This window comes from Rhea pennata, chromosome 3 (genome assembly GCF_028389875.1).
Source record: "Rhea pennata isolate bPtePen1 chromosome 3, bPtePen1.pri, whole genome shotgun sequence".
Lineage (NCBI taxonomy): Eukaryota > Metazoa > Chordata > Aves > Rheiformes > Rheidae > Rhea > Rhea pennata.
In genome coordinates, this window is record NC_084665.1 from 88049 (window position 1) to 216517 (window position 128469).

The 128469-nt window shown below is 43.0% G+C and overlaps 1 protein-coding gene across 1 annotated transcript; it reads right to left on the reverse strand.

Moving 5' to 3' along the window:
- Positions 1-4632: 4632 nt before the first annotated feature.
- On the reverse strand, positions 4633-110413 carry TTBK1 (tau tubulin kinase 1). Its single transcript, XM_062571312.1, has 14 exons — positions 110261-110413; positions 102295-102442; positions 83966-84039; positions 80465-80605; positions 78095-78199; positions 61441-61506; positions 59810-59902; positions 59016-59141; positions 47347-47501; positions 46329-46548; positions 43253-43428; positions 41005-41563; positions 13706-15288; positions 4633-12725 (listed from the first exon to the last, which is right to left on the reverse strand). Exons 1-14 carry the CDS (start codon positions 110366-110368, stop codon positions 12299-12301), a joined length of 3981 nt encoding a protein of 1326 aa, XP_062427296.1. The 5' UTR covers positions 110369-110413; the 3' UTR covers positions 4633-12298.
- Between the last annotated feature and the right edge of the window lie 18056 nt (positions 110414-128469).

The window sequence follows — 128469 nt, forward strand, 5'->3', positions numbered from 1 at the left end:
GAGGCCACAAAACACATCCTAGGAGCCCTTCCAGGAGACAACCAACCTACCACCCACAGAGGTCCAAGGTCCATGCAGGAGGCAGGGCCAGAGGCAAGGCTGCACACCTGCAACACCTCTCAGGGAAAGGCTGAGGCTCCAGGCCTGAGCTTTGATGGAGCTGCTTGGCCCACAGGTGGAGAGTGGGCAGAGGCCCAGGTGAGACTGGTCATGGCACTTAAGGCCTATTAGTGCCTTCAGGGCATTGACAGGCATGTTGATTTTTTTCATAGAATCATAGAATCAGTAAGGTTGGAAGGGACCCCTGGAGACCATCCAGTCCAACCATCCCACTCAGCAGGGTCACCTAGAGCACGATAGACAGGGTTGCATCCAGGTGGGCCTTGAATATGTCCAGAGAAGGAGACTCCACAACCTCTCTGGGCAACCTGTTCCATTGCTCTGTCACTCTCACAGGGAAGAAATTCCCCCTCATGTTCAGGCAGAACTTCCTGTGCTTCAATTTCTGCCCGTTGCCTCTTGTCCTGTCACATGGGACAACTGAAAAGAGTTTGTCCCCGTCCCCTTGACATCCTCCCTTCAGATCCTTATTCACATTGATAAGATCCCCCCTCAGCCTTCTTTTCCCCAGGCTGAAGAGCCCCAGCTCTCGCAGCCATTCCTCAGAGGGCAGGTGCTCCAGCCCTCTGATCATCTCTGTAGGCCTACGCTGCCCTCTCTCCAGGAGCTCCATGTCTCTCTTGTACTGGGGAGCCCAGAACTGGACACAGTACTCGAGAGGAGGCCTCCGCAGGGCTCAGTAGAGGGGCAGGATCACCTCCCTTCACCTGCTGGCAACACTCTTCCTAATGCACCCCAGGACACCACTGGCCTTCTTGGCCACAAGGGCACATTGCCACCTCATGGTCAATTTGTCAACCACCAGCACTCCCAGGTCTTTCTCTGCAGAGCTGCTCTCCATAAGGTCAGCCCCCAGCTTGTACTGCTGTCTAGGGTTATTTTTCACTAGATGCAGGACCCGGCACCTGCCCTTGTTGGACCTCAGGAGGTTCCTCTCTGCCCAACTCTCCAGCCTCTCCAGGTCTCTCTGAATGGCAGCACAGCCCTCAGCTCTATCAGCCACTCCTCCCAGCTTGGCAGCATCCGCGAATTTGCTGAGGAGGCACTCTGTCCCCTCATCCAGGTCATTGATGAAGAAGTTGAACAGGACGGGACCCAGTCCTGAGCCCTGGGGGACAGCACTAGCCACAGGCCTCCAACTAGACTCCACACCACTGATGACGACCCTCTGAGCTCTGCCTTTCAGCCAGTTCTCACCTCGTCTAACCCACACTGCCTGAGCTTATATATGGGGATGTTAGGGCAGACAGTGTCAAAAGCCTTGCTGAAGTCAAGGGACACAACGTCCACTGCTCTCTCCTCATCTACCCAGCCAGTCATTCCATCAGAGAAGGCTATCAGATTGCTTAAGCAGGATTTCCCATTGGGGAATCCATGCTGACTATTCCTGATCACCTTCTTTTCCTCCATATGCCTGGAGATGACATCTAGAATGAGCTCTTCCATCAGCTTTCCAGGAATGGAGGTGAGGCTGATGGGCCTGTAGTTGCCTGGGTCCTCCGTCTTGCCCTTCTTGAAGACTGCAGTGACATTGGCTTTCTTCCAGTCCACAGGCACCTCTCCAGTTCTCCAGGACCTTTCAAAGATGATGGAGAGCAGCTTGGCAACAACATCCACCAGCTCCTTCCATACCCATGGGTGCATCCCATCTGGGCCCATGCATTTGTGGATGTCTAGCCTGCCCAGAAGGTCTCTAATCCTAGTCTCCTCAATCAAAGGAAAGTCTTCCCTTCTCCAGACTTTCTCCCTCATGTCCAGCCTGCAGGATTCATGATGGCTGCCCTTAGCAGTGAAGACTGCAGCAAAGAAGGCATGCAGTAATTCTGCCTTCTCTGGATCCCTTCTCACCAGGGACCCCGCCCCATTCACTAGCGTGCCCACATTTTCCCGAGTCCTCCTCTTGCTGCTGATGTATTTGAAGAAGCCCTTCCTGTTGTCCTTGACATCCCTTGCCAGACTCAATTCCAAATGGGCCTTAGCCTTCCTTGCTGCGTCTCTGCAGACTCTGACTGCATTCCTATAATTCTCCCAAGTAGCCTGTCCCCTCTTCCACAGTCTGTGTATTTTCTTCTTCTGTCTGAATTTGGCCAAGAGCTCCTTGCTCACCCACGCAGGTCTCCTGCCCCTTTTGCGGCCCTTCTTACTCAGAGGGATGCACCACTCTTAAGCTTGGAGCAAGTGATGTTTGAATACTAGCCAGTTCTCCTGCACCTCCCTTCCCTCTAGGGCCTTAACCCATGAGACTCCACCAAGTAGGTCTCTGAAGAGCCCAAAGTCTGCTCTCCTCAAGTCCAGGGTTGCCATCCGGCTTGTTGCCTTACTTCTTTCTTGCAGGATCCTGAACTCCACAGAGATTAGAAGGGATCTCTGCAGGTGACCTGGTTCAATCCCCTTTCCTCCCTCCCCAAAGTAGATCTCATTTTGGTCAGGTTACTCTGGGCCTTATCAGATATCTCACCATACCTGCATACCTGGTAGCCAGTTACTATTTCCACGATAGCGTCAAATGGAAGAGCTGCCACTGGCTGGCTCTGAGACCCTGCAGCTTTGCCCACTGCTGCTAGCTGGGAGCATGTGGCACCTATCCATGCCACCCTCAGATCTCCTCACTATGCTGTGTCTTGTGGGCAACAAAGAGAACCAAAAGCCCATACCACAGTGCTCCTTAACTCCACTAGCTCTCCCAGCTACCTCAGTTCTTAGGATGCAACTTCCCTAGTTCCTGTAAGACTTCTAGCTGCTATCTCAAAGCATTTGCTGAAACGGATCAAAATCATTGCTGTTGGTATCATCTCCATTTGAGAGGGAGGGGCAGGCAAGGCTTGCTTCTGCTCACTTATGGGCCAGTACTAAAGCTGCATATCCTAGACCTCTAGCCTGACTATTAGGATAAGCTGCCTCACTAACATGTACAGTTGATTAATCCCATGTTGCAGAGCTCTCACCTTAGTTTCCATCATGATTTGCGGTCCTTCCAGCTGTTTCTCAATACCCCTAACAACCTCAGTTTTACAGAAGATGCCAACTACCTTTGACCGTTATCTTCACCCCAGCTGTGGCTCCCCCTTCCTGATCCCAACCCAGAGCCCAGACAATTCCTGGCCACTGCTATCTAGCCCTGCTCCAGGGAAGGGCCTGGTTTCTGATGCTTTTGAGCCTTCTAAGGCCAGGTTGTGCATGACACAGGTGAGGAGGAGGATGTAGCAGCCCCAGTCGGTCATCCTGGTTCGTTGTTCCTGTGACGCACACTCCACGTTCAGCAGGGCTGGCCTTAAACATAGCAAGTCTTTGAGGCAAGTTGAAGGGTTGGAACTCTAAAATATTTTTCAAAACCTCTATCAATTACTGCTCCCTCCTCGGACACCTTCCGTGGGTCAGCATGACCTCCTGCCCATCTCCCCGTGCTCTGGTCTCACCTTGCTACACTCTTGCTTCAGGGCTGGGCAGGGACAGTGTCACACTGTGGTAGACAGGACAAAGAGAACCTCAACTCAGGTACTGCTCAGTTTGAGAGAATGAGAAGAAATTTGAAGGGACCCTTCCTTGCGGTTTCCTGAAGGAAAGAATTGGTACACTTCCACCTTTCCTCTGCTACTTTGCTTCTTTCTTTTCTAGTATTTTTGCTACTCTACTTGCTGCCATAGGCAGTCGCCGAAGGAGTGTATCATAGAATCATAGAATTGGTAAGGTTGGAAGGGACCTTTGGAGATCATCTTGTCCAGCCCTCAAATGAGTGCCCCACACATGGAATGTAGCTAGATTAGCATCCCTTGGAAGGAACATGGATGAGCTATCTCCTTCTTGATCCGAATTCTGGAATAAGTGAAAGCTACGCTTTTTCTATGACTGACGCTGTAATTCCACGTGACTTCTCTCCTGTCTTTGCCAGAGTTGACTGCAGCTTCTGAATGTATTATTTGAGATGGAAAGTCAAAGGCCTCTGACAGTCACACATCTGTTTCTTCCCACTGTCCTTACCTGCTGGTTCATCGTTGTCCTTTATGCCTCCTTGTTCCCATGCCACTACCATGCCTTGCTCCATTTAACAGTGTCAAAGATGGAGCAAGACACACTGGGCTCTTACGGATTGGTAGAGGCTGGGTACCTCCCATATTGGAAGAGATCAGTCTGGAAGGGAGCAGGCAGGGGCTGAGGAATCAATAAAACATGGGCGAATGGGTAGCTGAAGAGTGAAAATAGAGGCAAGGAAAAAAGGGCTCTGACTGGGAAGACAGAGTAATGCTGAATGTCCAGAAGATAAATCTGAGGAGACACTGCTTATTGGAAGGAAAAGAACTACACATTTTTATGGCAGCTTGTGATGCCATAAGTGCAGCTCCACTGGAAGCATCAGAGGATGAAGGAAAGGGGAACCACAATTGCCACACACCTGGAATGAAGATCAGGCACAACTGTACCAAAGCCCCCTCACCAGCAATTCATGTGGTATTTCTGCTTCACATGGTGACACCAATAAACAGGAGAAGACTCCAATGAAAAGGTAGACAGGCTTTTAATGGCATGATCAAGAATCCCCTTTTAACAACAAATCTAATGACAGCTGTGTCTGATATGAACAAAAAATGGCATCATCATATATTTTTTTAAGACATGATCTGAAATTATGACAAATGCCAGGTGGATCTGTACACAGACAGGGCCTCTGTGATGCATGCCAGACTTTATGGCCAAGAAATTTTCCATGCAGTTGAACCCGATTTTGGTTCCTTGGTCAGAGTTGTACATTCGGTTTGCAGTGTGTAAACATTCTAGAGCTGCTTTCCTAAAGAATGCAAAGAAAATATGGAGAGAGATTTAGCCTTGAGACCCTGTTGCACTTCCAGGCAGATAGTACCAAAGGAGCAAGAGTCCTGTCTCCAGGCCTAAAATCTGTGTCAGACCGAGTCAGAGACAAAGGAAACAAAGACTGGTGTGCCAGCTACAATGTCTGAAGGTAGAGCCACGTGCTATTGTGTTAAAAGGAGATATACAAAACTATCTGCATTTCCAGCTCTGACTCCTGCCTGGAAAAGCAGCAGCCCAGGTCCCATAACACAGCAATGTCACTGATGCTGGGTTTCATAGTGCTACACTTGGACTCCTCTCCTAACCCCCGTGTCCTGCAGAGCTCTTCACACCCCAGCACGTGAGCTGCCGCATCAGCACCCACAGCAACCATCAGCCGAAGCACCAAGGAAACATCAACCCTGCCTTCTCCAGTGACAAGGTTTCAGGTCCCTTTGCACTCACGGCGGTGGCAACACAAGGCAACCTAGAGGTAGAGGAGGTGCTGGCTGATACCAACAAAACCGTACGCTCACCCGAGCGGAGATCTTGTCTTTGGAGCCACCTCTGGTTTCAAAGTGAAGGACAGGAAGTGTTCTCACCTTGATTCCTACAGAGAAATCCCACTGTGGATTTGCTGTGGTAGCTCTCTTCCTCCTTCTAGCAGAGGGCACCAATGCATACCTTAAACCTGTTTTCCACATACTTGTAGCTTCAGAAAAAAGTGCGATAGTGCTCCTCCTTGTAACTCTGAGCGCCAGCATACATGATGCAGGGCATGCTGCATGCATTGGGGCCAAGTCTGCCTCACACTTGGCAGAAACTCAGGAGGAACCAACCTTCAGGGAATAAACATTGGCTTTCTAGAGAGAATTTGCTAAAGGAGGGAAATTAAGAACAAGAGGACAGGAGAGTTATGGTATTTAAATTGCTTTTGGCGGCTAGAACTGTCTGGGCCCATCCAGAATGTTTCATGGGATCCTGGCTGTGCCCAGGATCACGGCATCACCATAGCCTGCGACCAAACTAATCCCTGGCTTGACAAAGATGCAACCACCAAAGCTCATGGAGATGCTGCCAACCTATCGTTACATCATCTGGCTCTGCCACTACTAACAGCAAAATCTCAGTCCCACAAAGGTCAGCAACAGGCTGAAAAAGAGAAAAACCACTCAGGCTGCTGCAGAGAATCTTGGGGACCAGCAAATGGTTAGTTCACATGCTCCCTTCCCACACACTGTTAGTACAACGTGCACCACAAGGGGACAGGATTCAAACAGAAATCCAGGCTTACTCTCTCTTGTGTGTAGCTGGCAAACAGATGCAATCAAAGCTGGTTGCAAACTCTTGGATAGTCCCCGTGTGCTTTGTAACGCCAGCCTGTCGCAGTTTGGACACAGACAACTTTCAATGAAGCCAGAAGAAACTCACTTGAAACCAAATTCACCACTCCCACAAAGGGACTTTTTACTGTGTTCACTGAAACAAGATTAACTTAACCACAGATGACTGATATGTGGGGCAAGACCTCTGGTGGGCATTGATGCCTGTGCACACAAAATAGAGATGGGATCATGCCAGGGGTCAGGAAACTATACATGAAGGAAGGAAATGTGCTAAGGGACCAATGAGCTGCTACTGGAGCTGGTGAGGCTATAAATAGATTCTTAGCCACCTTCTTACAGAGGCTCTACACTGAGAAAACACCTCTGTGTTGGAAAGCAGAAACATCATTGAAGATTTTCTTGCTCCTATCTCAACTTGCTTTGGATCAAAGCATTTCACTAGCACACAACTACACTTGTGTCAGTCAAGGGCAACCACCTGAGCAAAGAGTCTCCAGACCCAGACACATGCCATGCAGAGATGTGTGTCAGTCCACTAGTTCTTACAACTGATGGCAAGCACAATTGCCGCCAGTGATCCAAGCCAGCGTGTTTTGCCCCTGGGTTCATGCTCTGGTGAGTGTGGCCTCACAGTTCCCATGCTCTTTGGTGGAGTGGTGTACTGTTCCTCCATTGACATGCACCACACAAGGCAGTCGTTCCTGCACAGATCAGATGTTGCATAGGATCAGGGCACTTCTTTGAAGGTAGCAGGCTCCTTTTCAACCTTTAGCCACTACGTATAATGGGAACTACTTATATTATATTATGTTATAATAATATATATATTATAATATTCTTTACTTACAAAGGGCAAGGAAAGCCTCCTGCCTCTCACAAATTCCAAGCACAACTGACTCAGAAACATCTCCTACTGAGACACCTTTTGCAGCAAGACAAGCAGCAGTGTATGCCCTGCCAACCAGAGGAATCAGTTTAGCATCGCCTGCCGTATGTTCAAGTCCCTGCATGGCATTAGTCTGTCCAGTACCATTAATCTTTTTGCTCCTTCTACTCATACAAATGGTCCTTCACATTGGCTTAACATTGAGAACTGTCTTCCCGATTTACCACTTGGCACATCCTCCCATATCCCAGTTTCTTTGTGAAAGTCTCCTGACCAGGCAACAGCCATTGACTCATTTTACCAACTAGCATCCCATCTTCTTGGCCAGCAGAGGAGAAAGCAGGCAGGATTTCACAGATCCCAGCAAAGCAAAACGCATAGCAGAGCATTTAGTAAATATCATGATGTCAGTCTCAAAGACACTCTTGCTCCCGACACAAGCATAGGGCCCCACAGTGCTGCACTCTGGGCATATCTCAGAAGAAATCCCATCTGTTCCTGCTACCAATGCAAATATACACACTCAAACACATGCATAGTGGAAGGCTGTTCCATGAGTCCCCTCAAAACATGCTTAAGTACAACTGTGTGCAGCTGATCAGGACAGATCTTGCAACAAACTCACCAAGTAGGAATCATATGATGTCAGACTATTCCCAGAAATCCTTGCTAACAGTGAATAGGGCCTGCTAGGGAGTCCACATCTCCTCCCCTTTTCCCCCTGCCAAACACTTTTCTTTCTTTTTTCTTCCTAATCATCTTTTCTGCTCTGGTCAGGTAGATCTTCCCTACCTTCACTGCAAGAACAATGCCCCACTCCAAAAGCAGTGTCCGATCACCCCCTATGTGTCCTTGAGGCTTGACGGAGCCCATATACCGCGTTTCATGGCCAGGAACATCAGGGCCTTGCTTCTCCTGCCTTTCTGGGATGTGTCAATCCCTTGTGTCCTGCCTTGCCGAAGAAAGACTGGATCTTCTGCCCCATCCCTCAAAGATCTAATTTCTCCCTAATAAGACAGACCTTCCCCCAAATACAATCTCCCATGTTTGCCCCAAATAGGACAGGTGTCCTCCCAGGCTCCTTGTGGGATAGGGACAGAAGACAAGACTCAGATGAGCTGCTGACCCTCTTGTGGGGCAGTTTTCATAGTGATACTAGCAGGAAATGTCACTGCTGGCTCTAGCTGCATGCCTGAAATCCCTCCAGATAGCCTCACAGGAGGACAAAGAGCTTCTGCAACTAGTATGCACTGAGCATCCCAGCAACCAGTGTCTCCTGGGTCTACACTCACTACTGAGCAACCAAATGGCAGAAACTTGAAAATCAGAGCAAGACAAGAGATACAGAGCAGCTCCTGCATTGCAGAGCCTTAATCAAGTCTCCCTCCTGACACTTATGCCATGAAGCAGGCCACCACTAGCTCTCCTGCACTACTCCAGCTGCTAATAGAGGGCTGGTAAGCATACGTAGGCCAAGCAGCACAGTGTGACTGGCTTTGATAGTAACACATGACTATGTGGACCTTCTCTTGTTAGACAGCATGCTCCTGTGGGCAGCAAATTCTTTTTATCCACTTGTCTGGAAAAGCCCAGCACTGAGAATCCCGTAAAAAATAATTTCAGTGAAGGAATGAAAGAGGCAATGTGAAATACTTCATCTGTGATCTGTGAGCCAGGATCACAACATCACCTGCCACTGGGAAAGGGAACAGGTCCAGAGCTCAAAGTCTGTGGGACATGCAGAGACAGTCATGCCTTGCAGGAATTTGAGAGTTCTGAAACCTTTCAATGACAGCATCCAGCAGCTCCTGCTCAGGGAGAAGGCATTGCTGCAGTCAGACAACTTTTACTGCTCTCTTTCCTGATGGTGCAGCCCTCTCATCCAAAACGACCTGTGGAAGTACCATGTCACTGATACACTGTTCTGCTCCCCTCCATGCCAGAGCAATCTCAAGCAGCTGGCAAACAGGGCTGTGCTGGTGCAGGGCAGCTGACAGCATGACCACATGGAAGGATGGCTGATGGCAGCTCTCCAAGATCTCTGCGGAACCAGCTGCTGCCTCAACCCAGCCCTATCAAATAACAGGGCACCTGGGGAAACGTTGGTATTTTCTGTCTTGGAAATCTTTCACTGGCTTTCTGAAATCTGTGAGTCTTGTCTGGTGGCTCTCCATCATGTGACAACTTTGGCATGTGTCTTGCGGGAGCATGAATCTTAGACACATGGATCTACTGCATCACACCAGAGAGGTGTTACCAGCACCCTGCCTACTATCTGTGGTTGGGTTATGACAGGAAGGTATCTTAGAAGACATTCAGGTTTCTTAGAAAATCTTTTAATAAGAAAGCGTCGTCACATTTCTTATGAGAGGTTTCACTGGGTAATTGCTTCACAACTAAAAATCTACCCAACTCCTTAACCTACTTCCATGTGCTAGATAGAAGAGCCCTGTTCTGGGCTTCTTCCCCATACTAGTACTTTTGGAACACAGACAACTCTCTTCTAAACCTTCCCTTGAATAAATACATTGATTGTGCTTCATTGGCCTCCCATCATGAGGCAGGTTTGCTAATTGTGTGGTCTTGTAGCTCTCTTTTCAACCTATTTCAGTATCTTTTTTTAGCATGTGCATACAAAACCTAGGTGGAATGCCTGGTAAAGGCTTCATTGACCATGTCCTACCATCTGAGCACTCTAAAGTGAACAATCTTCCAACAAATTAATAGGACTGTCATTACGGTTTATATTTGTGGAAAGAATGTGTTTGGGTTTATACTGATTTCTAGTTTCTAAACATGCAGGGCATATTTAGGGTGTAGTTTGACCAACACTTCAAACCCACATGGAGTCACAGTACCCCCAGAAGAACAGGACACACCTTCTGTCCTCTCCTTCCTCTACTTCTGGCACAAGCATTTGTGCAATCCAGATTGCACAAAAAACCTGGTGACTGGACTGTGCTGAACCAGACTGACAAACCAACCCTGCAAACCAGAGTGTCTGTTCTCATGCTCGATCAGTGTTTCGAGCCTCTTCACCAAATAGCTGGCACAACGTAAAGGAAGTGGGACAGTGCAGCAAAGCAGATGGAGCTCAGAGGGACTGCCTCTTTTGATGGCAATGTCAGCTCAATCCATCAAGCCACAACCTGGTCTCAGAGTTCCCAATGCTTCTATGCAATGATGAGGGCTGGGATTTGTCTTTAGAAGCCATGCTTCTTACTCTACCAAGGGTAATAACTGTTATGCAAAACAACAAACACTTTGACCTACATGAAACAAACTATTAGCATTGGCAACACTGGTACTATCACATACAGCGAGGTAACTCCCATCATGTTTCTAGGTATTTCCCTATTCAGATGTCCAAAGAGTACACTGTTCTCCTAGCCATACCATCACAGCTCTCATACTCCTCTCTGGAATAGCTACTATAGATGTGAACTGCTTCTGGATTCCTCAGACTCCATGACCATGAATATGACTGTCTATAAATACATGTTCAAATGAATCAAGTTCACTACTGCCTAGATTCCTCCATCATCATCTTCCTCCATCATCTACAATTATTTTCTGAAGCTGCTAGTTGCAGCTGCAGGAATGGATGGACAGAGAAGCCTTATTTTTATTCTGCCTCATGCAAAGCCTTTTTTAGGCATGACGGTGGTGTGAAGCCCAGAGTATTTGAGTCTGGAGTGTTTTCCCTTACAAGACACAGGGGAAATCTTGTGACTATTTCAAGATCTCATCAGACTCAGACAAGTATTTCTGTCTCAGTCCTCCTGCTTCACATTTTCAAACCTTCCTAATTAGCCTGGCAGCTAAAGAGTTTGTGTTTACATCTAAGAGAGACCTGAGCACCTGCTCTGATAATGCTATTTGAAGAGACAGCCCTTTCTATCACGTTCACGTTATTAATTCTCACGCAGTATGTAGAAGAGCTGAGCACTCAAAAAGAGAAAGACATAAACCCGACCTCTCCAACTCAGCCAGCTGTATTCTAGGTCAGAGATGCACAGGATACCTAAGGCGTGCCAGCAAACTTATCTTGGCAAAAGAGCAGCTTTTGATCATACTATGGAATAATTCCTTCCCTGCTGTGTAGGAGAACTTTCAGCCAACAGTGCCAAAATTCACAAACACCAAGAGTGTGACAATAAAACACAAGGAATTTAGGTGCAAAGGGCCCCCGAGCTAAAGGCATCCAGTGACTATTCACATCTTCAGGCTAGAGCCATGTCTGGTGGACTACAGAACCATGGCACCAATCACATGCAGGTCTAGAGGCCCCACCACATGTTGGAAGATGAAGGCTCCACAGGTCACAGTTTGGTATTTGAGACAGAAGTGGCTGCAGTGTGCTCCTATCCACATCAATTAGCAGGGTTCTTGATTTCCCGGCAAGCTGCCAATGCAGCCCCTACTTCCATCTAAACACCCCCTACCCATGCTGAAACTGCAGCAGTGCCACTGAGCAGCAATGCCGGACTCCCTTCTCTGCGGGACATGTTAGAGCAGGTAGGAGCTGAGACCATCCAGCAATGCCTGTCTGTCTTCCTGGACCTGCTGGTAGAGACACCTCAGAAAGGGTGAGCACAGCCACCCTCCATCCTTCCCCTGCTCCTCTCCTCTCAGCTCATGTGTATTCGTCTTGGCTAAGCTAGTGATGATCCTTTGCTCACGCAGATGGCAGGAGGTGAACCAAGGCTCAGGTAAAACATGACAGCCAAGGCTGGCGTTCTACCAGCAAAGAGAGAAGAGGCCTGAAAGACAGCAGGCCTCACTCTCATCTCTGTTCCTGATTCCAAAGCCGGGTCAGTGTGCGGTATTGGCAACTGATATTGCTAACAGAGAGAAGGGAATGCCAAAGGAGGGAGGAGAGTCAGGCATTAGGCAGGCTGCCTGAGTCACTGCTTGGTGCTGTGCATTAGCAAGCGTCAGCCAGGGACAGGATATTTCCCTTGAAGAAGGCTCCGTGGCTCAGAGGCTCTCAGGCCCGTGGGAGCTGATCGTGACAGTGTGGGGTGAGAGTGAGTGAAGCATTGAAGTACAGCTACTGCTATACACTTGTGGTTCCCGCATGGAAGGCTGTGCTGCAGCATCTCAAGTGTATACTATATGCAGAAGTTACCCAGTCTATTGGGCTGGCAAAAGAAGATCATTATCTGGCAGCTGCCTTACTTTCCAGGGACACCTGCTTTCCTTTGGTTGCTGGACTCTGAGTCTGGATTTTCCCTCTTTGTCCTTTTTTGGCCACACCAGGCAAGGGCAGGGAGTCTCCTGTCAGCCCTAGGGCCTGAGCTTGGGGCTGAAGTCGGGGGGAAGGTGGAACTCGCTGAATAGCAGTCCCTGGTTTACGTTGTCGACAAGGAGAAGGGCTTTCCCTCCTAGACAGTAACTGGCTTCTAGGGGAAGCACTGGGGTTTCTTGGAGGAAGGACAGGACTCCGAGGGGGTGCACAACTAGACCTCCGTGAGCTGCTTCGTGGAGGAAGAGCAGTGGAACTTGGTGAAGGAGGAAGCCGGCTTTGTATCTGTGTTGTTCGGGAGTCACTGGGGATATTTCCAGCTGGTCTCTGTGCCTGAAGCCTGCAGAGAAAGAGAAGAGGGAGGATGAAGAGGAATTGCTGCACTGGGCTATGGGCTACTGGTAGCATTGGCATGAATGCTGCTGGGCAATCACAAGGTGCCTCCAGCAAGATCTATGTTTTGAACAAAATGTGGCACTAGCTTGAGCACCATCCTGTAATCATTACTGCTGTTAAAAAATAAGTGTTTAACAACCAGCACCCTCTGGGAAAATGCGAGGCCTGGTTAGGCAGGTGGCGTGTATCTGGCACTCTTCTCAACATGCAGTATGGATGTATCCACCTCTTTCAAGGCAGGAGATAGTCTGGATATGTGGGCACAAGCCAGATTGCACCACTTGATGTCTGATTATATCACTGCTGGCAAATAAACCAACCCAAATAGGCCACGTCTTTTTACCTCATGTCTCTCAGAGAGCAGAATTTACTGAACCTGTGGCAGGGTCACAGCAGCAATTCTGCTCCTGGACTGGATGTTCAGCAACAAGGGAGGATAGAAAGTCAGACATTGGTGCACACAGGGAAAAGCTGAATTCAGAAGGCCCAGCTCCATCTATAGCCTGATGCTTATTCAACAGTGAGATAGATACCTCTGAAAAGAGCCAGGCACAGGGACAGGTATGGAATTTAAACCATCTGAAGGTGGCCCACATTGCCCCAGGTCACCACCACCGCTCGTATGTGCGTGCATCTCCCTCTCTTGAGCTTTTCGCATGCTGGTTATCTTCTGAGGCAATCAGCTCTTTACTACTTTTAGCTGCACCAAACCAAAAGATCATGGAAGGGAAGAGGGCCCCAAATCCAGGGCAAGTGAAGAGAGACTTTACTCTTTGGCCAGACTGAGCTAAAGAAGCCAGGGAGGTGTGTATTTCACACACAGGTAAGCTGAAATGATTGCAAGAAACAGGACAGGTGAGAAAAGCCCTCACTTCGATTCTTGAACAAGTCTCATGTTTGCATTGCTCAGAATTTTGGTCTTACCTGTAGGCAGCAGCTGCATCTTGCAGGGAGCTACATAGCAGTGGCATGGCAACAGTGACAGAGCTCTCAGACCTCATTGTCTCTAGCGGTGTTTTCACCGGTGTGATGGGCCGAGGAATTCTGCTCTTTGTGCTTATGTGTTTCTCTTCTTTTCTCGGGAGGGCAGCCTTCTCCTTCCCTGCCTTTTTTGGGATGGAGTCATCAGAATCATGGGTATCCTCCTCAGAACCAGTGGCTGAAAGGGTTTCTGAGGCCCGCCGCCTCTCATCGCTGGAGGATGCTGAGGAGGAAGCCCCTGAGGCCAGCCTAAGGAGACGATTTTGCCTCTTCTCCATCACTAGGCGAGCCAAATCAGGTTGTTTTGCCCTCTTATAAAGCCTCTCTTTGGCTGAGAGTGAAGTTGAAAGGTCTGAGCCAGTGTCCTCCTCAGAGAACAAAATGGGTATCCGACTCCTATACCTGGACCCCAGAGGTCTCCTAGGGACCTGCTGTGGTGTGTCAAGGAGGATTTCTGCTTGCTTAAGGTGTTCTGTTATGGGTATTGTCTTCTCAAGGTCATGCTCTCTTGTAACTGTCTTGCCAGGCTCTTCCAAATCTAACGGGAATGCTACTTTATCAGAGAGCTCCAACTTGTCCTCAGGAGGCTTTGCTATGCCAGTGGGAAGGGCTAGCTGTTCCCCTACTGTCTCTGGGGTGATTTCAACGGGATTAGCTGAAAGAGCACAGCTTTCTGTCTCTGCCCCTTCTAGCCCTGAATGTACGCTTCCATTCTCTACCAGTGCCAGGTTTTCCTCAATCTCTTCTTCAATAATGATCTCTTCAAATGGATCAGGAGGGCAGTATTCCTCATGCCTCATCAGTTGGCCACTGGAAGACATGACATTTAAGTGGGTCTTTTCAGCAATATGCACAAACGTGCGCTCAACTTTGGTGAAAGGGGAGGAAGTTGTAGCCACTGCCATAGGAGGCTTTGCTTCAGATTTAAGGACGGAGGACAGGGTCCCTGGTTCGGATACATCTAACTGGCTACCCATAGGCTGTGGCCTCTCGCTCTGAGGTGTTAGGGCAGCAAGGGTCCCCAGATCGACTTCTGGAACTAAGTCTGTGGTTACCGGAGACTTTTTCAGATCACCTGGTGAAAACAGCACTAGTGTTTTTGAGCCTTCCTCCAGTTCCAGATCCCCATCAGCAGTGGAAGCTCTACCCTTGGATCCCTTCTGGTCATCGGCCAGGAGTGTGGACGGTGCACACTCCTGGCTGTGCTCTGTGCTTTTTTGACTCATGTCACTGCTGGAGCCACTGTGCATATCAATCTCATCCTCTGCCTCCTCCTCCTCTTCTTCTTCCTCTTCTTCTTCCTCCTCGTCTTCTTCCTCCTCTTTCCCATTAATTTCAAGTTGAGTTTCAAGGGGTTTGCAAGGAGCAGTCAAGACAACATTTGAGAAGTCAACTTTCTTTTTCCGCTGGGGTGCCTTAGGCTTTTCCCAGTAGTCTGACACATCTTTTTTGAAGTCTTGATAAGGCAAACTTAAAGGCACTGCCTTGAGCAGACCATTCATTTCAAATGACTTCAGTGTATACGCCTGCAAAAAGAAAGATATGACAAAAGGAAACAGTTAGTATTCAGGCATAGCACTGGCAAAGATATGAACATCAGCGGGAAGCACCAGTGGAGAACATCATTTAGCTTTCACTCCCCCAGAACACCCATCTGAGCAGTGATCGCTTGATCATTCGATCAGTACCAATCTTAGGAAGAGATTCACAAAGATACTTATCAACAAAGGCAAAGAACCTGCCAGAGGAGTTTCTTTGCTTAGTAGTTCTTAACCTAAACCTAAAAGAGCTGTTTGCAAGCAATTCGTTGGGGTTTTTCAGGGTTTCCCAATCTTCTCCAGTATCACATATTCTCTCTTTCCTTACTGGAGCCACTCTGCAACTCTTTGTTTCGCCAAGGCTGTAGTGCACTGTCCTGAAAGTCAAAGGGGCCTCTTTACAATAAATGTGTTTTCTAATCACTTCCCAATACGCTTTTGTTCTAAGGGCAATATCCTTTGTATCTCTTTTGTGCTCCGTTGCTGTATTATTTATCCCTCCTTTCTGCCTCCCCTTCCCTTTAGGAACTCCTAATTCTGTCTTCTATGGGTTTTACTCCTTGTTGTTTCCTTGGTCCTTCACTAAAACGATCATTAGAGTAACTCATGAATGCTGACGCTGAAAGTATCTTTATAGCCTCTAGCATGTCCAAACATCAGAGCAATGGAAGCCCAGAGGAATTCCTTGTCTTTCAGAACTACTGCTGGGAACAGTGTTTCTCCAGCTGTGGTCTGTGGAGCAGAGACAGCCCACAGGACTTTAGAAGTAGGCTGTGAAATGATTGCAAATAACAGCAACAGAAAAACAGTCATGTGTTCATACATATGCACACACTTGACCAGAGAGACAAAAGAGGGGCAAAATAAATAGCAAATGACCATCAAAGTTAACCTAATTCACAATGGCTTGTACGTGTCAACTATAGTAGAAGCACTTCACAGAATTAATTTTTAAAAAACCCATTTAGGTCACCCTTCAGTTAAGAAGGCTGGGAAATGAGAGCCTCTCCCTAACCTCAAGCAGATGACAACGCATCACATGTCACCTTTGGAAGGTCCTATAAACAAACAGAAGGGCTCCAAACATCTGCTTTTGAAGTGACATTTTATGGCCTCAGAGGATGTTTAGATTATACAACCAAACAAGTACCCATTTAACTGTACCCATTTAACTGTACCCATTTAACAGCTGCAGAGCTGTCAATTCACTACGGTCAAAGAGCTCTTCTTTTTGTCTCTAGGGGAGAATAAGCCTCATAGCTTTTTATTCCAGTGAAGCAGTTTCTAACTCTGCTGAAATTCTGCCCTAAATATGCCTGAAAAATACAAGATCTTCATGCTCACATACAACAGAGAAATTTCAAATAAACTTCCAAGTTGTTAAGCACACAGTGATCAAGTTTTCTCCAGTGCTGCATACAACACTCATTTCTCAGGACTGCTGGGTTCATTTGTATTTTTGTTGTTTATTCTTGACAAACATATTCCTCATTTCTCCTTTCCCATTGGTAAAGCCTGCCTGTGACTCTCTTCATTTTTCTACAGTACGAATTAAAATACTTCTGCAGTCCAAAGATAATCCTCTTCTTTCATTAAAGCAGGAGTTAGGCTCTGAGGATGGCTGTATATCAGCCTGAGCTGAGCTTCTGCTGATCCACTCTACCTTGTGCATCAGGATGACAGACCTGCAGTTTGGACTGGTAACATGGACTTACTGCTCTTTGCAAAAGAAATTACCCGCTTGGCTTCCTCCCTCAGGCATTTCTTGGAAATTAGTCTATTTGGCAGCCCAAGATTGGATTCAGCTTTTTGGCTGGATTTGGCTTTCTCAATAAAATGCCATTGGCCCTGGAGTGCTGATCAAACAGGTGCATTTCCCTAGCCGTGGGACTGGATCTTAACAGAGAAGCCCTGACCAACACTTTGCATTGCACTGAGCTCCCTACTGAAAAGATACCCCACTGCCAATGACGTCTCACCTGCTGCTCTACTTCACTCCATTTCCTGGATGCTATAGTTGGCGGTACAGTCGGAGAACCACTGTTTTCTCTTTTCCAGGCTGCACAAATTGATACATAAACCTTCAGAGCTCCTCCCTTTCTCTTAGGAGCTTGTGTCATCCCACCTGCTTTCTGGTCAAGGAGAACTGAATCCAACCCTGCAATATATATCCTATATAGGCCAGAGATATCACTGCAGCATGCTGAAGTCCCTCCTGCCAGCAGGGCTCCACCATCGGCTGGAACCACCAGGTATAAGACCTAGATGCTAATGATTCAGCCTTGGCATCTTCTCTGGCTTCATGACCTCACCTCTGCTGCTCATCACATATCTCCTTCCCCTTCCAGCTGTCATTTCTTCTCAGTAAACCACAGTGTGCTCTGTTTACATCTTTTCAATCTAAAGGCTTTTGATGTTCACCTCATCCTCTGTTAGTAGCATATATCTCAACAGCTCTGCAGGAACATCACGACCTCAGCACATGCAGTGTGTGCACAGTTGGCAGACTGTTTTAGCATCCTCAGTCCTGTCTCCAGAGACCCCTCTTTCCCAAACAGCTCTTTCTCTTGCAATATATCATAAGTTTTTCTGAGAGGAAATAAAAGTTTTGGTCTATATATAGCACTAAACAATGAGGTACTGATGCTGAGCTGGATAGCATGACACTGCTGTAATATAAATTGCAGTCTTCTCCTTCTGCTCTGGTTCCCCTTTGCTGTTGTTGACTCCTGCTGCAGGCGTCTTACTAACCTCCATGTAATCCTATGTCCAGCTATACAAATTCCTTTTGGTATTTAGCACATGGACTGTATTTCTGTCTATCATTCCATTTCCCCTGTGGATCTGTTATTTCCCTGTCTGGATACTGCACCATAAGCATGACAGTGATTGCTTGGTTTATACCTACCTGTGGGAGACCTGTACTGTTTAACCTCTTGCCTGCACTACCCCAACGTCTGCATTCCTCAGAGCAGCCTGAGACTGAATGTTTTGCCGCTGTAAATGCACCAAGGAGAGAATACAAAGAGCATAAATAGCCCCCCCCCCCCCAAAAAAAAAAGAAAATAAAAAGGAAAACAGAAGTTATCCACAAATCCAATTGAAATAAACTTTACTGAAAAGACACCTAGGTCAAATATTATTTTAACATGCATTTTTTTTTTTTTTACTTTCACTGCTATCATCATCTGAAAGTGTTAACAAGAAAGACAGTCCCAGGGCATCAGTCTGAGACTCCTCACTGCTGAGTTAACATGCCAGCAGCTAGCTGCAAGCAGCTACACTGCTGAACAAGCAATTGCAGTTTAGCTTCCCCCTGCTAGAGAAGTACGTGTCCATGCCACTCTCTTGGGGCACATCCTTTGCCTTTTAGAGCCCAGCGCCCTCAGTTGCTCCAGGATTCTTCCCCAATGACTGTAGAAAAACTTTTCTGCTCTGGTGTACCAATGGGGATGAACTGTAGGAAGATACCGGAAGATCAGGAGCAGAGTGATATAGCCTTATCTCAGAACCATAAAACTGTAGAATAACACAGGTGTAAGGAACTTCCAGAGGTCTCTGATCCACCCACCACTCAAAGCAGGACCAGCTTAGAGCTGACTGCTCAGGACCTTGTCCAGCTCAGTTTGAGTAGGTCCAAGGAAGGAGATCCCACAAGCTCTTTGGGTCCCTGCCCTCTTGTTTGATCATCTCTGTGGTGAAAACGTTTTTCTTTATATCTAATTCTTATGTCTAAATTTCCCATCCGCAACTTGCATCCACTGCATTTCATCCTTTCACTGTTCACCTCCAAGAAGAGTCTGGCATCATCCTCTTATCTGGTAGTTCAAGGAAGAAATAAGATGCTGTCTCAATGCTCCTCTTTTTAGGGCTGAACAAATCTAGCTTTCAGCCTCTCCTCCTACGTCTTACGCTTCTGGGCTCTAACCATCTTGATGGCCCTCTGCTAGGCTCTTTCCAGTATGTCAAGATCTTGTACTGAGGAGCCCACAACTAGACAGTACTCTAGATGACATCTCATAAGTGCCTAGTAGAGGGAAATAATCACTTCCCCCACCCTACTGGTTGCGCTCCTGCTAATACAGCCCAGGGTGAGGTTGGTGTTCTTTGCTGCCAGGGCAAACTGCTGACTCCTGTTCTGCTTACTGTTCCTCAGGACCTCCCAGGCCTTCTTTGCACTGGTCTTTATTCTTCACAGGTGCCTGGCTTGAAAGAATTGTCTGGGTCACCAGCTTGAGAAAAAGCAGGAACTCTGCTACAAACAGAGCCAGCTACACTACTACATAAAGCTGTCCAGCCTGTAAATGAGCAGAGCTGGGCTGGAGCCGACTGATTCTCTTCTGACTTGTCAGTCAGTTGTCCAGGAATCTGTATGGCAGTATGAATATACGTGTGTGTCTGAACGTGTGCGTTTCGTGAAGAACCTGCGTGTTTCTCACCAGGGTTTCAAATACAGAGCAGAAGGAGAACCAGGAGATAAAAAGATCTACCGGCACATATTTGCAGAGTCAGAAACCAGACCTTTCAAGTCCACGTCTGCCCCTGTGCCCAAGAACAGCTGAACAGAGAGTGGGCTTTTGTCTTTATTGTAAAACAGTGTGGTTTCAAATTAGCAGAATCACTGGCACTAGGATGTCCTCACGAGAGACATACATCACCAAATACAAGCAGTGCTAACTTCTTGCAGCTCAGAAACTGCAAATACTGCAAAACTCAGCAAAGATGCAGGCTCCACTTGGCTACAGCAAGTATACTAACATTCATTAGAAGTTCCTAGATCCTTTTCTAAGTGGAAATATATTCTTCTCAGGCCAGCAGTACAGAGGAGACTCACCATGATGGGTTTAGAGGCCAGTCTGTTAATGTGCTCGTATATGACCTGCCCCACGCAAAAACAGAAACACCCTGTCCAGGTCCCTGCAACAACGAAGAGTGATGGCAGCATCTGTCTGGCCTCTGTTGCTTTCTGGAGATCTCAGGAATCACACAGGCACAAAGAAAAGGCTTCTCTGTGCTTGCGCCCCCCCCCCCCCCACACACACAACAAAGCAATCCGTGGCATGGCCACCCCAGCATCCATAAGAAAAGCCTGCTTCCCAAACCACTCCGGACTGCACAGACATGGGGGGAAAAGGAGCAGTTTTCTGTGTGAGCCTCATCAATTTTCCCTTGGAGCGTAGGATTTCAGGTCTTTTTTGTCCTCTCATCTCTTGTTTTTATATGGTTTAAGTGCAATCATTTGTGAAAAAACAAGTAGCAGAACCCCCTTCCCTACAAGTTTTTGTCTTAAATCTGTCCTAACCCCTAAGGACAGCAAGTGCAGCATCTCTTGCATGTACAATAGCCGTTCTGTTCCAGACTATGTTCTAGATCATGGTTTCCACTATAGCAGTGTGTCCTTCTGAGGTGTTTGACAGAGGTACACACTACCACATGCAAATCCAAATACCAACAGGCTCATAGAGGCAAACCACCACCAACAAAAAAAAAACCACTTTGAGCCATCTATCACAGAGTAGAAAGGCTGTAGACCCTGCTTGAGGCAGTGTCAGAGGGACTTAATAACCATATGACTCCCAGGAGAAGGAAAATGGACTTACACATTGCACTACCCTGTAAGCCACAGGCTACAGTCTACTCCTACCTATTTCTCCCTGTCACATTTCTGCACAAACAGCACTTTGCGGTCGAGGAGTTAAGTGCTCCTCCTGCAAGGGGGACATCTTCCATCGCTCCTTCCACAGACCAGGACCTGCCTCTCCAGGAACTTTCAGAAGAACACTGCATTAGTAAGTGCACACTTCACCCCAAAGCAGACAGAGTCTATCCCCACGTTTTATCTGACAACCTGATCCCAGACCGATTGACAGGGGCAGGGACTGAACCACGCGCAGTTCCACAGCATGGACAACTTTCAAACAGGAATCACCAGTGAGAGCAACAGTGTGGTTGCTGCATCGTGCAGCTCGGGCTTATAGGAGAAGAACATTATTCCAGCTCTACCATGCCCTTGTGCACATCTCCCTGGGGTTTCAGGAGGTGAGGGGGTTGGAAGTCTACCTGCTCTTCTTAGACACCTTGTAAAATATCTGATGGGAGAAAGCCATCCATCCCACCTGCACATACTGCACTGCCAGCCGGGGGCGGAGGGCGGAGATGCCAGCGTTGAACCTGAGAGCCATACGATAAACTGTTTCTGCTGCGTTTGTAGATGCTTAATCATACTAGCCTACGTCTAACCAGTTTGGATGCTGGTAACCATCAAGCCAGGGCTCCAAAAATGTGCATAAATTAGGATTAGCTGTAACCCGTTGCTGTGATATGACAGGATTAAAGACAGCGAAACCAGTGCTAGCCTAAATTTATATAAACTGAATTCAGAGTGTGCCCCCCCCAAACGCGCGTGAAGCGTCTCTGCCGCTCACAGTACCTCATTTTCGTTCCCAGCTCAGCCTTAACTGACCACCTGTGAGTTCTCATCCATCTCATTAGCAAATGCTAATTAGTTCTACCAGAGCTCCTCCACCTTCCTGCACTGGGTTCCCATGTACCCAAGGATGAGCAGGGTCCACAGCAGACATACCTTCCCAGAGCCAAAAAAAGCAAAGGGAGCAGAAAAACAGAGCAAGAAAACAAACAAAAAAACCCAGCCATCACCAAGGTGCTGCCTTTGATTCTTTAATAAGGTTTTGGTAGTATACAAGCTTTTTTTTTCTTTTTTCTTTTTCCCCCCGATTGTCTGGATTAACATACATGGATTTAAAAAAGGCACAAAATCCATTGCACAGCTTCTGTTTTGTTTGTTTTTGATGACAATGCCTGTTCATTGTGATTTCAAGTGTAGGATTTTACAGTACTCTGCAGCATTTACAGCATGGTCTACATACAGGTAATCAGTGCATGCTTTCATACAGGAGACAGAATTCAAATTCCCTCTCAGTATTTTTATATACACAATAATACAGTGTTTTCCTTCTGAAAAAAGCTTTAAACTGGTCTTGCATGCTTGGTGTGCCTGAAGAATTAGTGCAAGCATATAATACAGTGTTATTGCAGTACAAAAAGGGGTTCACCTTAGGCTCTAAAGGGATTACATACAGGAAGAATAAAAAGACTCAGGGAAAACAAGCTTTGGACCCAGTTAGTCAACTATGTCCTTCCAAACCACTCCCTACTCAGTATGGCCTTTAAAGCTACAACAGGCTGCTTCCCCTCCATCTCCCTGCTGCCCTCCTCCTGAGATGAGCTTCTACACCTTCTTTAGCAACTTCTGTCCTAACAATCGATGAGGACTTCCAGGCGACTCAAGGAAGTCCTTCTGCTGTGCCTCCTAATGCTGGAGTTCCGCATGAAGGAGACCTTCCTGAGATCCACCGGTTCAAGCAAACTCAAGTCCCAGCAGATGACATTTCTCTGACAAACTGCAAAGTACAACAGGTTGCCTACACTTTGGGCTCCTCTCGATAGAAATGGCTACAGAAACCCACATTCACTTTCTAATTGAATAGCGATGGTTAAATATGGTTTGGACTCTCTCCTGCTTAGCAGCAACGGAAGTGTAACAAGTGACACAAGGTAATGCAAAGGAAGGATATGCTGGTCCCTGAGATTCTTCGTGGGAGTTGGAAAGTCCAAAAAGCAGAAATCAAGTTCCCAACATGACTTTAATCACTCCATTAGGAATGGGAAGAGGCCTCAGTCCTGAGAGATGCATATGGCAAACAGACTGCAAGAGCTGTAGTCCAGTCTTCTAGATAATGATTTGGATAGTATCAGGACCTTAGCATATCCTGGAAGTGACATTATCCTCTGCCAACACAGACTAAGCTTGCTTGGGACTGGGAGATCTGGCAGGATTTGCAGTACTGACTGGAAAAACTGGAATCTGAGTTTCTGAAGTAGCCTTTTCTTCAAACTAGCATCAGATGAGGTAAAAGTAGCAGTGATCTTAGAGCTGCCAGGCTGGCTTTCAGGATCTCCATGTTCCAGGAATCAGCACCATAATTGTCAGAGAGACGTTCTTCTTTCCAGCATCTTACCATCAAATGCTTCAGAAGCTTTCTTTTCTTTTTTTCCTAGGTGAACATGACAGTCCAGTCCTATACTGGATGAGTGCTCTGTTCCTCCCTATTTGTGCTCTTCATACGTTGTTAGGCTTGTGCCAGTTTTCCTAGCATCTTGGATGGAAGCGACAGTGCTGTAAAGGTGCTACACCTGCCATTTATCTTCCCAAATCTGCACCAACCAGTCTCTCCAGTAAGTGTTAACACAGAGCTACTTGTTTGAGGAGACAGGTGGACCACCTCTTTTTTGTCGCTCATAAGAAACTCAGGAAATGGCAAGCAAAGTGGAAGGAAACAATAATCCAAAGATTGTTCTAGTCCCTAATTGTAAAGGCAACTTAATAGCAGCAAGAAAGAAGGAAAATTCTGAAAGCTAAACATCTTCCTTAGTCAAAAAAATAACTGTACATTAGCAGTGCTGAATAGGAACCTGATCTGGCTTTTCTTAGGAAGGACCAAGCTGAAGGGGCGAAAGTCTCAGAGAAATTCTCTTTATTCGATTTGCAGTTCAGAAGAGATTTGCCATTGCTGTATTTCACATTGCCAGATCAGCTAACCACACTCATAATTAAACTGATTACGGGGTCATTGGAGGAAGCCCTGGGGATTTGTATGAGGCAAGTGCACTAGATGAGGTAACCAACCTGAAACACTTTGTGTATGAAAAAATAAAACCTCCAAACATAAAGCCATTTTCTTTTTAAACACTAAAAGACATGCAAGTGAATGTAAAATGGGGATTGCTTTCAATCCCCAGGTTACATAGTTAGCAGCTTGATCAAAATGTACATTCATTGTAATAGTATTTCCTCAATGGTACATGTAATACAAAGGAGTTGCAATACATCGAATAATATTTAGAAATAATTCCCATAAATTAATCTTTGTGCTGTTCTGTGGAACTGCAAATGCAGATCTTTGTTACAGTGACCCAGCCACAAAGCACATGTTATAAAAATGCAACAAATAGGAAGCTAGTATAGCAATGATCAGCCTTTACACATCTTATTTAATATCTTGACATTACTCAAAATATATGTTTGCATACTAATAAATTACGTCCCAAGTGGCAGCACCATTCCTATGACCAGAATACTCTGCCATCAGCTGATGGCAAATAGCAGGATGTGTATGCTACAAGATACTGTATTAAGAAAAGTGGGATGGGACAGGTTGCTGAAATCATTTGCTCAAACCTCTGACATGCAAAGGAGGCCAGCCGTGCCATCCACACCAGACACCATGAGGTTCTTTCTTTACAACAGCCCTTTGAACACCCGAACATCTGCAGAGTGGTCCATTACCACTGCTAGCACAGAAATGCATCTGTAAGGCATGACCACGCACAGCCGTTCATACTCCATGTGTGGCTCAGGAGCATATATAGAACATTCGTACAACCAGAAATGGAAGCTCCAACAAAAAGCATCCCAACACCACTGGGGCAAGAAGCACATTTGGTTCTCTTTGGGCAGCCTCTACAGTAACTGTTACCTCCTCCAGTCACTCTGGGGAGGGAAGGCAACTACAGAGTAATCAGACCAGGAAGAAAGACATCCCTTGTTCTCAAGTTGAGAAACACCTAGGGCAATTTATTCACTAGAAACACCCATAGGAGTTTAGAGATTTGCAAATTATTCACACTTTTCAGAAAATGCAATTTTATTTTCTTCAGCCAGCCTCTTGAAGCCCATCTGTTACTGCAAAGCAGAGCTAGACAAATATATGGCAACTACCTCCACACAGTCCTTACCCGTTTGCCATCAAAGGCAAAGAAGAAGAAAGAAAGAGAAAAAGTTCTCTTTTGAATACTCTGGGATAATAGGACCTTTTATTATGCTGTGTGGGAGAATCTCAAAATGATCTCAGTTCAAGGTGAAGTTCTGAGGGTAGCATGAAGAAATCTCCACTGACAACCATTAATAAAAGGTGTCATTCATCTAACCATAACAAAAATAAGTCAGGTTGTCAACACAGTATTATGTGCCTATAATGCTAGCGTGATTGGACACCATAGAGACCTCTACCTAGTCTCAAGGAAGAGGTGCTAGACACACTCAACGAATGTCCTGGATATCCCTCAGCAAACCCTCCACGTGAGCAGTAGCAGATCTCCCTCTGTTTTCAAGATTAACCTTGTACCACTTAAATTCCAAATACACATATCATTGAACATTAGCTGATGGAGACAAGAGAAGGAAGCACATCAGAAAACAGGAAAAGGACAGAACACTTTTTTCAGTGCTGGTTTCTGATCTTCAGTCTGACAGTGTCTCCTGCTGTTAAGCATTTTTAGAGGACAGACAAACTGGAGTTCCTGGTTCTTTGGAGTCAAAGAAATGCCTCAGTAATGTTTGTTATATTTGGAACACAGGTCTCATTATTCTGACATTTTCCAGTTCAAGAAACATTGTTCTGTCTCCTGAATTTCCCCCTGCGAAATCAAATTCTCATGTCTGGCTTCATCCTAACACGTTCTGAAGAGGATTTATGTGTTGCTCTCCTCCTTCAGAGATCCCTGCATGGCAAACAGCAGAAGTGTCTCATAGGAAAAATACAGCATTTGGGGATCTTTTGGGTTAAGAGGCTGCAGAAAGGTATGAGTACTATGACTGTAAGTATCTTTTCTGAATCAAACCTGGAAAGGCCAAAATGATGAGTCTTTTCTGGTTTCTTATCTGACTGTAGAAGGTTTCCACTACAAAACAAATGATCAAAACTCTCAGAAGAGGCTGTGCACATTCAGGCAGTGGAATTGATGATAGACATTACCAAAGCCTGATGTTGTGAAAGCAAACGACAAATGAGGTAGTTAAACACTCTGCAGTGAACTCTTTGGAAGAAATGTTTGAAGCACAGAGCAGAGCAATCTGCATTTTTGTTTCTCATCTCTAAGTGCTCATGAAGTAGAACACTTAGAAAAGGAGGTGTATGTTAACTGGCTTTAGAGTCATCTTTGGAAAAGAAATACCATCCAGCTATTGAAGAGTCACTCAATCTCTGTGCCTTGGGGAGAGGATAAGAAAGCTGCTGAGGAAAGCATTACTTGTTATCACCAATCAATTTGAAACAATATACCTCTTTCCAGAAGTCCTATGTGTAAAAATTACATCTAAATTTGAGATTTTTCACCTCGAGGAAAAAAAAAAAAAAAGGTTGACAGGTTCTTAAAAGCCCTCTCATGTAAGACTCAGTTTTTGACTGCTGTGGAAGCTACTGGAGAGCAACCTCTTGGAGCTAAAAAAAAGGGAATATTTGGGTAATGGAAGAAATATGGAACTTGTTTAAAACAAGACGTTTTGATGGCTTAATACCAGTGACACAATCTAGGTAAGGGAAAAACTGTCATTGTATGTGCTAAATTGAGGAATATCAATCTTTAGGTAAAATATCTATCACTTGGTGGTATTTTCATATAAGATAGGGCATGAGAGGAAACTCTAGGCAGTAAAAGTTTAGAATTAATGAACCAAGTGTCACTTCTGTTTAACTTAAGTTATCCTGCTCTTTTGGCCACTTGAAATACCCTATTTATTTCTATTTTAATTTGGATCCTCCTCCCCACTCCCAGGTTTCCAGGGAATGGGAACAGCCATTTTTTTCAGCTCAGAAACCATGCAGTTGAAGAACTTCAGGGAGTTTGCTAAGTCCCAAGGATTCCAGGTTTCAAAACTCATGAAACTCCTGTCCTGGAAGCAGAAGACATATTCCACCATCATCTTTGAAATCAAACTGCCTTCAACCAACATGACCACCATTTCTCACATAGTTTACATGTAGAACTCAAGCTGCTCCAAGTCAAGATGTATGCCATTTTTCACTGTTTTCTCCAAGGAAATCAAACAGCAGGAATGCAAGAGGCTGACCAAAGTGCTACAGGGAATGTGTGGTGCAACATGAGATATGCAATGAGGAGGAAATTGGTGCAGAGACAAATCTGGCATACACTTGGGAACAGAAAAGGCAAAGACCCCAGGGAAGCAAATAAAAAGTATGGGATACCATGAATGGCAAAGGTGAATGTGCAGAGTGGGATGAACACTGGAAACCAGGGAGGGGAAAGAAGAAAGGTTTGTCATTTGGGGAAGAGATGGGTTGGGCAAGGGGGAATAAAAAGGCAACTGGATCTACGATAGCTGGAGAGTCAGTTCTCAGGCATGAGGCAGAGATAAGGAGGTGCTGCCCATGAGTACATGTACACTGTATGTGAAGCTCAGCAACATCTTGGGGCTGCAGCTGACTGCTGTCCTTGCATTCAGATTCATATTTAAAAATAAGCTAATTTGGTGGAGCAAAGCAGCAACATCTCTGCCCCTCAGCTGATGCAGGAAGATGAGATTCCAGAGGAGAACATCAGTCAGCTCTGGGGTCAGATGCCTTATCTCATTCCAATCTGGAGCCAACTGTCCAAGTTCTGCCTCCTCACTCTGTGTTGTGGAGCTGGTAACTACCAAAAGCCCTTCAAAGCTCAAAGAGTGTCTGCTGCCTCCTAGCCCGGGAGGACAGGAAGTGCACTGAAGCTCTCATCCTCAACAGAGTACCTAGTAAATGAAAGGCACCTACAGTAGCTCCCTAAATTCTCCCCAGAAGTCATTCGGACACAGGATTTGGAGACCAGGGATGATTTGCCTCTAGCCTTGGGGACCCTTGAAGAATGACCACATGAACAGCAGCAGCAAAAGGAAAAATCTTCCCTTGGAGTCAACATCTTTCATGCTGAAAGAAAGCAGCAGCCCAAGTTGGAAGTGTGTAGAACATTTAGCCCAAGGAATACAACTTTTGAATCAATTTGTCCCTTTCAGAGCAACAATCTTGCAGCAGCCCGGGCCATCCTAATTTCCAGGTTCAGACCTACTACAAAGAGAAGATGTGAAAGAGCAAGAGATACTTTTCTTGATGAAGAGAGAGTGTAGATATGGGACTGTATCACCCCTGTGGCTGTTTTACAGGACATTTCTATTTTACATGCTACCATTACTTTAACTAAAGGGTCTTTAAACAGTGAAAGAGGTGATGCAGTATCTCTCTTCCACTTACCTGCCCCTCAACACTGGCAAAAAAAGCATAGCAATGGTGGACAAAGTAAGGTTCACACCAGAGACTTTGCCAGCATGGTCATACCAACAGAATACTCCTAATGCAGATGCACTGGTATCAGCAAAATTGAATGTTTATGGCAGTACAGTGTACTTTCAGTTAGCCCCCTCCCACCAAAACCTTTTACAATGAATGTGAATTTGAGCTGGCCTAACTACAGCTACCCTAAGGACTGTGGCTGGTTAGTCAAGAATCAAAGCTCTTCATGCTCATGACTAACACAGCTCGGCCAGCAAAAGGGGTCCTGCACTATTACAAGAGAATAGTTGTATTCTTTCTGTTTTAAACCCAACCACTGGCATTTCTTTAATTCCTTGTCATCTAAGTGCCATCAGGCACAAACTTCCCAAACACATTGCTCCACAGCCTCCTCTCAGCTCCGCCTGGTATGTCCAGGGTTTGAGCTGCAGGACACAAAACACTTTCCCTTTTGCTCTGCTAGGAGCAGTTTGGAAACATCTGCTTTGCAGAGAAAGAAAATGAAATGAGCCAGATAGGGACCAAGATACAAGAAGCTGGCTTTTGTATGTACATAAAATGGACATGCACTTGCTCACAGCAATAGAGCATGAGGTCCTAGCAATTGCTATCTGTCCTTCTGATGCTAATGCATTTTGTGTTGTAAAGGAATGGCAAATGCTTGTTTCAGTCCTCAGTCTGGATTCCGATGGAGAACAAGTGCTATGCACAACTAGAAGTAAAATGAAAAAGAACACCTCTTTCAGGAAGCAAAATCTATTCTTGGAGTCTTCTAGTGGACACGATTTGCCTAAGAGTTTGAGAGTTTGATGCTGAAAGGAAATGTCCTTTCACTCTTTCACTGATACCGCCTGACTTCACTGACTTACTCCACCTGAGGAATTTAGAAGATCTTAGCAAACGTAAAAGGAATTACAACGGGGGCAACTAACTTTTCAGCCTGTAGCGCCATGACCACTTTTGGTGAAGGCTGCCCTCCAACCATCGCTTTTCCTGCTGCCTCTGGCTTGCCTGTGCTATCGCTCGTGCAAATTGTCAGCCGACCAAAGCAAGGAATGAATCCAGCTGCAAACAACATCCGTGCTCCCCAAAGAGATCCGGGTGGACATGCGAACACCAGTGCTGATGTGCGGGAAGGGGCAGAAGAGGAGGGATGGGGTGGTGTGAGGATAGGAGGCTGCTTTGGGGACAGTCGGCACTTCTGTCCCCTTCGCTTGACCACAAACCTGGAGCCTTCAGTGGAAAATGGCTGTGTGACACTTGCTTTGAGCTTTCTACATATTTTTTTTTGACAACTGATTTTTGGATGTTTTTACATTTATAATTGAAATCATTATAAAAGTAGTACAATAAATAAATGTCATATAAATGCAATCTGAAGAGGGTTTTTAGACTTGTACCGTAACTGTTTTTAGTATTAATTTATTACAGTTCCATAAGTATAAAAAGAGAGCTATTTTCACATTTCTTTAATTTTCCAACTATTGCTCAGTAATATGTGGATTCCACAGTAATTGTTACAGCATTAGATGAAGATGGTAAAAAAAAATCCGCAAATCGACTATTTTTAAAACCCTTTTCACATCTATGTAACAACAGGATTCCATTCATTAGCACTAGATGCTTTGCTCAGAATTATTTTTAGAAGCCATATGGATCATTCTGATTATGAAATAAAACTTCCAAAAAAACACCAAGCCAGAGCAACTTCTCTGATGATTCTAGCAGAGAACCCAAATTTGATGTTTTAATAGGTTTGCTTTAGAAATACATATCCCATCTTAGAGAATCTAAACAGGGGAGTATTCAGTGCATCTTTTTCTAAGGTATTTCAGTGATTCACCACCTACTTATGTCTTTAAAGTGAGCATCATATTTCTAGTTTGAATTTTGCTAATTTATCTGCTGTTTTATCTTCTAGCAGCTAGAGCCATATGTTTGCCTGGCAGATTAAAGTGACATACATGATATATGTCACTTTGCAGTTTTGTCCTTAATGACAGGCTCGTTCCACAAGGCAGGTTTTATAGCAACTCGTATTTCTTTTCCCTTTTCAGGCTGTGAAATCTTTTTTTTTTTTTTTTTTTAATTCATTTATAATCTCAATTATTGGTCTGACTGGTACAAGACTTCCCCTGTGCTCACATACTCACTTTCCTACTGATACAGCAAAAAAAATCTTTATTTTTTTTTTCTTTCCTTCTTGATAACCGTGAAAGACAAGGACTAGCACTGAGCTAAGTTCAGGAAATAAGGAGTCCTAACAAGAAACATCTCTATTTGTAAGAAATATCAATACCCAAACATGTTTTATCTGATTTAACTGGTTTTCAATTATTAATAAACTGAAAATTTACTGAGACAAAAGCTTTACTGAAGACTGTTTAAGTCAACTTTCTTTATCAGTCAGACTTCTGATCTCGTCTGAAGAATAGGAATTTTATTTGGCAGGAGAAGCTTTATATACAACCATGATGAGTAGCATTAGATAAATTACTGACTTTTAGGTTTTTTGCACAGAGATACTTGTCAGTTATTCATTGTTTTTGCCTGAAACAGGCAGGTTAGAGTTTACAAAATACCCAGTTATCCTGTTTATTCCCTTTTCTCTCTGACAAAATTACAATTGCTTCTATTTCTTCAAAATTTCCTTCCTAAAATTGACCTTGCAAAGTGAGCATCAGTGTTTGGGAGACTGTAAGTGCTACTGATTTTAGATCTGCTTCTTCGCTAGCCTCCTTTTCCTCCAGAACCTGCTGTTGTAGTCAAGTCAACTCCACTGAACATCGAAAAAATGTTCTGTTCATTTCCACAATGCATCCACTAACACTCGTGGAGCAAATCGTAAGGAATTAACATCACAAGCGTGACCGTGGGAAGAGGCTGGTTGCGACTACCCTGACATTGGCAAGCGAGGTGTGTTGCCCTCAGCCATCTCCATCCATGCAGGCATGAGGGTGCCGCGCAGCACCTGACCTGCCTGAGTGCGCCCTGCGAGATGTGAAGAGACTGGGCCAGGTCCTATGAGCTCCAGAAAGGACCATCTCACCCTGCCTGGGACTGCACTTCCAGACCTGCTTATAGTAGCGTGAATCTGATGTTAAAAGAGGTTTTGGCAAGATAGCTACACTTCCAGAAAACAGTAGCCAGAGGGAAGCATTCATCATAACTCTGCTGGAAACATCCCACCTACTCAATACTACTGCCGTATTGCAACTCATCAGCTTTCTCTCAGCACCCAACCCTGTCTCACGTTGCTCTCACAGCTGTCTGAGCTTTCCATCTGTTTTGCTGTCTGTATTCTGGGCTCACCCGCTTTCTGCAGAGTGTTTTTCCCTTTGACTCACACTCTCCTAAAGCCCTAAGCACCAGGACTCTCTTTAAGCTTAGCACCCATACTGCCTCTTCTCCCAGAAGACAAGACCAATGGCTCAGTTCAACAGAAGACAGCTACTACATTCATTTAAATACAGAAGGTCTCCATACAGTCTAGTGCTTTACACAGCAACCATACTGAGAAGGGCAATATATCCCTTCAAATCTGGGAAATAAGGATACTTATGACAATTTAAATTAAACTTGACTTTCCTTTGCCTCTGAGATTCAAGAGAGTTTCAGAGAAGGGCTCAAGGGGCTCTGTACACAAAGCGCTGAGGACAAAGTTCCACAGCAGGTGTTATTAATTAGTACAAAAAAAGAAAGTTGGTGTTGCTCCAGTATAAACCAAGATCCTTCTCTGGGCCAAACTGGTTATCCTGGGACAACACAAGGCTTTGCCAGCCTTCAAACGTTTAAAGAAACGGCAGAATAATACTTAAAATTCCTGAAAGTTGCTTTCTTCTTTTGTCTGTCTGCTAAGAACAGTCATTCTGAGCTCAGTATAATTGCGAGTTTATTTCTCAAGTGAGATCAGTTATCACAGGCATCTCCAAGCAAGGCCAAGAAGCAGGACTGCTTTGCCACTGGAAAGCTGGAGGTGCCTAAAATTTCTCAAATTTAGAAATAGTATAACATACAGCTGGATAAGTAAGAAAATCCTTGCTATCCAAACTCTTGACAGTCTGAGCCTCTGGGAGAAGGCAGGTAGATTGGGAGCAGCTTAGGCATGGCAAACAGACAACCTGGTTCACTGTCGCATAGTAGAGGTAAAACCAGAGACGGAAAAATGTGGTCACTGCATGGAAACAAAACTGTAACAAAAGCATGGGTGTTTCCAGAGCCAAAGCAACAAAGAGAGGCATGAACATAACTCCACAAGAGGGACAAATCCTGAGGTCCTGCCTCAGGTGAGCTTCCAGTGTGAGTCTGCCTGTATCTAGATGGAGTAAAACGGCCTATGGATTTGGCCCAGGGTAAGATACCAACAAAGAAGCTTGAATTGATTTGCATGGGGAAGGACATGCTTGCTGAAACCTCCGTGGCCTCTCCGCGCCAGTCACAAACTGACAGCATTTGGAGCTTGCTTGCAAGCATTCAGTGAGGCAGCCCTGCACTCCCTATCCCAAGGCTGCAGGACACAAGTGAGACTCCGAGACGAGCCCTGCTCTCCACCTTTTTAATATGTTACAGGTTCACCACATGCATTCTTGTCTTCGATCATGCTGCAGCCCCTTGCCCAGGTTGCTGGGAGGTTTAGAAAGGCAGATGTTTTCAGTCTCGGTGGGGTCTGCTTGTAGGGGCTTTGGAAGTTACAGTACCTTAGGCCAGTGTTGTCTGGGATTCAATATTGCATTAAGTGGTAACACATTGTGGGCAGGTGGGATCTATTATTGCATTATGGAGACTGCTGCTTCCCTGAACAGACTATGTTTTGTGTGTGAAGCGGGCCCACACCTGCTGGAGCTGGGACCTGGAAATGCGCAGGACGGAAGGCATGAGTCTGTGGTTTCCTGCCGTGAGGGGCATGTGCCTGCGGTGGGGCATGCGCACGGGGCTGCTCTCCGCTGAACGGCTGCGCTGTATGAAAGTACCACCAACGTGAGGGTAGTGTTCTGTCTCCAGGGTTGAGGAGGAGAAAACGGAGGACGCCAGTCTTCTCAGGGGGCTGTACCTCGGGAGGGAGTGCTGAGAAGGCCTGTCCTCCTCCAACTGAAAAAGACCAAGAAGAGTGGAGGAAAAGGTGTCAGGCAAAGACTTGACTCGCCCCTGGTTTGCGATGTGCATGCTGCAGACATCTTCGCTGGTGGATGGAAAATGCTTTTGCTCTATGCTGGGCTTACTTACTGTTCTGGTTCTACATATTCCCAAAGATCCTATGGACACAACCGGAGTCTGCAATTACAGTGGACCTGCCTTCCTTTCCCCAGCCACATGCGAACGTCAACGACACCAGGAGCATCAGACTCCTTCACATCAGTTCCCTCCTCTGGCTACTGGGAAACGTCTCTTCAGGCCACATGCCTCACTTCTCTGCTCCTTTGGCATCATTTATTTTGACAGGTCATTAGGCTACTTATACCTCTTTCATATGGATAACAGTCAAACTCGGAACATACTTGGAAATCACGTGTATGAGAACACATGAAAAATCTGTTGCTAAAATAATCGTGTTTATTTAATATGGAGGGATTCTCAGGGGCTCTTTCATGAATCTTACTAAAAGCTGCCCCAGAGGTTTGCAAAAGCAACTTATGGGGCTGTTAGTGACTTTCCTGTTCTCATGCTTATACTCCTGACTACACTTTTACATTCAGGTACCTGCAGGGGGAGTGTTAAGGCTTCTAGTTCTGGGGAAGTGAAGGATACGCAACACCTGGAAAAGCAGGCAGTGTGTAATTATCCTTTCAGTGATAAATTCAAAGCACAGAGCCACAGGAGGGAATGAGGAGAAGATAAGTTGTTAGATCCCCTTTCTGCTTCTGTGATCCTGGCATGGCCAGGGAAGGGAAAGCGTACTCACAGAGGTCAACGTTTGAGTTTGTATCGTGATGAGACCTCAGTGCCTAACTTCCCCCTACACAGTGAATGAAAGAGAAAGGCAGGACAGGAATGATTTCAGATTCTTTACCCTGAAAATGCTAAGCCTTCTGGTGCCCTTCCACAGCTTTCCACCTGAGCTATGGAAAGAGTGCTATCACAAGGATGCACAAACCTCCAGCTCCAAAACAGATCATTTTCCCTGGAATTACTTTTTTTCCTCTCAAATCCATCCCCTTCTTTGTGATGCATTTCTTTTTAGGAAGTCTCTGTCAGATTTCAATATGTAACTGGGAAATGTGAAAGCGCACTATTGTATTTTCTTAAGCCAACACTGCTCTGCTTAGCTTACTAGAAAGGTCACCCGTGTAAACAAATCCTGTGAGAAGAGCTGACATTTATCCAGCCTCGTTACTTGTCTACCACCTTCAGTATCTTTGCAGCATTTTGAGGCAGGTACCTATCTTCCTATGTGTTCAAGAACTACTTAGCTTGCAATAGGCATTAAATGTGAAAAGCAATTATTCACATAGTCCTCAATGTACTGCATGGAACAGATTCACAGACAATAATCATGTAACACTGTGACTCAGAATATCTGAGGGAGACAGATTCTAGAGAGCAACTGTAATTTCTCATAAAAGCAAGCATCTCTTCTTTGCACGCGTGGTGTAGAAATTTGGTCCTGAGTATATTATTTTCAAGCTGCACAACTAAATATAACGGCTTTCATATTATTAGATTTTACTTTATGTTTGGGCTGCAGCATATTGTATTTACGATTTCCAATGTATGCAGCATCCTAACATGGTAAAAGCTTCTCAGACCAAAAAGGATCATTCCAACTGTTTAGATGGACCTCTTGTACAGCACAGGGCCAAAGACCTTAACCACGCCATAAACCCTAACCATGCCATAAAGGGGCAATGCCCTACCAGCAAGCACATTCATGTAAGGCTGACTCCAAGCTTAAGTTGAAGTTACAGACATGCTGCATTTATTAACTGATATTCTAATGCTTAAATTACACAGTTAAAGCTGGAGGTGTTGCCCCCTTTTAATCTCTCTGCCATTGGCAGCTACAAGCCTGGACAGGCCTCCTTCAGATCTATTCTGCTGTGTCTGGACAGGAACAGTATGACACCTCTCATATGAAATCTCAGAGAAATGTGATGTTGATAGAGCTCAATCTGTTTTAAATAACATATTAAATGTAATTAAGAATTACTATTCATCTTAAGGTTTTGACTTTTGTGTCCTATGCATTTAATATGCATACATGAGCTTTATTTCCCCTATAGCGCCATCCTTTCGCTGATCCTATATTCTTAATATATGAATGAATACACACCCAGAATTGAAAGAGCATAAGGACAAAAGACCAACTCTACATATACCCTTCACCATCAGCTGGCAAGCTTTTCTCATTGGGAGGGAAGCAGGAGAATGTGTCTGTCAAAGAATCTCCTGCGTAAGAAGCGCAATTCAATGGGAATTAAACTTGAGTGAGGGGCAATGTGAGTCTATCTCCTTTTCTGCAAATGCCCATTTCTCACCACTGAGAAATAGTTCCTCAGGTCCCTTTGGATTAGCTCACAGAAGATGCTGCAGAAGGGAAAGGAAACCAAGACACTTTGCATTTTACCTCCTGCCTTCTTACTCCGACTGACCTGTTCTGCCCAGTGTTGTAAATCTTCTGGCCTACCATCTTCTGTTTCTCTCCATTGCTTGATTGCTTCAGCCCATTTTTGTCTTTCGATCTCAGAGCCAGTAAAGCTGTAGGTTTTGCCTTCTCCTCCTGCTTTCTACTTTGGAATTACTCTGGGAATGCCAAGCATTTCACTCACCACTGCGGCAGGGTCTGGGTCCACAGGACCCAAAGTATCATCATGAGAAGTCCTTCTCAGCTTTCTGTTTTCTGTATAAATCAAACAAAATTCCTTCAGGTAACAGACCCAGGGGCAATCCCAGAGCTCTGCGCCACATAAATCAAAAAGGCAGTGTGGATCACCTAAAAAGTCAGAGCCCCGTCCTTATTGTGAGCTACACTTTTCCTGTGCCCCTTCGCCCTCGTCTGAGGACTGATCATCAACTCAGATCAATGGAGGAAGGCAGTGGCATACTGGGGCCACTGAAGTGGTCGTTCCCTAAAAAAGAGGCCAAATATAGCACTGGAGGGGGGTGTTTAAGAGTGATTCAAACTACACAGCTAAGTTGGTGAGGAGATACACTTGTGCCCCTCCACACTGAGTCCTTTCTGCTCTCGATTCTGGGAGACGGGACTGCAAGACACTATATAAACAAAACAGTCTCTATGCTCTGCAGAATATATTCATGGACAGGAAAGGGAGAGTTAATAAGATCTCCTACTGTTGCTTCACGTTCTTGTGTTTTTTAGATGGAAGTTGTTCAAGTAGTCAAGTTTTAGGCAGGCAAGCTTTTTTAAGTTTTGTACAATGCCAATTACACTAGCAGTAAGGGAGAATCAGGGTCAAGAAATACCCAAGCGCAGAGACTTACAGTAGGAAGTTGTGTCTGAAATCCATAAATGCATGAACATTTGTGTTTCTTTACAACATAGAAGCTAGAATTAAGTTGCCATTGCTGTCAAGTGTCGATATATTACTCAACATATTTGAGAACTTGATAAATGTTTGAATCCTACTGCTAGGTGTAGATACAAATGCTTTTCAATAGTAACAGGAATCCTGCACCATGATTAGTATGTTAACAGAAGTGCTGGTTCAAGTTTTTTAAACTCATTTTTAACTATTTACATAGCTTTATCTGCATGTTACTGCATAAACGTAAGCAGAGATTGGTTACTAGGTTAGCAAAACGTATACAAACATTAAAGAAAACTAAGAGCTCTGTTAAGCAGTCTTGCTTAACAAGCAAGCTGGTGAGCATCCCAACAGCTTGAGCCAGCTATAATCCTCTCTGCCTAGGGTGGGAGGAGGTCAGGCTCCAGCAGTACTGATCGATGATCAGAAACATACTGGGCAAAGTGCTCAGCATGCTGCCTTCGCTGAGCAGTGCACAGATGGAAGGGCTTGTACCAAACATAGTTTCACGACAGTCTTGTTCATCTTCAGTACCAGGGCTTCCCACGAGATCTACATTCCACTGCAGTTGCCTTATTGTCAACTGAAACTGGAAGACAGCTAACACTTGAGAATATTTTGGATAGAAATTTCCCCAGGCTATTCAAAACTCTACGTAAACCTCCTCTATGCTTCATTTTCCCTACAGCAGCAACCACACAGTTTCACCAGGACACCACCATTCATCACATCTGCATTACAGTAGCCCTCTGCATTCTGTCTGAATAAAATAGATTCAGACATTTGAATGAACAGTTGACCTCTACATGAGGATAATCTGGGGGCTACAGACCTGTCAACCCCCCCTCAATCCCTGGGAAGAACATGGAGCAAATTCTCCTGAAAGTCATTTCCAAATACTGGGAGCAATTAGCATGGATTTATGAAGGGGAAATTATGCCTGACCAATCTGACAGTCTTTGACGATGAGATGACTGGCTCAGTGGATGAGAGAAGAGCTATACAAACTATAACAACTCATGTTTATGTTGTTTACTGTGACTTTAGTAAGGCTTTTGACTCTGTCTTCCATAGCATCTTCACAGACAAACTGAAGAAGTAAGGATTAGATAAGCAGACAGTGAGGTGAAATGAAAACTGGCTGAACAGCTGAGTTCAGAGGGTTATGATCAGTGGCATGAAATCCAGCTGGAGACCATTCACTAATGGTGTCCGCCAGGAGTCAATACTGGAGCCAGTACTGTTTAATATCTTCATTACTGACTTAGATGATGGGACAGAGTGCACCCTCAGCAAGTCTGCAGACAATACAAAACTGGAAGGAGTCGTAGGTACACCAGAGGCTGTGCTGTCATTCAGAGGGATGGACAGGCTGGAGAAATGGGAGGACAGGACTCAGAAAGTCCAATGAAAGTGCTAAGTTCTTCCTGAGGAGGAACAACCCTGTGTATAAGCACAGGCTGCTGACTGACTAGCTGAAAAGCAGCTTGGAAGAGAAAGACCTGGGGGTCATGGTGGACAAGAAGTTGAACATGAGCCATCGATGTGCCTTGCAGTAACGAAGGCCAAGAGCATTCTGGGCTGTATTAGGATACAGTTTGAGGGAGGTGATCCCTCTCCTCTATTCAGCACTGGTGAGACCACACCTGGACTACTGTATCCAGTTCTAGGCTATCCAGTACAAGAAAAACATGGACATCCTGAAGCGAGTTCAGTGAAGAGCCACAAGGATGATTGTTGTGTCTGACATGAGATTACCATAAGGGTGATCAAACACTGGAACATGTTGTCCAAAGAAAAAGGAGTCTCTATCCCTGGGGACATTCAAAATCCGACTGGACATGGTACTGAGCAACCTGCTATAGCTGACCCAGCTTTGAGCAAGGGGGTTGGACTGGATGCTTTCCTGACATTCCAGCCAACCTCAACCATTCTGGGATTCTGTGATAATCCAGAGGTCGCTGTCTTTTTCCAAGTAACAAGTAATGGCTCATATACTGTGGGAACAGAAGAAAGCATCAAAGCAGGGATTACCCATTTGCTATGAGTTAGTATTCCATTGACACCAGAGCATATCCACCAATTTTAGGGAGACCAGAATGAGATCCCAATCCATATAAGAAGGCCTATGGCTTTAGCCACGGTTGTTCTGCATTTAGTGGCATTTTAACCTATTTTAAAAGCTCAGGTTAGATTCAAAGAAGAGAAAGACTCACTCATGCACACGCTCTGCCAGTTTCACACAGACCCAGAGGATGCCCAGCCTGGCTTGCAGGAAGTCTCTATCACTGTCAGAAGACACTGAGGTTTTCAATATCGGCCCTTGGAAAACTGCTCTTTACCCCCATGAAAATGCTGGTCCTAACCAACTGCCCATCCATCTCCGCTCTACTGAAGGAGAACAGGTTTTTGCTTTCCAATATGCACCAAGTGATTTTTCCTTTTACAGTCAGTGGTTGGTATTGTGACAAGAAAAGGAAAAATATGAATATCATTTCAAGGCTGTATATACAGAGACAACTGAAAGATCCAGACTCAGGGCAAGCACAAGCAAATCCTAGCTACTCAGACAAATCCACTGTTGACCCAACTAAGCACAAAACTAGGCACAGGAGTAACTAGAGGGTATTTCAGAACACAAGAGCAAAGAAATAGGCAGCCTGCTGGAGAACTGAGGCTGTCTAATACATTAGCAGCAATCACCCATTATCTTTGTTTAATGACAGGAAATGAATTTACTGTTTTGCCTGGTAGGATGAGAGTTTTTAAGTATCACTGTGAATAAGCATCCTTCATACTGCATCATATCAAACTTCCCCAGTCCCTCCACAGGACTGTATTACTTGTTAGGGTCAAGGAGGCCCCTCCAGCCTTCTATGGGTATGCTAAATATATCAGTGAATAGCCCCTGCTCCTTCTTACAGAGGGTGAATGCATCTTGCATTGACCAGTTTAATAAGTGGACAGATAGAGCAAATTCACTCTGTGTTGTCAGAACTTCTATCCTTCCTGCAGATTGTGCAGCCTCATAGACCTTAGCAGGGAACATCTGCTCACAGGAAAAGATTTGGTTTGTATCGTTCATACTTTGCTGCTGAAACAGTCCTTGTTTTCTTGTACCTCTCTGGGACCCAGATGAGAGAAGAGTCAAAGCAAGGATGGAGAGACGATGTTCTTTTGCTATAGTCCATACAGTTTTGTTACTGCCTGTGTCCTCTCCCCATCCCAGGAAATGCTCTGCTGCAGAATAAGCTCAGGAAGGGGAGATGGAGGGGAACAAGCAGACTGCAAAGGCTCCTGCAGGAGGTGGGTATCACTGTGCGCTGTCCCTAACATGCATGTGACCCAAGACCCAACTCTCTTTGCTGAGTTTACGGATCACATGTGCACGAGAAATCTTCACTAGCATACCAACTTCATCCCTTAGCAAAGCCAAAATCAAAAAAACCCTCTATGACTCCCTGGAAAATCAAAGTAGCTAATGAATATTTCTGTGAGTAAATACCTAATAACAACAACACCAGACCCTGAAGGTCGATGGTGTGTGTGTGCACACTGGTTACTCTGAGCTTTGTATTAGATATTCCAAAGAAATTTTGATTTCAGAGAGTAATTTTGTGCTCTGCATTGCACTGGGCCTGCCCAGTGCTGACAGGTGATTTGATTAGAGAGTACTCTCTTGACATATAACGCTGTTGCTTGCTGAGAAACTAAGTGGAGAATATTTAGTAGCAAGATCTCCATACAACTAAGCAGTTACTAACAAATCACTGTGGGACAGCAATAAGAGAAGTGACTAAAGATATCCAGTCAGATCTATGCTCCCCTCCTGTCCCTGTGCCAAAATGGTTAAAAAATCTTGAAAACAGTACGTCCTTAGTAAGGAATAACATTACTAGTTATAGGGAGCACCTCTGAGGTATTCACAACATTTGCAAAAATCAGCAGAAAGGATTTCAAAAGAGTATCCATGCTGGAAATCACTTCTTTCTTCAGCATAGCTGAGGTTTCCCAAAATAATGACCGTGCTACACTAGGCAATGAGATACAGATTAGAGCAAAGGAGACTCTGTTGAGGATCTTACCTGTCTCTGAGGACCAGTAGGTTCAGACTCTCGTCTCCTTTGTCGGATAGCTGGTGCTGAGTGCAGCGGGGAGTGGGCCTGACTTCCTGTCTGCTGTTCGTGTTTACTGTCAGATACTGTTTGAGAAGGTCCTTCATGTCTGTGGGAACTATCCTCCTCAGTCACAGGCTGCATACCCCGACTTCGCCCATCTTGTATCTTTGGCCTGACTGCAACATCTGCCCCCAAGCGCCTTCTCTCCTCACCCTCTTCAATAGGTCTCAGTTCCTCAGGTTCCTCATCTGTGGTTCCAGAGGTGCTTGGCTCAGCACCTGGGTGAAAGTCCTTCAGCTCTGTCTCTTTATCAATGATAACCCACTCCTTGCTATCAAAGTCCTCTTCCTCTGCCAGTGGTACTGAGCGGAAAGCGTTGCTGAGGGCTTCATGTTCAACTGAAGCAGACACGTCCATCCTACCACTTGCCTGCCGGTCAGCTTGTCCGGTATCAATGGATAGCATCTGGGCTGGCTGGGAGGAACATACAAGCCGTGACGGAGAGCCAGGTAAATCCATTCGAGATCTATAGTCAGAACAAGACACCATTAAAAATGCATCAGGTTTGTGGTTAAAATTAGGGATCATAAGAGAGAAAACCTCTGTAGTTCTTCTCACTGATTTCTTTTGTCTTCAAAAAGACAAGCTTACATTAAAGCATTTCTTTAGAACCTACATAAACACATTCCCACTAAAATGCTTCCATTTCAGCATCTTTTTTCCTTGTAAATGACAGGGTACAAACCAGTTCCACCCCACAACATCAACGTGTTCTCCCCCTTTGGAAAGGTCTGCTGTTTTGTGAAAAAAACCCTAAATCTACTCTCTGACTTATCAGTTTCTTTACTGGGTTCCTATAGCATCTTCAGCTCTACTGAGCTGCCTCCAAGGTGGCCACTGAGGCCTCTGCAGTGGCAATATGTGTTCTCTGAAGGCAGCAAGAATATTTGATCTCCATTGTGCAGCAGGAATTTCACTGAAATGCTCAAGAGGCAAAAGTGATCCCAGGAGAATTTGGGGAGCAGGAAGGAAATATGGCAAATAACCTTTGACAAAGGGTATCAAGGTGTGTAATGTTCAGGGACCCATATTGCACAGTCCAAACAGCAGCAACCTCTAGAACCATGCAGAAATACCTTTAAAACCCTCCCTAAGTCCTAATGGCCAAGATAGCCTCTCAGCTGGAAAAGCCAATGGCAAAGATGATCGCAGCCAGACCCAAGATGTGTTATTCACTCCCTAATTTATTAATAGAGTGGCTCAGCCACTCTCTAGTTCTTTTTGACTTTCCTTCGTTTCCAAATAGTATATCCTTGTGACTGTCCCTCTTTGTCAGATCTTCTCTCAGAAGAAGACTTGTATCTTCCCAAACTCATTTAGAGGGGCCATTTCACCAGTAAATCCTACAACTGCAGTCTATGTCCTTACTTTCAGTGGGAAGAGGAAGAGAAAGGAACAAAGGCTGTGAAGGGGGTGACCCATAGACCAGTTGCCTTGTGTCTTGTAACACCTGCATTTCCAGCTGCCCTGCGTCTTATAATACCTGTGTTTCCCAGCACACGCTACTTTAAACAGGTTATTTTCATTACTATTTTTGTTATTTTTGGTTTCTTGTTCTTTTCCTTGCTGAGAATTTGAGATAAGATATTCCTGTAAGCCTCAATATCAGACTTTGCCTTTTAGATGTAATGTATACTTTGTGCATGCAAAAAAGTGCAATGCTTTATGCTGAAAAATGCATATTATTTTTAATGAAAAATAATGGAATAACAAAATCCACCATATCAGGGTTTGCCAGCTAGCTCCCAGAATATGTGCGTCCCAATATATCCTAAGAAGATACATTCTTCTTTCTCATCTAAATGACTTTGGTCACTGACAGGCCAGCCAAAAGCTTGGTGACTACTTAAATTATCTCTGATCTGTCTCTTTGCCTTCACCTTGACAAATGTCTCCCCCTCCATCCATGGAGTCCTTCCCATTCAGAGATGGGATAAGAATCCTTTTCACTAAGTCTCCTTATTATCAAACATCTAGCTGCTCTGTGAGATGAGCATCTCATCACAAATGTCATAAACCAAGTCCATGAGTACTATACTATGAGCCCATAATAGACCTTTCAGCGCCCACTGATTTAATGATGAGCTTTGTCTCAACTGTCAATCCTCAAGACACTATTCAAAGTCCTATCTGAAAAGAGGAGGCTAGAGCAAACCTTCTTTCATGTAGATCTGCTTTGCCATCACCAGTGGAGAGGCGTTCTGACTCAGGGCTGTTCACACGGCGGTATCTTAGGGAGCGCACTTGTGCAGTAGGAGACTCTGGAGGCACTCGGACAGGGGAGCTGGGACAGACACCATTTCTCTGCTCCTCTTCTACCATGCACTGAGTCTGTAAGGGATAAACACAGAGAATCTCAAAATCCGATCACAGGCATTGATTTCCCATCCTTCACCATTGCTCTGTGCTTTCTTCCAGGATACAGTTGCAGCTGCATTTTCACAATCTACGCAAGCAGTGAGTGGAGAAATGAAAGGGCCCATATGCCCTGGTAATTATTTGGTATTAAAGCAAGGAATGGATTTAAACTCAATTCAAATCTTTAAGCACCTCTACCGGACGATCTTTGCATTGCAATTATGCTGAACAGTTGATCCAAAAGAACTAACCTCACACACACAACCCCTAACTGCTTATCCAAGATCTGCTAAGAGCCAGAGCCAAGCTGTATGAAAAAGCCCTTGTTTAAGCCAAGTCCATGCTTTATGCTGCAAGGTGCATACTTCATATATTATGCTTATCAGCATAATATAACTAAGCCAACTCCTAATTATCAGGGGCTTTTAAAAAAATCTTGGTCCTTTACACAAAAGCCTCCAGTACATGTACTCAACCACAAGCTGGAACATCTGTAAGACCTTTCTACAGACCCAAAGTCAGCAATTTAGAGAAGCGCAGACTTGAACACACTCCTGAACACTGCATGTTCATTGAGAGTTCATATTCTATGCATTTTCTATTTTCATATGACCTGGGTGAATTTAATTTTTTAAAAAAAATTGGCAGCAGCCAAAGAAACAAAAGTAGGTGACTGTAGCACAGCCTTCCTCTGCTTTCCACAGTGATGCTTTCCTCTGGGAGAGGAGACCTTGCCTAGGCACAACTGCCAAGTCAGAATGGTCCAATGCCTTGTAGTAGCCTAGGGCTTAATTCTGTTTAACTCTGTTGTGCTGCCAGCCATGAAACTTCAGCAGCTACGTGCTGTCTCTATGCAGAGGTGTGTAGTGAGATGCCAGTGCAAGTTTCAAGTTGCCAAGAATGGCAAATCTGTGAACAGCATGAGAGCAGAAGGGTGCCCATGTCTTCTGAAAGACACAAGGGATACATGCGATTACAAGCAGAGGTGAAGCTCTGTCCTTGCAGATCAAATCTGCAAGCACTCCTCTTTCTCTTTATGGTGATTGTGATTTAAATGAAAGCCAGTTCCTTCTCAAGGAACAGCCAAGACTAGAGATAACAACCCTAGCAGAGAGAAGGGACAGGCTTCTTTTGCTTTGAAGAGCATGATGCCCCGCTTGCTCTTGTCAGAACTGAAGTGCTCATTGCCATGCAGACTGCTGGTTGGAAATTCATTTGGCAGAAAACTGTCAAGAAAAAGCATATCCCTTGGCAGAAAAGTCACTTGTTGACATGGTGGTTCTTGCAGAAACCTCTCCTGCCTCTAGCTCCTGTTATGACAGGACTTGTGAGAGACAGCGCTGAGTACCTGGACATGATGTACAACTAGCATGCAGAAAGGATGTTAGGACTCCCTTGCACACATCTCAACCTGGCTGAAAAGCATCAAGGTACCTAGTGGTTCTCAGGAACAGTAAAATGGATAGGAGTTTGTGTAATACTCTTTTCCTTTGTATGCTGTGGAAATAAAACTGCCCTACTCTAGTAGCCTTTTCTTACTTCATTTGCCTTCAGAAGAGAACTTCTGGGACTGCATATAATTAGTGTATAAAGCGATGTGAAGAAGTTACTGAATTTGGTTTATATTTCTCAATATTCGGAGAATACTTCTGGTAATATATTAGTTCCATACAGATAACATGCTGATCCACAGTAGTTGCATGGGATAATTTAGAGTTAGTTGAGATGACCTCTTGTCCACTAGTAATCTTTTCTAATAAGACTAAAGATAATGGAGACATCCGTAGGGTTGAGAGAGAAGGGTTAATTTTGTGTCAGTATAGACTGATGTGAATTCTGGTCAGGTCCAGAGGGCTGGCAGATTTAGCATATGATTAATGCTAGACCACAAAATCTATTAGATGGGTATGTCAGGCAAATCTGATACGCCCTCATAATATTACAAGTCAGTTTTATACAGGTTTCTCTGCTAACAGACAGATTCTGTAAGATATCTGATGTCATGCCATGTGGCATGCTGATTTTGAAAACAGAATTGAGATCAATGCAACAAATACTAAGTTACTTAAAATACGTAATTGAGCTAATAAATAATCTAACTGGAGGATTCTTAAATTTAATATTTAATACAGAATCATCCTTCAGCTGGGATGCTTCCAAGAAATTACAACACATTTACAAGAATGGACTGAGGAAAAGCTTAGGGATTATGAGGAAACTTATGATAGGCTAAAAAGTCTAACATAATCTTTGAATACAGAAATACTAGAAGATTAAGTGATACTTCTCCTTCTTCACAAAGGCAAAACTAGATTGCTAGTGCTAGATGCACCAGCTGATCTAATTTCTAATTTCATAATGGTGAAATTAAATGCTGTTTATAGACTGTGCTACTCTTAGAAAGTTAAAAGATTTGAAGAGAAAAATCAGAGTGCTTATGATGCAAAGTCTAGAAAAACATGGCTTTGAAGATATTTCAGGCTGAATTTACTTGCCTGAGAGCTGAAGATGCAACAAGATTTTGGCTTATAACCTCCAATACTAGAACATTTTTGATATCATATCAGCTCCTCAAGCGCTAGCATTCCATTGCTTAGAGTATCAAGATCCTATACAATGACATAAAGATCGTATGAAAGATTCACTCTAGTATTATTGGGTCCAAAAGGTCATTTGTGTAATATGAAACCTGAATTATTCCCAATGTCTTTCACTCTAGCAAAAATTGTTGGACATTAGCCACTTCCACAAAGAGAGGCTCTTCGGTCTGCACTATGTAGTATGCCACAACAGTGCTTCCACGTGGCTTTTAGCAGTCTAAGAGCCCACTGCCCTAAGTCCAGTACCACAGTAAGTAAATAAATGTTCTTTACTTTGCTGATGCTGATCCTGAGTTTGTTGCGATTCACATCTGTCTCTTCCCAAACTTCAGCCTCATTGAAAGCAGTGTTCGGAGCCTGGCCAAGACCTTCTACTGGCCGGCCTGACAGGATGGGAGGAGCATTCTCTTGATCACTCAGATGTTCACCCTGTAGGACATCCTCAGTGTTCTCACGAAGCAAGTCCCCAGGTACTGGAGTGACATTAACCACCCTAAGGAAGAGACAAGAAGAAAGATAAAATTATTAGTATTTAAAGAACCAGCCCTATCATGAGGTTCCACAGAAATTCCTCAAAGGCTTTTAGCTTATTTCCACATTGAACAAAACAGGCAATCCAGTGTTATCCAGGGTGTACAACCTTAAACAGAAGCATGAGAAGATCGCAATAACATCCAGGTAAAAAGACAGTGAGATGGATCAGTCAAAGAGTCTTGGGACCCTCAATACTCAGGCTGCAAACTTCTTTAGAAGAGCTTCCCCAGGAGTGCCTATTATAAAAGAGCCTTTTCCTCTCTACATGAGCCAATGAGGCTTAACAGGCTTTCTAGCTTTTATCTTCTGCAACATTATTAAGGATTATTCTTATTTCTTAATGTCAGCCCCTGCAAAAGCAACAAAATTGAGCAAAGAGCTAAACCTCCTCAATTTTTCACTGGATTTGTTTAATTGGATGGCATTGAACTTAGTGTACCTTTGAACCAGAATATGAAACACTGTGAAGGGCTGAGACGTTCTAGGTGTGACCAACACACACACTCTCCTGAGCAAAATATCACTAACCTACTGCACAGCAAGGCTTTACAGCAGATACTCTCAGGGAAGCTCCAGCCATCTGTGCTGTGTAATATGCAAAATATAGAAAATACGGGCTTCATCAATCTTGGCCAAAGGCCAGGCAGATTTTACTTCTCAGGACCATAATAGCCTTTGAACCTTTCAAAAATTACCTTGTCACTGAGCTTGTTACTGAGCATGTCCATAGCCTGACCAGCACGACAGCAATACTCACCCAAACATGGCTGCTGTTTGCCTAGTGTTCTGCTGTGGTGGAGTAGAGGTGCTAGTGGACAGCAAGATATCTGTACCAGCCTTTTCCCAATCAAAGGCTTCATTTTCAGTAATGCCTCTTTCTTTCATGCTGTTCTCAAACACAGACATGATGAGCTAGAATAAATTTACAAGAACAAGTTACATTAAATAACTGACAGTAGCTTTTGCAAAAAAACTAAAGTACGAGTGCTACGTCCAATAGCAGTTTATAATCTGCATCTTGTCTATGAAAGGTACCAACAAATGAAAAGCAAATGTTACAAAATCATATTATTTGTTTCCCAGGCTGGTTTTGGCTTGGTAGCTGAAATTTCTTTAAATCTGCACAAGTGCACGCAACATTTTGACACTGATTTGATTAAATCATGAGGCTGGTTTCTCACTGCAACGCTGAAGTCTGAAGTTCAGCTCAGCTTTCCTGCAGATTAGACACATGCAGAATGGTATGTTTGATGTGCATAGTCTGAGAGCCTCCTGAGGAGAAAGACATAGCAGAAAAGAAGCAGTCCCATGAAGCAGACTCATTGCACTGTCTGGCTCAAATATAGCTTGGTCAGGAGTTCAACAATATGCCTATGCGTAATCTAGCCTGTCACATTTGTGTGCAGAAAAAGCTGTACAAGGCACGATATAATTTCATTTTAAAAGATGACAGGTACCTTTCATCCACTTGTCAAACTCCCAGTGGTTTACACTAGTTGCTTTCTAAGAACAGACAACCATTAGAGAGAATGAAAATCCTGTCAACATTGCTCCGTGCATCAATGCATTATCTAGGGAAATCTGGTATTCTACTGTCAGAGGGAAATATTCAAGATCAATATAGCAATATGTGAGGTCCTGCATTTGGAATAACATTATTCAGCTAAATAATACCAAATTGAGAGGATTTGGCTAAAGTCAATGTGACGACAGAATATGATGACAAATAGATTTGACTTATAGCATAGAATTAGCACTAGGTTATGAATAAAAGTTACCCTGAATAAAAATTCTATCTTCTTTGCATTTAAATTCCAGTTCTGTTTATCTGCGTGGTCAGAAAAAATTCTATATAAATAAGGCCCACCAGGAGAGCCCACCTCTTCCTACTACCTTCTACCAAAACCATAGTAAAACTCCCATTTCCAGCTCCACTCCTGCAATGCCACAACGTTTCACTAAGAAAAGAGAATTCCCAGAGCTGACTGTGGAAGACATCAAACCAAGGGAAAAGTAACACAAATCCAGAGAGCAGAGATGGAGCAGACATGACATGGCAGTGGTAACAGCTTCTCTGCTCTGAGAGGGCAGAGAAGAGCTGTTTGGCAAGGAATTTCTGGTTCACAACTGAATGTGAGTAACTAAACAGTCACAGTCTTTCAGTAAGGGCATTTCTCATTCTTCTATTTCTTCCTTTGAAAGTTCCTAGCAACTCTCCAGAACTGCAATGGTGCACTATCCTTCCTTAGACCATCACTTCCCAAACTGGAAAGATAAGAAAAAGAAGGCAATAGAGATCATATTTTACCTGTATTACAGCAGTAGAAATCTTAGTTTTACAGGCACTCCTTAAATTGAACTGCAACAAGGTGGTAAACCAATTCAGAAAACCCACCTATTAATCATGGCTACCATAGGAATTATGGATGCAACAACAATTAGCACAGTGGCTACTGGTCCTGTGCTAGCAGTAGCCAGCAGTGATACATACTCATTAATAGGACCAAAAACAAACTGCTCAATTATAGTGACCTATTCAGTCAAGTAGAGAACTTGTCTGAGGTCTTGCTACTACCAAGTCAAAAATATCACTGCTCAGGCAGTGAGGCAGACTCAGCAAAGCATGAAGCAGTGAGATGAAGTGGTGAGACAACAAAGAGTTGGGATTTGGGTTCAATAAAGGGAGTTTGTAGAATTTGCCATTCCTGCTCCCTGAAAGGCATCATAAAAGAGGAAGCCAAATGGATGAATCAGGTAAGAAAAAGAAGTAAACCACCAGATTCTCAGCTTCTCCACTTAAAACAAATGAAAACATGTTAAGAGTGATAAGTACTGAACCAGTTGAGGGTCCATCTAGCCCAGTGTTCTGTCTCTAATAGTGACAATATCGTGTGTCAAGGAGAGAGTATAAAAATATGGCAATCATCCAGCAACACCTCCCCGATATCTCCTCCTAGATTTTAAAGATCTGTGACTGGGAACCAGAGGATCTCCTTACATTTAGTAACTTTAGATGGGAGTTCTCTGATGAACTCATCTTACTGCTAAATCTAAATGCATAAGCTTTTAGACTACACGTACTTCAGGTCAAAGAATTCACAAATTGTGTTATCTTCTTTGTTCATCTAAACCTGCTGCTACCTGTTAAATTCATTCAGTGCTTCCTCCTTTTCGTATTAGAATAAGCATGGAACAATCATGCTCTGCTCACTTTTTCCATTATACTGTTCATTTTAAAGATGTCATGTCTATGTCAGTCCTCTCTTTTTTGAAGTATACTGTACTAGTCTAATCAGTCTTTCCGTATCTGGAAGTCCGTCTATCTATAGCCATCCTTGTCATCCTTCTGTATGCCTTCACTGGTTTCAGGATAGTCTTTCGAGATGCAGGAACTGAACTATATATATTTATGATTTATAGAGATTTACATGGTGATAGAAGGCTATTTTCTGATTGCCCTGTAATATTACTCTAATACTTCCTAGGATTATATTTGTTTTCTGACTGCTACTAAGCACTGAACTGAAGTTTTTTCCAGAAAAAGCTATTGTAAGTATGAGCCCACCACAGAGTTTAGGCTCAGATTCCTTTTCTCCATACACGTTATTTTACATCTATCTACATCCAATTTCATCTGCTATTTTATCAATCAATCATTTCCATGAAGTCACACAATTCTTTTTAGTCAATTGTGTTCTTTACTACCTAGCGTAAGTAGAATATGTGTGAACATGAACAACATTTGTTGCTTTGGTATCCACTACCTTTTCCACACGATTTTATGACCACGTTGAAGAACCTGGTTTAAACCCAGGGCTCTGTTGAATTCCACTGGCATTCTCTTTTAACTGTTTTTTTTACATCTCACTTGTTAACAAGTTATTCATCCATCTGAGGAGCTTCCTTGTTATCCTCAGTGAATTTAGTCTGTCTGTGGATCTTTGGTGGTAAGGAACACTGTCAAATGACTTCTAGAAATGAATATTAAAAATTGTTTTGAGCCTTTGCCCACATACTCAGTAACTCCTAAGAACTCTACAAATTTGCAGACAAACTATCCTTGTAAAAGCCATGCTGACTTCTGCTCATTACATTATTCGCACCCACCTGTCCCCTAATCCCAGTCTCTATCACAGTTCCTGAGTACTTGTGCTATATATCTCAGGTTCAGGGATTGGAATTTTTCAAAGCCATTTAAAAATTAGCACTGCTTTTGCCGCCTTCCATTCCTTTGGTGTGGAAGCAATCTGAAGTACGAAATTGCACACTAAAATTGGCAATTCAGCTGTCTTATTCTTAGCATCCCTTCATGCTCCCAAGACCTCACTCAGACAAAACAACTTTTGTTAGTTTCTTCTATAACTTCTGTTAACCCTTGCCTTTGAATTTGCAGGCCATACAGGATTTTACAGACCTCTATTGTATTTCCCATTGGTTGTTCTTCTTGCAGGCCGAAGAATCCGTCTCCTCAAGTCATTTCCTCAAGTCTATTCAGTCAAGTACAGAACTTATCTGAGGTCTCGCCACTACCAAGCCCAAAACATATTTATTTGTTATTCTAAAGCCATTGATCCTTCTGAGTCTTCTCTGAACCCTTTCTATTTTTGATGAAAGGTCAAAGCTTTATAAGGAGGAAAGTGGGGTGAGAAACTACACAGAGCAGTCCCAACATCATCCACTGCTCCCAGAAGTCACTCAAGGAGTTACTGGACCCTGTTCAGCGATCCTCTGCCTACAGACATTAGAGACCAGAACAGTCTCCACATCACTGGTCAGCCTCCAATACTGAGTTTCCTTTTGCTGGGCTCAAGAAGAACCAACTTGACCAGAGCCAGGAGAAGGCTGACAGGGGACTCCCCAGCCACATAGGGTTTCTCATTATGAGCACAATAAGAACCTCAGTGCGACGTGCTAGAGAGTCAGAGGGCTGGAACTCCAAGATGTTTAAGTTGCAAAGGATCCCTGGAGATCACCTAGTCTATCTCCTACTCAAAGCAGGGCTTACCTTTAAGTTAGATCACCTTGCTCAAGATTATGTTCTGACTATCTCCAGAGATGCAGATCCCACTACCTTTCTGGGCCCTCTTCCACTGTTCGACCAGCCTCACGGTGATTTATTTTCCCACATACCTAATCATAATTTCCTTTGTTGCAGCTTGCACCTTTTGCATTGCCTCCTTTCACTGTGCATCTCTGAGAACAGTCTAGCTCAGTCTTCTCCCTAGGCAGCTGAAGGCAAAAATAGGATTCCCTCTGATCCTTCTCTTCTCAAGGCCAGAAAAACTCAATTCCCTCAGTCTCTCCACTTATGCCAGGTGCACTACCCTCTGGCCATCTTCGTGGCCTTCCACTGAGCTCACTCCAGTTTATCAGTTTTTCTTGAACTGGACATAGCACTCCAGATGTGATCTAACAACTGCCTAATAGAGGACACTAATCACTTCCCTTCCACTGCTGGCTACGCTCTTCCTAATAGAGCCCAATATGTGGTTGGCTTTCTTTGTGACAAGGACACACTGCTGTCTCAGAGTCACCACCAGAATCTACAGGTCCTTTTCTGCACAGCTCCTCCCTAGCCAGTTGGTCCTCAGTCTGTCCCGTTGAACAGATTTATTCCATTCCAGGCACAGGGTTTTGCACTTGCCTTTGATGAACTTCATGAGGTTCCTTCCAGCTTGTCAAGGTCTCTGAGTATCAGCATTACCCTTTGGCATATCAGCTGTTTCCCACAAATTGGTATTGTTTGCAAAATTGCTGAGAGTGTGCTCTGTCCCATCGTCCAGGTCTTTTATGAAGACATTGAACACCCTTGACCCCATTATTGTTCTCTGAGGGACACTACTAGCAGCTAGCCACCAAAAAGACTTCGCATTGCTGATCACAACCCTCTGAAACCCAGCAGTCCTTCCAATTTTCCACTAGTCTTGTGGTCCACCTATTCAAACTCTCTCTCTCCAGTCTGGCTACAAGGACAAAATGGGAGACTATATAAAGTCAAGGTAAATCACATCCACATTTTTCTCAACATCCATAGAACCAGTCATCTCCTCACAGAAGGCAGTCACGTTGATCAGGCATGATTTGCCCCTGATAACTTCACGCTAACTCTTTTCAGTCATCTTCTTATCTTTCATATGCCTGGATATGTTTTCCAAAGTACTTATTCCATAACATGCACAATTGCGCAATCAATATAAATGTAGGCAGAGCATCTCTTTTCAGCAAAAATATAAAGTCCACCACAATTATGCCTGTATCCACCACTCCATTAAAGTTTTTATAGTTTGCATCCCCAGAAAACCATGGAATTCATGGCAGACAGTGGCTGACCTGACAGATTTTCTTGGTAGTAACAGGACTGGCTATTTGGTACCTGGACAGGACACAAAAGCAAGGAAAGTGAGTACGAAGCATGTGCATACATCGTTTCTTTCAGAAACTTTGTGAGTGACTGCTGATGTGGTTTGTTGCTGGTAGATGAGGAAATTTCAGGGAAAGTTTTGCTCAGGGGTTCAGGGAAGAGAGTGAAATGTGTTATGTGAGCAAGTAACATCTTCTCTTAAGACTTCCTTGTTACAGGAAGATACTCCAATTTCTCTCTACTACCTGCGAATAATACAGTATGTCTGCCAACTATGCACCAAGAGAAAAAAATGAGGCGCACTCCTTCCTGCCCAAGGCCGTATAGGCTCTTTTTCTTCTGTAGTGCCCTATGGAAGGGATGATGAAATCTAGGTTTAGTCATACTTTCCTCCTTACTGTCAGCAGACTGGGACAGTACATGCTGTATTCCCCCAACCATTCCCCCATTCGCTCTGGTAACAAAGCTCCAGAGAGAAAGCACCAACAGCAGTATTTCTTCTTAACTCCCTTCACCTTCACAGTCAGAGCTTCACCCCACCCTGGGTTTTCTCAGTGGGATAGTAGCAAGTAGCCTTCCCAGTGTTTCAGGGAAACTTCTGAGCAGATGGTCTTAGCTTGCAATATGTATTTGCTGTGTTTGTTCTAAGACAGAAGCTCAATCTTCACCCATGACAAAGGAAGAGGACCAGACTGCAGAGGACTGAGGCCACAGGGTCAAATGGATGGTAAAAATGAAACAGAAAAGGACAAAAGGGGAGGAGAAAGAGAAGATGTCTCCCTCTGAGGCTGCCTTTCTTCCTTGATCTGATTAGTTGTTTTCTCCTTGACTGCAGTGTTGCTGTCCTTAGCAGCAGAGTCCACCTGCTCAGCTGGCTGCTGTTGGGTTTTCTAAGGCTGTATCACAAAGATGGACAGCTGGGCAGGGCACATTGCTCTTCTTCATACTCTTCAGATGATAGACCCCTTCTTCCTGGGCTCTTCTCTCCACTCAGGCCCAGCCAAAGTAGGGCAGAGCCTCCCCAGGAAAAGCTCAAAGATGTCATGGTTTCTTCTCAGGGAGAGAAGGCAGCCCTGGCTCCATGCTAAGAGAGAAAGTGGTGGGAATTATAGTGTTGGCAATGACATAAGAGAAAGACAGAGTAGCTATATGAGGAACCACATTCATCTAAGCATAGGGTCTGGAGCTGAACAGAGTCTGAGATGGTAGGCAGCAGTGTGATTATTAAATCAAGAAAAAGGGAGATGAGCATGATGGCTAATAAGGAAAAAAAATACATATGGACAAGGGTGTGGGGAGGAGAATTGCAAGACTAGAGGAAAGAGAGGAGAGAATTCACACAAAGACAGAAAAAGCCATAGTGCTGGGACTGGGATACAGGGAGGAATACAGCTGTTAGTGGCAGTAGAGTTTCCTGTTTATTTATTTATTTTTTTAAAACAGCAATATAGGACAGGGAAGGGTAGAAAAAGGTAAAGAGTCACTGAAGTAAAGTATCTGCATGGCCCTCCACCCCTAAAAGTTCCTTCCCATGCCAGTGATAAAACAAGCCTGAAGACAGCAGATGCACTTGCTTTTTCCTTCATGCAATAGATGAGCTGTGCTGCAGGGTATTGCTGAGGTCTGTAGCTGTATCTCAGCCCTTTACCTTTCCCATCCTTCACACTGACATACATATCTGCTTAGATGGTAATGGTGGATGAAGTGAGACAATCCCAGGTGCTAGTGGTGGCAAAGCTGAAGATAAAGATGGTAAGCTTCAGAGCATGGATCACTGGGAAAAAGGTGGACAGGCAGCAGTGGCCAATCCCCAACTGTCCCCATTTACACGGAACAAGAAGCAGGGACTGACTCATTATGGCTCATGTTTGGCTCCCCTACAAACCCCAAAGCACCCTGCAAAGCCAGAAGACAATTATCTGGAGAGAGTAGAGGAAAAAAAAATATATCAGACTTCTGACAGTGAGGGAGGACAAAGCAGTCAGCATGATCTGTTATCAGAGGCTCCCACGCAGCATTTATGCACCACTGACTCCTTCAGAATGAAGTGGAAGAAAGAATTTACCAAAACCTCATGCTATTGCAAAAAAAACAAAAGCTTTATTTTGTACACAAAGATGTGAGCCAACAAAAATGCACTGCCACTGGATAAAAGAAATAGTGTTAGAAAGCCTTAGGAATGGAACAGAGTATCATAATTGCAGTATGTCACACCAGGGGCTGCGTGCATCTTGAACATGCAATGCTGACATTTCCCCATCTCAAAAAGATATCTTAGAACTGGAAACGGTTCAGAGGAGGACACAAATCAAAGGTCTGAAAAGGCTTCATTCTGGGCAAAAAGCATTTAAGTAGTTTGCGATCCTTCAGCCTGGGCAAAAACATAACCAAGAAGCAATATTATGGAAGTCCGTAAGATTCTGCATGGCTGGGAAGGGGAAACGGGTAGGGATTCAGTGTACACTGTTACAGTCAAGACAAGACCTGAGGGGTATTAAATGAAGTTGTCAGGTGACAAATTCAGAACAGAAGAAAGTGATTCTTCACACAGCAAGCACTTAAGCCATGGAGCCACTTGTCACAGAACACAGTGGATGAAAATGAGGAGACTGGACAAGAGAAGACTGGACAAGGTTGAGGAACACAAATTCATTGATGGCTATGAATTACAGAGAGATTTTAGGTTCAGGAGATCCTTGAGCTACAAGGATCCTTCAGAGTTTTCTGGGGAAACTTCATTAGATGTTCATTCTTTTATATTCTTCTCTATGCAGCATTGATGGAGACATGCTACTAGGCCAGCCAAACCTTTGCTCTCCCCCAGTGCAGCAGCCCTTTCATAATAATTTATTTCAAATAAAAAAGAGAACTCAGAGGCTGACAAGAGGTGAGTAGGTTCATGAAATACTAAGCCTGTCCAGCTACAGGCCAGCATTCAGAGTCATAATCCTAGCTGTGTGATTAGTGTACATCTTAAATTGAAATATATTAAAGATGGAAAAAGGGAACCAATAAACTAACTTACAATTATGTTTATGTATATTTTATTCTGTTGCCTTATTTCTAATCTTGTCATTCCAATTTTGTAACAAATGGTGACTTTATATCTGGGCAGACAGACTTCCTCAATTTTCTTAATTTCCTCAAGGATCTGCTGCTGGGGGCAAATTTAGATGCCATATGATACACTTTTAAACCTCTTTCACAATAATAAATCCAAGTAAGTCTGTATACAGGACATCCCTCGAGCTGAGATGAGTTTTGAGAATTTGCTGGCTAGAATATGCCACCAGTCAAGTTAGAAGAATCAGTGTTGAGAGTTGAGCTGCAGGTGTCAGATTTTTGTGGGGAGTCCCCTTTTGAATGCTTCCTCCCAGAGCTGCACCTATAATGAACTGGTGACAAAGAAGCAATTCATAATTTCAGATAAACCCTCAATTGTCAAAGAGCTATTCATGATTTGTTACTGCACAAAATTTTTCTGGAAATATCTCTTTCCATGTCCACCTCAAAAGCTTTTCAGTATAGTTAGGTCACAATTATGTGACCTAATAGGAAGAGAATACTGGAAGAGAATCATAGGAGGATATAAGTTCAGAAAGACCTTTGGAGTTTTCCAATCCAACTTTCTGCTCAAAGCAGGGCTAATTTCAAAGTCAGTTCAGACTGCTCCGGACCTTGTCCAGGTTCAGTACTGGAAATTTCCAAGGATGGAATCAGAATCACAGAATGGCTGAGGTTAGAAGATCCTTCTGGAGATCATCTAGCCCAACACCTCTGCTCAAGCAGAGTCACCTAGTGCAGGTTGCCCAAGATTGTGTCTAGGCAGCTTCTGAGATCTCCACAACCTCTTTGGGCAACCTGTTTCAGTGCTCCATAGCCCTCACAGTAAAAAAAAAAAAAAAAAAAAAAAAAAAAAAAAAAAAAAAAAAGTCTTTTCCTTAGTTTCAGATGCAACTTTCTGTGTTTCAGTTTGTGTCCATGGCCTCTTGTCCTGTCACTGGACACCAATAAGAAGAGTCTGTCTCTATCTACTTTACAACCTCCCATAAGATATTTATGTACATTGATAAGACAACTCCATCCCGCCTCAGTCTTGCCTTCTCTAAACAGTCCCAGCTCTCTCAGCCTTTCCTCATAAGAGAGATGCTCTAGTCCCTTAATGGTCCTTCACTGACTCGCTCCAGTAGCTCCGTATCTCCTTTGTACTGTGGAGCTCAGACATGGACACAGTACTCTTAGCACAGCCTCACCGGTGCTCACCAGACCTGCTGGCCGTGCTCTTCCCAATGCATCCCAGGATGCCATTGGCCTTCTCTGCCAAAAGAACACATTGCTAGCTCATGTCTAGCTTGCTGTTGACCAGAATCCCCAGGTCCTTTTCTGCAAAGCTGCTTTCCAGCTAGTTGGCCCCCAGCATGTACTTGTGCATGGGGTTACTCCCTGTAGGTGCAGGACTTTGCAGTCCTCTTTGTTGAACTTCATGAGACTTCTCGTCTGCCCATTCCTCTAGCCTATCAAGATCCCTATGAATGGCAACATAAGCACTTGGTGTATCAGACACTCTTCCCAGTTTTGTATCATCAGCAAACTTGTTGATGGTACACTCTGCTCCATCAGCCAGGTCATCAATGAAGATGTTAAACAGTATTGGACCCAGTATTGGCGCCTGGGATACATCGCATGTTATTGCCCCCCAAGCAGACTTTGTGCCACTGAACACAACCCTCTGAGATCAGCTGTTCAGCCAGTTTTCAATACACCTGTCTGCTCATCTGACCTGTACTTCACCAGCTTATCTATGAGGATGTTACGGGAGACAGAGTCAGAAAAGACGTACTGAAGTCAAGGTACACACTGCTCTCCCCTCATCTACCAAGCCAGTCATCTCATCATAGAAGGCTATCAGGCTGCTTAAGCCTCATTTCCCCTTTGTGAATGCATGCTTACCACTCCCACTCAACTTCTTGTCCTTCATATGCCTGGAAATTTTTTCCAAGATTCATTGCTCCATCTTGCTTGTAGTGATTGAGGTGAGGCTGGAGATCTCACACCTTCTCTAGATACCTGTTCCTTACTTAATAAATGCTCATTATGATTTTTTTCCTCTACATCCAGTCACAATTTTGCTTGTTGCACTTGTGCTCATTGCCTTTTGCTGTACAGCTCTGAGAAAGTATCTGACTTTATGCTCTCCACAAGTTCCCTTGATGTAGTGAACGACAGCAATTAGATCTCTTTTTTGTCTTCTCTAGGCTAAATAAATCCAGCTCCTGAAGCCTCTCCTCAGTTATTTTGTCCACCCCTCCATCTTAGTGGTGGATATTATAATACATGCTACTATCTGGAAAGTATTTGGCTAGTCTTTATTCATTTATTTAAGAGATATGGTTGCTAAGCAGCAACAGCAAAAGTGCTGCTGGAGAGCTCTGGACTAGGTTTGTTGGAACACCCTCCTACCATCTTCCTACTTATCTGATGCATTATCAACAGGATCAGGCACTCAAGACTGCACAGAGGTTGTTTTCAGCTCTTTGGCTTTAATGTACAGTGAAAACCACTGTGATAAAAAAGAGACACAGAATCAAATTACCACAGTTAAACTGTGTTAGTTGAGCTACTGTAACTGAACTTATATATGCTGATAGTTAATAGCAAATGGGAGAGAATAAAAAATATGTTAAGGTGAATATTAACAAAAGAGACAATATAGCTAAGGTCCCATGTTAGTCTGCAAGAAACGCAATGTGCTAGTGTGCACTGTTGAACTGTTGACACAGGCTCTTTGCAGACTGTGGCAAGCTGTACTAAAACTCTGTCGCATTTGGTGTAACTCACAACCTTGTTTTTTTAATGAAACCTAAAAAGTATTCTGCTTTCTAGTTTGAAGCACAGGATTAATTTGGGTGGAGTCAGGGAGAGGAAGAAGAAATGCTGAAGTAGTGTTGTACTGTACAGTCTAACCTTTTACTCCTGCTTCCTCAGCATGCATGGAAAAAATCAGAAAATCCAAATGCCGGTCCAGAGTGGCATGCATCACCTTGGTAACAAAGAAAAACTCCTACCTGATAGTCCGGCTTTGTGAAGTAGTCTAGGCTTGCAATATGATCCAGAAAAAGATGAAACTCAGAAGGCATGTGTTTTAGCAGCATCCGGTGTTCATACTTCTCTTTTATCATGCCTACTTGCTCCTGAAAACAAGAATACCCTCAGTCAAGAATCTTTTATCACTTCTTCCTCAGCCTTATCATTCCTGGATGGCCCCTCCTCAGATCACGCATTTTGGTTATACTTCCTCCTGTTTTCATGTCCCTAGCATACTGAGGTTGATTACTGCAGAGGAATCCTGAGTCAGAAACCCTCATCAGAAGCCGTCCCTTTAGCAGAGTCTTCTGCATATCTGCCCTACTGGCATCCAGAGACAGTTGTTTTGTAGCACAAGGCTCTTCCAAGATAACATTAATAGTTAACTTCATTCGCCACTTAACTTCCTAGTTGCAATTTCTGTTTGAGGTGTGGGAGTTCTGCCCTCGCTCCTTTTTAAAGATTCTGCTTCTTTGTGAAATGACAGCTCATATCTAAACTTCCCACTTTTGTTGTTTGCTTTGTATGAACAAAGTCAAAGTCACTTGATGTTCCTAAGAAAACACCTAGCTATTCCAAATAAAGCAGGCTCCACACTGTGCATCAGAGCATATAAAAGCAGGTTAGCATCTTGCAGCAAGTCCTGATGAAAAACAGGCTTTGGCTTCACTTCCAACAAAAAGCTGCACTAAGGTGTAGAAAGTGGAATAATAAGAGTCATAATAATAATATAGCACCCTACCTTAAGCATACATTAATATATTAGGTTTCCTACCTTATCTTTGATCTTTCGCCACGGAAGCTGACCAACTGCAAACTCCACCAACATGTAAAAGAGGGACCACAGATCATCATGTCTACCCATCTCCTGGAGAAAAAAGAGACAAAGACTGAGCAGCAAAGTTCCACACTGCTCAGTGGACCAGATGTGCTCTAGATGAGCTACCTCATTCTAAAAAGTAGGAAGAGAAGTCACACATCCCATCACATTATTACAGAACCCAGACTGAAGACCAAAGATGCAAAATCAAGCATCTATTAAATTAGGCGATATCATGCATTTACCTGAATAACTTCATTTGTTTTCCTTACTGCAAATATACTACGGAAGAGTTTTTAATCTATGCAACAAAAAATAACTTTTCCAAAAGACTCTTCCTCACTCAGTGTACAGGAGCTGAATATTTATTAATGGGACATGGAAGAACATGTATTAAAAGAACAAAACAGGACAAAACATCCCATCCCCAATCCCCAAAAGTCCCCCCAAACCCCCAAACATAAAAAAACCCTATGTGTAAAGACTCTTCTAGTTCCTACTATTTTTAAACTAAATATAATTCAAGCTCTTTTCTCAAGACAGCATTAATTTACATGGGCTTTTGTAAAACATTCATCATCAAGCACTGCAACAGCTTACAGATCTCTAATATCTCCACATACCATTCCTCTCCTGCTCTGAAAAAATGGAAAAGTGGAATCTGGAGATAAAGGCTAAAATTGTTGAAGAACACGAAGTAATTTTTGGTGCTCAGAGTGCAATATCTAGAATCTAATTTCTCAGAACAGTATGGACTACACAGCACTTTTTACGTCTCAGTATACATTCAGCTGATGTCAGTTGCAGCTGGCACTTTTCAGCTCTTCCCAAAAATCACACCTGCTCTTTCCTCAAACAGTGTCCCTCAGAAGTGGAAAGAATCCATGACAGCACTTGATTGCCTTCCCCACGCCACCCTTTGCACCTTCTGCAATAAATGGGGAGTTACAGACAATAACTTTTTCCATACAAAATCTCAAATACTCCTCATGTGTCACAGGTCATCCTACAGACTCATCTTAAATGAAGCCAAATTCAGACAAATTTGCAAAGGGGCAGCAGAAACATACTCCTATCACCAATTTGAAGCTTCTTACCAAATTCCACATCTCTGTTCCTAACAAGAAGGTAGAATGGATTTTCCATTAATGTACTTTACATTAAGGTACAGTAATGTACTTTGGTTTTGCTAGCCTTGTTCTCAGAAACAACTGAATTGTTTTTGCTAAAACCTTCCTAAAAAGTTAAATCTCTTGCAGGTTTTTCTGATGAAAAATATCAGTTTAAATTGTTCAAATCTGGGAAAGTTACAGGTAGCTAGAAAGAAGCTCTTAAAACAGGAAACAGTCAGCACCACTAGCCAGAGCAGTGCTTTGTAAGCAGCGAGAGGATTCTCTAAACAATCACTGTAATGAAGGAATCAGAAGTACCATGTTCTTGAGGAACCCAGTCTAAACTATTTGCAGAAACTTTCTCTTTTATTTTTTAAATCTCAAATTTCTGTTTTACATCTCTGCTCTTGAAAACAGCTTTCTAGGGAGAAATAACCTTGCTCTGTTAACCCCTTATAACTCAGAAATACTTACTCGGTTTTTGTGTGCATTCACTGAAGCGTAGCGGACTGTTCCCCGAAAACCAGCAACATTGCGAGGCTGAAGGAAGATAACAGATAATCTCAGAGACAGAGCAGGATACTACAAAATCTCATTGCTGCAGATAACCCTGAGGACTTCTTGTCTATGTCTATGTTATCTCATACATATCCAAGGGATAGAAAGCTCTTCTTGATACCTTTCACCTGTTCTAGCAGCCATGTAACAAACTGCATTTACTAATCCTGCATTTCCTTCAAAGGTCATTTTACACAACAGGCAAGATGATTACAGTGAGACTAGTAATAGTTCAGGCACAGAGAGGAGAATATCTTCCAGGAACACGCTTTCCTTTTTCAATTCTAGGTCAAGGAGAAAATGAATAAAGAAGCATTGGTGCAAAATTGATTTCATGAATAACATGAGCTAAGCAAAGCCTGAGAACAGCCTGCTCGGGACAAGAATGGGGGTTCCCTACTCTCACACAGGGCAGATGAACATATGCATTTGCTGACGCTGCTTGTGAACATCCTTAGTAAGACTTAAGCAACTTTTGACTTTTTGCATCCTTATTTTTTCCAGATTCTTCCTAGTACATCCTAGGCCATGTATCATCCTAGACTCTCTTCTTCTGATTCCCTTGATATTTGTGAAGTGTTATCTAGCAAGTGAAAGCTTGATATGGGTACCTTGGGAAGAAGGCAGTCCTCTGACTGTCTCTCAACAGCTGCAGGCTTCTTCTGCTGTAGGGGTTGAGCAATGCTTCCAACTCTGCTGCCTCCACAAGGGCATTGAGCCATATAAGTTTACTAACTGAAGATGTCATTTTTCTGGGCAAGGATTTAAATAATGAAATCCAACCAATTCTTTCAGCTTAGCTAAAAGGATCTGAGTTAATAGAAAGGCTTTCAAAATTCATGCGGCAAAACTAGGGTCAGGTCCATCCTAAGGTTAAGTCTGGGCGGAACTAGACATATTGATTATTAAGATCCTACACTTACAGAAATTTAAATGCATTTATAATAACTCTGTTTAAGTGACTTGTCCCATTTAGGTCAGTTGATTCATTTTTATTCTTTCAGCTGTGCCTATGCTTTCAGAGCTAAGCCTAAAACTATAAATTAGAACTATAGCTTCATTCCAAGGCATTCTTCTGTCAATTCAAATACACACATATCAGTCGCTTCCTTTTGGGTGCAGGGAAGTTGCTGTGAGTTTCAAAACACTTAAAGCATAAAGTTCTGAATGCTTTATAAACAAGATCATCAATACTTTGCCACTAACACACAACCTAAATGGTGTATAATGCATCTCTTCAATTATAGTGACTCCAAGCAAAAAAAGTCACAAGCCCTTGTTATAACTCTGTTACGTTACTCAAACTGTTCCCAGAGAACCCATATGAATATCCCAGCACTTAATGAAGCATTTAATCTTGCGGTCCACCAGCTTGAGCTATGAGCTACCGATTTAGCAGCATGTAATAGCCAAGATATTTTCATGATTATGTATCTGTTTCTTCCCAGAGCACGCATCAAGGATTCCTGCTGGCAAATGACTTCAGCATTCCAGTGGAAGATGAGAGTTTCTGTAAAGCAGAAATGCCTAGCCATTGGAAGGTAATTTGTTGGACTCAATCATCAGTGTAGACCTCCTCTACCTTTTCAAAAGCAAGAGAAAATCCTCTTTTCCATTGCAAGTGGAAGCAAGTGCATTTGGAAATTTTTCATGAGACATAGAATAACAGCATATGATGAATAATTCTAGTGTGTAATCCATAACACTTTCAGAACAAATACCTCTCAGTGTTTGCAATTCAGGGGAGAATGTCCTTCAGGTTCTTTACCCACCTCAGCAGTTTCAGCTGTCAAATGTGAATTTGTATGTACCGAATCCACTGCCACAAATGCTGGTTTCAGTATGGGTAGCAATGTCTGAAAATCTTCAGATCAATACCAATTATTTCTTGCAGACAGTATTTCTAGACTCTAAATTAGATCCATTCTGAAAAGAACTTCTAGGCAGTTTGCAAATTATTCTGCTCCTCTTTCAGAAGAGGGAAAAAAATGCCTTGCCATCTTTTAGCATGCCTCTGGCCACAGCCATCATGAAAGAGTTCTTCATCCCAGCTCTGCAGCTGAATCCAAACAGTGCTCTCCAGTTCTCTGTGATGTGCAACGTCACTGAAGGGAGAGCACTGCAGCTGAGCAAGGCTGAAACACTTCACCATCAAATCCTTTTGTAGCACAGGACTTGATATTCTAGCTTCCCAATTATTTTGACAGGATGTTTAGAGCTTTAAGCAAAATGGGCACATGCTAGCTGCCTTAAGAGCATCTTTTCCTCAGAAAGATTTCCCCTCCTTTAACCATACTTGGCTGCCCTGCCAGTCACAAGGCAATTACTCATGCCTTTGGCTGTGTCATTAATCACTGCAGTCAAATACTTGCATGACTGTGGAGAGCAGGAGGTACCATACTTTTCATCCAAACAAACAGCTCTGCCTCAGCACTTGCTGTAGCTCACACAGTATATCCAACTGTTACCAACTTTTCTTCTGAATTCACAAACACTCATTTTCCAGATAATTTCTTAACACATTTTAATTCTTAATAAATTTCAATCCACTGCTGCATAGCTCCAACACTAGAGGAGAGCTTGGCTGAAACATTTCAGCTTTCCAGATACATCCACATTCAATTCAGTGTGGGCTATACAACAAAAAGACATTATATCTTCATTCCTGATGGAAAAATTTTGTGTAAGAACTGAAATTCTAACAGTTAGGAACTTCAAACTATAGAATCATGTATAATCCAACCAATTTGAATCCCTAAAATGATGAGAAGGTGAAGAGCTAGAAAGCTGAAATACAATTTTAAAAATACACATGATTTATTTTTTAGTTTTCCCACATCAGCATTACTATCAAAAATGCTGACCGGAGTAAAAAATGTCTCTTCCTGCATTTGGATTGCACCTAGCACACAAGCTACGGAATATATTACACAGAGCTGTCAGGGAGACTTCAGAGATATGAAGTATCTTGCTTGGTGTTAAAAGCTAGGTTTAAAATGAGTTTTAGCTTTGGAGAATGTGTTAGAACAATACTGCAGAGCAAAAAATTATACTCTGTGTTCCTTTCACTATATTGGCCACATGCATTACCTCCAGTCAGGGCACAATTAGCTAACAAAAAACTGTACATGGTGGATGCACCATTCTAAACTGTGCGCTCTTTTGCACTCATCAGCTTCTCCCTACTCTCCAGTTCAAACACTCATGATGATCTCTGTTTTAAGTGACTCACTGCTAGGTATTTCCCACTTCCACCAGTTAGGCTTACAGGGAGTATGAGGGGACATGAGTTTCTACCGCTTCTGCAGCGTTGGTCATATTGCAGACAAATTCTGTGCTTCTCATATGTGTTTTGAGTTGTTAATTTAAACAGCAGTACTTTCCAGAATCACTAATGACAGCCGCGTATTTTATCCCAATAAGGAGTCAGAAGTTGATAAATACAGGAAGCTGGTGTCAAAAGCGTAATGTGGGAGAACTCCTCTCTCCTTGACCCCACAACCACAAAAGTGACAAAGAAATCATAGTCTCCAGCACCCTCCCAAATGTCTCCCAGCCCTTCAGACAGAATCCCAAGTGTTCTTGGCCTCTGCATCACATTTAGGTAGCTGTCACGATCCTGCTGAAAAACAAACATCATGAGGGGAAAAAAAGAAAAACAGGTGTAATTTGGAATCCCATATATAACAAAACCACAAAACAAAATGAAAACCCAGAAGCATGATGATGGCTCACTCACAACTCATAGCAGAGATGGTTACGAGCAGCAGATGGGAAGCCAACGCATCAAACACAGCCTCAAAAGAAGAGCCCAAAAGAACTGTAAAACAGAGAAAAACCCAAAGAAAAACATGATAAAAAAAAATAACAAAATGGAAAAAACAGAAATTAATTAAAAAACCCAATTCAATACTGCATCCCTCCTGAAACCTGAGCCTCTTTGTTTAGCTGCTCTCATCTCCCAGCATATTTCCCAGGCCTGGGATTACTGTTGCCTATGCTGTATTTGGTTTTATTTAGACACACAACCTGAGGAAGCCTCTGTGGTTTGTGAATGCTCTGCAAAGTGGCGAGAGGGGTCCCTCTAGAGTCCAACTTTCCTTTGCTCACCTATCACTTTATTTCTAAAAATAAACAGCAATGTACCCTTCCCAGTTCGGTTTTTTGAGGGCTTCCATCCGACATTTCTGGTTCTTTTTGCAAGCACCATCTCCTTATAATTACCAACTCGACAACTTTACAAGTTTTACAATTGCCAACTTTGGGCAATTTTCTCTTCCCTGCTGCTTGCTGCTGAACCCTATCTAGAAATAGTGATGTCTCTGCTGTCTGTGGTGGTATGAAAGCGAGCAGAATGAATGTGCTAAGGGTTGCTTTTAGGACACGTGAACAGTCACTGTACCTTAAGATGTGAACTACATATTCTGGAAGTGTGAGGGCCACCTCAATCAGAGGCAAGAACTAATGTTACAAAGGACTTTAATACATAATTCAGTAAACTGAAGAAAGACTTTGGCTCAGAGGTATCTAATCCAGCAAAAATCAACTAATCAAAAGCAATCAACCGAGTTATTCTTATTTGAATCTCAATATCTCTCTTACCTCAAAAGGTGCAAGCTTTACGACATCTGCAGATTTTACAACTATACTCAGTTTTGAGAAGATTACTTAACAGTCCTGTACTGATCTTTCCAAAGCAACAGACACCACGAAGATGAGTTAAAATGCTATCTTTCCTTCTTTACTTTACGAGAATTCATAATTTCCAATGGACTTTAACATCAGAAAAGACCGGAGTGGTCACTCTGTCTTTCTGAGTAACATGCACCAACAGGTTCATTGAGTGATTTCAGCACCAGAGCTTGGACTACAGATGAGGATGATGAGGATGACAACAATTTATCTGATATGTTTCATACATTACAAATAGGACAAAGAATAAGCAATTTTTTTTTTAAATCAAAAGCTTATTCCAGCAGTAATCCTTTGTTGTTATTGTATCATTCAATTCTTGGACAAACAAGGTAATTTCACCCTCAAAGCATTTAGTTGCTGCACTTGTCTCTTAGGTACACAGTCCCCTAGAGGAACAAGTAGCACAAAAGATATTCGCAGAAAGCACAGGGAGTGCTAAGTAAATAAGGATAGATTTTCCACAAGCTATTGCACAGAGTGGAGGAGACACTGAATACAGACAGTAGGAAATGTTTTAGAGAGAGTTGTAGAGAAAGTTAGTCACATCTCATTTGGGATTTACAGCTCATAATGTTTTTGGTTTTTGGGTTTCTTTTCTTTTCTTTTTTTTTTTTTTTTTTTTGAGTCAGGTGGAAAAGATGGTCCTTTCCTACCAAGAGGCAGAGGACAAAGGACAGCAGTCACAATCACACAGGAGTTCACATCCCTCGACTTTCTGGATAGACCTGGAAACCACATCTCCCTCCTTCCAGAGTACACTCTCACCCTTGAACTAAAGGATGAAACTTTAAGAATATCCATTTGGAAAGGATCCATTTTGCATAAAATAACTGAATATTTATTCTCAAGAGAGAGAAAATGTGTGATAATTACTCTGCAACCTGACAGCAAGGGCATTTGCCTGATGGAAGGAGACTTCCAATTCAAGTAAACGTTCACTTGCCCAGGAAGCCTCTGTTCCCTCACCACTGGACAGAGCAATAACTCTGTTCCTCTCTGCGTAGGCTGGCAGGAAAAATAATCAATCAGAGCTTCAAGTTGAACAGCTTTAACCAGAAGGAATGACACATGCAGATGTAACCTATCCCTGCTGCAGCTTGGCTAGAGAGGCACTCAGAAATCAAAAATGGGATCTCAGTTCTCAATACCTTTCAGGTATATATGGGATTTTAGCCTGGCTCTTCCCTCCCCTCCCCTCTAGTGTAAAAGCTCTAACCAGAGAGTGGCTACATAAAAGAAAACCACGAACCACCTGATACAGGTTATCTGAGGTCACCCTCACTGCACCAGGGCTTCTAGGTGAGGAAAGCACACCTACTTTGTGAATTCTTATGCCTTCAGGGGGATCATCTTATTGCAATGCTCTATCATAACCAGGTGGCTTAAGTCATGCTCAGGGAAGACATTTAGGGGACCTAAGGAATCTTACTATGAACAGTTGGCATCCAAGAACACAAGGTGTTTCTCCAGTAAGTGATAACTGAACAAAAGCTCTGAAGGTTTTACACAGCAACCCAGCCTACGGCAAGATGTGTGATGAAGCCATCCATCAAACAGTACTCAAAGCCACGCAAGTTAGAAGTGAAATCTGAGGCCAGTAGGTCGTTTTGTGCTCATGCTGGTGTCCAAGGACTGGCAGAGACTGAGGAACAGTGAGCAAAATCTTTGGATCACAGCACAAACAACATATATGCACTTTTAAGCCATCAATGATATACAGACTCCAAAACCACCATAAAATACAGATACAGTATTCAGTAGAAATCTTACTCGTGACTTCTCTGTACTATTCTACATGCTCCTGTTAATGCATGCAATGAAAATGCTGGCCTTTTGAGAGAATTACTGTCAGGTGACACAGGGGATGCAAGTTCAGCTTGTTTTCTGCCTTTATTCCTAAGGCACCTTCAGAGTGACCACCTTGCAGGATGGAACTGACCATGCTATGAACTGTTGTTTCCTGGATGTTCAAATTTGCAGAGTTGACTGTCTTAAACTTAAGCTCATTTGAACCTTATTTATTACTCTATCCAGACCATTAGCTCATCAGTATGATGGTATCTACATGCCTTCCCATATAAGAGTTTGCTTTTTCCTTGTTCATGCTATCAAACAGCACTTCATCAAGAACAGAACAACAATGTAATCCAACATATATCAGACACAAGGGTCCTTATTTGCTAAAAGATTCTCAAATCTATCAACTAGCCTGTTTTCCATATATTTAATTTTAACTGCACTGATTTTCTGTATTTGTAATTTTTAAAGCAAATGTCAACTCTCTTCTCAAGCCTAAATTTGCTACTCCACAAGGCATGAGTGGAGTAAAATACAGAATCTTTAAATCATCTTCACAGCGATGTAGTTTATAACTAATGTATCCTCATAGAAATGGCATTTCTGTAAGATAACAAATATATGCTTTTATTTAAAGACTTAGGTCCATTTTCCCCCTTTCCTCTATCTCTGTACGAATTGATGTGAGTATTTTGTTCTGCCAGTCTTTTCTGTGATCACCTTTTAAAACACAAGACAAGAATTTTATGCCTTCCCAAGTTAATACAGTACTCTGAGTACTACAGCTCTACAAATCTCTTTATTCTATCATAAAAATGTTAATCTTATCAGTAACATTACACACGCATTTCAAGTACAAAATAAGTATAAAAGCAACTGGGCTTCTAAGTTAGAATATTACAGGTCTTAGGATGTAGGACTTTATATACTTTTTTTTCATTTTATAGCTCATTTTCCAGTGGGGAAAAACTACTTAGTAGAAAAGAAGTACTATGCTCTCTCCTTCTAATACCCTGCCCATTGCAGTAAAGTTTATTTTTAAACACTGTTCGTTGACATGCAGAAAATAAAAGTACTTCTCAATCAGCTGCTGCATTTCTGCAGCCTTCATCAACGTTTGCTGGAACAGGTTATGTGCTTTCCTGCCTACAGCTTCCTTCTGCCCGCTGAACAGCACAGCCGTCCTTGCACATGTACAGGATCTCCAGCACAGCACTGCAAACTACTGCAGTGCAGTCTGAGGCACACGAGATCGAGATCTAATCGATGGGCGGCAGCTGACTAAGCTAAAAAAAAGCGCTAGCTGAGCGTAACTGCACTGTGTCAGATTGTGCAAGCAGGAGAGAGATTCCTGGAAAAGAATAACCTCTCCTCTAATTTCAAATAAATAATTAAGACCAAGTTGTTGAAATTCTGATCTCTTCCAAATATTTTTGAAACCACAGGGAATACATTTCTGTTGGCAAAGTGTCACATGCAGAGGAAGACTACAGTGCTGTCTGTAATGCATAGTAGTGACAAACCTAGCAGATTTTAACAAGACCAAAGAGTTAATTACCCCAAAGCTGACCCACATTAGCAGAGAAGACCTTCTTGACTCAGAAGAACAAAACGCTTCATTATGCAAGTATATGCTTTTCACCATATTATCTGTATAACAACATTCATATCTATATTCTCCTCCCTGTTCAAATTTTCTAGTCAGCCTTAGTTCTCCATATCGAACATATTCTGCTAGTCCAGCTCTCAGCTATGAAAATGATTGCAAGATGGAGGTCTTTTTCTTGCACTCTTTCTGTGCCAAACGCTACCAAGGATTCAAAAATATAACTTTTCAACTCATTCTCCAGTGGCTTAGCTCTGTTGTCCTATAATATGCAGCAACACTGAATGGCTACAGCACACTGATGTACGGCAAAGGTGGTTTGTATACCAGGACACCAACAGAAACAAAACTGTTCCTGTCCCTATCTGAATGATGGCAGAAGGCTGCATCTAGAGGCAAGAATGGTTAGAGTCTTAAAAAGCTCTCTGTATCCTGAAATATTGAATTTGTGATAAAAGTTCTTGGGATTCACCCCAAAATGCATGTCTTTATTGGAGGGGGAGGAGGAGGAGAAAGAAAAGGCACCCTCCTCCCCTGAGACCTACTTCACAGAAGAGATAAGGTTCTGTAGAATATCCTCTACATCTGAAAGCAGTTATTAATTATAGCTGATGTAACAGATACTTTCAGTAAACCATCTCTTTTGAAGCAGATTCTCAAGCCCTCTTACTATAGAGCACTCTATAGTAAGCTCTTTTAATTTCAATCAATCAAGGGCATGGTAGATATGGCCTATGCCTGCAAGTGCTGCTACCATCACACTATGACCAACACTAAGAGAAAAGCTCTTTGTAAAAATGTGGCCAATAGACATCCAAGTCCACCTCAGATCAGTCCCAAGGTCTAAGGTTTTCCCTCAGGTACTCTGCAAGTAGTCTGACAAACTATCCCCATCCTCATCTCCATCTCATCAGATGTCACCATACTGATCTCGGTTTTGTCATGTATTCCTTTCCTGATGACATCTAATATTTGATTGCTTTCTTGCATGCTGTTGAGTATCACATTAATGTTTTCATGAAGCTACTTCATAACATCAAGGTCTCACTTATCAGTGGTACCTGTCAGCTCAGAAGCCATCACCATATATGTGAAATTAGAATCAGCTTTCTGCCTCCACGGGCATCATCTTTCCTTTACCTACAATGAATTTCATCTGCCATTTTATACTCCTGCCATTCTATTTTATAACAACTTTCAGTGATTTTTTTCCACAGCCGATCCTTATCTTTACCACAGTACACTCTGTCATACCACTGCTCTTTAGGCTACAGCTTTTGCTCTGCAAGTGTACTCTGTACTACTCTTCCCAATGCATACTGACTACCTGTGGCAAGTACCATCTCATGAATAAATGTATCCTTTTTTTGGTTTAAATTTGCTATCTATTTCACCGAATATCTTGTTCCTATGTAACCGAAGAAAGAACAGAAGTTCTTCCTTTCCTTTCTTTAGACTTTATAGTATTTTACAGACTTCTATTCATATTCTCACTCAGGTCAATCACAGTCTTTCGGATCTTGCTTCATGTAAGTTTCTCATTACCCTCTTCTGAATACTGCTTAGATCTGCAATACCCTGTTGGAAACTGGTATGCATGGTACCTTATGCATTATCAACTATGCTATCTCATCTAGATACATATAAAGGCAGTAATAACAGTTTATTTTGTAGCATTCACCATTGTATTCCATATGGATTGTAACAATTGCTTCACTGTTTGGATGAATTTTGACTGGTATCTTGCCTCCACTTTATTTATTTTTTTTAAAAAAAGGGTTGCTTCTGGATTCCTACAGAAAGGGTACATGTAATTGGACAGATACAATCCCCCTTGCATTCTGTGGAATCTGGCATTTGCAATGCTGATTTTGAAATGGGATAATGTTCGTGCAGACCCCACACGCCAGAATGAATACTTGAAACTCTCCTAAAGAACAAAATTAGTAGATATGTGGCTAGTTAGGATGTAGTTAAGAAAAGTCTGTACAGCTTTTGTGAGGGAAAGCAACACCCCATCAATAGTGTTCTCTCAAGCATTGACAAGGCTGACTGTATACATACAATACATCTGGATTTTCAAAAAATTTTTCATCTGGATTTTTCAAAAAGTCTACACTTAAAAGAAATTACACTGCAAAAGAAAGTTACTCTCCAATTTGAGTGGTGACTATTACAATTGTCCTTTAAAGATGTGTTCCTCCTAGCCCTTACATTATTCAATATATCATGAGATAAGAAAGTTTTGCCATCAGCAAAACTCAAAGCCTGATTTCCTGTAGATCAAAGTTTCACTGTGAGATTCTTCACTGTTTAACAAAGCATGAAAACATTGATTTATTTTTTTACTTTATTTGTAAACAGTAAACAAATGGGGACATAGCAGTTGTGACAGCAGTTAGCACAACAAGGATGCCAAGGAGCCCAGAAACTCTGTTCAGGAGAGCATGGCCCTGATTGAAGCTGCAGTGATCATGCTGATGTGTCATGGGGCACGGTCATCGTGACTGGCTGAAGAAACTGCCCTTGGTTTATCAGAGACCTCAACTCAGATAGAGGAGAAACAGATGGAGACTCTCAAGAGCAGGGAAACCGACTTCTAGCAACAGAAGGAAAGCTCCTACTCCACAGGCAGGATCTGTAGGATCTGCAATTACAGAACAGATGTAGTACTCTGGGAGTAGGTAAAGGGAAACAAGACCTGTCACGGGAGGCCTCAGACAGAGCCCAGCTAAGCCTGAACCAAATGTCCATGCCAAGAGGCAAAGATGAGTGATGCTGAAGACTTGTCCCTAAGGGAAAGAGAGGCACTTACCTGGCCTGATTTGATGTCCCAGGAGATTTGTATCTTGTTGGATCTGGGATGTTAAGGAGGGGCTGCAAAAGCTTGTGTCACCCTCTGACTATTAACCTCTTGCTGCTCATTCATGAGGGCACTAACAGCAGTGTCAGGGGTAACCTTTAGTATATCAAGAGAGACTACATGATTCTGGAGGAATGGTCAAAGGGCTCGGTCCCAGGTGGTGTCCTCCTAAATCCTGCCAGTGAGTGAGAAAGGCGTAAGTAGGAGTGGATGCTGTTGCACGCAGGGCTTTCACTTCTATGACCATGGGTCCCTGTCTGAGAAAAAAGGACTGCTAGAGGAAGAAGGGGTCTATCTGACAAAGACTGGCAAGAGCATCTTTGCCAACAGGCCTGCTAATCTACTGTGGGGTTTTTTAAGTGCGGTACATTGAAAGAGGTTTACCATAACCTGAAGAGAAACAAAAGAACAGATACTGTGAGGAAGTGCCCAAGGGAGAGAATGATGGAGACTCATGCTTCCCCTGGGAAAGCAGCACAACTGGTAGCCTATCTCAAGTGCCGGTTCACAAACTCTTACACATGTGAAAATAACATGAGGACTTAGACTGGGCCATTCTGCAACTGGGCCATTGCAGAATTATGAACTTACTGGGATTACAGAGAGTTGGTAGGATAGCTCACATGGTCTGAATGCTGCAAAAATGGACAAAGCCTCTTCAGGAGGGGCAGGCTGGGAAGGTGAGAATGAGGGGTTGCAAAGGAGTGGCTTGAATGTACAGTTTTCCTTGGAACAGATAATGACATAGTCATCACTGATAGGTAGAGTGATCAGCACCAAGTAATGCAGTTAATGTAATGGTAAGCAACTACTACAGACCACCTGATCAAGAAAAGAAAGTAGATGAAGCCTTTGTCACGCAACGGAAGGAAGCCTTGCAATTGCAAGCCCTGGTACTCACAGTGGCATCACTCTGATATCTGTTGAAGAGGCAATACGGCAGGATGAAAATCACAGAACTTTTGTGGACAGCACTGAAAACAACCACAAAATAAGAAATGAAGGTCCAGAGTTGCAAAAGACGACAGTGATGAACAGAAGCACAGTTTCTTCTCTCCAGCAGTAGTGCATTCACCCAAAAGTTAGAAGTCTCAGGTTCAATACCTTCTTCTGCTATAGGAATTATTCTATCTCTCACTTGACAGAACAGTGGCATAAGCATTAGCTATGAGCAGAAAGAAAGCAGACACTGCAATCTCTCTCACTGAAGCTTTACAACTTGTACAAAATACTGATATATTCCCTAGAACAGGGATCTTGGGAGTCTCACAGCCCAGGAGATGTCCATATTCATTGGCACAAAGTAATTTTTCCACTCTGTTTCAGTAAATATGTACATATTCAGCATCATAAAATGTTACTAAGGATAATGGACCAAAATACTTCATGAATTATCAGCAAGAAATGGAAAATCCCAAGTCAAATATATCCTGTTAAATATAGACTACAGATCTTAATCAATATTTGCCACCTTCCAGGTAGGAGAGGATACTGGAAGCGGCAGGAGAGGGGAAGCAGGGAGGAGAAGTAAGGAAATCAGCAACTCTAGCAGTTTGGTCAAGCTGCCTCTCTTCATTTCCCTGTCCTCAATTACAAGTGTTTGAAAGCAAACTCCCCTGGAAAGATTAAAGTTTTTTCCACTGGGAGTCTGTCTTGTTTATCATAATAGCTTGAGCCCTCTTGCTAGCCAAGCTGTTGAATCTGATCCAAATGGTAGAGTTACTGATGGTAGCCAAAGCAACAGTGTTTAGCCCTGTCCTAAAAACCTCTCAGCACACAAGGGACATCAAGCAGCCACAAAAACTGATGCACATCTGCTCTACTGTCCAACTCAGTAATTATCAAACAGTGACTTCTACAGTCCTCGAAAAATTCTACATAATCGGACTGTTGAGAGCAGCTACATCCCTCTAGTCGCTAACAGAAGACAAGGTTGTTGCTGGTGCTTCTGTACACATCTCCCTGCTCCAACAATCTTGTGCTTTTAGGGTGCAAGTTTCTACAGACTGTTATCAAGGAGAATTTTGCTAGATCTGGCAAGGGCCAAGTGGTAGAGGGGTGATATCATTCCCATGAAAGCAAATTTGTGCAACAGCTTTCCTCTAAAGAGTAGTATTTGTGCTAATGTTGGCATCCTACATAAGGTATAGCAGTTTTGTTCTCCTAGAAGCACAGAATAAATTCATGTTAAACTGTCAGGTGACCTGTAACATTGCATATATTGAGGAAACAAGTCCAACTGTCAAGTAGCAGCCCTCCGTAAAAACGTATCAGCGAAATAGTTTGTTAATACTCATCAGAAGCTGTGCTAACAGCCACTGTGTTAGCCCTTCAAAGAGGGTCTGGAAAGCCAGACTGGTAACAACTGAAGACAGAAAAATTAATGCTCAACAAAGGTCATGGGAAGCAAAAATACACTTCGAAGCTTCAATCTCTCAGAAATGAGAATAAGACCTTCTTATAGATGGCCTATGCCAGTCTGTCTACTAAGGGGCTCCTTGCCTTTTGATGTCAAAAATTTTCATATTGTTTGGCATCTATGAATTGCATAAAAATCAGTGCCAATAATTTTCTATTGCATTTTACTTTATAAATTGCTGAGTTTTCCCATTTTCCAAAATCAAAATGTGTTTTCAAAATAGAAAACCAACAAAAAAGAGAAAGGCAAGAGATATATTTAAAAACAAATCCTAAAGGCCAAGTCTGTCATCTGTATCATTAACAAGTCATACAGGATCTCTGAAAAGCTGACAAGTAAGACTGAAATTATGAATTTCAGAGGATGTGAAAACAGCAAATACCTTTTATGGTATTATCCATAAATTATGGCAACGCTCTTGAAACTGTAGAAAATTGCAGGGAAGCTACTCGAACAGAAAAAAAACTGTTAATAAGTGAATATGACTGGGAGAAAAATTCACATATTACCAGAAAAATAGAAAGTGAGCGCCTTCCGCTCCCCATCTTTTGTATTATATCTCAGAACCAAATCACAGGAAAATAGGACAATCATAGTATGACCATGTTACAATCTAGGAACTTTATTCCTCACAGATAAAGGAACTGAAAGAGAACGAAGAATACATCTTAACAGCTAAAAATAATCTTTCTTCGGTATAATAAAAGATTAAGTTTGTAATTAAAAAAAAGAAAAATATAAGAAAATTCTACCTAAATATATTTGAAAAGTATTTTTTTTTCTAAATTAGCATTCAGTTGCTAAGGCCCAGCTCCAGAGTGATTGCAGAAAGCTGTTTGCCAGAGCAGACTTTTCCATGCCTCCTCGTTCTGCGAGGCAGCAGGGAGGGCAAGGTGCAAGTGCTTCACCTCCTCAATGCTATGACCATTAACACCACCTTGGGCATCCCTGACTTCACCCTCCCCAGAATGGGCTTGTTGCCCTGGAGAGCAATTTGAGCCTAAAATCAATTTAAGAAGCATTCAAAAGCACACCAGAAAAAGACCAAATCAAAAAACTCTCATAGTGGAATGACCAGGCATAGTAGGTTGTGTATACACCTTCTCCTTAAGACACAACAGAAACTCTGCAAGTTCACCACACTCCTCTATCATTAAATCTGTATGCACACAGGGAGCTGAATCCACAAAGCTTTTAATCTTCATATACTCGGATCTAAGCTATGACACACAGAGACTAAATAACTGTTTCATCTGATGAAATGTCATTTCACTTGTTTTCACATCCCAGTTCACCCCACCTCTTCCCTAATTCTTAGTGCACTTTCTGGGCAGTACTGTTTTGGGCAATAATTTTGGGCACCATGCTTCTCTAAATAAACCTCTCACTCCAGTAAGTTGAACTCAGTGGTACCAGCCAGCAGGCACAAAAAGGGAAAAAACAGCCCAATAACTATGGCATAATGTTGAAAGGAATCAAAGTATATATTTACGAATTTTTATTTTATTTTTGCAAAAAAAACCTCATCACCTGAAGTGTGCTGTAGGAGAACAGGTATATGGGACTTCAGCACATATGAACTTCTCACACCCTGAACAAATTAAGCCTTTTTACCATGTTTGACAGAGCACATCCCCTCCCCATAGAGATTCCCTTATCTTTTCCTAGAAAAGATTGTGTGTCATTATTTTCTTCTGTGAGCCCCAGCTGCAACAAGCTACTAACTAGCAGAGTGACCAGAATTAAGATTCACCTTCTCATAAATTCTTACACAACTCAAAGTCTTAGACAAATGCACATCCACACCAAACAAAGTAGGAACACATAAGTCTTAAAAATGGTCAGATTTGATGTAGTGCTGCTTGCAGAAACAGGGCCTGAGAATACTCTCTAAATATACAGCAAAATAAAAATGAAGTCATTTTAAATTAGTAGGAGAAATTAGAAAAAAAGAGGAATCCAAAAAAGAAAAAGAATCAACTGGAAAAAATGATCTTAGTTGTAAAGAAAGAATATAGTTCAAAAAAGGTCATGAAATACAGGCATAAAACATAGTTGTTTCATTTAAACAATGAACAATATATTTAGTAGAAAAACAAACATGAAGTTTCAGGAGTAATGTTTCAGTCCATAATGGGACTGAATTCTGACTACAGAAAATGGAAGGAACGGAGAGGTTGCATTTTGAAAAGAGCAATCTGGAAGAAGAAGACAGAAGTTCCCCAGCTATGTTCATCTGCCCAAGGCAAAATACATTCACTAACTTTTGTTTCCTTCCCACACTCCCCAACCATTTCCTGGATTACAGAGAGTCTCTGAATTTAGATTTAGCCCTTATATTGTCAACACTTTCTGGAGCAACTAATATCTTGCAGATGGGAAATATGTGCAGGTCATATAGTATAAGCCTATGATGATAAGCAGAGAAATTATTAGAGCCTTCTATGCTTGCGCTGTGTTCTAAAATAATCTAGAAGTGCTCTGACTGCAACTTGTTGAGATATGGTACAGCCTACAGCATCTGAAGCTTATTGAATCCTTATGGGTGACTCCAAATAACATGGTGGACTAAAGATAGCACAAAAGCCAGGGGTAAGTTATGCTCCCCTGCTCTTTCCACCTCTGCTAGCAGGAATATTTCAGTGTGGTTGCTAAGAAATCCACAAAGGGGGCAAAACAGACACAAGAATGCAGCCAGGCAAGGGTAGTCTGCAGGCTTCAGTTCATAGTAAACTCTACCTCAGAGATTAGATCAGTGTCTAGTTTCCTGCTATTTTATTTTTCTTCTGTAAAGAACTTTAAGAACGCACCAACCTGGCTCCCTAGATTGTGCCTTCAGAGAACTGAAGCAGGACACACCTCTAGGCTACAGAAGTTGCACAGGCAGCATTAGGCTTGCCTTCTTGCTTGGTAAGCATGCATTCTCCAAGTAATCTAAGCCTGTGGAAAACACGGTTAACCTAGGATGGTGAGGGGAAGAGATTTTATCTCTATCTTATGAGACAAAAGCAAACATCCCTCCTCAGATTCCCAGCTTAGTTGAAGTCACCTCCTGCTTCTCACCTTGTAGAAAATGCAAATCAGTGTAATGACCAAGCACAAAAATCACAAAATCAACAAAGTAACCAAATCTTTTTTTTGCCCCATGAGAAGCAGAACTGGGAAAAAAAATTACTTAAAATTTACTTACAGGCCGGACTTCACCAGTGGTGTTGGTGTACTGACGGGCCAAACCAAAGTCTAACATGTAGCATTTTCTGTACGTTGAAGGTAAGCGGCCCATGGCAAAATTGGACTGGACAAAAAGAAATTAAAAAAAAAGTCAACAATCAGTTGGATGACAGCAACTTATACAAGAGTGGCCACTTGTATTCAAACTTTTGCCATATAGCCTCACACATTCTGGTGGTTACATGAACCACAGAGAGGGATTTTAAGATACATCTCACAGAGAGGAGAATCGTTGCCATGTTAAGAGGTTCACTTGGCAAAGAAGAGACTGTGGAGTCTCAAAGTAACTAAAATTCACATTAACTTAGCTAAATTTCAGCTGCTAAGAAAGAGAGTTACATTTCACACCACTAGCTCTGCAGTGACATCTCCATCACTTGCCTAACAGGCTAGAGTTACTTGTAGACAAAATGCTTCCTGGCTTCTCTTCATGATTCAGCTGCCAGCATGAATTATCCTGCCCTAACTCCCCCCCAAAAACCTAAAAATATCCATTCACTGTTACACATTACCTGAACTTCTTGAACATTCAAACACCTGAAAATATTGGGTTTGGTTCTTAGTAAATAAACTGACAATAAGCAAATGGAGTAGCCATCACTTAATCCCCATAGGATGGAGATTAAGTTGGGTGCTTTACCATGATGCATGGCTGCTAAAGGATTTGAGCCCAGTCTCATTAGTGACCAGTTAGCTACTTTTTCAGCTGAATCCAATCAGGCAGGAACAGCTGATTTTAAAGCAGTAAGTAGAATAAGAAAGAAGATAGTCACAGGGATAGTGTAGCAAGAAGTGCTCAGGTCAAGCAGTGAAGGGCTTCAGGAAAAAGACTGGCTCCTACAGTGGGACTTGGAATTACTGTGCCTCACCTAGGCAGATGACCAACACCATAACTCACCCATACTGGGATCAAAAGGCCCACTTAGGTCACCCTACATTCAAGGGAAGGGACAAGCAATGAGGAATGTGAAACATCCTCATACTCTTAAAAAAAAAGGGGGGGGGGAGAAAGAAAAGAGAAAAGAGGCTCAGATCAAACTGTGTGTGTAGTGCTACATCTTGCAAAGGTTATAGGGACAGGACAGCAAGCCTGAATTCCTAGTGCTGTTACTACCGTCTGAGTTCAGTACAACAACTCCGCTGCAGTTTTCACGGGGAAAGTTTTGCTGAATCTCTACTATGTTTGTATGATGTTTCACCCAAAAAAACATGGAGATGCACTAAGACTGATATCCCAATACACACTTCATTAACGTACTGCCATCACAAGAGGCAGCTCCTCCCAGATACATGCATATGCAGAAGTAAAGGGTCAGCTGCTCAGGCAATGCTCACATACCACTTTGCACTGGTATACACTTTGGAAACTGCCCTCCAAATTTTTAGGCAATTGCTCAGAAAAAGTGAAAAGTATTATTGAGTTAAACCAAATAGCATTACTGAGTTAAATCAAATACATGAAGTGGCATTGAATCAAGTGATGGGTCACACAGCAAGACCTCCTGTCTGAAACCATTTTATAATAATAGTTGGTTGGACTCCGGATGAATATTAAAGTTAGATTGCTTCATCATATCATAGAATCATAGAATCAGTAAGATTGGAAGGGACCTCTGGAGAACATCCAGTCCAACCTCCCTGCTCAGCAGGGTCACCTAGAGCATGGTAGACAGGGTTGCATCCAGGAGGCCTTGAAGATCTCCAGAGAAGGAGACTCCACAACCTCTCTGGGCAACCTGTGCCAGTGCTCTGTCACTCTCACAGGGAAGAAATTCCCCCTCATGTTCAGGCAGAACTTCCTGTGCTTCAATTTCTGCCCATTGCCTCTTGTCCTGTCACATGGGACAACTGAAAAGAGTTTGTCCCCGTCCCCTTGACACCCTCCCTTCAGATCCTTATTCACATTGATAAGATCCCCCCTTAGTCTTCTCTTCCCCAGGCTGAAGAGGCCCAGCTCTCGCAGCCGTTCCTCAGAGGGCAGGTGCTCCAGCCCTCTGATCATCTTTGTAGCCCTACGCTGCAAGGGCTCTCCAGTAGCTCCATGTCTCTCTTAAATGATCTTAAATGATATGATCTGGAGTGGGTCAGCTATTAACCTACAATGGAGTGACCACTGCCAACAAAAACTAGTTTGCTGTGCACTTACAGGAATGACGATACTATATTACTATTGTGTACTCACAGAAAATAGCTAATGTGTCAGACAGTAGGAGTATAAAGCAGGCATAAATGTCTCCACTGCCCATTTCCAAGCCATCAGGTTGCCTTAATTGACTCATGCATGACAGGAAGACATACAACCAAAAGGAGAATTTCCAAAACAACATACAGGCTTGATATCACGATGCAGAAATCCCACAGAGTGAATGGCTTCTATTGATTCCAGAATCTGCTTGCCTAATCGCAGTGTTGTGCTCAGCGTGAAGGTCCCTCGAGGCTGACTTCTTCTGAGATCTGCAAGATTTCGGCCCTGGAACAGTCAATACAACATTTAAACCAGCACACCAAAGCATAGAATTTCACCGTTGCAAGATTTAAGACACATCCCAGTGAAAGTAAAAATGTTACTCAGACAGGTGCCTCACCTTATGTCTGATTTAGCTCTTGTATGTAAACTTCCAATACTTCACTTTAACTTTTAAATGATACATATGCTCATAAGAAGATACTAGGCTGATATTCTTGGAAGCCAGCTGACCCTATTACTTAGGAAACAGGCACAGCAAGGGCATCAATGCCTCACACTATGAGCAACGACACTATCACAGTGTTTTCTTTGATTTGTAAATGAAAGAGGGTTTTAAAATGAGCATCCTCTATGACAGAGTGACCCTCTATTCTACAGAATTAAAGCATGTATCAACTGATCAAAATGATCAGGCATAAAAGTCCACAGGTTCACAGAACATACATCAAAATAAGAGTTATGGGGATATGCTAATTAACATAGTACAGAACCTATCAATTGCTCCTGCAAAAACATACACATGTATAATACAAGTCCACATGTATTCAAATCAATTCAGGACAGAACATACGTAAAAGAGATTCCAAACATTTGACGAGAAAATCAAGATTGTTCTCCAAACCAGTGAAATGCTAATCAATTCATGCATCCACTCCCAATTCTCAGCTTACTGAAGGACATAAAGGGGCCAAGCGCAACTGGCTCTTTTAGCATCTGACCGGTTGCTCAAGTTGTTCTGCTCCTGTTTCACTTCAAGGCTCTGGGTCCCTTGACTAACCACAGTTAATACAGGCCAGTTAACTTTCAGGATCTAATCTGAAGTACCAATCAACACATTTGGTAACAAACATTTGGAGCATAGAAGAATAAACAGTTCACTCTAAGGCTCATATATAATACAGACACAGCTGGCCCAGATTTGCTCCTTAGCATGAACAAAAAAACCCTACAAAAGTAGCCTAGTCTTATCCCTTATTTATTTATTTGATAAATACTTCTGTATGTGACAGTTTGTCACAGACAGACAGATTTGTCACCTCTACCTCGAAAGATCTGAGCTTCTGAACTGATGGCAGATTTTTCTTTCACTGTTTCTTGGACACAAATTCTCTTATCTAATGGTAACAAGGCAAGGCAGATATTTTTCAGAGCTACATACTGAAATGACTATTTATTAAGTCACAATTTTCCCCTAGCAGGTTTAGGAGTCAGTCTAAGAGACCTGTTCTCCAGTCCCAAAAGCAAACAAAAGCATGGAAATGTCAAGATGGTCCACTGCTACCTCAGGGAAAGATAGAAAATGAGTAGAAAATAAGTGTTTTGCAAATAAACACCACCATTCTGATAGAGAAACAGCAAACGCAATGAGTTGCAAGGCTCAGAGGGGAGGCCACAGTTTCAGTGACTGAATGCAACTCCTGCACAGAAAGCGAGAACTGCAATGTGCTGTGGCCAGAGGGATAGATGAGTAGCATATTTTGAAGCAGAAAGGGAATTTTTAGCCTGAAGTGTGATGGTGCAAAACTAGTTATGCTTTAAGCAACAAAATCTTCATTTGCAAATAATGAAACAATTTCAGCTCTGCAAACTCTACCAGCTCAGTCATGTTGCCAAAACCAGACTAGAAAGTAAGGGATTCTGTGAAAAAAAAAAAAAAATCTTCTAAGGTAACAGGCTTGTTAAGGACAGGATTGGGGGATTAGAAATCTTATCTTGACATGAGCTCCAAATTAGCCCTGCTGAGAATCCTATTCACACTTACATTGCAGGCACAGCCAGGTTTAGCTAGAGAGCAAAAGCTTCTCCTGTCCCCAACATCAGAATTTGTGATGCCAAAAGTGCACAGAAGGCAAACCCATGGTTCAGATACATACTGGTTTCATATATTCACTTTTCAGAGAACTATATCTTAAAAGAATTAAAAGTTTATTTTGAAGTACAGTCAACTTGAAAGCTTTAGTCCCTGCTTGAGCACTTAACTTTTATAGTTAATAAGTAACTCTCAGAATCTTCACAAGGTACCAATGAAAAAACACTTGATTTTTCCCACCTGTCCACATGTTTCTGTGTTAAACAATGCCCTGCACAGAATTCATTTCCCTTCTCTCTCACCACTTCCATGACCTCCTTCTTCCCTGAGCAATTTTGCATCTTTTAAATTGTTCTTCCACATGCCTAGAAAACTCTCAGTTCACAGACTCACTGTGTGTCCTTCAGCTCCCCTTCATGTTCCTCCCTTGTGACATCCAGAGGGAAGAGTTTAACGTTAGAAACTGGACATGGGGCCTGCTGGTGTCTATTTTACTTCATTCACTAACTAAATACAACCCTCCAGTTTATACTAGCAGCTTACTTCTTTAACTTAGTGCATCATCCTTCTCACTTTCCTTCAGCATGTTCTATCACTCAGATTATACATAAAGAAATATGTCACATGATGTAAGCTCTTCAGAGGAAGGTTAGATTTATAATGTATAATCACACAGTGCTTTGCACAGTGAAGCTCTGATCATATAAGCTACAGGAGAGATAGAGACAAGTGCCCTGTCAGGTTTCCATGGCAGGTTCTGAAGCAGGCCTGCTTCCAAGACAACAGTGTCAGAAAGCAGCAGCTTTAGTTTGAAAGTATTCCCCTCTGAGCCAAGCACATTCCTCATCTCCTTAAAGGCCTTTTTTCTATGTGTTTTTGGTTCAGACATAAATTTCTTTTTTTCTCCTGTGACTGTATGTTGCAGAGGACAGCTGCTTTTGTGACAGTACCAGTGTATTTGGGCTATGAAGATCTACCCATGTAGGTTTACTTGGTAAAGCTTCATGCTGACCCCTGCAGCTCCTGCTGTTAGTGTGGCTTGTGTAAACAGAAACATGTGAGCCTTCAGCAGGCTAACTTTCAGTAGGAGGTGGCTGTTTAACAATACAGTTAATCATGTGCTTCCATAACATAAGCCAGGCATTGCTAAGCTTGGCAGAGATGGGGAGCTGGAGCCCACTCTCTCTCAGGGAAAGAGGACGGTGCTAGTCCTCTAGTGATAGCTAGTGAGCTATCACTGACTCCTATCAAGTTCTGAGCTCTGATATAAGACAAACATCACATCTCAGAGCTCAGCAGGAGCAATTTCAACCAGCAGCCACTGCTACAAGATACAGTGGCTCTGGCAAGCGCTCTGAATTGAATGCTTTCCCCAGAAAATAAACATCTTAAAAAACAAAGTGGAGCTACAGAATATCCTAGCATATTTTGAGAACTGACCTACCCAAAAGGATCACAGCAACACCATCTCCTCTGTTTCCCATTCCACTCATTTTCAACGTACAACACGGTCTCTGCTCCAATGCTTGGCCTTATTCTCTTGCTGTACTCACCTGAAGCTGCATGACCACATAATTAAATTTTTCATTCCTTCCGCAGCCAATAAATCTGCAAACATGATCCTTCCCTGCAAAAGAAGGAAAAAGAAAAGGAAAAACAGAAACAAGATGAAACATAAGAAAACCTAGTAACCAGTAATCATGATTTTTAGAGAAATGATTTCTAATAAAGGGCTTGCAATTGTAAATGACAACAAGCAGAGTTCTGCAGAGCAGAATGATTTTGTTTCCACTTCCCACAACCCCATGCCTCAGGACAGTACTATGACATTCAACATGAAAAAAGTCTGTGAAAACAGTCACAAGCAGAAACCAGTGTCAAGGATCACTGAACCCTCAAAGTGATGTTGTACAGTACGAGTGGAAGTGTGACTGCAGTTTATACAGCTGCTACATGCATACACCACCACCACCAAAATCACCACGAACCCTGAACTAAACCATGGCTAGTCACACTACTGCATTGTTTCACGGCTTCACCTGTATCACGCTTAAGCTCCCTACACCACCTTTACTCAGTAAAAGCTCACTTTTACACACTATCACCACATTTGCCCTGTTAGCATTGTTTACCCTGAAAAAACTAAACTTAATGCTATTTTGATGCATAGGCAAACCCTAAGCTCCACTGCCAGAAACATTTGGACAAGAAAGACAGTTATGACAAACTCTATTAAAACACTGAAGTTGCTAAAGGTAATTTCATAATTTAAGAAAATAAATCTGTGCAATTACATGTCAAGTTCCTGCACTGAGTCACAAACACAAACCATTTCTATCCAGGCAAAATCAAAACCAACCAGGCACCAGCCAACACTTTGTCAGCCCTCTTAAGTTTGTTCTCTGGTACAGAAGTGCTGCTGCAATGTCTTCATTTCATCACATGGCTCCAGGCAAGACCTATCTTCAAAAAATGCAGTATGTTCTGGAGAGAGTGGAGGTGTCAGATCCTGAGCCATGATGTATTTGTGACAATATGCTCTCCATATTAGCAAAAGGGGAAATAGATATATGTGTGCTCCCCTAACAGCAGACTGTTGCTGACCAAGTTAAGGTTGATGCTCATGACACTGGTGGACTTTTAGCTCCTGATGGGGTTTCTAAGCTGGGAAAAGGGTGGGTATCATTGCATAGCTTTGCCTTTTATCTTCTGGTAGAGCTTGAGCACTGGCAGTTTTAATTAGTTTTTACCAAAGCTTTTTGTTTGATAGTTCCCAGTTAAAAATGAAAAATGAGGCAACGAACACATGCAGTAATCAGTAATTGCAATGCCTATAAAGCCCTTGGGATCTTGCCACTGCAGTCTCTATGTGCGCCGTCAGACTGTGGCATCAAAATGGGGATGGGACAGTAAGACGCAGCAGAACTGGAAGCTGCAGGGCAGTTTTCACAGCAGAGAACTAGAGCTCTGACCACAACACTGCATATAGGCAAGGATTATGGGGCTCCAACTGCATGCCCTCGGTAAGAGCCTCAGCAGCCTGCCCTCCAGTGGCCTGCGGTGTCTCACAGTGGAGCATCCATGTTAGTTCTCCTACCCCAAGGAAATGACACAGCTGCTTGCAATCAGAATTGGAGTGACAGAGGCCCTGGCTACCCCTTATTCCATCTGAAAGAACAAGCTTAAGCAAAAACAAAACAAAAATACGCACCACCCCACACACAACTGTTTCCCCTCCCCTTCCTCCCACCAGCAGCCCATCCATATCTGGTTAGGTAAGTGCAAGAGGGTACTGTCACTGCAGATCACTGCTGTTATTTATGCCTCTCGCACAGACTTAAGATTGCTTAAATACATTCAGACCTAAAACTGGACAAGGTACAAAACCAGATATGGCATAAACCTTCAAGGAACAGCAAATTCATTATATTTCAGGAAAAGAGGTTCAGTGACTAGGAGAGTACTCTCTTTAGTACACATTACAGCATCACTAGTAGGGTACGCCTTCTTCCTCGCTTCTTTTTCCTCACACACCGTGCCTATGCCCTGTCTGTGTCTACGAGTACTGGGTGCCACCTCTTTCTTACTATCTAAAAATTCATTGTAAATTCACTGTTGATTTTGACCTACATATTTCTACCGGCTGAAGCTGACTTTCCTGAAGGAACTCCTTGAAACATTGCCTGAACACAACACACATCCTGGCCTTGGATCTACCAAGATGGAAAAGGCTACACTGCCAGCTAATGGGGCCTTGCAGCTGCCTTCAAGACCAGATTTGTGGCTTCTAGACAACAGACTAACCTGAGACAGAGACAATGTGTTTCTTTGGGACCTTCTAATACCCACGTGCTTCAGGATACCGGTAATCTGCAGAGCATCTGTGGACAGACTACTGTGTTTTCTCACTCATGCTGGAGCAGCCTGTTAAATCCATACAGATTCACACAGATCAATCAGCCTGGTTGACTTGCTGGCATGCTGCAAGTCTCACTTTGTTTTGTTTCGCCTTGCAGAGCACTGGGAGATGAACACCAAAGCAAAAGCCAAAACAGTGACTGTATCTACTGGTGATCACAGAATCACAGAATGATTGAGGTTGGAAGGGACCTCAAGAGATCATCTAGTCCAACTCCCTTACTCAAAGCAGGGTCACCTAAAGCACATTGCCTATGGTTGTGTCCAGACAACCTGGATCTTTTGGATTCAAAAGATCTTGGACATCTTTTGAAGATCTCCAAGAATGTAGACTCCACCTTTCTGAGCAACCTGGTCCAGTATGCTATCACCTTCACAGTAAAGAAGTTTTTCCGCACGTTCAGATGGAACTTCCTGTGTTTCAGTTTGTGCCCATTGCCTCTTGTTCCATTGCTGTGTACCACTGAAAAGTCTGACCCCATCCTCTTGACACCCTCCCTTTAGATACTCATACACATTAATACGATTCCCACACAGACTTCTCTTCTCCAGGCTGAACAGTTCGAGCTTCTTCAGGCTTTCTTCACATCAGAGATGCTCCAGTCCCTTCATCATCTTAGTAGCCCTCTGCCAGACTTGCTCCAGTCTGTCCACGTCTCTCTTGTACTGGGGAGCCCAGAACTGGACACAGCACTCCAGATGTGGCCTCACGAGGGCTGAGTAGAGGGCAAGGATCACACCCTCCACCTGCTGGCAATGTTCTTCCTAATGAACCCCAGAATACTATTGGCCTCCTTGGTCACAAGGGCACATTGCTGGTCATGGTCAACTTGTTGTCCACCAGGATTTCCAGGTTCTTCTCTGCAGAGCTCCAGCAGGTCAGCCCCCAGCCTGTACTGGTGCATGGAGTTATTCCTTCCTAAGCACAGGACCCTGCACTTGCCTTTCTTGAACTTCAGAGGGTTCCTCTCTGCCCATCTCTCCCATCTGTCAAGGTCCCTCTGAATGGCAGCACAGCCCTCTGGTGGATCAGCCATTCCTCCCAGTTTCACATCATCAGCAAACTTGCTGAGGAGGCACTCTGACCCCTCATCCAGGTCAATGATGAAGACTGGACTTAGTATTAACTTAGTATTAACTGGACCTAGTATTAACTCCTGGGGTACACTGCTAGTTACAGGTCTCCAGTTAGACTCTGCACCACTGATGACAACCTTTTGAGCTCTGCCAGTTCTCAATCCACCCCACTGTCCACTCATCTAACCTGCACTTCCAGAGCTTGCCTATGAGGATGTCATGGGAGACGGTGTCAAAATCCTTGCTGAAGTCAAGGTAGACAACATCCACTGCTCTCTCCTCATCTACCCAGCCAATCACTCCATCAGAGAAGGCTATCAGATTGCTTAAGCAGGATTTCCCCTTGGTGAATCCATGCTGACTACTCCTAATCACTTTCTTTTCCTCCATATGTTTAGAGATGGCAGCCAGCATAAGCTGTTCCATTACCTTTTGAGGGATGGAGATGAGGCTGACTGGCCTGTAGTTTCCCGGGTCCTCCTTCTTGCTCTTTTTGAAGACTGTGGTGCCACTGGCTTTCTTCCAGTCCTCAGGCACCTCTCCCATTCTCCATGTCCTTTCAAAGGTGATGGAGAGTGGCCTAGGAATGGTGCCCACCAGCTCCCTCAGCACTCGTCCATGTATCCCTTCAGGGCCCGTGGACTTATAGGTGTAAAGTTTGCCTAAATGATCTCTAACCTAATCCTCTTTGACCAAGGGAATGTCTTTCTTCTCTAGACTTTCTCCTTGGTCTCTAGGGTCTGAGATAACTGAGGGCTGGCCTTAGCAGTAAAGACTGAAGCAAAGAAGGCATTCAGCAACTCTGCCTTCTCTGTTTCCTTCGTCACCAGTGCCCCTGCTCCATTCAGCAGCAGGCCCACATTCTCCCTATTCTTCCTTTCATTATCAATGTATTTGAAGAAGCCCTTCTTGCTGTCCTTGACATCCCTTGCCAGATTTAATTCCAAATGGCCTTAGCCTTCCCAGCCCATTCCCAGTCTCTAACAATGCCCCTATATTCCTCCCAAGTGGCCTGTCCCTTTTTCCATATTCTGCATGCTTCTTTCTTCTCTTTGAATTTTGCCAGGTGCTCCTTTTTCATCCATGTAGGTCTCCTGCTGCCTTTGCTCAACTTCCTGCTCATCGGGATGCACTATTCTTGAGCTTGGAGGAAATGATCCTTGAATATCAACTATCTCTCTTGGATCTCTCTTCCTTCTACAGCCCTATCTCACGGGATTCTTCCAAGAAGGTCCCTAAAGTGGCCAAAATCCACTGTCCTGAAGTCCAAGGTTGAGCTCCTACTTTCTGCCCTGTTTCCTCTATGCAGGATCCTGAACTCCACCATCTCATGGTGACTGCAGCCAAGGCCGCCCCCAACCTTCACATCTCCAACCAGCCCTTCTCTGTTTGGCAGTATAAGGTTCAGCAGCACACCTCTCCACATGGGCTCCTCCACCACCTGTGTCAAAAAGTTATCAGTACTCTCCAGGAACCTCCTGGATTGCTTGTGTCTTGCTGTGTTTTTCCTCCAGCAGATATCAGGGTGGTTGAAATCCCCTATGAGAACCAGGGCCTGTGACTGTGAGGCTACTTCTAGCTGTCTGTAGAAGGCCTCATCTATTTCCTCTTCCTGATCAAGTGGCCTGTAGTAAACACCCACAACACTGTCACCCTTTAATTCCTACACATAAGCTCTCGACCCGCTAGCGCATCATCCACCCTAGGCAGAGCTCAATACATTCTAGCTGCTCTCTCACATAAAGGGTGACTACCCCACATCGCCTTCCTGGCCTGTCCTTCCTAAAGGAATGTAGCCATTCATGGCAGCATTCTAGTCATGCAAACTATCTTACTGTGTCTCTGTAACTGCAATGAGATCATTGCTCTGTACCTGCACACAGATCTCTAATTCTTCCTATTACTCATCATGCTGCGTGCATTTGGGTATAGGCACTTGAGGCACTTCAGAGTGGTATTTGAGCATACTGATTTTCCAAGAGGAGTACAAGGGGACTCCTCATAGTCCTGTCTTGTAGGTACTTCCTTAGCTGCGTGCAATTGCTGGAGGCATCCTCACTTGAGGTATCCTATCTCATTTTGCTGACTGTATGTTCTCTGTAACTCTCTTCTTCCTACATCTTTCCTAGTTTAAAATCCTCCTTAGCAGGTTGGCCAGCCTGTTGGCAAAGATGCCTGTGCCCCATTTAGTGAGGTGGATCTCATCTCTCCCAGACTGTTGTCGATCTTCAAATATGGTCCCATGGTCATGGAAATCAAAACCCTGTTCTTGACACCAGTGCTGTAGCCAGTTTACTTGGAGTATTTGTCTACTCCTTCTCCCATCCTTCCTCTTCACTGGCAAGATTGAGGAGAAAAAGACCTGGCCCCCCACTCCCCTGATCACTGTCCCCAGAGCTCTGTAATCCCATTTGATACTTGCAAGTTGCCCTTGGTCATGTCATTAGTGCCCGTATGGAAAAGCAGCAGGGAGTAATAGTCAGACAGGTGGACAAGCCTCAGCAGTCTTTCCATGACATCTCGGATTTGAATCATTGGCACACGACAAACCTTTCTAGACAAGCAGTCAGGTCAGTGGATGGGTGCCTCTGTCTCTGCAGCAGGGAGTCACCCACAACAATCCTGTGTCACTTCTTTTGGGTGTTCCTGCGTGGCACAATGTCCGTTGACTCAATTGCTTCACTTGAAGCCATGCCCAGCTCCTTCTCACCCTGGAGGGCATTGAACCTGTTCATCAACTGCAGGTCTTCAGGAGGAGCAACAGCCTTTCTCCTCACATGAAAAGTGACCAGTTCCCAGCCTTCATCTTCTATGGAGCTATGACTTAGTGTTGCCATGGCACAAAGCCTGCATGCACCTCCACTGCTGTGGAGGGTTGAGACTCTTGAAGCTGTGGGGTCTCTGAGAATATCCTATCTATCTCATGCTTATCTTCTCAGATGCTAAGCAGTCTGCTTACTTCTTCCTGTAACTCCTTTACCTGGCAACATAAATTGTCAATAACAGCACACCTTCTACAGAAAAGCTGACTGTCAGCCCCAGCCTCCCACATAGGCCCTGGGCACTCCTTGCAGCCTGAGATGTACAGAACTGCATTGCTGTCAGAAGGTCTGGGCAGAAACGTCCGACATAGCAGATACAGCAACTTCAAAGGCTGCTGGAAAATGTGCTCTGTGGCATGTCATAACCATATTGAGGAAATATGCACTATTATGACTGGAGACAAAAGCATCTTCTTTGTGCCCTTCTGCGTGAACTGCTGCACAAACTGCTGTGTCTGTTAACTGCGCTTAGCTACTGAGTGGCGGAGAGGGTAAATGATTCAAATTTATGCTATCATTGTTTCAAATAATTGCAAAGCACACCCAGCCTGCACATAATGTGCTTTTTATTGCTCTAAATCCAGGGAAAAGAACATTTAGAAATATCCTCTGATAAGGAGAATCTAGCTACTTCATTATCTCAGGAAAAAAGCATGAAGTGCCAGAATTTGATACATCTGACTGACTTAAGGCAAATCCTTAATTATTTGGTACTGCCTCTCCAGATTTGGACTACATTCCCAAGGGCTTTTATCAGTCTGTCCATAACATTACTGCTTTCTGGATCCCACAGTTTTATAGAAAGGAAAAGCATTTAAATTTTGAGCATTACATTTTTTACTCTTTCAGATTTTTATGTAGCTACGCTGACAAATTAACACATTTCTCCTTGCTATGACTTTTTTTCCAAAGGTTAACAACCATATCTGCACTGAGATTAACCAGATTGATGTAGCCTAAATCCAAGTCCAAAGAAGATCCATCAGGAGCCCATTCTGGGTTGGAAAGAAGAAAGAGATTCAGTAGGAAACCAAGTCTAGTGGGGGCATGGGTTATTGAGACTGACCTCTGGAACAGCTTGTCCTTGTGCAAGTCTACCACATAAGTGGTAGTGGAGGCAGGGGGGAAACCAGTGCACCCCAATCCACCCCGTTAAACACAGTCTGTGCCAATTCCTGCATCAAAAAAACAAACATTGCAGAGTGTAGAAAGCAAGGCACATTTAGAGCTGTGCTATGTAGAGCCAGCTGGTCACATAGATGGGATAGATGCTTACAGTATCCACCTCTCTGGGATTATGAGGCTTTACTCATTTTTCAACTAAAGGAGGCAGCAGCATGCAATTGTTTGCTCTCAGAGGAGTTCATGCCATGCTGAAATAGCAGATGGAGGAGGACAATCAGGCACAGCCTTGGGACTCCTGCAGTAAAGTGGTCTGCAGCTGATCAGAATTATGAAGCACATGAACACAGTCACACACACAGTCGCGACTTTTGGGTGGCCAAGATGTTGAGACTGTCATACCTTTCTTAAAAGCAGAAGGAAAAAGCTATCTTTGCTCACACATGCCCTCCCCAGGCATGAAGATAATAGCATAGAAAGCAGCGAAGCATATATTGATCCAGAAAAGTATGGGGAAGAAAAAAAAAAATCAGGGCATACTTAGTATGGATGCCATCACAATCATTATGCTGTGCTAACTGCCAGATGACACAGGGCATTAGCTGTTACTTTACCGGATTTGTCCCACTGAACAGTCTGATATTACAGAAGCTTACAAGTTCATACTTCAGAAACTAAGTCCAACATCAATATTCCTGTATTGCAAAAACAAAGCAGTTCTCTTCCAACAAGGTAAAGCAGATGGAGCAAGGGATCATCAAGTATTTCAGCCTGTTAACCAAGGTTACAACCTTATTCCCTCTTTCAATATAGCATGGAGGAAAAAGCCAGCCTGATGTTACATAAACACTGATCTGAGAAAAGATTCAAAGAACATATATTTTGTTTCTCATTTCAGTCACAGAAATGGTCTTCACCATCCTTATTCTGAAGGAACTTAAAAATTGCACTCAGAAACTATGACTTCAGTATAAAAATAACAGTAGGAGTTGGAAAGCCCTTCCACTATAAGAAGTACATTCGTCACATTGTGGAAATAGAATTTAAAAAAAATTAATCATGTTAATATTTGAAAACTCCCAGCACATGAAAACCTTGCATTACACAGCCCTTAAAAATTAAATGATAGCCTTTTGGGGTGTGTATCTTCCTGCACTAATCATTTTCAAGTTGCTGGAAACCAACATTTATTCTAATCTACTAACTTAGATCCCTAAATATTCCTACTATATTTTCAAAACAGTAATGAATCTAACCAAATGAACACTAAGAAACAAATACATGACATTATTATTGTGATTTGAAGAATCTTTTTCTTGTAATAGGTACTGCACTTCCTCCTTTTTAACCCGCAGAATACAAATAACCACTTCATACCCAAAAAAAGGAGTCTCAAGAATTTAATCCTTAAAATTTACTCTAGCATTAGTTTCTGATTCACCTCCAAATATGAGCTGCCTCACAGCTGATAGTCCACCAAAAAACAAATTTTCCTGCATAAATTATCATAAATCTCATGGTAATTCTGATTAGATATAAAGAAATTTCTGTTTCACCATGAGGGTGGTCAAACTCTGTAACAGGAGCCTGGAAAGGCTATGGAATCTCCATCCTTAGAGATAACATTTGACTTGAAAAGGCCCTGATCAACCTGATCTTTCTGGCAGTGATTTGAGCAGAAGGTTGGACTAGAGACCTCCAGAGGCCCCCTGCAAACCTAAATTATTCTCTAGGTCTATCCATGCCAAATACTTCCTTTTCTTTAGGGTCTGTCTCCTGCATCAGCAGTGGTCAAATTCACCTTACCTCCAGAATCATCAGTGAAGTTTCCTTCTTATTCAGGCAATACAACAAGTACCAAAACATTGCTATACTGTTGACCATAAATAGCTAGCAAGGCACCGCCACCCAGCAGTTCTGAAGACCAACTAAAGACCAGCTGCACAGGAAAAGCCAAAGTGCTTAGTTACATAACCCACTTGTGCATTTGGCACTATCACGATCTTTGTTATACTCACAGTTGCAGACATCTAGCTAGACAATTGCTCTCACTATCATGTGGAAAGCTGCAGTTATTTTTCATACTTTGTATTATAGCTCTGATATACACTTTGCAAACATCCTCTTTGTCAACATCAGTATCAAGTTTATCAGCTTGGTGCCGATTTTGTATTTTGAGGGTAGTCAAACTCCTGTAGAAATATCCTAGAGGTAAAAGATCCTTCAGTTAAATAGTTATATTAAATATTAAATACATTAAATAGATAAATACTTAAATAGCTAAATTATTTGACAGGAATCAGCTATGATTTCAACAGCTGGGTTAGTCTTGCTATTATGCCTGCAATAAATAAATGAACTAATGGATATACTTAAAAACAAAGGACTGTTTTTACATCAAACAGTAAAATGTAAAATTGCCTGATGTTGCATGGCATCATTTCTTCTGTTCTTTCTCTGGACCACTAAAAACTTTAATATGACCAACTGCTATTAGACCCTACACAGGGCAAGGCAGAAAACTGAAGGACCAAGCATTCAATATAGGACCAAGAAAGCACATTTTAAATCCTCCTACATCCATCTCATGTCTTCCCCTCATCTCATGGTACCACAGTCACATAGAAAACATGGGGCTTCAAATTTCAGTTCAGTTAAACACCCACAAGACTGTTTCATATGGCAAAATGCAGTCATGGCAGAGAGGCTGGAGTTACTTAAAAGTGTCAAAATCTGCCTCCTTGCATTAGCACAGCTCCTGCCAAGGGTAATACCCTGTTTCCCAGCCTTCACAGACAGCTTGGTTACATCGACTGAACAAAAGGCTGCGGAAACATAAAAGTGTCTACAGAGGTAACAAACTGAACTGCAGGGAGTTAAGACACCAATTTAACAAAAACAACTCACATATGCAAGATATTAGGATTGACAAATGGGGGGAAAAAAACAAGCAAGAGCTCTTTTCTTCCATTTTTTTATTAGGAGAATTATTTATTAAACTCTTACCTGTCCAACCCCTGGCAGTAAATGGAAAACAGGCAACACAAAATTGCCTCACTATCTACTATAATAAGATCAGATGCTCAAAAATTACAATGCCTGCGACCAGGCTACATCTTGCACAACCACTCAATATGCAGAACATCCCTGCACTGCAGAATAAAATTAATCAGAGTCCTATGCAATAAGATTGGCTACACTGAGAAGAGGGTGTTTACTAAGAAAATGTCCTATTAAGTAGAGCTTGGGAACACTTCGGTTGCTGAGTGAGGCCAAGTGGAAGTACACAGGGCCTTCCAGCCTCACATCAGGCCAAATCTGCCCACAGAAACAGTGCTCAGCACCAGAACAGCCTGGCCAATCTAATGATTTAACCGCTCAGTTAGGCTACCCCAAGGACGATCCTAGCAAAGACATTTGAAAACTGCGGCTGCATGCGTGCTGCAGGTCCTGTAGAGCAGACCTTAAACTACCACAGGGACAATCAAAGCACGTGCTTCACGAGAGATGCTTTTGCACCATCCTAATCTCACAAGCCCTCCAAGTGTTTCTAGAAAGAGCCATCAAAAAGAGGGAAAGGAGAGGGAGAATGTAAATTACCTGTGCTGCACACACAGTGCCACATATTCCACTGCCATACATATGGGGGTCCTTCTGCTACTCTCCTTGTGTGAATACCTGGCTCTTGCACTGCAGCTGTATGCTGCAAAAATCTTAAGTCAGATTTTATATTAGGACGAGAGGGGAGCAGGAAACTCCTTAAGTCCCAGCTGAAGGTAGAAGTAAAAACATCACTGCACCACATCACTACCAGGACCAGTTGACCTATGCACAGAACTGCAATACCATGGACAACTGCAGCAACAAGACACATCCAGCCAGTCTCCAACATGTTGAATGTGACCAACTTCCTTGACACTGAAAGCAAAAAAGAGACTCAGGCTGCCCAACGTAGGAATTGCCATGAGCTCACATGGACTTGAAGGCAGCAGCAAAATGTTCCCAGGCTCCTGCCCAGTCCAGAGGGGAAGGAATTGTCTTAACTAAATCAGACTTACATGAACCCATGCCAGATCAGCTTAGCAAAGTCTGCTGTATCCACTATCCTTAGAGAGGTCTTCATGGCCACAGACCATCCAACTGCTCCTTCTTGGTCAACGTTTGCAGCATCCCACAAATCACCACTGTACTGCTGGGTCACTGGCTTGCTCAGTTGTGCCAAAATCACAAATAGAACATGCATTTCCATAAGAATATTCAACAGAGACCTCTCTTTATTACAAGTAATTTCATTTCCTCACAATCTCTGACCTGCAAACATGCATATGAATCATACACAATTCTGTCCACAGTCATAGGAATAAAACTGTACAGCTTCAGAAAACTACTGGACCAGACTGGACCTGTGGCTGGGGAGCCACAGGACAGATGATAGCTACACACCTTGCTTCTGCAACAGTTTTTAAAGGGATTCTCTGTGCACAGAGGTGCTGGGACTGGAGACCAAGCAAGAAAGCAAGCCATGCCAGTCACATCGCATGTATTCATGGAACATCTGTGGGTCACTCTAGGCAGCAGTGCTGCACAATGCAGATCAGTCAGAATGCATAAGTGGGTATTTCATCCACAGCTGCAAAGCCTTGGCTCTCCTAAAAATCCTCCATTGCAATCCTGGCATTTTAGAGATGTATTCAAAGCCAGCAATACAGATGGCTCATGGATTTGAACCCATGGGGATTTCACTCCAGCACCTGCATTGCAATGAAAACATGGACTCCGGCTTCTCAGCCCACTATGCTGTAAGCTCACACCTACACGCTCACATGCATATATACTCACACGCTTTCCTTTGTGAAAAGGAAATCCCTCAATCTCAAATCCACAATTACTGCAAGCTGCAAACACTTCAACAAATTCTAATTGTAGAAGCATTTCTTTCCTCAACCCCAAAAGACATGACACAAAGGGAACTTCCTGTATTCAAAGCATCTACTGTCAAAATCTCACGCAGACCCAGTTCAGCGTCTACAGCAGATACAGTACAGCATCTAAGGATTGTTTTCACAACTCTTTCTCTGCAGCAGCCCAATTACTGGATTTACTGACTTTCCACTGGATTTACTCATGGATACTGATTTACTGTTTCTGCAGTTATAGTTACTGTTGCAAAGCCAGACTGAAAGTGAGACAGCCCAAGCCAAGCACCTCAAAGCTGCAAAAATATTTTAACATCACTTTTACATTCTGATTAACCTCCAAGACTTCAGAGATGAGAAACAGAAATGCAAAGCTCCAGGGTGGGAAGAAAAAGACAAAGAAAGAGAACACAGGTCTCTCCCTGCCTGCATTCCAGAAAGAGAAAAGCATTGAAGATACAAAAAACCTGCCTTTGCTTCTAGAAATGATAGGATTCTTCCAAATGGTAGATGACACAAAACCACCTCTCCCCCCCACACACCATGATTTTGAAGAACAGGATTCTCACATCTTAAAGTCCTGGTTTGCAACAGTAATGAGTTTTAGAGTAAATTCTCATGCTGCATTAAATCAGCCCCATTATCATACATTGACTTTGTTCGCAGAGTGGGTTTGGGTCATGTGAACTAGACCTTTTCTGAGCAAACTGATCCAGGTGGTCTGTTCCAGGTGCACACCAAATAGCTTCCACATCCTAAAGCAGAGGAGACAATGCTGCTGCTGAAGTGGTTGGAGCCAGTTTGGCGTTGCTCATTACCAAACAGAAGTGGAAGGAGCTGTGGTGCCATCACCAGGGCTTGCTAAAAAACTCCTCAAAAGAAATCCATGAGATCTAGGCCTGTAATATAAACTGGGGCAGACAACAGGAGGAACAGAACACTTGTTTTTTTCCTAGATGCCACACGAAAAGTCACCCAAATAGCACAAAGTGGTCTTGTAGCTTATAAAAAGCTAGAAGGCTGTATGCATTCTCAAGAAAAAAAGACAAACCAGTGTGTAAAGAAATTCCTCTCTGGACATTCTGACGTTTTGCTTCCATGAAAACTGGCACAGAAGGAAAGCTGAAATAAGTGGCCAGGATATGATACTGGTTGCAGCAAGTGTAGCACACAGTGCTCTATGTAAGGTTCTGGCAATTCAATCAGCAATACAGAAAAGTCAACCCAGGAGGCAAGAGACACTCTACAGAGGCCAAAACCTTCTCAAGGAGCTTAAGCTTGTACTTGGCAAGCAAAACTAGACAGTTTAGCTAGAGAAACAGGTGTGAAAGCTCTTTTTTTCCATGACATCTAAGCTCGCCACCTCCTGTTCTCAAGGCCACAGGCTACTGGAAAACCCAAAAGCAGTGTTGATCAGAGGAAGTAGCGGATGCACACACAGGTACTCTGTGTCCTTCACTGCCTCATAGAGCTGCTCTGCATATCTTTCTATAGGGCAACAAGAAGCTGGACATGGTCATATCACATACGGGTTCCTAGATGGCTTTATTAACAGACATAGAGACTATGCATGAATTCACAAGGGCACATATGGACACACAACTTAATCCTAACTGAGAGAGATCACAGACTCACAGAATAGTTGAGGTTGGAAGAAACCTCTGGAGTTCACCTAATCGAACCTCCCTGCTCAAGCAGGATTAACTAGAGCAGGCTGCTCAAGCCTGGACATTGTCCTGTTGAATTTTGACTGTCTCCAAGGATGAAGACTCTACAATCTCTCTGGGCAATCTGTTCCAGTGTATGACCATCCTCACAGTAAAAAAGCTTTTACTTTTGTTTAAGTAGTTTCTTGTAATTCAATTTGCCTATTGTCTTGTCACTGGATACCACTAATAGTCTAACTCTATCTTCTTTACTCTCTCCCATCAGGCATTTATAAACCTTGGTAAGTCCCCTGCAAAATTTTTTCTTCTCCAAGCTGAACAATCCTCCCTCTCTCAGCCTTATCTCACATAACAGATGCTCCAACCCCTTAACCATCTTTGTGGACTGACTCCAGTATATTCGTATCTCTTGTACTGGGGAGCCGAGAACTGAACAACAGCGCTCTGGATGAGGTCTCATTAGTGCTGAGTATAGGGGAAGGATCAACTCCTCAACCCACTGGCAATGCTCTTCTTAATGCAGTCCAATGCTGGCCTTTTTTGCTGCAAGGCACACTGCTGGCTGATGTTTAACTTGTCCACCACGTCCTCCAGGTCCTTCTCTGCAAAGCTGCCCTAAAAACAGATGACCCCCAGCATGTACTGATGGACACAGTTATTCCTTTCCAGGTACAGGATTTTGTACTTCTCTTTGTTGAACTTCATGAGATTCCTACTAATCCATTTCTCCAGCTGCATACCAGTCTGGCCCATTTCTCCAATCAGCACACCAGTCTGGTCTATCAACCAATCCTCCCAGTTTTCTATCATCTGCAAGATGAGTTGGGCTTTTCACAAACTGAATTCAGAAGACCTAGCCTGACTGCAAAGTAGACAAAAGCCTAACTGAGGTTAAAATTATATGCTAATAGTATAATCACACGCATTATCTCATATAAAAATATTTTTAAGGGGGAAAAGAGGAGAGACAGACAGAAGTGGAGGAAAGGCAGACAGATGGGCAGGCAGAGGGGAACAGAGAGGAAGAGACAGACAGACATGGGGACAAGAAGGGGAGAGAAAAATTTTGCTGAGAACCTTTTGTCTAAATCTATGATAACAGGACAACCGGGAGCTCCAGCAGCAGAAGCAGCCTTCACTTACTTCAGCAAGAAATTCTGTAACCTAACTTCTCAGTCACATTTCTCCAAAAGCCTAGAAGGGTATCACTGGTAGGATTTCCCAGCCCTCAGACAGGATAAAGATTTAGAAGGTGGATTAGAAGGTGACATACATTCCTCACAAGTAACAATTCAAGTCAGAAAGAACTTTGCCTTTGGCAAAGGCGCCAAGTTCTAAGCAGACAAAGTGAGGGCACCGTACAGCTAGAAAAATCAAGTAACAGCAGAATATGATGAATGCACAGGGCAGTTGAGAGATACTAAGTGGCAGTATGGGCACTCACATGCCAAGCACAAATACACAAGGTATTGGAAAGTATATGGAGACTCTCTAGGACAGTCTTACTTCGATTAGTACCCCAGCTGTGCTGTGTGGAGTGCATATGCAGAAGCAACATTGTCGGGGACCTGCAAAATTACGTTCCTTATGTAGCTTTTGCCATTGCTTTGGTGGCAGGTAGTATCTCAGAAAGTTTGACTGCTGGTAATGATCTGCAGTCCAAACAGACTGGGAGCTGAAAGAGTGGGTTGCACCTGAATTATGTCCTGAAGCAGGTTTGCAGCCTGGGCTCATGGCCAGCCTGCTCTATCCCAAACTCTGTGAAGCTCTAGTAACTTGCAAAATTACGATCACAAGCTCTGAAAGAAAGCAGCAGCTGTTTAGTCCTTAAATGTGTGTGTAATACTTAAATAAAATCCAACAAGGGTGTACTATTTAAGAAGCATTTCAATGCTCAATCCCACCAGAAAAGCAGAGAAATTATACACAACACTGCTCTTTTCTTTTCCACCTGCAAAAAGCATGAACTGTTCCCTGTTATCTATGGTAATACTACTGACTGATTCCTAAATACTGTTTGGATTAGGTCAGTGTGTTCCTGCCTAAAATGTTTCTCACACCTCTCTGTCAGCTTGCGGTGAAAAAATATACAGTATATGAATCCAAACTCACTCAACCTTATTTCTTATTTTTATCTTTATCACTTATTTCTGTAAAGCATTCAGGAATTAACCTTGCACAGAAAAAAAGCTGTATTCTTCACAAAGCAACTTGATCTTTACAAATATGGCTAAAACAATTCATGATTCCTGAATGTAGAATAGCTGATGCATAGTCCATTCTGCATTTTAGGTCTTTTCTGTCCTGTAGGATTTGCTAACTGCTTTGCAGACAGACTTTCTAGAAGCTAGTTATGAGGATCATTCTGTGTATAGCTTTGCCTTTTTTCAAATGATTGGTATTCTCAGCTTTTACAGAAATAGCCACTGATGACAAAACACAAATAGTAGTCAACTCCCTGCTAGTTCTGATTTGATGACTTCAGGTCATACTTTTCAGGCATTCCCTGCCGTAGATGTAACATACTTTCATGCTAGCTAGTGTTAATGTTTCCTCTTCGTATTCTAAAAATCTGCCATTCTACACAGTCATACTCCTCATTTTAACTTCATAGTAGCTCCAAGTGTACAAGCAAAAGCAAAAATCTAGATCTCAGCTTTGCAGGTCCTCATTATATTGCTTCAGACTTCAGTCACCAGCTCTACTCTTCTCTGGGAGCCTCTATGAACCCAGGTCTCTCTCAGATCAACAGCAACCTTTCTCCTGACTATATAGGTTGACTTCTCCTTTGCTTGGACTCTCTTTACCATTCTAACTACAATTATTACAGCACAGTGTATCCAAAAAAGGCATCATCACTCCTCCTCTTAGATGAAGAGCTTTGGAAAACTATCTGAACTTAGAAAATAATTTCCTGGCTTTTCCCTAGAATCATTCTATTGCAGACAGTAAGCAGACCCAACGTCCCAAGACCTGAAACTATATCACCCTTTAATTCAATCACCTCTGGAGATGTCAAGCAAGGGCAAGGTAGAGGTATGGACACAGGGTCGCAACACCATCTCTGAAGCATGAGCCCTGGTGATAAGGATACTACCCACTGCCTCAGGAGGTGTTTCCCCAGCTACAGTGGGATCCCACAAAAGGGAACATCCCTTTAAAAGCATATTATACTAGAACATGAAAACTGCACCTGTCCAGAGCTGCCTGTGCTTTCACAAGGGAATCAGTGCACAACGCACTTTAGTAAACCACAGTTCTCAGTTCCTCAATGGCAGATTTGGAAATTCCTTGTTTCCATCCTCTCTAGTCATCATTTTTTAGCAGAAGTTCCATCATCGCTGCTTCAGCCAGGAAGGCCAGCTACAAACACTGTCCCCTTGCATCCTTTGGTGTTAACTGCAAGAACCTCTGAGATACCAGCTGACTCCTTTCACTCTATTCTACTAATTCACTCCTGAGGACTGTGAATTTAAAAACTTTAAGATCATCACAAAAAGCTTCAACTTTAACATTATTTATAGTTTCATCTAAGCAAATAGAAAACAGCACCTTTGTATAAGGCAACTCCTCCTTCAATGTAGTTTCTTCAGTGAAAGTAAAGAAGGGATCAGCATTAAAGGAAGGCTTTACTGCTTCCCAGGCAGCTTACTTAAAAGCTTTGCCAGAGAAAAAACAGTCTATAGAAACTGATGGTACCTAAGCCAACTTTCACTTCTAGACTGATACGTAGCTATTTTAAGTAAAATTAAGGATAGCTATTCAATTCAAATTAACATCATTCAATACCACTACTCCCAAACCTGAAAGACCTAGAATCACTTCACACCTCAAGATAGGTACATGAGAAAAGAGCTAACTGCCATTTCCCCTGTCCTTCATGTTATCTACTTTTTCTGCTTGTCTTCATTCCCTATTCAACTATTTTATGTGGAGACTCTTTGATGCTTATAGTGCTTTAGTCACAACCCCTGTCCTAGTCCTTTGGGAGGCAATAAACTAACCTTATTTCTTAGTCAGACATCTCCTACTCAATCCCTTATTATCTCACAAATATCACCAGTCTGTTCAGTCTTTCAGCTTAAGTCTCCTTGTTTTTCTTATAGCCTGGCAGACAAAGCTATTCCCCATAGTAGGAGGGAGCAGGATGCTTTGCAGAACGTATTAACATTCTGAGCTGAGCCATTTAACATTAGTATCACATGTAGATGGAAGCTGAAGACAACCCTCCCATCACCACCAAAAAAGCGCTCCCCCAACATTCATACCTCTGGATTCTAATTGCTAACATGCACAGTGACCTTTACCATTTCAAGGTCCTCAAAGAAGAGCTCTGGTTATTAGCTTTTTTCTGTCTTACCTTGCAGCTTTTTCAGGACAGCCACTTCCATCTTGAGAACTTGCTTGGGCTGCTGGGCTGATTCCACCTTCAAGGCCACATTCTCACGGGTCAGCAGATCCATTGCCTCATAAATCTCTCCAAAGCCACCGCCACCAATCTTCTTCAACTAGAATGGTACAAGGAGGTTTGGTACAACGCACAAGAGAGATGCCATCAAGTTAGTCCTCACAGAGCCAGGCACTAGCTTCGTTGCTGCACAGGAAGGAACACACTCAGCTCTCAAATCTCTTCTGTGCTGTGTCTGAATCCCTTCACTGCACAAGTTAGACAAAAGTGTAGCTACCCGCTTGATGGTACTATGTATAAACTCTTTCCTGTACCACAAAGAACAAGCCCAACAAGTGACAACATGATAAATGTAAAAGTAAATGACAATGCCTATTACACCAGTGAAGCTGACGAAATTCAAGAAAAGACCTTTCAAGGAGATAGTAAAAAAGAAGACAGATACAAACTGTAATCCCCCACCCTCCAATCTCTGCAGCAGAACACAACCAAGGTAACTGGGAATAACGCCCACAAAAAGTAAGTTCACTGAAGTTTAAATTTCATTCACAGGATGTTAAATGCAGAACAAAATATCCACTGGAATATTTTACAAGATGCTTGACCTGCTTTACTAGTGAGGCTAGTTCAACGTCACATTTCAGAGAGCTGCCAACTACACTTGTGTAAAAGCCACAAGTACAGCTCTACTCTCTCATAGAAGAGAAAGAAAGAAAAAAACCCACCAAATGAAGCTTTTTGTGCCTCTGAACAAAATTATGGCTGTATCGGGATAGGAGGTTCTCACTACTTGGAAACAGAAGCAATTGCAATTGACATAAACTCAAAGCTAAAGATATCTGTGTTTCAACATTTTTAAGATGCACCTATTAGAAATATCATCTGCCTGTAACTAGAGTAGTCACCCACTCAGAGCAAGCTGAGATCCTCTGCCTTTCCTGGAAGGTGAATCCTTGATCTCCGTCAGCTGGGACTTGACAGCATATATACATATAAACATGTACATATAGACAGATACAATTTTCATTTCTCAGTGACATCCAGAGGTCCTCAGCAGCCACATCCTTTTCTTTAGTACAGAAGAGGTTAGTTAACTTGCAACTAAAGGCCTTGGCTGAGGTTGGGAGCGTACCATATAGGCATTTTCTCATTGCTTGGGTACTCTCTGTCTGTGTCTGTAAGGTGAACTCATCACAGCCTTTTATTTGACACAAAGGAGAGATGGGTATATATCATTCAAGAGAAAAAAAATTAATAAAGAAATTGTTAAATGCAGGGTCAAGAAAGAGAACAGAAAATTTTAATGAAAATCATCTAAGTGGTAACCATGAGTCACCACCCCATGTTATGCCTCACTGTTCAGAGAATTACTTTCTTCTCATCCTGTTCTCATCTCACCAGTAGCAAGAGGAAGACTGGGGAAAATGTGGGCACACTACTGAATGGAGCAGAGGCCCTGGTGACGAACGATACAGAGAAGGTAGTTACTGAATGCTTTCTTTGACTTCAGCAAGGCTTTTGACACTGTCCCCAATAGCATCCTCCTACATAAGCTCAGGAAGTGTGGCTTAGGTGAGTGGACTGTGAGGTGGTTTGAGAACTGTCTGAAAGGCAGAGCTCAGAGGGTTGTCATCAGTGGCGTGGAGTCTAGTTGGAGGCCTGTGGCTAGTGGAGTTCCCCAGGGCTCAAGACTGGGGACTGGGTCCCGTCCTGTTCAACTTCTTCATCAATGACCTGGATGAGGGGACAGAGTGCCTCCTCTGCAAGTTTGCTGACGATACCAAGCTGGGAGGAGTGGCTGAGACACGAGGGCTGTGCTGCCATTCAGAGAGACCTGGGGAGGCTGGAGAGTTGGGCAGAGAGGAACCTCCTGAGCTCCAACAAGGGCAAGTGCCGGGTCCTGCATCTAGGGAAAAATAACCCTAGGCACCAGTACAAGCTGGGGGCTGACCTTGTGAAGAGCAGCTCTGCAGAGAAAGACCTGGGAGTGCTGGTGGCTGACAAGTTGACCATAAGCCAGCAATGTGCCCTGTGGCCAGGAAGGCCAATGGTATCCTGGGGTGCATTAGGAAGAGTGTTGCCAGCAGGTGAAGGGAGGTGATCCTGCCCCTCTACTGACCCCTGCGGAGGCCTCCTCTCGAGTACTGTGTCCAGTTCTGGGCTCCCCAGTACAAGAGAGACATGGAGCTACTGGAGAGAGGGCAGCGTAGGGCTACAAAGATGATCAGACGGCTGGAGCACCTGCCCTCTGAGGAATGGCTGCGAGAGCTGGGCCTCTTTAGCCTGGGGAAGAGAAGACTGAGGGGGGATCTTATCAATGTGTATAAGTACCTGAAGGGAGGATGTCAAGGGGATGGGGACAAACTCTTTTCAGTTGTCCCATGTGACAGGACAAGAGGCAATGGGCAAAAACTGAAGCACAGAAAGTTCTGCCTGAACATGAGAGTGATGGAGCACTGGAAGAGGTTGCCCAGAGAGGTTGTGGAGTCTCCTTCTCTGGAGATATTCAAAGCCTGCCTGGATGCAATCGTGTCTGCCGTGCTCTGGGTGACCCCGCTTGAGCAGGGAGGTTGGACTAGATGATTTCCAGAGGTCCTGTCCAATCTTAACGATTCTGTGTGATTCTGCGTGTGCCTCATTTTCCATCTGTCCATAACCTGCTAAGATTGAGATACAGACCTACATCACCATCAGGAGTCATCCTACTAAATACAAGCTGGGGATCCAGATTTCTATTACAGTCCATAGAGTCAGGTGAATATCTCCATCTAATCAAGTACAGGTATCTATTTCCACTCACATGTAGGCAACTAAAATTAATCTGCCTCTCAGATGTGCTTTCAGTCCTTTCTGTCCTTTCAGTATCTCACCAGTAGCCACACCACCACACAACTCATTGCAGTTCTTCTCCCGCTTTCTCCTAGATGGCCACATCAGTCCCTTGGAGCACAGAATTACCAAAAAAGTCACTCGATTTCTTTGTGTGGGGCTCTGGGAACTCTGCAAACTGAACTGTCCTTCAGGACTTCCAGCTGGCAGTGTGAAAAAACAACCATGTCCTGATGAGGGAAGCCACTATCTGAAGCCCCTCCAGATATATCGTCAGTTATGCAAGATACGGCCAGCTTCCTTTGAAGCCTCTAGTTTGCACAAATATCCTGGAAATAATTTGGTTCTTGCAGCACAAGATTCCAGAGCTTAGATCCCCCAAGGAAAAAAATGCTACTCTAGAAGACAAAATGTAACTCCAACAGGAAAATGGAAATTGCACTGTTCCACTCAGAGATGGTTCAAAAAAACAAAGCCAATCCCCACCAAAATAACCCTCTGTTACAAATTAAATCTTTTACTCAGCAAGTGTAAAAGACACAGCTGCTCTAAACATACAGTCTGCCATCCAAGGCATTCCCATGCCTGGTAGCAAGGTCTGGAACCAGAACATGTGCCGTGAATCCAGAGTGAAGGACCAAACTGAGAGCCAATGACCTACAAGTGAATCAGCCAGAATCAAAGCTATTGTTGTCAGGCTTCAAATGCTGGCAATATCAAAGAGCAAATACTGGGACTGGCTATAGGAACGCTTATATAGTGAAGTCTGCAACTCCTGCAGCCCAACTCAATGGGCTAGTTCATCCACAAATGGCTACTAGACCTCATCTAACTTCACAGAAGCTAAGGAAGAGTGGACCTACTTACACTAGACTCTCATTGTCCACTCCACTCAAGGAACAACTAATATAAAACACGCATGAACTGAGAAGCCTAACAAGAAGTAGTAAACTAGTCAAACTCTAGTTAATTGAAGACCTGGCAAGCACACTCAGAGCAGTTCTGCACAGAGTAAAGAGAGACCACAACAGGCCCCAAGACTGACAAAGTACCTCCCTTGTCCCAGGTGTCCTCTTGGAACCATAAATGCCCTTTGCAATCAAGACAAGGCTAAGAAAGAGTCCACAAGACTTTGTGGGACTTCTAGTAAGGTGTCTAATATAAACAAGACAGGGACAAGTGTAATTAGAACTTTAGTTCAAGAACTTCAGTCATTTGGAAGGAACGAGAACCTGCTCCTGACACACTATTTACCTGAGGGCAAAAGCCACCACTTGTATTTAAGTGCAGTGCAGGAGCTGCCAACTTTGTCTCGCTAACAAATCCAAACCCCCAATACAGAGAGATCAGGAGAGATAGAGAGTGCTATCCATTCAGCATTAGTAGCTATATATAGTTCAATGCAAGTACAACTTATGTCTGACTTCATTCTCTCCCCTGAATAAAGAAGTCCACATCATTCAGAGTAGATATATATGAAGTCATCCCTGGGGACTCTCAAAAAGTGGCATGGTTCCAACACCATCCAAATTTCATCTGGTCAAACCATCAAAAACATTTGCAAGAATGAGGCTCAAAAGACTATTCCTTCAGGTCTGAGAACTTTGATAAAAAGCATTAACACTCCCAGTCCATGCCATTCTAAAAAAATAAAACAAAACAAAAAACCCCCCCTCACTGCTGTCAGTCAGCCAGACTTCACACACTCAGGGAGCAACAGAAAACTGAACTGTCACCAGGCTAAATGCAGATAACTAACATCTTCATTTGTTAAAACTCTGTCAGTCAGCATATGGAAGGACACGAAGAAAGGAGCCTAAGGAATACATTAAACTGATCTAAAATTAGAAATCGCCTCTACGCTGGAAGCATGCCAGGCCTAAGAACCACAAGGTTGTCAAGGATGCCCAGCCCAGCCAGAGACAGTTACAATGGGAGAACAAATTACACAAAAAGCCCTTTGGCAGCCTAGCCCCAGCTTCATCTAAATATGCCAAACACCTGCTTGAGCAGGACCTGTAAATGGCAGCAAAGCTCAGCCTGTCCCACTTGCATGCTGTGGGTTAGATTCAAAAAGGTCTATGACAAAGTAAAAAGTGACAGATGCTCTGCTAATACCGATACCACAATTCTGTGCTCGCTTGTAGGAGCGAGTGATAGTTGAAAGGAGCAGTGCTCCTTAACTATCCGCTTTCTTTGGCCAGCAGAAGTATTTTAATAACACTGCCAGATTCTTTCAACCCTGCTCAGTTCCCAGTTTTGACTGCTTCATGGCTGCACCAACATTGATACTAACACAGCAAGGGGGCAGCCCAGAAAGCCTGCCCAAAGGGTGGGCATTTTTCAGGGCACAGAAGTGACCTTGCAGTAATGGCTCTCAACACACAATTCAGCTAGCATAAAGCTAAATGTTATAAGCACAATTGGGAATCAGAATCCCTCCTCACTATTTACGCCCTTGTAATTTCTCAGGGCCTCTGGGGGTGGGGGTAGCAGTAATATTTGAGGACCTCACTGCAGTAGTGAAGACTGCTGTGAACCAACATTAGAAAATGTAAAAGGCTATTTTTCCAGTTAAGAGTCGGTTAGTGCTAGCAAAATAGCTACACATCTCTGTACTTCCGATGGGGGGAGGGTTAATGGGTAGAGCTTCTAGCAGCTTAACACTTTCTATGTTAAAAGTATTACTCCCATCATTTAATAGAGAAGCTTTAGCACTCCTGCCTGTGGAGGAGAAACTTCAAGCTTGATGAACAGTATGAACAGGTACAGGCCAAATCTAACTAGGATACAAAGGGATGGGGAAGAATGTGAGAAGCTGCACAGTGGCACAGTTACAAGCACGTGCACTATAGCAATTAACACTAATACAGATTAACACTCTCTCCCTCCTTTCCGGGTCTCTTTGCCAGGGTGGCTGGTAGTATCTGAATCCATGCATCTGAAGCCATGGCTTGACAGCAGGAATCTGTCCAACTTCAGCTTCGTAAGGAACATGTACCAATCTGACCAAATTGTAGGTGTGAGAAAAATCTTAGTTTGTGCCCAGGGAGAACCAGCTAAAAGTTGGAAGCAGGATTTTAGAAGTCCATTAGCACAAAGGATATTTCAAGTCCTGTATGTCAGTTAAACTGCACACATATTATCCTCCCAAGTATATGTGGTCTAGCCCTGCAGAGGAGCGCAGCAAGACTTCCCTGAAATTGCTCCAGACAGCTTCCAGGAGGTCTCAGTTTGGTGTCCAATTGCAGAGAAAATAGAGATTCTCCATCTGCTCTCAGGAAGCATGGAGAAAGAGGAGCAATTTGAATTCTTAAATATAAATAGGCTGGAAATAAAAAATATTTAAAGAAAGGATAAGCCAGGCAGAAAAGTGAAGGCTACGGAGAAAGCAGGAGCAAAATACTATGACAAAGAGAGGCAAGCAATGGGGGAGGAACAAGAACAGAGCAAAGTGGACTGCCCAGAAACATCAAAGAGATAAAGGCACATGGTAAGTCAAGGGAAAGGATGATACACCGTCTGAAGTGGGCTATTGAAAATAATCCTACCCACAACCTGGAATTGAAGTGTTTAAAGTTCTGAATCTCTTTAGTCCTCTGCTGTTCACAGCCCACTGCAAAACTCATAGGGCAGCGGTACCACAGCTAGCCAGCAGAGAGACATGACCTACCGCTACTACTACAAATCACTGGCAGTTCAATTAGAAGAGGTCTGTGCTGCAAGTTTAATGATTCAGGCACTGCTAGTAATCCAAATTAAAGAAAGACAAAATGGCACAGCGATATCCAAATCAAAGACAAAATGGCACAGACATTTTTTTTTAATTCTTTAAAAGCTAAGCCAAAAATCAGAAAACACTAATGCTTAGAAAAGCTTATACAAAACTTACACCATAAACTTAATGTGATCCTATTATACATTATATTCTGGTGGCTTTAACTGAAGTGGCAGTATAATGCCATTTTCCTCCCTTCCTAGAGAACCTCACTTAATGAATAAATAGGAAACCTTATACATAAGGGGAACCACATCTTTTGAACAAATCTGGTGGCAATGAAACACATGTCTAGAGGATCAGATTCTCCCCATGTCTCTACCACAGTGTTCCTACATGATTTTGGTCAAGCAGTTGAACCCTAGCTGCTCGCAAGCAGTCACTAATCTCATGCTCCTCATCTGCTACATGCCCGACCCAAAAGGGTCAGGTCCAAACTATGGAAGTGCTAAGCATGCTAGACACACAGGCAGTCTAGTGGAGTTCTGCTTTGGTCATAAATATTAAATCCAAAAAATAATATAAAATAAAATATCTAACTAATTTGAGACCCTACCTGTAAAAGAAATTTGATCATTCTCTCTTACATTACCTGGTAAAAGTATCAGTTAAAAAATCATTAGTATTTCTGACATAGATACTACAGCAATGAATAACACAAAAAATGATTTTAAATGGCAAACTCATGCTATGAATTTAAATGGATTGTGAGACCTTCAGCCACACAATGAATACATAAAGGACGAAATGGTTACTAATTGAAGGATCCTATCCAGCTTGCATACTGAATGAGGCAGTTGTCCCATAAAGAACTAAAACTCTTAACATATAGTGATATAATTTTAAAATTATAAATGTAAATGTAAATTTTATCATAATAAATTTACATAGAAGTTGTATCAACAACCTAAATTACAGAATTTCTAACTTTTGGAGTGACTAATGTTACAACCTTGAACATTTGCTTTAAACTTATTTTAATATAACTTATTTAAAGGCATACCTCTAATACTCTTTGCAGTAGCAGCTTTAAATTCAAGTTTCTTACTAAAAGATGACTCAGTCAGCTGCAACCGTTTAATCCTACCTAAAAAGCCCTGGCTGGTTGAGTCTTCTAAAAATACCACACCGTCTAAAAAACACTAAAGCAATATTGACTATCTTCTTGCACTATCTGACTAGTATGTTAAACCAGATCTCTCCACAGCTGTTTGCTGGAGCCCAGGGTTAAACAGACAAGTTTCTGTATTACTACAGGAGCAGGAAATCTGTTTAGAGCACCAAAGGAAGCACAAAGCTAGAGCTACTCACCACTTTCCATCGATCTTTGACCACATAATTGGCCGGCAGGATGTCGACCTGTTCCCCTCCTCCACTCATGTTTGGTTCGTCCTTGATGACTGCTGCTAGGCACTGCATTTGCCACCCAGAGAGTATTTTAGTAGCTCCCAATTTAAATGAGCCATTTATCTGTGGAAAAACGGGGAGAGAGGAAGGAATCACAAAATTAGTGCAGGTGATGAAAGAAGCGCACACTACATCTTCACAGGTCTTGCTCATGACTTAATCAGAAACAGTCTCTTAGGAAAGAAGGCAAACTCACCTCGCAAACCCCTGAGCTCACTCCATGCACAGACTTGGCAAACACAACCATGCTTCAAGTCAGCAGCAAAAACTGAAAGGGTGACAAATTACTGGCTATACCATGCAGGAGTCCAGTGCTCTTGGGACTCACAGCCAACATGTCAAAGAGAATCTAACGCCAAATTATGCTGCAAGAGCTGTAATTGCACCAGGCAAAAAGGTCTTGCTTTAACAGAGCAGCTGCTGCATTGGCAGTTTTTATGGTTTTCACTGGATGACATCCAACACAAATCAGACAGGTTTGCCCGGTACTGCATTCAATAAGCCTAAAAGCATCTGGATAGAGTAGAACGGCCTTCGGAGAGTCAGTTACTACCACTGTAAGGAACAGCCAAGCAAAAAAGAAGGGGATGGTTAGAAGAGGCTTCAGCCACACGCAGATTAGTCCTTCTTGTAACACATACTGCTAAAATTATCATGTTAAAATACAGAAAGATACCTTATTCCTATGATGTTTGTATTCCATCTCATCCCTTGTCTTTATAGGGAGTTCAAGATAGCCTATTCTGAACTTAATTTGGGTTTGAATGTTTTGATTTAATTCTTCTACAGAACTCCACTTCCCTGGAAGCAAATGAATTGAAACAGGACTGATAAAAGATCTTCCTCAGGCATTTTGTCTCTTCCTATAAGATACTTTTTGGTCTTGGAAATAGTCCAGACTTAATAAATCTTTTATTAAGTTTTCTTGCCAGTTCTGTCATCCTTTCCCAAGAATATTCCGTATTTTCCTTCCTAAAAATGATTGTCACTGCAGTGCTCTAACTGCAAAGTTAAAATCAGGTTAAAAACGTACAGACCACATTAGAAAAAAAGACTAGAGCCAGTCATTCAATCATTACACTTCTTCATGCCAAAAAAGAAAAATCACCAGAAAATTATGAGATAAAATAGAGAGAAAAGAAAAGAGGCCACTTCCTAACAATAAAACGACTGAAAAGGAAGGATAAAAAGCAGCCAGCATGTACGATGCACAAGGAAGCAGTAGATAGAAATATGTCATAAAGTGCAAGATATACAAAGGATGATCAAACAAAAAAACAAGACTAACATCTCAAAAGAAGACCTCATTCTAAAACCAGAGGATAACTACCCTGGACCAAGCCAGCAGCAGACTAACACTATAAGAGGGCTGCATAGAAATGTTCACATACCCCAACTTCTGCTAGAGTACAATGAAAATGGTAACAGAGAGAAGAAGAAACTGAATCTTAAAGACATTTCAGAAGAAAAGATGCTTCAAAATGCTCTGACTTCGCATAGAAAGAGTCCGGTATCTGCAGAAGGTGGCAATTCTTTCAGCGCCCAGACACTGAAGGCAGTAAGCAAACTGGAAAGCTCTCCAATGAGAAAGTACTTGTTGCGTTTGACAGCACAACATATGTGCTTCTTATTCATGAAGTTAGTCTGGTGCCATTCCCAGGCTCCTTTTTGCTCTGGTAGAAGAGCTGACCTGACCAGCCCTAAGCTACCAGAGAGCTTGCATATGCTGTACAGCCACCCTGCCCTCACAACACAGCACACTGCACAGGAGAGACACTCCCCACAGAACTACTACTAAGTCGCACATCATGGCATTCACATACTACGCAGAATTATTTGCTAGGTTTTTCTTCTGTTTTTTAAAGAAAAATCATTTAATCACAGACTGTCCTAAAACTTCAAGACTATGAGAATATGAAAGACCCTAGCACTTACAGGAGCAGAGGTAAGGACACCCTCCCTACTCTCACAAGTCTTCGCTAGACATTACTCCATGAGGGCAATCATAGCACAGTGCAGGCACTGGTTTGCAGGGGATACAAAGGCAGCTGAAGATCCAGAAGGTGGGTTATTAGGAACAACAAAGAAAGAGAAGTTTGGGAGTTTTTTCACAGGAAAAAAAAATCAGTTATGCTCCAATTTCCACTTTGAAGCAAAACATCTAAAGAATATTGGACTCGATGTACGTACTACTGATGCATCCACATAATGAGATTTCAGTGTAGTGATTAGTGGTGGAAAAGTAATCCCAAGGAATAATTTTAGAGAAAAGACAGAGCATGAAACTTGGTGTCCAAAGCTGGGCAACACAGAAGTGCTTTTTCTGGTGCTCTAATTCACTTTCCTTTATCTGTTCTGTACAAAGACAGGATGTTTGTCATTTAAAGAAGTCATCACAGGAAGTTTCCTTAGCTTTGAAACAGAACAAAATCTCCATTGCAGTGGGACAAACGAGTCATCTCTCACATTTAAAATTCTGATAAGGAAAATATTTTCCTTAGGCACTACTGAGAATAGCACCCATTTGGCAATACAGAAGAAAGAACAAAAGAAAAATAAACTTTGTTTATAGAACAAAGTTTACTGATATGCTCTGCTTGGTAGTCAAACCAAAAGCCAATTCAGTTATAATCTGAGACAAATTTCAAGCTGTTTTAGATCACAGTAGCAGCACAAAGCAGTGGTAACACACCAAAAATTGCTTCCTGAGGCAGTACTATTACTGCTCAGGCCAGTGATACTAGAGCAACACTGATGCTTGTCTACACCCACAGCAACATGTAACACATGCTAAGCAACATCTTCAGAAATGTCACTGAGACACACCAAAAGAAAGGGTGAATGTTACTTTTGGGCAAAAACCCAAACACATCTATATTATACTTTTCATTTATGCATTATTTTAATTCCATCTAAATCATTAAAATACAAGTTAAAGACTGTTTGACTAGCACCTGAGTCTGATGCTTGCCCCCTGCTTTGGGCTGAATTTGCTTGCTAGTGCAGGTACAGAAGTGAGGTGATGAAGGTGGTTCAGTGTGGGAGAGGAGAGGCACTATGGTCTCTTCCTCAACATGCAGCACAGAGTAGGCATCATTTCCGCATATTAAATGTTAAGCTGTGCTAATGAGGGACTGAAAGAGAGATGGAAGGATTATAGTGCTCTTGATCTCCAGTAAAGCTCTTCCTGATTCATGATGACCAGGTGTGATGAACTCTGAAATATCTGTACAACTTCTAGCTTTAAGAGACACATTTATGCACAATATAAATGTATGTAACTTGAAGACAGTGACTGAGAAGACAAAAACTTAGAGATACCACATTTCCTAGAAAAAAAGTCAGTCTGACAGGAAAAGATTGCACCCTTCTCCCAAGAAGGGCAAAGAGCTGAGCAAGCCCAAGATACTCGAAAACAAGCTTCCTAGAAAGATGTGAAGCATGATGATAGCGTCTGTGAGGAAGAAACAATGATGAAAACAACAGGACCAAACCCTGTCTCTTCACCAACCGTAGCATGAGAAGTGTGGAATCAGCTCTTGCATACCATTGTCTCTTCCAGCACATACTGGAGAATCATTGAAGTTTTATAAATCCAATCTTGGCTTTTTTAAAAAAAAAAAAAAGAAAAAAACACATGCTGAAGCAGGCTAAGATGTCATATACGGCAGAGTGATCTCTTTGTTTTTAAGACAGCCTGCAAGAAAACTGATGCAACGGAGCAGCAATTACTGAGCTAACACAAAAATCCAGCAGAGAAGCTGTGGAGATGACTGTGATAGGCACACAAAGAAGCTTAGGAGGAAAGTCTGTAAGAGAATTATTTCAGTGCAGGGCCCGCTCTTGCAAACTACGAATCTGGCACAGCTTTCTTGTATCAAATATCTCTGCCTTGTTCATTTATTTGTAGGGAGGCAAACTCAGAGCAAACAAAAGTAAGTGGTAATTCAACAACTTGTTAAGCTGCAAAACCCCTTGTTGCAGGAACTGTAGACGCTAACAGCTTAAGTGGATTCAAAAAAGGTCTTGACAAATTCATTTAAAAAAATCCATCATCAAGCACTTTCACACACAAAGATCTCGTCTTTAGCTTAGAAAGCCTCCAAGCAATAAATCAGTGAAGGTGGTAAGAACATTTTGAGGAGTCATTGCTATATGCTTTCCATTATGTCCTACCATGCCTATCCACTCTTGGCCAATTTTGAGACTGGGCCTGTGATATAACTCAATGTGGCCAGACTTGTGTTTTTAATTCTATATCCCCTCCTCTGAAAGTAATTGATTTATCTCCCTGATCCCTCCAAGAAGGTCAAAGATCAAGCAATAAATAATCAATTAAAAATCACATATCTGCAACCTAATTAACTAAAGTTCTCTCTCACGTAAGCAGCATTTTAAATATTCTTCCAATAAAATTGCTTACACAATTTTACGGGATCCTAGCATTCTTAAAGTAAAACTTATTTGGAATCTTTCCTCTCTAATTTAATCTAATTAGAGAAATCTCTAATGTATGTACATGATGTTCCCTATGTTAGATGTTTTTCAATCCCAATAGACTGTGGTAGGATTGCTCAAAATGCAGCCAAACCCAAGCAAACATCAATTTGAAAACTCAGATGCAAGGTGTTTTTTAAACAGTGGAACAAAGCTATGGTGGTCTGTCTCTCACCATCTTACTAAAGGTCCTGGATATTCTTAAGTGTCTTAATCTCACTGCTGAAGAACTGCAATATCCCGCTTTATTTCAGGGCACATCCTCACCTCTGGAAGCCTACAAATTAGAACAATTAGAACAAGTGAAGTTTACTTAGACTGCTGAAGCCCTCTTGACTTGATCGAAGTGTCACCCCCTTAACAGCAGATCCCAACAGTGTTTTTAGAAAGCTGATGCAAACTACAGCTTTTCATCAGGTGAGACAAAACTGGTTATCTGCAAGAACAATAGAGGAAGTAACTCCAGCAAGTTGCAGTCTAGAAACCAGTTAAATCTCCCTTTCTGATACTTGAATGGGAAGAGTATAAAAAAGTTGTAAATAGAATTTAAGCACGACCCGTCACCATGTATGTCAGTTCAAAATAGCCCACAAAGAAGCAAGTTTACTAGCATTAAGCTGAAATGAAACTAATGGAGCAGGCAATAAGAGGAGACCATAGCAAGGAGGACTGGGAGTGCTTAAAAGTAAGACAGGAAAAACAGTGGGATTTCCAAGGACAACTGAGCAGCAGAAGTGGGGCTCAGTCAACGTCAGCATTAACTGCAGGTATTCAGTGTCCCTCAGGGTTTTACAAATCTCACCTGCTTCCAAGGAACAATTCCAATAAAAGAATTAAACCCTTCATATTAAAAAAAAAAAGTCTTTGTATAAGTAAGTTGTACCATGCACCAGCATTCTACTAATATGGTAGATATGCATATGACAGTATAGGAAACAAGTTGATTAAGAAATACAGTGCACTATGCTAACCATGCTTCAGCTCTGGAATACATCATATCTTCTGCTGAACTCAAAATAGCAATTGAAAACAGTAAGTCATACACTATTAAGGTAGGTCTGAGGGCAGGAGCTTGAAAAGTATTCAATTATTCCTTGTAGACACATGTATTTCTTCATTGCCTGCTTCTGCTGTAGCAAATCCTGCTTAGACAGCAGGCTCAAATCCTAGCAAATGTAGCTTAAAGTCTCCTTCTCTATGACATATTCTTCTCATAGGCATGCAAGCATATCAACCTTAGAAATTCTGGATTTGTCTTTTACAGCATCTCATTTCTGGAAAAAACAAAAAACCTGAAGGTGAAGTTGCATGATACTAGGACTACTTTTCATCCTTAAAAGGTCTCTATTTCATTAATAACTGATGTGTATGTGATTGCAAAAGGAAAAAAAAAAAAAAAAGAGTGCTGCAATCAAGAGAGACAGGTCCAGATTTTCTGCTACCACCAGGCTGTATTAAACAGAACATACAAAAATACATCAAATATGATAGCAGAAGCTCCTTGGCAGCACTACTATGCAACCTGGTTGCACAGCCAACTGGACTTGGCCTCCACAATGACATAAAAGTACCAGTGGAAGACCTCAGCAAAACAAAACCAAAAAAATTCCAAACCATCATTTCATATTGCCAAGGACTGTATTAGCAAACATTACAAAGCAGTGAGCGATTTCCTGGCCAAAACCACCTATCTGCAGGGAGAATCAACAGTTACTTTATGAAAACAAATCATTAGGCATGCACAACAGATAAGAATGCCTCCACTATTGGCAGTTTATTGGAACCTAAGCCTCCACTATCAGTCTCAGCACTAAAGCCAGGGAAAAAAACAAAGAAGCAGAATTTGAGAGGAAAGTCTATTACCTTCCAGTCTCCCTGACAGAGTTGCTCCAATTTTTGATCCAAGCAGGAAATTAAAATCCAACACCAAGAAATCCCTCTCATAATACAACCAAAGTAACTTTTACCAGTATAACAGAGAAACATCGCGGTCTGCTTGCAATAAACATTAGCCTGCAATTTAAACATATCTACCTGCAAATTAAGTATAGATTCCTTTCTGCAAAGCTTGAGCAGTCAGCTAGCAGCTGAAACAAATATATCTGAATAAAAGCAAGAACTAAGTAGAGGTTATATTTATGATGTCAAACCCAGTACTGATCCCAAAGTGCTTCTGACACCATCAGGGACATCTCCCAGAGGCATGTTTTCACCAGCAAATCTGATCCTGGGCCAGTTTGTTTAATTCATCCTCAGTATAATCCAAACAGTTAAGGCAACTCCTCTCCCTTCTGCCTGGAGAGGGCTTTTATGGACAGTCTCTTACTCATCTTCCTCCAAAGGTGGCCACTCTTCTCTTTACAGCTGTGGGCAACAGCACCTTCCTTGAGACCTTATCCTTGGAGAATGGCATTTTACTTTGAATAAGGCTGGAAGCTAGTTGCTTCTCAAACAAAAAGAAGAAAGGCCCCTAATCCTCCTGCAGACCTGGAGTTACAGTTGAAGAGCAGACTTAGTGCACTCCAGGATGAGGAGAAGCCGGACCTGGCCTCGAGGGAAGCAACTGGGCTGCCTAAGCCTGTGCCTTGCGGGACCACTTGGAAGAGGCGACGAGTGGTTGCAGCGGGTGAGTCCATGCTGAGGGGGACAGAGGTGCCTATCTGCCGACTTGACCCCTCCTCTAGAGAGGTCTGGTGCCTGCTGCGGGTGCAGATACGAGATGTGTCTGAAAGGCTACCAAGGCTTGTCCCCTCATCAGACTACTCCCCTCTGCCGCTTTCACGTGGGTGCTAACAATACAGAGAGAAAACTAGAGACAATCAGGGAAGACTTCCAGGCCTTGGGCACAGCGCTCAAGGGTCTGGGAGCCAAGGTGGCCTTCTCATTGCTGCTGCCGATTCGGGGGAGGCATAGGAGGAGGAATAGGAAGATTTCCAAAATCAACAACTGGCTGCGCCATTGATGTTGGCAACAGGGTTTTGGTTTTTATGACCCTGGAACATGGTTTGAAGGGTAACAACTGGTGGGGAGAGATGGGCTTCACCTCACCAAGCGGGGCACATTTGCCTTTGCAAACAGGTTAGCCAGCCTAGTAAAGAGGGCTTTAAACTAGGTACGAGGGGGGAGGGGGTGTCATACAGACAGGGTAGACAGCAAAACACAAGTTGGGTTGGGGGACCTCCAACGGGTGCATGCGGCTGGGGATGTGCGTTTGGGACATGGCTATGGGTGACCCCCTTACACCCTTTCTGGGAAACCTGCAGGCATGACTGCCTCTTTGAAATGCATGTATGGCAACGCATGCAGCGTGGGGAACAAACAGGAGGAGCTGGAGATCTGTGTGCGGTCGCAGGGCCATGATCTCATTGCAGTCATGGAGACATGGTAGGATAGCTCACATGACTGGAATGCTGCCATGGATGGCTCTGTGCTTTTTAGGAGAGACAGGCCAGGAAGGCGAGGTGGTGGAGTTGCTCTTTATGTGAGAGAGCAACTGGAATGCATCGAGCTCTGCCTAGGCGGGGAGGAGGAGGAGGCAGTTGAGAGCTTATGGGTAAAGATCAAAGGGCAGGCCGGCACGGGGGACACTGTTGTGGCTGTCTACTACAGGCCAGCTGACCAGGAAGAGAAAGTCGATGAGGCCTTCTACAGACAGCTGGAGGAAGCCTCAAGATCACAGGTCCTGGTTCTCCTGGGGGACTTCAACCACCCTGACATCTGCTGGAGGTACTGCACAGCAAGACACAAACAGTCCAGGAGGCTCCTGCAATGTAGTGATGATAACTTCCTGTCACAAATGGTGGAGGAGCCTACGAGGAAGGGTGTCCTGCTGGCCCTTGTCCTTACCAACAGAGCGGGACTGGTTACTGATGTGAAGGTTAGGGGCAGCCTTGGCTGCAGTGACAACAAGATGGTAGAGTTCAGGATCCTGCAGGAAAGAAGTAAGGCAACAAGCCGGATGGCAACCCTGGACTTGAGGAGAGCAGACTTTGGGCTCTTCAGAGACCTACTTGGTGGAGTCTCATGGGTTAAGGCCCTAGAGGGAAGGGAGGTGCAGGAGAATTGGCTAGTATTCAAACATCACTTGCTCCAAGCTCAAGAGTGACGCATCCCTCTGAGTAAGAAGGGCCGCAAAAGGGGCAGGAGACCTGCGTGGGTGAGCAAGGAGCTCTTGGCCAAATTCAGACAGAAGAAGAAAATACACAGACTGTGGAAGAGGGGACAGGCTACTTGGGAGAATTATAGGAATGCAGTCAGAGTCTGCAGAGACGCAGCAAGGAAGGCTAAGGCCCATTTGGAATTGAGTCTGGCAAGGGATGTCAAGGACAACAGGAAGGGATTCTTCAACTACATCAGCAGCAAGAGGAGGACTCGGGAAAATGTGGGCACGCTAGTGAATGGGGTGGAGGCCCCGGTGAGAAGGGATCCAGGGAAGGCAGAATTACTGCATGCCTTCTTTGCTGCAGTCTTCACTGCTAAGGGCAGCCATCATGAATCCTGCAGGCTGGATGTGAGGGAGAAAGTCTGGAGAAGGGAAGACTTTCCTTTGATTGAGGAGACTAGGATTAGAGACCTTCTGGGCAGGCTAGACATCCACAAATGCATGGGCCCAGATGGGATGCACCCATGGGTATGGAAGGAGCTGGTGGATGTTGTTGCCAAGCTGCTCTCCATCATCTTTGAAAGGTCCTGGAGAACTGGAGGGGTGCCTGCGGACTGGAAGAAAGCCAATGTCACTGCAGTCTTCAAGAAGGGCAAGACAGAGGACCCAGGCAACTATAGGTCAGTCAGCCTCACCTCCATCCCTGGAAAGCTGATGGCGCAGCTCATTCTGGAAGTCATCTCCAGACATATGGAGGATAAGAAGGTGATCAGGAGTAGCCAGCATGGATTCACCAATGGGAAATCATGATTGACCAATCTGATAGCCTTCTCTGATGGCATGACTGGCTGAGTAGATGAGGAGAGAGCAGCGGACATTGTGTCCCTTGACTTCAGCAAGGCTTTTGACACTGTCCCCAATAGCATCCTCCTACATAAGCTCAGGAAGTGTGGCTTAGGTGAGTGGACTGTGAGGTGGTTTGAGAACTGTCTGAAAGGCAGAGCTCAGAGGGTTGTCATCAGTGGCGTGGAGTCTAGTTGGAGGCCTGTGGCTAGTGGAGTTCCCCAGGGCTCAAGACTGGGGACTGGGTCCCGTCCTGTTCAACTTCTTCATCAATGACCTGGATGAGGGGACAGAGTGCCTCCTCTGCAAGTTTGCTGACGATACCAAGCTGGGAGGAGTGGCTGAGACACGAGGGCTGTGCTGCCATTCAGAGAGACCTGGGGAGGCTGGAGAGTTGGGCAGAGAGGAACCTCCTGAGCTCCAACAAGGGCAAGTGCCGGGTCCTGCATCTAGGGAAAAATAACCCTAGGCACCAGTACAAGCTGGGGGCTGACCTTGTGAAGAGCAGCTCTGCAGAGAAAGACCTGGGAGTGCTGGTGGCTGACAAGTTGACCATAAGCCAGCAATGTGCCCTGTGGCCAGGAAGGCCAATGGTATCTTGGGGTGCATTAGGAAGAGTGTTGCCAGCAGGTGGAGGGAGGTGATCCTGCCCCTCTACTCAGCCCCTCCTCTCGAGTACTGTGTCCAGTTCTGGGCTCCCCAGTACAAGAGAGACATGGAGCTACTGGAGAGAGGGCAGCGTAGGGCTACAAAGATGATCAGAGGGCTGGAGCACCTGCCCTCTGAGGAATGGCTGCGAGAGCTGGGCCTCTTTAGCCTGGGGAAGAGAAGACTGAGGGGGGATCTTATCAATGTGTATAAGTACCTGAAGGGAGGATGTCAAGGGGATGGGGACAAACTCTTTTCAGTTGTCCCATGTGACAGGACAAGAGGCAACGGGCAAAAACTGAAGCACAGAAAGTTCTGCCTGAACGTGAGGGGGGACTACCTGGATGCAACCCTGTCTAACATGCTCTAGGTGACCCTGCTGAGCAGGGAGGTTGGACTAGATGATCTCCAGAGGTCCCTTCCAATCTTACTGATTCTATGATTCTATGAATAACCTACTCAAATAGTTATTTGATAAACTAGTAATATCTGTTACTTAATGTTCTTATGCCTAACCTAGTGTAGGGGGTTATTAAAATGTTCAAAACGTGAGGCTAATCATTTTAAACATCCATCCCAGGGAAAATAGTACTTGTCTCATCCAGTAAAGCCATTATATCATAGAGGCATGTCATTATAATTATAAAAGATTAAATAAACTCATCAAAAAGCTATCCAGAGGATGGGAACACAATAGCAAGTTCCTGTTCAGAGATGACATTGTATTTGATATTTTTATTAAAATTCTGGGAGATGGACTATTTTGCAGAGAAATCCACATATTTATAGATCTGCTACACAACTTTGCTGCCAAGAGCTTTCTGAAATTTAATAAAAATTAGGATAAGCGGCAACTGCCATTTGCTGCACTGACACGTCATGTCAAACTAAATAAGACTAAATGGGACATTAAAATTCTTCTAGTTTTCAAGCCCACTGCTGATCACAGCAGAGAGTCTGTGTATAATTACCCAGAAGAGATTTCCTGGGACTGACAGAAATGTTTTATCATGCCAACTCTTAGTCACTTAAAATCATCTCTCACCAGCACTTCTATAGATATTTTTTCTGTCTGAGAAAAATGTCTTATGTACTTGAAGTATGCTCAGTGGAGAATGTTCAGCTTTCCTCTGCCTCTGTTTTTGGCAAATTTACAGTTACCTTCTGTGATCTGCAGTCTTATAAGTTTTCAGTTTGCTGACGGCTCCTGACTGGCCCCAAAGTCCTCACAGCTAACCCACTTTTTCTGCTATTCTTTGGAAATCCTCATACATTCTCAATCACACACAGTGGTTCTCAGAGTTTTTTCCTCAAAGACAAAACTCAAGTCCCCAGAGGTGTAAAATTTGTTTTTAGAAATTCAAATTCCATGTTTATTTGAAGGGCCTATAATTCTAAAGGAATTCGTTTCCTTTGTAGTTGACCTAAAGATAATATAACAAAAACCAATTAAAAAAAACAATAAATCAAGACAGGTAATGGCTGTTGCCCACACCTATTTCTCTCTTTGCCTGAACATCTTAAAAAATATATGATAACTCTTTTACATGCAAGTAAGGTCTGTTCTATTCTTTCTGTACTGCTTTGTAAGTTAGTTCCCAAAGGAGAAATGGTGGTCCTGCCACGACAAGATTATGAAAGAGCATTACAAACTTGTCTGTACATACATTTTGTACATACAAAATATATCTTCTAATTCTACTATTAAATCTTTCAAAATATCACAACAGTGGTTCTTGACAGAAAAGTCCCTTGAATATTATTCCTAGCAAAGCCACTCCAAAATGTGTTTTTCAGGACAAATTCATTGTTACAATACATGTATTTATTGTGATTCTTAATTTACCAGAGCTGTACTAGGTTACTGGATACTGAGAATTTCCTATTACAGAACACAGATGGTCAGAATTTGTTTCTATTAAAAAAGCAGCATAAATCAGCTCTATTGCTATCTAAAATGAGACTTCTTTACATGAAAATATGACATAAGGTTTCAATTTTGTTCATAATTGTATTAAACCTACAGAAAACTACATTAGGTCCCTGACTGGGCAAGTGCTCATAATTTTTCAAACTGATCTTAGCCTGAGAAGGGTAATTACGCATTCTATGCTCAAAACGCCAGAGTAAGCTGGCTACCAGAGAGCATTTTTAATGATACTCCACAGACAGAAAAACTGCTACTTCAAATGCAGCCAAGGCTGGTTGGAGTGGAGAGATGGAGGCGGGGGAAGAAGAGAAATCATTTCATCACAATGAGAAACACAGATAGCAATAGCAAAAAATAAATGCTTGGCAAAAACCAGCAACTGCACTAAAAATATCAGCTCCTGAGTTGGCAGAAAACTTGCAAATAGGCTGCAAAGACCAAAGCGATCAGATAGCCCCAAGGCTTAGAACCTAAATGCCTCCCATTATTTCCCTGTACTAGCTATTGTAAGAGTGAGAAAACACTTGACTACCTGCACTTTCAATTTACACTTTCTACCCTTTTTTTTTCCTGCTAGCTCAAAAGACAAAGCCCATTAAGCCTCATCTTTGCTCAATACACATTCACCAACCTGAGTCTCAGATACAGTTAGATACAGGAAGCCAAGAGTGAAGCAAAAACAAAAAGTGCATGTTACACAAAATGCCTCACCAAACTCAAGCTCAGACATACAGGACATAAGGCATGTAAGTCATGCCTACAGGCACAGCATTGCTACAGAGAAAAGCAAGGCAATTCTATCCTTGTCCCTTGTCTACCACTGGTGAGACCCAGAGTGGAATATTGTATAATGCCAGCATCTGCATCTAATGGTTACTGAAAGGCTGAAAAATGACTTTCTAGCCACTTAAAAAAGCTAAACTCTTTAAAAGTCTATGTATCTCATTCAAAAGGCAAATAAGAGGTAAATTAATTTAGTGTAGAAGTATCTCCCTATGGAGAAAATTTAAGAAACTAAAGGGCTCCCAGCCTGGCTCATCTTCTGCTGAAGTTGAAGCTAGACAACTCCAATTTGTTTTTCATGGCAATTTTCCTTACAGAAAGCACCTAGAACAATGGAGATGATACATTCTAGATCTCTTGTTCTTTTCAGATCAATGCTGGATACCTTTCCAAAGATATGCTTTAGCTGCTATAAACCCTACTTTTTCGATGGAGGGAGAATGGTTCTTGGATACTAATGAGTAACAGTGGAGAATCAGTGGCACAGTAGTACAACACATTACCTACAGTCCCTCCTCCATGAGGTCTACAAGCATAGATTGATCCTGGATCCACAGCTTCAGGTTCCTGGTTAGCCAATCTGAAAACTACCTGCAATGAAGAAAAACAGTTCTTCCCTCCCCTGCCACCTGTGAGCTCCTGCACCCAGGGCCCCGCCATGAGAAAGTTCAGTGGCCTGTCCCAGACAGAAAGTCTATTCCTCTTCCTTATCATTACAATTATCTCCTTGACTTAAAGCTCTTTTAACTGATCCTTTGTAGAGTCAGTTAAACGCAAGCGCTAGCACAATGAAGGAACAGTACCTCAGATCCATTTCAGCTTCTGTCAAGCTGCACTCCACCTCTCTCTTGATAGCAGGAAGTCCTCTGCCTTCCGTGAGATCACAGGATGTAGCCACTTCTGTTGCAAAGCAGTGGAGTAATTCTGCCTGAAGCCAACTTTTCTTTTCAAGGAAAACAGAATTTAAAGGAATCAGTTAGTTTTGATAACTTACTTCATAAGCCCTAAACCAGTAAGTCTGAGAATCTAAAGCATCTGGATTCTATTTAAACAATTAAAAACATGTAATCTAAACACAGAGTTCTAAATCTCGTAACATAGTGTTGCCCCAGAGATGACTCCTATGTTCTGAATGAAGTATTCCGCACAGTGACAAGCAACTCTCTCTCTTTCATAAATTGAGGGAAGCAAAACACGCAATTTAATGAAGCATCCAATTAGAAAGAACACTGGCCTGACACCTATATGAAGGTAAAAACTATACAGCTATACAACCTCCTTATTTAAGTAAGCAAAGCAAGTGCCAAGAATTTAAAGGATAATTTGCCTACAGGTCAACAAGACTATGGACTTCCTAGTCCCTAACTCCAGAAGTGAACCAAAAAAAAAAAAAAAAAAAAAAAAAAACCACTATGCTAAGAGAAGAGGGAAACAACAGAATTAACTAGCTCTTATTTTTCCCTTCCTGTCCCCATTACCTCTGAAAAGGCCTAGAGTGGAGCTCAAAAGCAGGCAGCAGTCCAGTAGAAAGGTGAGATAGTTATAGTCTACTTCAAACGCTGCATGTACAGTGATGTACCTCCAAACAGATGTTCACGCACTCATGCACCTCAGTCCTCAGAAACAAAGTCTTGCTTTTTCAGGTTAAAGATGGCTGAGCTGCAACAATTCAGGGTGCTGGGGAGGAAGGAAGGGGAACTTCAGCTATATTCCCACCTTCAGACTATCAGTGATGCCAAGGAGGGGAAACATCATGTGGCAACACGGCTTTAAACTGACTAGCAGTGGTCAGCAGTTGGTGAAACCTTCTCACCAGATGATGGTAAGCTATACTCTTGCACTAAGAACTCCCACTTGGAAGAAGAGAAGAAGAGGAAGGCTGCAATTATGGCTCAGTAGACAGACATCTAGAAAGCTGAGTTTCTGAGGTGAGAGGACAGTGTGGAGACCTGCTAGTTAGGTACGAAAGTGGCATAGAGGCTACTGGAAAACAGACTCTCAAGAAGAACTGGTTGTATAGATCTCAGTCATTTCCCCCCTCAAATAGGTTCAGCATGGTGAAGATGAACAAGAAATGACTGTTCATTGCTCCTTCAAATGCATTAAACAAATGGCATCAGGCAAGGTTTGAAACAAATGCAGAGCATGGTACAGCTGTGCAACGCCCTGTTATTTGACACTGTAAAGATTAACATTCACACTGTGCCAAAAAACAACTGGACAAATACACAGGATAAAACCAATCAACTAACAGCCCCCACTCCTGCAACCAGTGGAGGACAACTGAACACAAAGGCAAAAATCTCTGGCACCGAGTCACTGAACCGAAAATGACTGGGAACTGAGAAAGGGCTCCTGGAAAAGGGCACCACCACACTGGCTCTAAACTCATGCTCTCCGCAGACATCCAATGGTGGTCATCGTCACAGACAGGAAAACGTGCTTTGTGGCCTAATCCAACACAGCCATTTTTATGCTGCACCAGAGAGCAGCTGGAAAGCATGTCCCATATGCTTTCCAGTGATACAAAGGCGAAGAATGATAACCTAGATGAAATCCCCAATTCTGTAATTTCTGATCTAGGATAAGAAAAAAATAGGAATTTTAGAAGGTAGAAAGAAGAAAAAGCTAGGAGCACTTTTAGTGGTATGTGGTATTTAAATGAGAGCCCCCAAAATGAACAAATGTAGATATGCCTGCATGTTTGTACAGAAACAGGTTTAAGAAGTAAGATGGGTGAACTAGAAAAAACAGACTCAAGAAGGAATATTTAAGCAACAGGTACCTCAGGAACCTGATAAAAAGAATTGTATTTTCTAGCCTTCCAAGGTACGAGGTACACAGAAAAGCACCCAGTTCAAACAAGTGGAGGAATAGCACTACATACTGAAGGGAAAAAAAAAATGAGACTGTAATGAGATAGATAAATGAACTGTATCAAAACAAAGTTGAAAAAGTAAGTAGTAGAGCTACACCATTGACCATCTGACCAGAATAGTACAGCAATCGTGATTTACTGAGGGAGAACAGAGAAGGTTCAGAGGTAACAGAGGTTACAAAATGCGCAACAGTGTGTAACTTCAATTTTCTCATGGAGATCAGGACATGAGACCAAGATGAAATTTTAAACAGTAACTAGAAGCATTTTTGAGAGAAAAAGCAATACCTGACTTCTTCGTTAGGACTGCATGCGACTTGGTTCAAAATATTACTAAGAAGCATTCTGTAATATTAACAACACTATCTTCAAACCCAGAATCTTTTTTTTTTTTTTTTTTTTTTGATAAGAAAAATCTGCTACAGCATTGATGGGTAAGTACTATATGAAGGACATTAAAAAGAGCAGCCAAGAGAATAAACTATTTGCAGGAGGCGACGCTATTGCTTAGACACTACTTCATTGACACACTACTGCAGTCAGAGCAGAAGCACACCACCTATCAAAAAGGCTTGTCTTTAGCCAGGTCAACTTCTCCTTGGTCCTTTTAAATTGCTTGATTTTAATTCTAAATGAGTTCTGTACAAACAAATAAAAGATGCAAGCAAAAGAAGAAAACAGAAAACATCACCAGTGCTTCAAACTTGCATATAAAATCATCAAGAAAAAAAAATGAAGAGATGGAGCAAATCACCAAAGATACAAAAACTACATGTTTTTTCACACATACCAGATCAGAGATCAGTCACAGAATCTACTAGATGGCAGATGAATATGGACTAGAAAGACTGCACAGAGAAAAGATAAGGGAAGACGCAAAGGATTTTTTTCCTTCTTGTTTACTTTAAAGAGCTCTGCAGATGATCTGGAAAATAAGAAAAGTCTTACTTCTGCACTAGACATGCTCAGAGAAATGAAAAATAAAAATAAAACTGGCAGAGAGATGGGAGAAGTCACACTTCATAGACCTATTAGCAAGGACTCAGATTCAACAAGCATGCAGATAAGGGGCATCCCACTAATAAACAGTATATCTAGATAGCCTAGCCATCTAGGTGCAGTAGCAGATCAAAGGCCCTTAAAAATTAATATGGCACAGGATAAAACCAAAGTTTCTCTCAGACAAATAATCAGTTAAAACAGAGGAAGACAAACAGGAACACAGAGTTAAGTTTTACAACAGACTGCTATTGCCAATGGGATGACAAACCTTGTGTATACACACAAAGTTACTCAGGCTAACAAATGAAAAGACTAAAAGACTGCAGACTACAAAAACAAGACTTAATGGAAAACAATACGGAATTGGGTAAGGTGAAAATGAATTGCAAGTCTGACGGAAAAAAGCTGCTCTGGTGACTTTTTTTTTTCCATTAAGCCCAATATACTGACTTATCTGCTGTTCTCCAAGAAGCTGAATAGTTCATCTGTCAAACAACACTTGATATACATTGAGTTCCAGATTGTGTCGTTAATGTTAGGGTGATTTCCCACATTTTCTGGCATAATGGTCAAGGGTCTCAACAGCGTGACACATAGGCTATTTGCAGTCACTGTTGTGGAGAACATCGAGAGTTGGTCTTGCATGACCTGGACGAGGACTACCATTGCCCTGTTTGCATCTGGTGAGACTCTTACAGTCAAGGAGATCTCAATTAGGGATCAAGGGCATAACGTATAAATCACGTCATCTCCTTCACCTCCCACCTTTCTTTCCTTAGGCTTTAATAAATATACAATAGAGTCTCATATTTTTCCTCTGCTCTAGGGAGGAAAGCCCCACAGTTGGCCTTTCTGTTTTCGCTCCCTGAGCAATCTTAACATTTATTCCAATTGGACCATGTCTCAAAAAGACATTTCAGGAGGTTTCAGGGGAAATAACTACTCTTTGCTTTTTGAGGGAGGTGGGGAAGGAAGTGGAGAATAGTTGTGCCTATTCTGTATTTTCTTCAGTAAACCAGCTGAGCTTCCTTTTGTACAATGGACAGCTCAATAGCTGATGCTTCTGCAATCACTCCAGCAAATCCTGGGCTATGCCTGGCAACATTCAGAGGAAGAGAAGCCAACAAACCAAATAAACCCTAAAAAATGAGAAAACAGTTTATAAAGCCCATGTAGATTCTGTAAATACATATTCCCCTATGAGGGCCCGTTTTCTGTTTTCTGCTCCGTTGACTGTTTATCAAGTGAACCAACTTTATTGGAAGGTCAACATGAAAACTCTGGCAGACAAACCTTAGCTAGGTCCTTCCCAGGAAGGACAGCTGTTCCTGCAGAATTCATCTGGACCTCACGCACAGATACAAAAGACCAAGATAGAAAACTGACTGGAGAACTGGAAAGGAGAGTCTACAGCAAAACTCATGAGAGTG

Bases quoted from the DNA above. Each gene is read 5' to 3' on its own strand.
- TTBK1 (XM_062571312.1), bottom strand. From the start codon at position 110,368: ATGCAGTGCCTAGCAGCAGTCATCAAGGACGAACCAAACATGAGTGGA. The intron at 78,200-80,464 runs GTATGTTGTTTT...CTTTTTGTCCAG, and splicing joins TGCATCGTGATATCAAGCCT to TCCAATTTTGCCATGGGCCG. The intron at 59,903-61,440 runs GTAAGTATTTCT...TTTTTTCTCCAG, and splicing joins TGAATGCACACAAAAACCGA to GAGATGGGTAGACATGATGA.